Source organism: Actinia tenebrosa, unplaced genomic scaffold (assembly GCF_029948245.1).
Source record: "Actinia tenebrosa isolate PJP-AT-01 unplaced genomic scaffold, QUT_ActTen_1.0 PGA_scaffold9__36_contigs__length_13948895, whole genome shotgun sequence".
Classification (NCBI taxonomy): Eukaryota; Metazoa; Cnidaria; class Anthozoa; order Actiniaria; family Actiniidae; genus Actinia; species Actinia tenebrosa.
The window spans coordinates 13,473,321-13,614,473 of record NW_028292586.1 but is presented as its reverse complement, the minus strand read 5'-3'; the positions used below and the strand labels follow the sequence as shown (position 1 = coordinate 13,614,473).

The following is a 141,153-nucleotide window of genomic DNA, read 5'->3' as shown; positions in this document are numbered from 1 at the left end:
TTTTCGACTGTGAAACGATTTATCGGTTGTAAATATTACTGAATTATAAACTTAAGTAGATTTTATCTATCACGTGATGATCGATGTTGTCCAATAAGAGCGCGATATTTAATTGTAACATCTCGCTACACTTGGTAGCCGGAAGCAGACATTTGTGTAGAACATCTGAGCGCAAAGGAATCCTGTTTCAACAAACATATGTCTCTAGTTTTTTCCCAAGCAAGGGAGATAAATTAATCCAATTGTAAAAGCTACTTTATTCGGTTCGTCTGCAACACAGACCTCCTATGGTTCATCAGGCGGTTCACAGCACTTTGCCGACCAGGTTCTCTGGGAATAGCGGGTACACTTTTTCGTACACAGAAAACTATTGTTCACGGGTTTAACTACTGACAAGTTATCTTAATGATATTGAAATTAACAAAATTACCGGCGACTTTATACGGTACTCACCCAAAGAGCTTATGAAGAGCGTATTCACATCAGACCGCAATATTTTGCGCACTGTTTTTTTTGAAGACATGCGCATATAGATAAAATGGGCAACCAAGGATTTGCGGGTTATATATAATCACTTATATAGGCTGGTATAATGAATCAGTCAGATTTATAAATGGAATCAGGTACATCATGTTGATATTTATTATTAACAATCATACAGATGATCTTTGATCAATAAATATCTAGACTAGGAAATATATCAGTTCGTTTGATTTACTTTATTCTTAGAACAACAGTCAAAAATAAGGTATAAATTAATTGGATCATAGCCGACAATGCGAAGAAACACCGTGTATAAGCTGTGAATGCCTAAACAATTGCGCCACTTCTGATGATGTGATACAGGAAATCGCCTTTGTAAATCGATTAACTATACCATCAATATTAGAACATGTTTCAAAGCCCCCTGGGCAGACAGACGTGGTCAGATGGGCCGGGATCAATGCGTCGAGACAAACCATGACACAATCAGTCACATATTCATTTCCCACCGGAAAAACGCGCTTAGTTTAAGATCTATTTATCTTTATTTTTGCTAAGAAAACCATACAATGCCATAAAAACGACGTAAGATCAATACAAAACCCTAAATAAACCCTTAACAAAGATAACAAAACCGTGAACACTTAAACAACATGTTTCCCTTTCCGGGTTAACTAAAGACCTCGGTCAACGATTCATAGGTTATTTTTACTAATGAGCTGTTATACGCCCTCTTCGTCTCGATGTAACGCTTTGACTTAATCATGAATGTGGATGATGCCCTATTTGTGTCCTGCGAGCCATTTTACTGCGGTAAACGGCTCTTAGAGGATTACTAAGGTTACTTGTTACCTTCTCGTGGGTATATCAGTATGTCTAGCAAACATACGTCTTTTTTAAAATATTACATTCTCTCATTTCGAGTCGAATCAAAAACAAACAGTTCAATCATTTTCATGGTTCTCTTTCTGGTTTTTTGTTTCTTTAGTTATTTTCACATGAGCTGAAGACGAAAATAACAATTACTAGTAGTGGTTAGAGGAGAAGGATGGACTGTTCTCAGTTTGATGATCCAAACTTTAGTGTTCCTTCCTTAACATATTAGCGACTCCTAAAAGAGTAAGAATTGCACGAACATATCTTAATGTTGAGTCATTCGGGTTGTGCCAGGACACTCATCTCACAGGGTGACTGTTGGCTCTGCAGGACAAAGACTGCACGATTTCCGCTTGGTCCGAACAGACGACAATGATAATGGTCAAGATGAACCAAGATGAACGCGTCACGAACTTATTTCTCTTTACACCGCACTCTAGTTCACTTCACATCTCATCAATTGATCCAAAACACAAACACTGGGATAATAGCTGTTTTAAAATGTACATTTGAAGTTATTGGATTTTGATGTGAAAGATAAGGAACGTTTGTAACCGATGACAGACAAAGACTACAATATCGGTGACCCTCAAGACATAAGTGTGGAGGGAGGGGAAGGTGCGCAGGCTTTGCACTTTGTCGCAATGAATATAGCTTATATTTCATGCCAATTGGTCACGTCTCTTTTAATACAAAGCGACCACCTTTTTGTAAACCTTTAACAAAAGAGTGACCAGGACACATAGAAGCGACCACTTGATGTAAAACTATGACAAAATAGTGACCAGGACACATAGAAGCGACCACAGCCTGTAAGTAACGGTAATACTTCAGAGTGTTTATAGATGGAACCGACCACTTAATTGATATAAGCGCCCACCTCCTGTAAGCGACCACTTCGAGTAATGTACAACAGTTAAGTAAGCAATCACTTGTAACTCGAGTATCATCGATTGCTATAACTTTAACTTTACCTCACAGATCCCTGCCAGGAGGTGATTTATAACCAGATCATCATCTTGGAGGTTTTTCGTTTTCATCAATCGATAAAAATGATCTTCAGCTGCTATTAGCCGTTGACAAATATTCCAATAAACTGAGAAGAACAAATGGTTGTCAGGCGAGTGACCCGTATTAACCTGGCTGTTCCTGTCAAGCACCGTTTTACAACTACCTCATCAATGCTTATTCCACATGGCCCATCTCCTTCCCGTCATGCCGAGCGCGCCTGCTGACTACTGTTGTTTTACAACAACCTCAACATTGCTTATTTCACATGACAAGCAGCCCACGATTAACTATCTACTCGTACCTTCCCGTCATGCAGAGCGAGCGTGCTGACAAAATTTCAACAATTATTTTAGTTTTTATAACGGATGATTTGTAGTACGCTTTTGTCACAAATACACCCTCTATTATTTAGCTCTACTGGTGTAAGTGGGCTCAAACATTGTGCGCTCAATTACACGAGGTGACCGGAGAGAAAATAGGAATAAGGTGTAGTTAGAAAAGTACTGCACAGAGTATTAATGTAAAGAGGGAAGCAGAAGATATCTGAATGAAAACTGTCTAATATGGCGGAGCAGGAGTAGAGAGCATGCGCAATACTCACTGGATTCTACACCCGACAGGCGGCAACAAGGGAGTGCATGGGTGAGGTGTAGAATAAAATAAGAAGACAGACAAACAAAACTGAGAAGAGCAGACGTAGTTTGGATGGGTCACATGATGTGTGTACTCGTTGTGTTCAGTGTCTGGTTGCAATATTCATAGCTGTACTCTAATCATTTGTATAGATTTTATTGACGCAGGCGCAAAAGATGTTTTAACGTAAATAAAGCTTCTTTTAAGGCCGACATTAGAAAACTTATAAACAACAGCCGTACTTGACACAGGGCTGAATCAATTGTGGTTACGGAAACACTTGGCCTGAACCCACAAGAACATGAAAACAATATAACAGCTATGCAGGGTCATTTTCCCAAACGACTCGTATTTTTAACATGGACAACAAATGACGACCTGAGCTAGAAGTAAGCCGTGTGAACCAACAGTCGATTGTGTAAAGCTTATTAGTCTGTCCGGGAGAGCAGTAAGCACCGCTGACAGATGGCTTGTCAGTCAATAGTTATTATACCAAACAAGTTGAGAGTTAAATAAGCTGATCAAGCACACCTTTACTAAACAATAAAGCTTTTTTCTTAAAACAGATTTCATGGTTTATTCTATACCTTTATTTTGTTATTGCTGTATGTCAGTACAGTTGTTTTGTTGAGCACGTAACACCGGCAGCTCAAAATAAACATTTTTGGCCTGGATTTTGTGAGCCTCAAATCTAAGACATGGTCATCATCTATTGTGTCTAGAAAGTCTGGCGAAACAAACTAAAAGTTAATTATTTAAAACATCCTTTTTACATCTCTGATCCAAAGAGTGATCTGAAATTTTGGCTTTCGGGTTTTGGTCTACAGGAATCCGATTCTATATGGGCGCAGTCATGTTTGGTAACCATGGTAACGTACCACACAAATACTGTCAGTGAGTGTGCAGTGCAAAATAGACGTCATGAACTCCACCTATCCAATGTTTAGCTTCAACAATGTCGTAATCTTCTTCTAATATGATTGAATTAATTTAGGGCATATCGTTCCTCAGTCTCCCAGATCAGCGAAAGTCGATGGTGATCTGGTAACTAATCTCTAGTGATGCAAGGTATGGGTTGCGCGCGCGCCTTCAAGCTACTAAGCTAGTCATTCTAGTATTGTTAAAATGCCCTACCACAGTGATTCTAGGAACTTAGGATTTTGATTTAGTTCATTGCAGAGAGGAGAAACCTTTTATTTCTTCAAATATGCTATTTCCCGCATTTTGGATGTACATGTTCTAAACAGGAAGGTAGTGTACGGACACCAGGTGAGCCTCCCTGAGATCCGCCTCGTGCGTACAATCATGATCAGCTACCATATTCAAGTCTCTATGGGCTGGTACTCTGGTCGTCTTCGGACCAGTCTTCGCTTATATTCCCTTGGATTCATGTTTCGTTCGTACATTGGTGTCATGAAAAAATAGATTCTGTAGTTTTGCTCTTGTTTTTTGTAGTTGTACGAACTTTCTCTTCGGATATATGATGCCTCGATGGCTTCTTGTTTAGGAATGCTCTGTCAATAAAGAACGTATCTTTCATAAGTCGGTAGATTGATTTAATGAGATGGGTCTCATGAGCTGGCCCATCGACCGCACCTAATAAAATAACTCTTCCAGATGGCATGCATCCCTTCCAATGAGAATGAAAGGAAAAAAGACATGGCCGCCATGTTGGTCGATATAAACATGGCAACTATGAATGAATCGGTCACACCCCTCTTATCCGCCTCTCGCCCCCGTGGAGGGGAGGGTCGGTTCGTATCAAGTCATCGTACTATACCTCATTTCCGTATTCGCTCCATTCCCCTTGGTCACTAAGTCGGTACCAGATCCACCTGGTTGCCAGGACATCAGACGGTTTCTTCACGTAAGACTCTGTTGATAAGCGTCTTAGTTCTGAGCGATAGTAATCGACCTCCATTCGCATCTGCTGGAAGTCTAGACAAACTGGAGTGTCGGATTTCACGTGGGACCTAAAGCAGACGATTCAAAACGCTTTTTGTGACAAAATAGTTCTCCTCATGGCATATACCGTGGACTTGGCGGGAACCTACTTAACGTGCGCGCAACACTGAACTAGAGGGGTGTTTATTGCAATATGTTAATATGCTTAGAAGCTATGTAGTGTTGAACTTTGATCTCATCTTTGCATTCTCGAACCTGCCTCTACAACTAAGGACTGAGGGAGCCATGGGGTACCTACCTTCGTGTAAGTGCGGAAAGGTCCGGATCAATGTCGCTTGTTTTGGCGACTTCATTTGTTGGTTTACAGTAAAGTTGCTCTATAATGTCACTGTCTTCTGGACTAAAGCTTTTCCATCCTTGTACAGGGACACGATACTGCCAATGATAGGGCCAGGGACAGTGGTGACCTTCACATCGACGTCCCCTATTGCACTCCCCTCGCAGGAACCCTGTGCAAATATGGGCCGAGGAACTAAGCTGAAAATGAACTGAAAGAGATAAGAAATATAAGCTTCTTTTTGGCACTCTGCATTCAAGAACAGAATCTATACAACCACTCTCTTATGGATTGAGAGCTTGAAGAGTCAAACTAGAACAATGGGTTATTGAAATGTCGAATGCAAGTCGTATGCGACAAATCGTGATACTGACCTTCATCTTCATGGCTTGTCGTGTCATTTCTTCCAGTCCTTAAGTATCTCGCAGTCTTTAGTCGTCTCGCACGACTTCTTCCTGCAGATGAACCTTCCTCTTCGATTTCTTGACACAAATCTGAGGGGAAAGTCTTTCGAAGTCTGTACGCCAATATAAGGCAAATAAATGTAAACATTGCTGCACAGATCCTGGTATTGCTAAAGTATTTATGATCTTTTTCTTCACTCGTGTAAACAGCGACAAAATACTCATAAAAATACCTGCTTGCGATGGTTGAGATGGTAATGAGATGCGAGACGACTGTCATCAAAACTGGAAGTACTTTAAATATAAATACTTCCATTGTCATTAATGTGAGTTCAATAAAGACATGGCAGACATACTGCACACATCTCAGCTCGAAAATCCATGATAATATTCTATAAATAACTGATAGAAATGCTGTCAAGACTCTGAGAACAAAGTTGCCAATCCCTTGAAGGAAAGCCATGAAAAGGAACCAAATATATCGTACCAATGAGAGGAAAATATTCAGGACAAATGCTATTACAATCCAGACATCTTGTAGTGTCCATATCACAGGACTGAGCAAAAGCATTATTGATGACCAAGCTAAGTTCAGAACCTTGAAAACGAGCTTTGAGTAGCGAAAAAGTTCAATGCCAATGAATATCGTAGACAAAAGAATAAACAATCCGACTGTCCATTGGCCTCCAGGAGTGTAGTCGCTCACGAGAAGAAACAACCTTCGACAAAGCTCGAGTAAACCACGAAAATAAATCCTGACATCGAGCAGCTTCTTCCTCGCTTGTTTTCGCAACCTGAACATTCGTTTTCTAATAGGAACCCATAGAATTTCATAGGTTTTAACTTTCGCTCGAACTAGGTAATCCTTCACTTTTGCCTTAAGTGAAAAAAGTAATTGCTTAAATTCAAAATGCAGAATCGATCGAATGATCGCAATCAAAGATTGGATGCCATGTTTGATCGCCAGGAGGAAACCTCGCAACAAAGTGAACAAGAACGAGAAAAACACAATCACAGGACTTAGAAGATCATAAAGTTTTCCCATTAAGTAAATTATCCTTTCTTTTTCCCTCGAGAAGAACTCAGTAGCATGATTCTTGAAGCTAAAGACGAAAGTAAAATACCCTTTTTGGATGTCTTTTGTTTGACCTTGTGTTTCAGCCATGATTGATTGCTCCTGTGAAAAAGACGAGCTTGATAGAATTGCTTTTCTGTTTAACCTTTACCGATCAGTTCTGTTGTTGAACAGAACATCATGGCTTGAAATCTTCAGCTTCCACCACAATATTGTGCATCATTAAGCCACACTGAACTAATGTTTAGATCAGTATGTATATACGTTACGAGATTAATTATACAGTCCATAGGAATACATTTGACAGATGCTATGAATATATTTCACGCATGACCCTTGTTCACTTAGTACATATATCTCTTATCTTTTATCTCGACAACTTGTCTGGTCTACTAGACGTGGGATAGGCTTTTCCCATGGATACAATCAAATAAATTATTAAGCCCATTTTATAAAAGCAATTTTATTAATGTCACCTGCAGGCAAATCGTCACGCAAAACAACTTGTTTTGCATCAGATTAATGGTGCTAAAAATGTTACAAGTACTTATAAATACTCAAGGTGTGACCTCTTTGCTGAAAATGATCAAACCCACTACCCCCATCCCCCACGAGATGACATCACCTTGACTGTAGCGATATTTACAAAACAATTATCATCATCTTAAGAACAAATATTTTTATCTTGTATTGATCTTATATTATGAACTAAATCGTTGAGATTCTGTCATTGAATGGCCATCTTCCTTGATGGCAAAATCCTTCCATGTTTTCTTCACTGACTTGAACTCCATCTTTCCAATATCTCATGTGGAAACTTGAAGTCCATTAATTGGCGAAGACTGTTGTAGTCTTTGAGCAAGATTGTCGGTCCTTCGTTTGGCTAACTGGATGATGGATTCTGATAAGCTCGTTACTGTTGAATAGTCTGCAGCATCGAAGCTGAACACGTCTCTGATGTAACCAAGAATTTGATCCTAAAAATAGAAACAACATTGACATTAAAGTTAAGAACATCGAGTAGCTTTGGCGTCACTTTGACATGAAAATGATTGGTCCATTTTAGCATCGTTTTTAACTGCTCAAAAGTAGTCACGTGTGTTGTTGATGAGGTTTTTTTCTTTGTTTTTCCATTGATGTGCTACCGGTTTTATATATTTCTAAGCAAACTTACTTTGAAGAAGTTACACAGGTCTCTGAGTTCTTCATCTGGTCCCATGAAGCCCCAAGCCAGACAAGGAAGGATGTACTGAGACACCACGTAAAAATGCGCCATGAAACCATATTGGTTCTTTGAAACAAATAGAGGAATAAAACATTAAATGAAAACCTTGTTCCTTTACCTTAAAGAATACCTAAGGATGCGTAAAACCTCACCTCTAGATAAGAAGCTTTAGCCTTCAGTACTCCCCATATCGCTGTGGTAAGAGCCTAGTAAGAAAAAGAACAGAAGCTGACTGTCAAAACAAACGTGACAGTCCCATCTGCAAAATATCGTTTTGCAAGAACAATTTTCATTTTTCAATGTTTACATCACGTCATGACTTAATGACATTACAGCAGATTTCTTATAACCAGTTAAAAACTCCTCACAGGTGACTGAGCATTCTCATTGGACGAATAGTGATCCTGCCCACTGCGATCAATTCAAATGATGTCGTCAATCAATATTGTGACCTGTGGCGTTTCACAGTCTTACACAAACTACTCCATCAACTTACAGTTTCCTTGATGCTTGCTGACAGCCAGCGATTCTGGATTGCTGTGGCAACTGAATAAGGTGGGGTTGCCAAGTCATCAAAGGCGTCCAATAGAATGAAGTCAAGAGGGACGTCATAGAAAGAGATCACTGGTACCTAAATAAATAACATACTCATCAGTGCTGCAATGGGACAAGGATGTTATTCTACATCACATGGACATAATCAGGGATATCTTTAATGGTAAATGCGTACCCGTCTTCCCATTAGTTCATCACTGATCTGTTGCAAGTTCTCTGGTTTTGCACAGTACTCGATAAGCTCATCAAATGCAGCCTCAAAGTTCGCAGGGTCCTGAAACACCAATAGAAACAAGTTAAGCATACCTCACACAGGAACTTATGACTGAAATGGAAGCATATCCACAGTTACCTTTCCCATTGCATCTATGACAGAAGAGAGCATGAAGCGACCTGTTTCTGCCATCCATGTACAATTTTCAGCCACTGAGAAAGCAAGCTGCGATGTGGAAAAACGATATATTAGAATGAATGAAATCTGTTGAAATACAGCTCTTAATGTGCAAAGGCTGTTCCAATTTGGCCAAATAGTCACAAAAGTGTGTGCACACATTCAATTAAAATGTATCAAATACAATTTCAAGTGGTTGGGTGATATGTGACCCAGATCGATCAACAGTACTAAACTTAATCACACTGGTGGTGCACAGCAATACCTCTGATGCCTGTCTTATACACACAACTTTGGCCAAGAATTCCATGTCACTTTCACAACCAACCACCTCTGTCCTGTCATGATGCAAGTAAACATAAAACCAAAGACAAGCATGAAAATGATAAATACTTTTTATTAATACAACGATATAAAACATGTTGGATGTAATATATGTTTGTAAAACATCAAACCTCATCTTGCGGCATTCAACCTCACATCTTGCATACTGCTCCAGACCCAAGACATAGAAGTCTAAATGGCTAATATATAATACAGAATTAATGAGTTAACAATAATTTATAATCTTAATTAACTAAAAAATCATCTGATGGATTACCTGTGCTGGCCAGCAGCCTTCAGGATAGTTTGCCGAAACATTTTCAACTGTGCAGACTCACTGATGAACCTTTCGTCAATAAGATCGTCAAACTAAAACACATGGAGAAAAATGTATTCAGTGACAAATGTTCTGTTGAAGATAGATAGTGATGGGTGCACAAAGGGCTGATCCAGGATTTTTTTAATGAAGGGGTGCATGAATGAAGCAGTTAATAACACCTTAGGGAAGTAAGTGCTAATCCCCTGCACCCCTCCTGTAGATCCTTCCCTGGTACACACATAGGATAAAGAGAAAAGAAGAGAGCAAAAATAGAATGAAAAGAAATTAATTAAAAAGGAAAAAGAAATAGGAATTTAATGATTTTAGCTATCTCTAGTGAAAAACAAAGATGGAAAGAAGTCTTTCAAACACCAGCTACTTTAAACATCTTCCAAAAATGGACTCTATTACTGTATAAAAATATCAAATATTAATTATTATTATTATCATCATTTTACTTGTACCTCTAATGCAGCAGTTTCAGAAGCTGCTGATACAAATGATTCAGCATCTGAATCATCTGAACATTTTTCTGCTATTTCTGCAACACTTTGTTCAATCATGGCATCACTATCAATCCATGACAATACATTCTTGGGTGCAACAGCAAAGCTTCTATCTTCAGCCATTCCCTGTATTACCAACGCAGTCCTCATCTGCCTTGAACAGCTTAACATGATACGCAGGGTACCTTCTTGTTCAATCCTCCTTCTGTTAATACCTTGGTCTTTGCTTTCAAGGAAATATCTGGCTGCTTCATACCAGTGTTCCAATGCTAGCCCAAACTCTTCAACTCCTATTAAAATAAGTTTCCATCCAAGAATATTTATTTTTACAAGCACCAGATGTAACACCATATAACTATTGTTGTAGTGGTCATTATATTGATATGTTTAGTTTTTACCTTGGTTGATGAATCTGTCAACAAGTTCTTCTGGATTTGATGGGAAATTTTCATCTGCTGCCCTACCATCTGATAGAAATAATATTATTATTTTATCTTAATAAGAATATCATCATCATCATCACCCCTCTCATAATAACTGCACTTTGATTGTCACCATCATCATGCACCAACACTATTATCATCTTCATCATCATCATCATAAACATCATGTCATCATTATCATCACCACCATCATATTACCATCTTACCATCATCATGATCACCACCATTATCATGATCATCCTCATCACCATCATCATCACTGTAATCATTATCATCGACATCAACATCCTCCAACACAACCAACATCATCACAAAAACTATAAACACCACCATCACCATTATTATCTCCATAATAATGATCATCAGTATCATTAGCCTGTATACAAGCTAGTGTGTACACATATAGATGTAAATAAACATCTTCCAGATATGTTTGACAGCACCCAGGTACATTTATCATTACCAGGTATCATGGCTGTTCTGTCACAAGTTTCGTCACCTCTTAGGCTATCATACTGAGCATTCCTAGTTGAATTGTTTTCATTTCCATCTTTAGCCAGCTTGTTCTTTAGCTGTGATCTCGTCAGTAAACCTACAATGTAGTAAACATATAATCTTTTATGAGGAACTCTGTACATGTTGATTCCTACCACAGGGAGCCCACTTCAAATCTTAGTAAGCCACCATAATCCAGGTTTTAATGCTGTATCTATAATACAATAGAGTGAACACGTGAACACCTGTAAAAATTCAACCACCAAACCAAACATAAGCTTGATAATCCCATAAATATTGGAAGATTTTATTTTTTGCATATTGGAGTTTGTTTACAGTATATATAAAAGCTTATATATTAGTGAGTAATTCTTAGCTTTGTTAGCGTGAGTATTATATTATTTTAGCAAGCTTGCTATTGCTAAAATAATCTTCCTGTTAATGCTTGCTTGAGGAATAAAATAAACCACAAATAATAGAGATCCTATTGAAATCTCATTCAGTTCAAGGTTCACAGGTGATGACAATCCTGGTTGTGACGACATTTTAATAGCTATATTAAAAGATAAGTTTTGTTTTGCGATTTCTTTTAGCCCTACCTGAAGCTCTAAGGGCTCTTCCTTTAGGCTTTTCGTCTGTTTTTAAGGATTCTTCATTAGAAATGGCTGCTTTCTGCCTTCGTTTCCTCCTGAAGTAAAGAGCACTTATCCAGAAAAGTGTTCCTGTTGCCCCGACTGTTAGGAGGAGAAACAACAGAGATTTCCTTCCTCCGTACATGTCTGATCTGCTTCAAAACATACTACACTGATGCACCATTATCTCAGGTCTGGGTCGCACTGCCAAGTGTGCTGAATTAATCGTTCTGAATAAAAGTGTTCCAAGTTATTTCACCTTGAGTTCTCACAACATCAAAACACATGTTTATGAAGAATCACAAAGGAAGACCAATTTGGACAAAGTCTGTGATTCATGGCATGATAGGAAATTTCGTCCAAAAAATTCAGTTTCTGTTATCTTTAAATAATATTTCTCTAATATCAAATCATTAAATATAAATAATATTTGTCATAAAACTCAATACATGAAAATTTTAATCTTATATTTTGTAGTTTGCCTGGAATATTATGAGTGGAGTAGCTGTGGTTGCCTCACATGGGTAGAGACTGGATATAAATAAAGTTCAAAATGGCGGACGAAGAGAGTATTTTAGAGACAAGAGAAAAGGTTAGTAAATAAAGCCAAAAAACCTCCGTAAAAGAAACCTTAAAGTGCCCAACTCAAGTCCATATTATTGTGTTTGCCGTCGATTCAAAAAACTAACTGTTATCGTTATATTTTTGTGTAGGAATTGCTGTCGAACTTGAACTCATTCTTGTCAGGATGCAGTGTTGGTGGTTCATCACTCAACACCATCGACAAGATCCAATGCTGTATAGTCTTACTACAGTCACTACCTTGTGCTAGACATGCTGTCTTGGAACAGCTGTGTGATGCGTTTCACGAATCTATGCATAAGTACATGGTAGAAATGGAGAGGAAGGCACAGTTACTAGGTAGCCATGCTAGGAGTGAGGGGGGGGGGGGGGGGGTATTTCACTTTTGCAGTATAGTCATGGTTACATGATCGTGGAAGAAGAAGCTCACCCCTTCCTTTTCCCCTTTTTTACCTTAGTCAGCCCTTCTACCACCAATCACCTGCCCTTGCCCATTAACTTTTTGCTTGCTTTGCTGCCCCTCTACCTATTCAACCACCTTTCCTCCATGTGTCACACATACACCTGTACTGACCTCTAACCCCATTTTAAGATGTCTTTTACTCTGGGAGAACACATTCCACAGCACTAATTCATCTAGTTTATTGCATATTAAAGGAAAGCCAATCAATGATTGTATATTTATAGGTAGCAATAGCACACCAGATGTTGTGGATGCAGATCTAGACAATGCTCTTCACAGAGTATGTGATGTGGTCAGGAACTTTGTTAATATCAATCCATCCTCATGGGCATTGCTAATCTGTCAGGTACATCTTATAATCATGATCCCTTTCAATGTCTATCAGTAAGAATTTCTGAGGTATTGTATACAGTTGTACTGTATGTGGATCAGGTGTGATAGTAGTGTGGTGGTGGTATACTCACTTCTCGCCTCTGGGATCTTGGGATTCATCTGCAATGAAAGGAATGTTTGGGCTACCTGTGGTAAAAACTGGATCCCCACCCCACCCCACTCTCTTGTTATGAAACTAAGTGCATGCTTTTCTGTTAATGTATTAACTGGAGTATTATTCATTTAGTGGTGTTTCAATCTTCTTGGTGATTTGATATCAAAGTTTGACCAGAAGAGAGGAGTCAGTCTTACATTGTCGTTCAGTGAAGGATTCCACAAATGGATGTCATTCCCTCCAGTACAGATGCTGATGGGGATAGCAACCCACTGCTGTTCTAAACTGTAAGTTCAATATACTCCAAGTTAGTTCATGTAAATGAAGGAATTTTATTTTGCATTGCAATATGAAGGGAGTGATTACTCCGTCTTACAATCCAGAGGCTTGTATTCAAGCATTAGGATTAAATTGGAATTTAGGAGGTGATTTTTGTGGAGGGAGGAAAAACTGGTGAGTCTGTAGAAAAACCCTTGAAGCACAGGAGAGAACCAACAAGCAACTCTACTTACATATGAGATCAAGTCACATTGGTGAGAGGGCACCACATTACATGTAGCACCTGCCTGGTTACATTATATATGTATATTGTTATTATTTCCATAGAGTTGTCAATAATCCTGATATCTGCATGGAGACACTGTTGCAGATATCCATGAAGTACTCCCCTCATCTAGACTGGGTGGTCGCACATATTGTATCACACTTTCATGATGTCATTGTCAAAAAGCTACTGAGTACAGCCCTCAAGGACTATGCAGCTACGTTTAATGATGAGAGTGAGGAGAAGTCTGTACTGGTGTCGACAGTTGTACAAGTATTGGGTTACCTGTCTATCCAGTTTGCTCAAGAAATCAAGACACATCTGTTTGCTTTGTTTCATGTAAGACTATTATGTTTATCAATTATTATTATGTTATCTTCAAAAACACCTTCCCATAACACTAGATTCTTTATTTAATCCTGCTTTTACACACAACATTCATATTTATACGAGTACAGTATGTATGTCTCTCCCCTCACTTAGCAAAGACTATTATTAATTTTTAAAAGATATGTGTTTTGAATTTTGCCAACAACTGCAGTATTCAAGGTTATTTAATGGACAAAAAAAGATTTAAAGGAGCATTAAATTGATTAATGATTTTGTTTGCAGTCAAGCCTTCTCCAAGATACATCTGATGACAAGGGGATGCGTGAACAGTTAGCAACCATTCCATTCCTGTTGCACATAGCTTCTTTGTCCCCTGAGCTGTTAAAGGGGACTTTGTCAGATTTTGTGGAATCACGTAAGTAATGTAGTTCATGTAAAATCAGCAGACACTGGATGAAAAGGCCCCGAAGAACCTGTACCATACCCCCTTGATTCCCCTAATCAAGTCCTGCTACAGTTGTGCTGTATTGGTAAATCATTTGTTTTTTTTTAGTCACTCCAAGTGTCCTTATAAAGCTCTATGATCAGTCAGTTAGTAGGTCAACTCTCTATGCTAAACATACAAGGTACAGTATATTACCTATGTCGAGGTTGATCATGGCGTTTATTACTGTAACGTAGCGTCGAATTACTTTTACATTTCATTGTTTTACTAAGTGATAAAACTACTACACAAAAAACCACAACGATTCCGAACTAATCTGTCCAGGTATATCACTCTCACTTGGCTACACACACTCAGCACGTGATCACTGTGTGATCCAATATTAATGTCAACTAATGTTTAAAGTGTCTGCGACAACCTATATCAATATATGAAATTATTAATAATAGGCCCTTTGCAGCTCAGTAATCACATGCTGATTAATTCACTGAGAGCAAATGAATGAACATCTTGATTCCCATAGGTGAAATATACTGGTGAGCAAACAAACTTTCTACAACCTGTTTCGAGAGATCGTAATAGAACAGTGTTTCATAACACTGCTTCACTGATTACACATCGTTAAATTCAGTTCTTAACAAGTAGCTACATTGTAAAAAGAATCACCAATTTAAAATCAAAACAAAAATTCTGCTCTCCAGTACAGTCATGTGGTCGTTAACTGCAAAGGGCCTATTGAAATGCATTGCTATGCATTGCATCCATAGTAAACATTTAAGATCTTTTACATTTAAATTTCATTTCAAATTCTGTCTTGTTTTTTGATTCCAGTTTGATTGAAGTCCTTGTGGATATCATCACTAATGTTGAGACTGGTGCTTATAGTATATTCTGTTTTCTTTTGGAAAACTGCTGTCCAGCGAGTAATGAAGGTACATAATGACGATACACACGCTTCAGAACATTATAAAATAACTGTTATAATGTCACTTTTGAATTTATTTATTGAATACTTCTTATTTATATCTATTACTATTTCCTATATTTTTTTTTGACAAATCTTGTAACTACAAAATTGTGAGCAAAATAAACTTATATTGTATAATAAATCTTGGTTTCTGATTGGCTGGAGTGTGTGCTTCATGAGAGCACATAGCAACGTGTCATGCTTTTCCTTGCACTTTCATGTTCTACAACACTCTGCATGCTCTATAACCTGCTGCACATAGGATGTGTGCACATTTTTATTTTTTTTATTGAATACTGGTATCAAATTGATATAAGGACAAAAATGGAACACGAATACAGGGTGTACATAATGTCTTCTTGTGACCACTTTTTTTGAGGGGGGAGGGGAGGGAAGGAAAAAGGTATAATAATATATTATATATAAATATAAAGTATAGGGGTGTAACACTAGACAGCAGTTTATTTTTATCAAAGAGGTGATTAAGTTGATTTTCTGTTCCAGATGATATGGAAACGACAGTACCACACCCTGAAGTACAGCAGACAAGTATTTATATCATGGTAAGGAGTATGTCCATCCATCCATCCATCCAGCTATCTGTTTATCCATACATTCTTCCTTGCGTCCGTCCGTCCGTCCGTCCGTCCGTTTGTCTGTCCGTCCGTCCATCTGTACATATATTTTGGACAAAACTTTTGAAATTAAGGTTTCTATACAAGCAGTGTTCCATGCTGGGAAAGGCTTTACCTAAAAGTTTGGTATATTTTCCATGGTACTGGTGAATTTCCTGTGGATTTATGACCCTCATTTCCTTCACAACTCAGTCCGGTTCTCTCATTATTCCTCTGGTTAATACACTTACATTATAATGTGCAGGAACGACTGCTATTGAAACTTCAAGAAGTAACAAGTCAGAGACACAAACTCTACACACAGAAATCAGTTATTGCTCCTTTGGTTAAAACATGTACAGAAAGTGCCTTCCTGCTGGAGATGTCCACTTATTCAAACAAACTGATACAAGAACTGTTAAGGTCCAATGGACAAAGGTACAATATTGCAGCTTGTCTTTTTTTTATATTTTACACTCTTTTTTGGTTGTCTGGTGCTGTTGCTATGTATAATACAACTGTGTTCCATTGTGTTATGTTTGTGGTGAAAAGGATGTACTGTAGATTTTGAAACCAACAGTGGTTTGTGCATTCACTGATATCACATGTCAGCCTTGTCCTTCAACAATATTATACTTTATCTCACCTGTCTTTTGTATGTTTGCTAAAAATTGGGTCAGATGTTGGGACCATTTGTTATGGTCTTAACACCTTTGAATTGATTATTTTTCAACAATATTCTTCAGGTTTGGTTGGCTTTTCCGCACGACAGTCTTGGTATCGGTTCATAGTGGAGAAACCACAGCAACACAAGTTCTGAGTTACCTCCTTCTTCACAGCAAGACCAATGCTGATTTAAATGTCTTTGTCCAAATGCAATGTGAGATAGAGTTCTACTATCAGAATGTATTGAGAGAGATGCTCAAGAAATGTGTTGCGTTACTTAGCAACAGCAATGCATCTTTGAAACCACAAATGGTGAGATTTATCTTGTCTTCCATTACATTGTAAATCTTGTGTTTGTATGCCTCTATTCTGATCAAGGCATTGTTCAAGATAAATTGTTCTTTTGTCAGGTTTTGGACTTACTTGAGAATTTACTCAAACTAGTTGTAGCTGAGAATACGGAACACTTCCCTCCAAGGTATGTACTGTAAGTATGACTGTGAAAAGTTCAGTGCCGTGCTGCAACCGTGATGTTTCCTAGAATTTTGATTGGCTTTCTTTTCTCTTGCTCAATGTGATTGGAGTGCTTTGTCCTTGTCGTGACATTGTTCGCGTTGTGTTTGTGATGTTTAAAAAGCACTGGCAGCATCTCTCTGCAGTGATTGCTACATATTGCAATGCCTACTCACACTAACACTCACTGCTTGTTTTATTTGTATCACCAGATGTAAGATTGTGGATCACTTACAAGAACACTGTTCTACCATCACATCCCTCATCAACCATAGTAACTCTGCAGTTGCTTCTAAAACTATGTCTTTACTACTGATGTACAATGGGGCTGAATATAACACTGCTGCCACTAAAGGTGCAATTTGTAGAGCAGTTTCATCGTTCTTCTTTAGACATCTCAAAGATATGGCAGAGGTGAACGGTTCTTATACTGGTATGTATCCACACCTCTGGACCTGCTCTTGTTTATTTTCTAGTAAATATTTTTTTATCTTTTAAACTATACTATAGACATCATTGAATGTATCAAACTGTGTGAGCAAATGATGACAAAATTATCGAGGGACAACTACTGCAGACTGCTGTTGATCAGGATAATAGTAGAGTGTGCATTATTAAAGGTATGACTGGTAGTATTTTCTCTTAATCCAATAATATATTGTGAGTAAGACTAAGAATGGGATTCCGACGAAGGACTAACGTCCAAAACGTCAGTCTACTATCTTTCGCACCTACGGTGATAAAATTATCTGCTACGACACATTTGTTTTAACTAAAGGGGATTATTTCTAAAGAAATTGTCCTTGTTTCATTAGGATTTGGGATTTAGAGCTTGATTTTTGGGAGGGAGGAAATCTAGAGAACCCGAGCAAAAACCCTTGAAGGACAGGAAAGAACCAATTAGAAACCCTACTCACATGTGACACCGAGTCGAGTACGACAGGTCGCATTGGTTGATTCCAGGTCGCATTGGTGAGAGGTGACCACTCACTGCTACACCTCCCAAGCTTCCACTCTGAGGAGAATGCAACTGGTGTGGTCGCAAAAAAACAAATATTACCTGTTCAAAAGTAATTTATTTTATTTGTTTTTAAAGGAAAATGCTCCTTTACTTGGTGGGAGATCTCAAGGTAACAAAACATTCTTTCTCTTTCCCATCAGTTTCTTCTATCTCTTTTTTCTTTATGTATTGCAGTTTGCTAATTGGTGCCATAATATCCTAGTTCTATATAATACTTGTCATGTCTGCTAATTGTTTATCTTGTTTCATTGATGATATCGATAGAACACAATACATCCAAACCCATCGAAAGTCACTTGACATCTTTACTTGACTACAACCGAAAACCACGTATATCCTCACGTCTAGCGCTCAGTCCCTCCTCACTGTTTTTTACTGGGGTGTTTGGTAAGAAGTGCAGGAATGGACAGACCAAGTTATCCGACAACAAGACAGAAAAAACAAGGGTGAGCAACTCAAAAAGACAATCTTGTAATTATGCAATGTCCACCATTAATATAAGGTGTGTTATGGCATCACATTAAATAGAAAGTGGTTGAGCATTTGTGTCATTGTATTTCTGAGAGGATATCAATTAATGACACATAGTTATTTAGGAATGGTTAACCACAAGCCAAGTGTACATTAATACCTTGACGTCCTTGTGCAAGTGTGGCCAGGACGTTGAACACAAAGATCAAGCAGCCATGGTAACCAGTAATACCGACTTGTTGGCTTCTTTGCTGATGGAAATAGTTTGTCCTGAGGTTGTGCCGACTGTAGGTGAATGGCCTGATGAAGATGGCCTTAAATTCACAGTAGAAAGGTAAGGGTACCATATTGTTGTGTAAAGTGAGAGCAGATTTTGCATGACCGAGGAACAGCATGGTTATGGAATTGACGACATTGTCTAAACCAATCACAGCACATAATTACTGCTCAACCAATGAAAAGGGTCAGACACATTGCCATCATGGCACAGCTTGGCATGAGATGGCACAGCAGTTTTTCACAAAATAACAAAATAAGCTTTAGCCATTGAAAGAGCAAAAACTGTTGTTGTAACTACTGTCCTGATCTTACACACACACCCATTATCTATTCCCACAAATAAGGAAATATTTGATATATCAATTTTGTTGTTTTGCAAAATTCTCAGAGATATTAAAATTAGGAAGACATTTGATGAGAACCCGATACTCTGGTGGATACTATTACTGGCTTCCAAAGGTAAGTCTTGACAGCATCTTATTTATCAATTATCCATACTTTCTTTGATCGCTATTAACTATTATCCAGTAATACATGTATGTGAAAAGAGAGAGGCCATCGAAATTTGGTGTTAGAGGAATCTCATCACTGACTATGCAAAACAAAACCAAAGGGGGTCCCCAGGGGATGCTCCAGGGAAATTCTTGAAATGTGATTCCCAGAAATGCTATTTCCTGCATTATGGGGGGGGGGGGGGGGAGGTATTTTGAACAACAAAGATGAAACAAAAAATACATCCCAAATCTGCTGCTGCTGGTCGCTGCATATTAATGGGGATTATTTCCATTTTTCCAATTTCCCTTATCCATTCATTAACTCCATTTCCATTCATTCAAAGGAATTACATCACTGTGTAAATGTGCTCCCGTTACTTCAAGTTTACTTGCTACTGTGATGTCTAACTGGGAAGTGTGTCGTGACAAAACAATAACGCAATCTTCTGAACTTTTCCATGACACTCAGTATATAATGCAGGCAATGGTGGAGGTATGTCACGCATGCATCTCTTGTTTTACTTGGTTTATATGTTAACTGATGTGTTACTTCTTGTCTAATCAATCAGGCTAACTGGTTACCAGTGCCCCTATCACGTGTTGGCGGAGTCCTTCATCTTCTTTCTCCAAAAGAAATATATGCTGTGACGAATACCATGTGGAAAGTTTTGAAGGTAAAAATATATATTAATAGGGATAAAAGGAAAAGAAGAACTGTGACAGTAAACAAGCTTTTCTGGTTTGCAGGAGAATCCTCCTCATCCGAGTATGGCCAAAGATGAACCATTATGGAAACAAGGTATGAAAGAACACTTGCGTCACACGTAACAGTACATTCTTATCATCATCACCATCACCATCATCATCTTAATCATCATCATCTTAATCATCATCATCCTAATCATCACAATCATTATCATCATCATCATCATCGCTATCTTCATCACCATCAACATTATCATCCCTATCATCACCATCATCATTATCATCATCAACATTATCATCACCATCACTATCATCATCACCATCATTCATCATAACTATCATCATCAACATCATCATATCATCATCACTATCATTATCATCACTATCATCACCGTCATTATCATCATCATTAATATCGTTGTTGTTGATTGTTTTTCTATTGTATACAGGCTCTTTCACAACTCAAAAGGAAGTAGTCAAAGCGATCTTCATCAACAACATCTCCACCCTTGGACAACACTATGCGCGTGTTTTTCAGTCATCGTAGTCTAACAATTAAAGGTAAAATAAACTGGTTTGATACTAGACCATGGAAAATAGCCGCAAAGATAAAAGGAGTACCATTGCGTGCCTTATTGTTGAGTGGTAATGGCGCATTACGTGGTGATCTGTGAGGGTAAATACCCTGAATGGTCGACCTGTGCCTGCTACTGACCGGGAAAGACTGGAAATGACAAAGAAAATGTATCACAGACCGGTTTTTGTTAAAGAAATGTAATTTCTCTGCATGAAGACTAAGGACTGCCAGTACTAGATGTATAACGTTAGATGATAATGTATGATAATGTACATATAAATAACAAAAAGAATCAAGACATATTATTTATTTTTTATTCTGGTTTAAAGTGGTTGTCTTTCTCAACTTGTAACTCTGTAAAAAGGAAGCCAGCAATAGCATACACAGGAACTCCAATTCGTATTTTTTTCCAAGCAAAAAATTCTTTATACAACTTTGATGTCGAAGGAGAATTGGCTCTGGATGTCGTTTGATGTGCTACTTGTTCAATACTTCCTGCTTCCGACGCTTCGTCATTAGTGTTTTCATGGACTCATTACGGACTCTTATACAAGGCTAACATGGAACAAATGCAACAAATTAGGACGAGAGAAAGTATGATTTCTGTTGTATGTTCATAGTAGCTTCGCATCGACATTAATTGCGAGAACTGAAGATCCCTTACTTGAACTTTCCTTTGTAGCACTTGTCCTTGATAATCTTGCTTCTTTGGAAGTCCATTTTCCAAGTCTATATTGTAACATCGAGCTGGCGAATAACTAGAAAGAAACTTGGCAAAGGCAGCCTAGTTAAAGCCAGGGTTTTTCATAACGTTTCTTTGCGTATCTTGCCTCGGTCTGTAGAATGTTGCACTGGTAAACTCTTGCCAGCGTGCCTGAGCAAGAGAGAAAACAAGGTTACTCAAGTTACCTGAAATAAATTTTTATTAGCCTCAATTTTTCTTGCTCTCGAAACTGCTGAAAAACGAACTGCGTAAACCATCGCATCCCCACAGTGTTCGTATAGCTAGCTCACGCATTTGTAAGTCTTTATATTTCATCATAGTATCCCCAAAGTATTTGCATAGCTAGCTTGCGCATTTGTAAATCTTTACATTTCATAGTATCCCCAAAGTATTTGCATAGCTAGCTTGCGCATTTGTGAGTCTTTACATAGCCCCGGGATGGCCAATATAAGTAAAGAAGTTGTAGATACGGCTTTTTCGTATATTGTATAAGTTCGCATTTCGTTTTTCACGATTAGTTTCAAGATATTTACCTGATATATGAGTAGGAAACGCAGAATCACATTTTTGAAATTCTTTTCTTGGCACAAACGGGAGTTTTGTTTTATCTTCTTTGCGTTTCTTTCTTTGGTCTCGTTGTTGTACAATCTTGCGCCAGCCACGTTTTTTCTTGATGAGAGTTGCCACGCTAGTGAACGTGCTTTTTCGAATAGCATTATCATCTTTAGATTTCTGGGTCTCTAGACCTTGAGAGAGACCTGTAAACGACGATGAACAGTAAAGTACAGTCTCATTCCTTTTTGATGCTTTGTACAAAAAGGTAGCTCATCTTTATCACTGGTGGTTGCCATGTGATTGTCAAATTTCTTTATTACGCTTTGCAGTTCAAAGGTAGTGTAGCGTTAGTACACTTGCCTCTCACCTCTGGGGTCTTTGGTTCGATTCCTGGACTAAGGAGAGTAGAATCGTTGGCCCTCTTCCATTTTTGTAAGGTTTATCTCAGGCTTCTCTGGATTTCCTTCCTCCACGAAATCTAACATGCTAAATTCCAATTTGATTTGTGAGTAACTCAGCCCAGAGGTTATTTCAGGGTTCGATCTGTGAGTTCCCCACACCCTGAATTAGATCAGCATAAAAGTTGTTTCAGTGTTTAAAAATAATTAAAGTTTTTTTCAACTATGACGTAATGTAGCAACTTTCCATTTCTACACCTTCTTCTCTGCTTAAAACGAAGCGTATTCTCCCGGTTCATCACTTACCAATCAGAATGCTGACACAAGTCACGTGCTGTTGTTCCACAGCCACGTGAATTGGTGATTTCCCAGAAGGCAACACTTTACATGGGTCGACCCCAGCCTCCACCAGACGTGATACTGTGGACATGTGACCCTGATGTGATGCAACGTACAGTGCTACTGCTGCTTTCTCGTTGAATTCTTTTTGTTTTGGCTCAGGTCGTGTCGTGGGATCTCTGATTCCACAGGCAAGAACACCTGTAAGACAAAAAAAAAACACGATAAAGAAATGGACGGTTTGAAGAGTGGGAAAATGGGAAAATGAAGTAATGACGAGGTACCGAAGAAACAGGCAAAAACTGCGAAATGAACACTGTCAATAAATAATGTACAAAATAAGAGGGAGGGATGGATGGGTGGTTACTTGAGCAAATAAAAATCAAAATGTCTAAATGGTTGCAAAATTTAAAACATAATGTGTAAGAATAGAACTGGGAGGGATGGAAGGATAGTCACCGTAAAAATCTCCTTCGCTTGAAGCCTTGACCAATTTTTGCCATTCTGGCCAGAGTAAAACTTTGATAGTCGCCCCCGGAACCACGTGGAAGAAAGATAGACGACTGCCATCTTCCATGTCGTAATCATCCAGGTAGCGTAACCTTTGTATATGACTAGGAAAATGAAATGCATATCATTTGGTCGACGGTCTGCATAATTCTCATTACTCAGTTAAACTTATTGATTCCCTGGATCAACCTCTGGGCTGATCTAAGTCAGGGCATGGCTAACTCACAGATTGAACCCTGAAACAACCTCTGGGCTGATCTAAGTCAGGGCATGGCTAACTCACAGATTGAACCGTGAAACAACCTCTGGGCTGATCTAAGTCAGGGCATGGCTAACTCACAGATCAAACCCTGAAACAACCTCTGGGCTGATCTAAGTCAGGGCATGGCTAACTCACAGATCAAACCGTGAAACAACCTCTGGGCTGATCTAAGTCAGGGGCATGGCTAACTCACAGATTGAACCCTAAAACAACCTCTGGGCTGATCTAAGTCAGGGCATGGCTAACTCACAGATCAAACCCTGAAACAACCTCTGGGCTGATCTAAGTCGGGGCATGGCTAACTCACAGATTGAACCCTGAAAAAACTTCTGGGCTGATCTAAGTCAGGGCATGGCTAACTCACAGATCAAACCCTGAAACAACCTCTTGGCTGATCTAAGTCGGGGCATGGCTAACTCACAGATTGAACCCTGAAACAACCTCTGGGCTGATCTAAGTCGGGGCATGGCTAACTCACAGATCAAACCCTGAATCAACCTCTGGGCTGATCTAAGTCGGGGCATGGCTAACTCACAGATTGAACTCTGAAACAACCTCTGGGCTGATCTAAGTCAGGGCATGGCTAACTCACAGATCCAACCCTGAAACAACCTCTGGGCTGATCTAAATCGGGGCATGGCTAACTCACAGATTGAACCCTGAAACAACCTCTGGGCTGATCTAAGTCAGGGCATGGCTAACTCACAGATTGAACCCTGAAACAACCTCTGGGCTGATCTAAGTCAGGGCATGGCTAACTCACAGATTGAACCCTGAAACAACCTCTGGGCTGATCTAAGTCGGGGCATGGCTAACTCACAGATCAAACCCTGAAACAACCTCTGGGCTGATCTAAGTCGGGGCATGGCTAACTCACAGATCAAACCCTGAAACAACCTCTGGGCTGATCTAAGTCGGGGCATGGCTAACTCACAGATTGAACCCTGAAACAACCTCTGGGCTGATATAAGTCAGGGCATGGCTAACTCACAGATTGAACCCTGAAACAACCTCTGGGCTGATCAAAGTCGGGGCATGGCTAACTCACAGATTGAACCCTGAAACAACCTCTGGGCTGATCTAAGTCGGGGCATGGCTAACTCACAGATTGAACCCTGAAACAACCTCTGGGCTGATCTAAGTCAGGGCATGGCTAACTCACAGTCCCAACGGGATTAATGAACGCTTTATTTTCAACTAACCTTTTCTTTTGTCTTTTGATTGTTTGTTTTTGTTTCCTTGCCTACCTTGCTCTCATTGGTTTCTTTTGTCTTATTCTATCATATATACACTCCTTTCTACCACTTCTTTCTCTTTTACTCCGACGAAGGACTAGCGTCCGAAACGTCAGTAAGTTTTTTCATCTTTTCACGGTGTATAATTTACCTTTTCATCATTACTGTTTCATTAGAAACACCGACGCAGCTCACACTAGTTTTTAGCTAGTTATATCTTTTTATTACTATATACTGCGACCATTTTTATTCTATTTCAGATGCCGAACATCATCAAGGAACTCCGCAAGGAAATGGTAAGTTTTTTATTTCCTTTTCCTAACATTAGCTCTAATCTCGCTCTCAAACTCTTTAACCTTACTCTCGCTAAAACACGCTTTGTTAGTCATATCTATTTCATTGGTCGTTGTCTTCATGCTAAAGTCATTCCTGTTGGTTTTCGTGTTAAGTTTCATGCTTCTAATTTTGGTGTCAACTCTACTCAGTATTTTTCCGATGTTTCTTCTGCTTGTTCCACTTTCTCTCGCTCTGTCATGCGTTCCACTATTCGTAGTATGTGCTGTAAACGTGATGCCCTCACTCTTGATACTGCTGCTTGCCTCAGAGGACTTGTCTAATGTCTGTCCGGCAGTGTTAGTTTCCTCCATTCGTAATCACATTCTTACTCTTAACCGCCGTTTGTACCAGTCTTTGTTTGTTACTAAGCGTAATAAGTTTGTGTCTCTTGTTGGTTTTGATCCTTTTACACATGTTGAACATAGCAATCACAATGTCTTCAGTCATTCCGTTGTCACCATTCCCGAAGATTTACCTCTTTCTGATTCTGAAATTTCAGTTCTTAGCAAGGGTTTGAACTTCGTTCCTCTTGCTAAGAAATCTGATGAATTTCAGGTCAAGAAAGACTCTGAATCTTTTTTTCGCCGTACTCGCCTTAAAGCTTTTTTCTCCGACTCTTCTAACTCTAACTGTGAACGTGATGTCTTTGAGCGCCTTTGTCCTCGTAAGTCTAACTGGGTCCCTCCCGAGGGACAATTTTCTTCTCTTGATCTTTTTGTCAATAAGTGTCGCCGTGATATTTCTAATCTCAATCTTAACCGTAAACTCAGTTATTCTAATCTTTCTAAGGACGAGTGGTTGGCTTTACGTCAATTACGCAATCGTTCTGACATTGTTATTAAGCCCGCTGACAAAGGCGGTGCAGTTGTTGTCTGGCGTTCTGACCTGTATAAACAGGAAGCTATACGTCAACTCTCTGATACTAATTTTTATTGTGAAGTGGATAAGGATCTTACCCCTGACAATCAAAAATTAGTTAAAGACACTGTTAACTCTTTCATTTCTGATGGCTCTTTACCCTCCACTGCTAAAAACCTTTTTGTTATTACTCCTCGTACTTCTCACGTCTATTTTCTTCCTAAGATTCACAAAGCTAACAACCCTGGCCGTCCTATTGTTTCTGCTTGTAGTTGTCCTACCGAACTCATCTCTAGCTATCTAGATTCTCTCATGCTGCCTATTGTTCAGTCTTTACCTACTTATATTAAGGATACTAATCACGCTCTTAGTATTTTTAACGATTTTCGCTTTCCTGATAACTCTTCTAAGCTTTTGTTTACTATGGATGTCAAATCTTTGTATACTGTTATTCCTAATGATGAGGGCCTTCGTGCTCTTCAGCATTTTTTCGATCTTCGTCCTGTCCTCGAGCCCAGCACTCCCACTTTGTTACGCTTAGCTGAACTTGTTCTTACTCTTAATTGTTTTTCTTTCGGTGATCGGTATTATCGGCAGATAAACGGTGTTGCTATGGGTACTAAGATGGGCCCTAGTTATGCCAATTTGTTTGTTGGTTATATCGAAAACCTTGTTTTTCAACAATATACTGGACCTAAACCTGAGTTTTTTGGACGGTATATTGATGATTGTATTGGTGCTACTTCTTGTTCGCGTAATGACTTAGATTCTTTCATCTCTTTTGTTAACTCTTTTCACCCTGCCTTAGACTTTACGTGGGAGGTTAGTGAAACATCAGTCACTTTCCTTGACATCTTGCTTAGTGTTAATGACGACCGTCTTAGCACTAGTGTCCATTACAAACCTACTGACTCTCATTCTTATTTACTCTACTCGTCTTCTCATCCTAAGCACACTCTTAACGCTATTCCGTTCTCGCAATTTCTTCGTCTTCGTCGTTTGTGTAGTGATGATCTTGATTTTTCTGTTAAATGTTCTGAGATGCGTTCCTTCTTCCTTAAGCGTAATTATCCTGCTCATGTTATTGATCGCGCCATTCGTAAAGTTTCTACTATTGATCGTACCACCGCTCTCACTCCTCACACTCGTCCCTCTAATGACCGCATTCCTTTCACTCTTACGTATCATCCTATTAACATTTCCATTAAACCCATTGTTAACCGCAACTTTTCTCTGCTTGACTCTGATACTCGCACTTCTGCTATTTTCAACAACCGCCCTCTCTTTTCCTATAAACGTGATCGTAATCTCCGTTCTTTCTTGGTCAAGGGAGTTCTTCCCTCTAACAAAGAACCTGGTACTTTTCGCTGTTCTCGTAAACGTTGTTATACTTGTCCTCACATAGTCTCTCACACTTCTGTTGTCGGTCCTAAATCAACTGTTAAAATCACTGACCATTTTGTTTGTACCACTTCTAATGTTGTATATTGTATTAAATGTACCCGCTGTAATCTTTTGTATGTGGGCGAGACTGGCCGCCGTCTTGGTGATCGCATTTGCAATCATCTTTATGATATTCGCAATAACGATCCCACCAAACCAGTTTCCCGCCATTTTAATCTAGCTAACCATTCTCTTTCTGACTTCATTGTTTTCGGTCTTTCTTTGCTTAACGGCAACAATGATTGTCGCAAGACCAAAGAAATGCGGCTTATTCACCTATTGGGCACTCTTAGTCCCAACGGGATTAATGAACGCTTTATTTTCAACTAACCTTTTCTTTTGTCTTTTGATTGTTTGTTTTTGTTTCCTTGCCTACCTTGCTCTCATTGGTTTCTTTTGTCTTATTCTATCATATATACACTCCTTTCTACCACTTCTTTCTCTTTTACTCCGACGAAGGACTAGCGTCCGAAACGTCAGTAAGTTTTTTCATCTTTTCACGGTGTATAATTTACCTTTTCATCATTACTAACTCACAGATTGAACCCTGAATCAACCTCTGGGCTGATCTAAGTCAGGGCATGGCTAACTCACAGATCAATTTGGGATTGAAAGTGCTATGTTTAGCGGATCGAGAAAACTGTATAACCCGTGGACAACCTTCCACTTCAGTGATACCCAACCAATCTACTCGCATTTGATGGCGAGTTCAGGAATCGGACTCGAGACCTCAGAAGTGAGAGGCGAGAACCCCACATCTACGACCTTGATCCCAACATCATACTTACGATGGTATTCCAGTCTCGGTTTCAATCTGCAGCTTGAGTTGTTTAACAGTCATTGTAGAATAAACTTTATCCAGTGTGACGCGTTTATCTGTTGGTAACTCGAGAATCACGTTGAAAAAAAAGCGCGCCTTGTCGCCACCTTGGCTGGCGTTTTTAGCGATTGCTTTCTTTGCTGGTGCTTTGCCTTTCTTCGTGAATTCGAAGAAGTCAAACATAGGCGGAAGTACGGAAGTCATTTTAGTATTTTTGATGTTCGGGAATGTTTTACGATGAGTGGAATCATTGATGACGTCCGAGAGGCGCGTTGAGCCCGCTATCTTGGTGTAGTATGCGCGCGCATCTATAATTAACCAATTAGCGCTCTTTTCACTTGCCTGGTTCCTTTTGTTCTTTGCCAAGAAACGGAGACTAAAAGCAACGCAGGCTCAGAGCATCAATTCCAAGAGATTTCAATTCTCATAAGAGTAAAACTCTAATGTTTTTTCCTTCCAAATTGGGCTGCAAATACACTGAGTTCCTTTAAAAATTGAAATACTATTTATTTATAAGTAAATGTTTGGAAGTGTTATGGGACTGGAGATCGCAGAAACCACGGGTCTCCACCAATGTTATGGGATGGACCGCTCTCGGTAGAGCTACTCGGGATCTTTATTCTACTTTCTCTTCTTCTATACTCTATCTCTACTCTTCTGACTTAAACTAATTACATGAGCTCTATTTATAATAACTTCATGACATGTGTCATTCTACAATCAATATGATATTATCGCTGTGCCTTGATTGGCTAATGGTAATAGTAAATTCCTAAGTGTGATATCTTATTAAGAATAATACGAGTGAAAATCATAGAACTAAACAAAGCTTAAACTAAAGATATCATATGAGTATATGGTAAATGTATAGAAAGGTCTACGAGGAATATATATATAATAAGATTTAAAAGAATAGTGGTAAAATAACTAAGCAAAGGGGTAAAGAGTGTTTAGGGTGTAACCATAGGTGTACATGCTAATGGGAGGAGCTAAGTGGTTTACTTGTAAATTCAAAGCATACCATTATCTAAACGTGCGTGATGGTAGCCCACAGGTAGCCCAAGCTTGGTTTCTGTGGTGTCCTGTTATAAGGAAATGTATGGGGAATCATCAAAAATTTCAATAAAATCATCTAAACGTGAAATAAAGCCTGGAAATTTTACCCTATCATTGAGAAATAGCACTTCTTTCGCTCTGCGTGGTTATTTTTTGAATTTAGCCCGTTTTAAGGACTTTTTTCCCCCACCAGTAAGAAATAAGAGAAGGTTGGAAACTCGGGATCCAAAAGCGAGCCATCACGAATCTTTGAAACCTCGTACGTCTTCGAATTTTCTTTCCAGCGCCAAATTTTAGTCATGACCCTTCTCTCACATCCCTATAGAACCGAGAAAGTCGCATTAGAGATTAGTCTTCGCGTCTTTAAGCCATGAAATTTGCCTGTATTCACATACTACCTCGCTTGTTCTGACCCGTACTTGGAGCTCACTGTACACCAGTTCAACGGATTTCTTTCGGCAACCGACCCGAGGTCACGCCGGAAGTCTTCGTATCGTAAATGCGGATTCGATTTGGATATCGTATTTCTTCGAAATTATAAGTTAAATACTTTTGTATCTTAGGCTGTTAAAAAATACACTCACCATAATTTTCGAAATCATAAGTTAAATACTTTCGTATCTTAGGCCGTTAAAAAATACACTCACCATAATTTTCGAAATCATAAGTTAAATACTTTTGTATCTTAGGATTTTAAAAAATACACTCACCATAATTTCGAAGAAATACGATATCCAAATCGAATCCGCATTTACGATACGAAGACTTCCGGCGTGACCTCGGGTCGGTTGCCGAAAGAAATCCGTTGAACTGGTGTACAGTGAGCTCCAAGTACGGGTCAGAACAAGCGAGGTAGTATGTGAATACAGGCAAATTTCATGGCTTAAAGACGCGAAGACTAATCTCTAATGCGACTTTCTCGGTTCTATAGGGATGTGAGAGAAGGGTCATGACTAAAATTTGGCGCTGGAAAGAAAATTCGAAGACGTACGAGGTTTCAAAGATTCGTGATGGCTCGCTTTTGGATCCCGAGTTTCCAACCTTCTCTTATTTCTTACTGGTGGGGAAAAAAGTCCTTAAAACGGGCTAAATTCAAAAAATAACCACGCAGAGCGAAAGAAGTGCTATTTCTCAATGATAGGGTAAAATTTCCAGGCTTTATTTCACGTTTTGATGATTTTATTGAAATTTTTGATGATTCCCCATACATTTCCTTATAACAGGACACCACAGAAACCAAGCTTGGGCTACCTGTGGGTAGCCTTACTGAAATCTTATATCGATATTTTCAATAATTAATTGATCGTTCTTTATCTTGTTTTCATACGATAAGAAATAGTAATTAGAAAAACTGATGTCTAGCTTAGTCTGTAAAAACATTAATTTTCTCTCTCATAACAGAAGTACATTTTTAGATGGAAATTAGAGTATACGATATAGCTCGACCATTGTTTATTTATGAACAATAGTCCGTTACACAGTTCCCTGCGCCATCTTGAAAGGTAGCCATGCTTTTGCATCAAAGCCAGACGAACGGTAAGCTTGCAATGATAGAGACCTTTTTTAACACCTTGGACAATTAGTCACATGTCTCTATCATTATTGCAAGCTCACCGTTCGTCTCGCTGCGATGCAAAGGCACGGCTACCTTCCAAGATGGCGCAGGGAACTGAGAGAGGGACTATAAAAAACAATAGTTTTTATTTAAAATGTCACTATGTAACGAAAACCATTTTCCAAGTTAATTCAATTTTTTGATTATTTGAGCTCTGAATCTTATAGAGCTTTTTTGGAGCAGTTTTTCTTTTCTTGCAGCTAAAACAAACTTGATATTGTCTGGGAGTAGAGTCACATTAAACGGACAAGCACGGGTGAGTTTCATGCCTGTAGATTGTACGTCCACTGATACAAAAAAGCTTCGGTATTTGCAAACATTTGCCATTTCATAAGCAAAGCTTATATTAGATTTATGTGTTCTAGTAATTACGAAAATGCACTCTGATCGACTAATTTTCGATACACTTTCTTGTCCAAAGTACTTTGGATGAGGAGGAGCAAGTAATCTCGTAATATTTAAAGATTGCTGTTTGTGTTGAGATTGTATTGAACACATACAAAGTTTCAAGATGTTTCGATCTGCACAAGCTTTGTACTGGCCATACATCGACATACGGTCGTATTGAAGAAATTTGAGGTCCAATGAGCGTTGCGCTGTAACGTCACGTGACTCAACCATCACATTGAATGCGTCTTCACCACTACCACTACCAGCAGGCACGTAGATCATAATGGATGTGATTAATATCCCACGAGACGCGACACGTCTCTCGCGCACTTCCTTGAAGAGAGTTGCTCTAAGTCGATTACACGATCGAGTCCGGTAAAGTTGCAAGGTCGAGTTCTCTTTAGTCTGTTTAATAAGCTTTGTCTCTATTTGGTTATTTAAGTATCCTAACGCGAACTCAACTAATATCATTTTCATATCATCGTTGGAGGTAGGATTATCCCATCCTTCACACACACACAGGTTAGGCAATCGAAGTTCAATGTCCTGACAAGTGCGCTGTGCTGATATGGGGGTAAACAGACCAGTCGGAGTAACAGGTCCATGAAGAGGTTTAGTCAAAGCCATTATTGAATGATGTAAGTCTATGATGTTGACCAATCGATGCTGGTTGATTCGAAGAGCATCCAGAGCCTCGTCACCCAAACGTTGAGCTACTTTATTTGGGACGATGAGAAAAAGATGAGGATGAAACATTTCAAATCGCCCCTCTAAGGTTGAAGTATAGCTAGTGTAAGTATTGCCGTGATCTGATAAGATTACCGTCAAAGTGTCTTCACTCATAGACAGTTGAGTGACAAATTGAACAAGAGCAGGGTCTAGTGACTGGATTCTACGTCCAATGTGGTCATGTCCTACACTTAGACTCATGTAAGACAGTAATGGTAATGCAGTAGGGGTTGATGTGATGACTTTAATGGTGTCCAATGTGTACTGCAGTAAATAGGAATGGTGAAAACGACCATCGTAGCAAATCTGGTCACCTGGTGGTCCCATAAATGGTGTATTGATTCCATACACATATTCAAGAATTTCACATCCCGCGTGAGTCAGTCCTGCAAATGAATGGGAACAATTTTACTGAGTGCAGAGATTTTGTGAAAGCGCAGATTTTAGTTAGTCACTAAACTTGATCATAATACTGAAGTAGAACAGTAAGAGAGCATCCTTTGACACCCTTGGATGGTGGTGGTGTTGTGTGGTATGGTGACGGTGTGTGGTGATGTTGGTTGTGTGTGACGATGGAGGCGGTGGCTAGAGCCATACAACAAGTTAATATTAATCAGTATAATTTTAGGTTCGAACATCGAGTTTCTCGCGCTGTTATTGATCTAGCGACCATTGATTCTGAGACGATAATCGCTGCTCAAGCGGTGATCATGAGGTGTTCCAAAGTTTGCCAAAGTAGGAGTTATACTAAAACGTTTCGACTTTAGACTCAACAATTATTTCCCTCAGGCTCAGTGATTGCGGTAAATATTGGCCTTGCTGCTCGAAGACTCGGTAAATATTATGTTTACTTCTAATGCTAATACTTCTAGTGAAAATAAAGAAAAGGTTTTCAAGCTACAGAAAAGAGCTGCAAGGGTTATCCTGGATGCAGACCTCAGTGAAAGATCTAACGTGATGTTTAAAAAATTAAAGTGGATACCTATTAGAGATGAAATTTCAATCCGAAAATGTAGCTTAGTCTACAAAAGGAACAATGGACTGACACCAACTTATATAGATGATGTGTTAGTTAGAAATTCAGATGTCCACACTAGGCAAACTAGGCATTCAGGGTATAACTTGGTTTGTCCCAAATATAAAAGGGAAGGTGAGGGAGGGAAGACATTTAGGGTAACAAGCAGTAAATTATGGAACACTATTCCTACTAGTCTCCCTCGCATCCGTTTTTAGTGTTGGTCGTCACGCAACGTCTCCCCGACACTAAAAACAGATGCGAGGGAGACTATATTCCTACCGACATTAAGAGAAAACCGTCTTTTCAATCTTTTAAATCGGCAATTCGTAAATAATATTTTATGAAGAAATAAGGCTTATATCTTTCCTTTATTTTGTTTTTAATGTTTTTATCATTATTGCGTTTTTGGATCTCATTAATTAGTTGTCTAATAAGTTCAATCAGTTTTATAGATATGTGGATTTTTTTGGGTATGGATTGGAAATGGGATTTCAGTGAACAGGATAGATTATATATGGGTAGGGCGTAGTATAGATATAGTTGGGGACTTAATGTATTGTTGGGTGGGATGGGGCATCTATTTTTATTATATACTTATAGTTTTCGTGTATTTTTTTATATATATTAATATTTAGTATTTTAGGGCCATGAGTTTATCAGTTTCCACTGTCAAATGTCCCCTCTTGAAATAAAGTTTATTATTATTATTATTATTATTATTATTATTATTATTATTATTATTATTATTAATGATGAGGTAAAACGCAGCTGGACTTTTGTTTTGCTTCGTTGAGTTCTAGTACAAAACAAGCCAGTCCGCGTTTATCATAATGCTCACCTGAGTGATCAATAAAATGTTCTTGCAGTCTTTTAGCAAGATTTGCCCAGCTTCCTGCTAGTAAATCCAACATCAGACCCCAGATTCCTTTCCAACATAAGTCTTCTTGCCACATAGTCTGGTAACCCGCTCTGTGAAATGCTCCAAACATGAAACCCGGGTTGACTGATTGGCTGGAAGCAGACCTGTTAAGATCAAGTAGTCTACCATTGAATAACGCATGAGTATTCTCCGTAGTATGACCATGAACAGCTTGAAATAGTTCAAAGTCAAATATCATGGCAGGAGCTAAATGGGATTCATTTCGCCATCGTTTGAACAGCTCGATAGTCTTGGGTAGCGATCGATAGAAGTGGGCCCTCGATACTGAGTCAATTAGAACAATATTGACATTCAAGAGATTTTGATCTCGAGTCTTGGAGGCATTTTCCTTCATGGTTAATTGTGGGTCTATTTGAATGATCTGGGATATTCCTGTTTTGGTATCTTTTGAAGTGCATCGAAGGACAACGAAGTGAAATTTCTGCTTGATATTTTCTCTGATGATAACCATTAGTGCTGCTTCCAAGTCAGTAATGTTTAGATATCTTCCAGCTTCTGTTATCTGACCATTACTGGGATTCATGTTCAACACTTGGATGGTTTCATTTTCGTTTTGTTCCATGCAAATCGAATTATCACAACTGACTCTAAAGTTGACGTGATCTTTTGGACCCTTTAGTAGACTTTTCAACTCGCACACTCTCTTGCTGGACAACGCTTTGCACTTGGTTAACGCTGGATCCAGTTTGTACAACATCCTCGCATTTTCACACGATTCGTTGCTCGCTTGATGCGGTAAACAACTGCCATATTTCCAGGTCTGTTCTTCAGGAAGAAAATTTTTCGGGCAGCCACATTTCCACGAACTTTGAATTTTGTCAGTCACTTTAAGCATAGGTTTTCCATCAATGAGAAACATGAATATGAAAACAAGACAGGAAAAGGAGAACAGGAAAACCCATTTGTTCACTTTTCTTCTTGTTGTCCGCAGTGCAACTTTCCTCAGTTGCCTAAAGGCCAAACCTATCAGCTGTCGGATTGAAAACGCCATATTTCGTCTGTGCCGTACTAAAACTGACGAAGGTATTCAAAGTCAGTTTGTGTTTGTGCGGGTCCACGGCCTTCCTAATCTGTCTTCCTTATTTCTTGTCTATCCAAAAGAACCATGGACGTAGAAGCCACAACGTTTGGTGGGGGAACTAAAAGAAAAAATAGGTTGTTTGAATTTAAGGCTCCATTTTCAACCCCTTTACTATTTCACTATTGTCTTTATATAAAATATGGTTTGAGTGTATACCATATCATGAAGAATGTCGTAAGAATTGCACAGATTTGTCAGTTCAGTAGACCTCAGTAGACTGCAGACCTACTAAACTTTGTACTAATTAGTACAATTTTGTTAGTTAACTTTTTAATGAATACATTGTATGCACTCTAACATTCAGTGCATTTACCTTTTGTATCTTTATGCCAGCTGAATTAGCTAAACTTTTCTAGCTTCTATAATATGCAAGTAGTTTAGTTTTGCTAAGTTGTATTGCGTTAGTTGATAATGTTCTCAGTAACACGTTTAGTTAAACCACTTTAAACCTTGAGCTTAAACTATAATAATCACAATAATATATTAGAGTACTATTAGTCACTAAATAGCTACCATTTTTCAGTATCAACTTTGTTTATATTTCATGGTTTTACCACATGTGCTCTAGAAGCATAGCACACTGACTGTCTCGCCATGCTATTATAATCACAATAATATGTTAGAGTACTATTAGTCACTAAATAGCTACTATTATTCAGTATCAACTTGGTTTATATTTCATGGTTTTACCGCATGTGCTCTAGAAGCATTACACAAACTGTCTCCATGCTTTACGAAGCCTTAAATAAGCGGCCTATATTGAAAATGAAAAGCCCTAAATAATACTGAACGATTTACAACTCATTTGCACATTACTCAAGGATGCAAAATGTATGATATCTAGAAAATAAAGTTATATTTTTAAAAAAAAAAATACTATATTTCTAATTATATGGAAATACTATCAATGTCCCTGTACCTTGAATTAATCAGATGATTTCCTAAATATAAGTGATATTAATGACGATTTGATCGAAGGTATAGACATAGTGGTCTGATTTTTTTAAAGAAAGCGGGAGCGAGTTCCATAGCTTTGCAGCATTTACTGAAAACCATAGGTTATCATGTTTGACTTAGGAAGAACTATTAGATTTTTGTCTGCTGACTTTCAGAGAGCGGAAAGGTTTGTAAGGAGTAAGGAGTAAGGAGTTCAGTTAAATAATCCGGAGTCTGATTATGAAGAGTCTTGTAAACCAACGTAAGTATCATCTAAAGTCAAATCGACTGAGATCTAACTGTCACCGACTGTAAAACAATCTTGCATGCAACAATTACTATATTATTATGTTACCCTTATCGACTGAGCATTTGGATATAGCCTATGCGGCGACGCCCTTCATCTTCCGTGTCTGCTTCCTTTCAACTCGCATGTTCCTTACTTTCGTGCCTGGAGTCGAAAATAGGCTCCTGATAATCCACCAAGAAACGAATAGCTGCTTTTACGATACTGTAGGCAAACTTTTATGAACTTTGTTTTTCACGTGTAAGCCTAGTGCTGCAAGTAAAATCTAATAATCGTTTGATTTTAATCCTATGTATTGTTTCTATATATTGTTTCAACCACAACGCGACTGCGCGATGTTCGTTACGTCAATAATACTAACAACCGCCAATAATAACTGTGATATTGAACACTAGAGAAAAACGTGTGCGCAAGCTTGCCTTTCAGCACGTGTTCTAAAAATGTAGAAAGAAAGTAAATGTCAGTTTTCTCCGAGCATGCAAAGAAATTCGTACAAGTTTACTTTTGTGATACCAAGATACTGTATTAATAAAGATACTTTGAAGGGACTTGGACCCGGCCCTGTACGCGTTACCTCAGCACCTCATACTGCGTTCCAATCAAGTTTCAAAAATTTCGAAACTAGATGGTGATGATGGTGGCAGTGATTTGCATACTTATGTTGTAACACATCACAGCTCAACTGCTGCACAACTTTAGACGTCTCGGTGATGTATTTATTATGGCGACGTTGACCATGATGATAAAGGTGGTTATGATTTTGATGATGATGATAATAATGATGGTGATGTTGGTGGTGAAGATGATGATGATAATGATAGTAATGGTGATGATCTTGATGTTGGTGATCATGATGATGATGGCGATGATAGCAATGATGTTGATTATGGTGGTTGAAGATGATGGTGATAATAATAATAATAATGATAGTAATAGTAAAAATGGGAGTTGATATTGAGATGCCCATTGACACCGCGTCACGCAGTACTCAAGAAAGGTCGGCAAGGCGATTGAAGACCTTGTGGGGGATAAGAGCCGATCCATCATCACTCTTCACATGTCTGTTATAAAAACGGTTCGCTTCAGATTGCACAAATTGTTCAAAATTTTAAACCGAACATTAGGTATATAGTTTAGAATTTGTGTTATATTTACTAGCGTTTCATTTATCAGTTAGTTCAATTGACTGCATCTAAATTTAACCAGTATTTTACTTCAATTGCCAAAAACATATGTGAACATCTAAGTAATACCGACTTGCCTGCAGTCTTGACGCCACGAGTCGATCAGATATTCGTGATACAAGAAGTTAAATCAACCTTTGTGCGTTTGGAATTGTCAAAGCTAAAATCAAAAAAGGCAACAGGACTAGATGGACTCACGGCTAAGTTATTGAAAGATGCCGCACCAGTGATTGATAAGCCTATTGCTCATCTTCTCAACTTATGTTTTTCGACGAATAAAATCCCCGCAGATTGGAAAGAAGCAAAAGTTACCCCAATATTTAAATCAGGAAAGAAGAATAACGAAAATAACTACAGACCTATTTCTGTTCTTCCGTTGATCTCTAAGTTAATGGAAAGAGTTGTACAACTTCAACTTCTCTCCTTTTTGACTGAGCACAATGTACTGTCCCCATTTCAGTCTGGGTTTCGAAAACAACACTCGACCGAAACTTTAGTTGTCCATCTGGTAGACCACATTCTTGAACACATGGAAAAACAAGAAATCACTGGGTCCATCTTCATCGACCTAAAAAAGGCCTTTGATCTTGTAGATCATCAATGCCTTCTCCACAAGTTAGAACACTATGGCGTGAGAGAAAGTGGTCTAGAATGGTTCTGTGACTATCTCACCACTCGTACACAAAGAGTTAATTATGGAAATGAACTTTCATCCATCCTTCATATCGATTACGGTGTACCTCAAGGGTCAATACTTGGGCCTTTACTGTTTGTCCTGTTCATTAACGACTTGCCTCAATGTTTACAGAAATCACATATTGGTATGTATGCAGATGATACAGTGATATACACCTCAGGGGCTGACGCAAGTGTTGTAGAAGAAACTCTCCAGCAAGATTTGAAGAGATTGGAGAATTGGATGACAAGCAGCAGATTAATACTAAATCCAAGCAAGACCAAATTGATGCTTTTTGGTGCAAGGCAAAGATTACAAGGAGCAGAACTTAGAATCCAGCTTTAAGGAAAGAACGTTGATAGAGTCTTAGAATTTAAGTATTTAGGAATCTATTTAGATGAAAGTTTAAATTGGAATGTACACGTTGACGCAATGTGCAAAAAGGTTAACAAACGATTAGGTTTGCTTTCTCGCATAAGATCTTGTTTAACAGTAAAAGCGTCCAAATGTGTATATAATAGCTTGATATTGCCAATACTTCATTATACAGATACAGTTTGGGGGGAACTCTCAGCTGGAAATAGCCAGCGACTCCAAAGATTGCAAAATAGGACAGCTCGTATTATTATAAATAGGGAGAGTTCTCAGGAAGCTCTACAAATATTGGGATGGGTAGACTTAGCCAAGACAAGAAAAATGCATAAATGCATATTAGTATTTAAATGCCTTCATGGCCTAGTTCCTTCATATCTTAGTGATTTCTTTATAAGGAATAGTAGTTTTCATACATATAATACTAGAAGAAAAAATGACCTGCACTTACCTTTACCTAAATTAAGCTTAGGTAAGAAAACGTTTAAATATTCAGGATCTCTTATGTTCAATACACTACCTAGAGATATTAAGGATATTTCATCTTTAAGTATTTTTAAGAGTCGCCTAAAAAAGTATTACTTAGCTTAAAAGTTTCGTTTTTTGTTAGACATATAACATATATAGTTTTTTTTCTTCTAGGTACATGTTATTCTTAAATTTAAATTTTATATAAATATTAGTTAGGATTTTTTCAGATTTTATCATAGAATTAGTTTGTATATAGTGAATTATATATTTTTATAGTTTGTAATTAGTTTATTGTTTTATATGCAGGACCCCTATGGATATCAGCCTAGTTGCTGAAAGGGCTACCCTGTTGAAATAAAGTCTTTATTATTATAGTCTGTTCAATTATTTTTAGTATTGGACCTGGAGTTTGCAGCTTCCATAGCTATTTCTTAACTAGCGTTCTTCATTTTCATTATCGGTTTTCGTTTTCGTTTTTTCTTTTTTCTTCTTTCTCTTTTCTTTTTCTTCAATTCCTGAATCATTTTAAGTGCACTTTATTTAGTTTTTATGTTTTAGTCTGCCCGGTAGTTGGCTACGATTTCCGTTCCACTACCTCAAGCTCAGGTCTGGGCATCCAGAAGTATATACTGACTTTATGATAAATAATTTTAGTTATGCTTAATGGATTTTTCATTGGTTGGTCACGTCATACGTCCAATCATTGTAATAGTAGTAGTAGGCATATTTACATAATAAATAATAATAATAATGGATTATTGGAGTTACATGCCATCCACGAGTGGCTCTTCGCCTTCTAATCCTAAATTATTTCTTAAATAATTATATAGAAAATTTAATTGTAGATAATAAATAATAAATACATATACACATGTAGATATATATACATTTATAAAATAACTGCTCTAAATCTTGCGTTTTGATTGGTTGGGAGCGCGTGCTTTATGAGAGCACATAGCACGCGCGCGCACTTTTGGTTTTGTCATTCATGTAATTTGTATTTTATAAGAGAAATAGAAAAAAATTGCCATGCACCATGGTTATATAGCTTCACATTTCGGTCCCGCATAACCAAGATAAGGATGTAAGGGAATCATGGTTATATGGCTTCACATTTCGGTCCCGCATAACCAAGATAAGGATGTAAGGGAATCATGGTTATATGGCTTCACATTTCGGTCCCGCATAACCAAGATAAGGATGTAAGGGAATCATGGTTATATGGCTTCACATTTCGGTCCCGCATAACCAAGATAAAGGATGTAAGGGAATCATGGTTATATAGCTTCACATTTCGGTCCCGCATAACCAAGATAAGGATGTAAGGGAATCATGGTTATATAGCTTCACATTTCGGTCCCGCATAACCAAGATAAGAATGTAAGGGAATCATGGTTATATAGCTTCACATTTCGGTCCCGCATAACCAAGATAAAGAATGTAAGGGAATCATGGTTATATAGCTTCACATTTCGGTCCCGCATAACCAAGATAAGGATGTAAGGGAATCATGGTTATATAGCTTCACATTTCGGTCCCGCATAACCAAGATAAAGAATGTAAGGGAATCATGGTTATATAGCTTCACATTTCGGTCCCGCATAACCAAGATAAGGATGTAAGGGAATCATGGTTATATGGCTTCACATTTCGGTCCCGCATAACCAAGATAAAGGATGTAAGGGAATCATGGTTATATAGCTTCACATTTCGGTCCCGCATAACCAAGATAAGAATGTAAGGGAATCATGGTTATATAGCTTCACATTTCGGTCCCGCATAACCAAGATAAGGATGTAAGGGAATCATGGTTATATGGCTTCACATTTCGGTCCCGCATAACCAAGATAAAGAATGTAAGGGAATCATGGTTATATAGCTTCACATTTCGGTCCCGCATAACCAAGATAAGGATGTAAGGGAATCATGGTTATATGGCTTCACTTTTCGGTCCCGCATAACCAAGATAAGGATGTAAGGGAATCATGGTTATATAGCTTCACATTTCGGTCCCGCATAACCAAGATAAAGAATGTAAGGGAATCATGGTTATATAGCTTCACATTTCGGTCCCGCATAACCAAGATAAGGATGTAAGGGAATCATGGTTATATAGCTTCACATTTCGGTCCCGCATAACCAAGATAAGGATGTAAGGGAATCATGGTTATATAGCTTCACTTTTCAAATCTCAATACCAAACCATGGTTCATTAGCTTCACAGTGCCCGTCCATAACCAAGGGAGGGAGGGATTCAAGGAATTTTCCTAAGCTGTCTGCACGTTTTTCTGGTATATTTTACTCTGTGCTGACATTATTTACATATGAATGTAATACATTAACTTTCTCAATAAACAATATACCTCCCCCACCCCTCCCCCACTTCTCTCCGTCAATTTAAGTTTGACAATGTTAGTGTACAGCGGAGTATCTCACAAACCAAGATGGCGGATGAGAGTAAACGAAGGATTACCGTTCTTTATGGATCACAAACAGGCACAGCTGAAGAAGTAGCTGAAAGAATTGGACGAGATGGGAAACGTAGACACCTATCGGTCCGTGTGATGGCGTTGGATGATTATAATCTGGTAGGTTTGTTGATACAGAAACGCATTACGTAATGGTATCGCGAGTGATTGATTACGGATGATGGTATAAGTTGAGGAAACTCTTTGAAGAACGAACATACAACATTACGAGTCATATTATTCAAACAGGATGCATGTCTTGTATTATTTGTTTCTTCAGGGAAATTTAATCCAGGAGAATGTTGCGATCTTTGTTTGTTCTACTACAGGTCAGGGAGATGAACCCGATAACATGAAGGTATTACATCAATAAACTGTCAGATACAAGCTAATTTAAGTCATATAAACCTTAGCTTACGGCCAAGAAAAGGGCAGGGGTAGAGGGTAAGTTTAAACGTACAATAGGTCTATCCCAATATTAGGTGCAATAGGCTGTCATACCAGCGTCATAGTCATACCAGCGGATCCAGGAAGTTTAGAAGGGGTTGACTATTAGAAAAGCTTTACCAGGAACGCGAAGAAAAGGGGGTGAGATTTTCTAATGACATACTGAGAAATTTGAGCAAAAGGGGGACACTTGTCACCCCTTTTTCCACCCTCTGGATCCGCCCCTGCATACTATCTTTTTTATAATATCTTAATTATTTATTTATCAGAAATTCTGGAAGTTTATTATGCGAAAGAACTTGCCAAGTAATTCATTATGTCAGTTGTCCTTTGCCGTTCTTGGTTTGGGGGATTCTTCCTATGCAAAGTAAGTTGTAATTTTTTTTTACTTATGGCTCTCCACACCATGAGGGGAATAAGGTTATCAATGTCTGGCCAATCAATAAATAATGATGAATAATATTTTAGCAGTACAGTCGACTCTCCCATAAGCGACCACCCTGGGGCCAGGAGAAAGTGGTTGCTTACGAGAGTGGTTGTTCAAAGAGAGTTGATTGTATAATAATAAAAGAAATATATATAACTGTATTATACCACATCAATATCATAAATTGAGCTATGTTTGATTACTGTCATGTTGATATTGTAGATTTAATTTTATTGGCAAAAAGATTTACAAGCGACTGTTACAATTAGGAGCAACCTCAATACATTCTCTTGGGCTTGCTGATGATCAACATGATTTGGGGTAAGAAATGTTGACTTATGCTATAACTGCTACTGGTTTGATTGCACCCAGTTTGCACAATTGCCTGGGTTAAACAGTCTGTTGTGATGAAAGCTATGTTTGTTAAAGTTGTCATATTTTGTAGTGCTGATGCAGTGATTGATCCTTGGCTAAATGAGTTGTGGAAAAAGATCCTTGAAAAATATCCAATTCCACAAGGAAAAGAAATAATAAGTGCTAATATCAGGTATATTTAATTTTTTGTTATCAATAATATATTTAATTATGTAGTACAGATGATTGACACATGTTTTTTAACTTCAAAAGACCTTTACCAAGATTTAGGATATCATTTATTGATAAAAGCAGCAAGAGGGATTGTGTGATAAACAACACCTTGAATGGTATGTAAACTAATGATAGTGTTGTTGGTGACTGTTGATGATGGCGAAGACAATGATGATGGTGAAGATGATAGTGAAGACGATGTTGGTGTTGATGATGACGTTGAAGATTATGTTGATGGTGGTGATGATGATGATGATAATGATGAAGATGATGATGAAGATGATATTCATATTCATCAAAAGTACAGTATGGAAAAACATAAAGCATTTTATTTTTTAGTTGGTGAACCATCAAAGAATCATCCGTTTTATGCAAAACTAATATCAAATGAAAGAGTAACTCCGTCTGATCACTGGCAGGATGTTAGACTTGTCTGTCTGGATACTTCAAACTCTCAAATCAAGTAAGCTGTTTGAATATGTCTCAAGACCAGTGTTGTAAATTAACAACAAGTTCCTTAAAGGAATGTTTTTATTTATATTTATATGATAGGTATAAACCAGGAGATGTTGTTATGGTAAAGCCAAGCAACTTAAAAGATGTTGTACAAGAGTTTATTGAGTTTTTAAATTTAGATCCAGATAAAGTATTCACTCTACAACAAAATGATCCAGGTGAGTTGAATATCTGTGGATTATTTTTGTGACATTGGTTTGTGTTAATGTATATCTTGGTTTGAATAATTTCTTTACAGATGTCCCATTGCCCAGTGGACTTCCTAGCCCCTGTTCTATTAAGTACCTAGTGGAGCAATATCTTGATATACAAGGGAGGCCCAGGAGATATTTCTTTGAACTTCTCTCACATTTTACAACGTCTGAACTGGAAAAGGAAAAACTTTTGGAATTTAACTCTGCTGAGGGTCAGGTTAGACAAATTATTACAGATGACAATAGTGATGAAATATAAATGTTGGTGATGATGATGTTGATCATGGTGACAGTCACAGACACAATGCTGGTTGTGCTGATGGTGTTGATGATGATGCCTAATGATGATGACTAATTATGATGTCTAACAGTAAGGATGGCGCACGGACACAGATAGTTAATAATTACTTTACTTCTTCAGTTTTTTTATTGGTTTGCATATTGCTGACACCTAACGGCTAACCCTATAAAACCCTAACCATATGTATTTATGTATTTTATAGGAAGAGCTGTATTCATACTGCTATCGATTGAAAAGAACCATATTAGAGGTAAAAACATTGATTATATATTTTTTCTTTTGTATTTTTCATTTTGCTTGTTATTATGCATGTCTCATAATGTTTATTGTACTTTATAGAATATTTTAGAATTAACATGTGTTTTTGCCTCATGTTCCTAAGCTTGCTTCTCTCATGTTCAACAGAGCCCAGAATGTTTATATTGCAGTATAGAGACATGCGAGCCTTTTATATTTCTTATATATACAGCACTGTGCATAATTCCAAAACATAACAAGTTTTCAAGCTTGTCTATTTTGTTCTCGTTGAGGATAGGTTCTTCAGGATTTTCCACATTCCAGCGCTAATATTCCACTGGATTATCTACTGGATCTTATTCCACCAATCCAACCAAGAGCTTTCTCCATTGCTTCTTCTCAATTGGTGAGTAGGTCATGGCTGAAAAAAACGTTCCTAGTAGATGTACAGTACTTACCTGTAGATATACCAACTGTAGTTCTGAATGTAGTACCTCCTTGTAGATGTACCTCCTTGTAGATGTACCTCCTTGTAGATGTACCTCCTTGTAGATGTACTTCCTTGTAGATGTACCTCCTTGTAGATGTACCTCCTTGTAGATGTACCTCCTTGTAGATGTACCTCCTCGTAGATGTACCTGCTTGTAGATGTACCTCCTTGTAGATGTACCTGCTTGTAGATGTACCTCCTTGTAGATGTACCTGCTTGTAGATGTACCTCCTTGTAGATGTACCTCCTCGTAGATGTACCTGCTTGTAGATGTACTTTGTTGTAAATGCACCTACTTAGCTTGTAGGTTTGCTTACGTGTATGTATTTGTATATGTACTGAGTTCTGAATGTACCTCCTTGTAGATGTACCTCCTTGTAGATGTACCTCCTTGTAGATATGTACCTACTTTTATGTATTTGTATATGTGTCTTCTCACCTACTTGCAAATTTTTTTTAGAGTCACCCAAATGAAATACAAATTTTAATGGCTGTTGTGAATTATAAAACAAAACTGTCAAAGCCTCGTCGTGGTTTATGTTCAACATGGCTGTCATCTTTAGACGCAAAAACTGATCATCATATCCCAATATGGATTACAAAAGGCACCATATCACCACCACGTGATGTACATACACCTATGATAATGATAGGACCTGGTACGTTTGTGTAATTTATAACCGGAAGAAATACCATGATGAATATTATGTATTAATCAAATCCAACTAGTGGTATATCATCAATGCTGCCTTCTGATTGGATGAGCTACTACTAGGCTATACGTTATAACCTAGTAGTAGCAAACTTTAAATCAAAACTTTTTTGCATCTATATATTTAACCGACTAGTTGGATTTGACTGGAACAATTAGTCTTCTCGCCCTCATGGCCTTTGAGTTAATAGCCCATTTTGCCTTTGACCTCATGGACTATTGACTGGTAGCCCATTTGGGTTCGAGGACTAATTTCTAAGTAGTTATCTGCAGCTTACATGTAACAGCATACATTTTTTGTTGCTGTAAAAGGAACTGGAGTTGCTCCATTCAGAAGTTTTATTGAAGATAGAGTAAAGCTTGGTGGAAGAGGTAAGATGGGTTATTATTACAGGAATAACACATATATTTAATAGGAACAAATGTATGCAAAAAGTGGTAAAATTTAATTTTTACGATCATGTTATTTCATTTCTAGATTGTGTATTGTTCTTTGGATCACGTAATCGTGAGAAGGACTTTTTCTTTGAAGACCAGTGGAAAGACTTGAGTAGGCAAAACTTATTACAAGTTTTACCAGCTTTCTCGCGTGATCAGGTAATAAGTATGGCTCACTTCACCTAATTAAAGTGTGCATCACATCAAAAATTCTTTTCTTAATCTGGTATTTTTGAATTTAAAATCTTAATTCCATTCGATTATTGGTACACCATTACGTATAATATATTCTTCACATTATTCCAAAATCATTACTAAATATAAGAGTGATCTGCAAAAAAGGCATGGCTTTTGATTTTGATGGGACTTCAATGTTTGCTTAAAGGAAGAAAAGGTTTATGTACAGCATGTGATGCGAAGAAACAGCTCTCTGATCTGGGATTTGCTGCACAACAAGTCATCCTACTGTTACCTAGCAGGGTAAGACATCACATTGAGCATAATATTTACCAACTATTATCTTATTAATGATAAGTGTCAAACTTTTTTGTGTACTAGGAACTCACAGCGCATGCCAGTTGATGTTAACGAAGCTCTTCTAGAAATCTTCAGCGAAGAAGGAAATATGGACAAAGAAGAAGCAGAAAGTTATCTAAAACAGCTTGAAAATTCTAAAAGGTTTCAAAGTGAAACCTGGTCTTAATAACTATTGATAGCTAGCATTCACACCGTTTTTCAAAAATATGAGTGTTATACCCAAGAGGTGTGTGCACTTCTGCTACACCTTGATTCATATTTTTAAGAAAAGGTGCGAAAATAGTTGAAAACCGACCCAAACCATGGGAAGAATGTACTCAAAATAATATGCATTGTTGACATTAAAATAAAATAGAAGTGTTACAGTGTAGGTAACTGGGTGTAATGTAACTTGTGGGTTACGTAACAGGGTGATATGTAATGGGGTATAACATTACTGGATGTTAGGTAAGAGGGTGTTAGGTAAGAGGGTGTTAGGTAACAGGGTGTTAGGTAACAGGGTGTTAGGTGACAGGGTGTTAGGTGACAGGGTGTTAGGTAACAGGGTGTTAGGTGACAGGGTGTTAGGTAACAGGGTGTTAGGTAACAGGGTGTTAGATGACAGGGTGTTAGGTAACAGGGTGTTAGGTTACAGGGTGTTAGGTAACAGGGTGTCAGGTAACAGGGTGTTAGGTGACAGGGTGTTAGGTAACAGGGGGTTAGGTAACAGGGTGTTAGGTAACAGGGTGTTAGGTGACTGGGTGTTAGGTAACAGGGTGTTAGGTCACAGGGTGTTAGGTCACAGGGTGTTAGGTGACTGGGTGATAGGTAACAGGGTGTTAGGTAACAGCGTGTTAGGTAACACGGTGTTAGGTGCCTGGGTGTTAGGTAACACGGTGTTAGGTGACAGGGTGTTAGGTAAGAGGGTGTTAGGTAACAGGGTGTTAGGTGCCTGGGTGTTAGGTAACACGGTGTTAGGTGACAGGATGTTTAATGTTACTGGTTATGTAACTGGGTGTTATATAAATGGGCGTTATGTGATATTAAGTGATATGATATGGTTTTACTACATCACAGGGTGATATATAACAAGGTATTATGTAACTGAGTGTTGGGTAACCGGATGTAACATGCAACATGGTGTAAGGTTACAGAGTGTGACGAACAAGGTGTTATATCAAAGTCATTTTCATTGGGTCATTTTCACACCTTTTGGGAAAATATGCATTATTCATGAAGGATCCATTTTAGGCCATTTTGGGGCAAAAAGCATGGACTATAGCCCATGGTTTTGATCGATTTTGAGCCATTTTCACACCTTTTGGGGAAATATGCATTATTCATTATATATGCAAAATAGTTCATTTTCGGTCAAAAAGCATGGACTATAGCCCATTATTTTGATCGATTTTGGGCCATTTTCACACCTTTTGAGAAAATATTTATTATTCATGAAAGATGCAAAATAGGTCATTTTCGGCCATTTTGGGGGGAAAAGCATGGACTATCGCCCATGGTTTTGATCGATTTTGGGTCATTTTCACACCTTTTGAGGAATATGCATTATTCATGAATGATGCAAAATAGACCATTTTGAGGCAAAAAGCATGGACTATAGCCCATGGTTTTGATCGATTTTGGGTCATTTTCACACCTTTTGCGAAGATGTGCATAATTCATGAAGGATGCAAAATAGGTCATTTTTGGCCGTTTTTGGGCAAAAAGCATGGACTATAGCCCATGGTTTAGATCGATTTTTGGCCATTTTCACACCTTTTGGGAAAATATATATTATTCATGATTGATGAAAAATAGGTCATTTTGGTCCGTTTTTGGGCAAAAAGCACGGACGATAACCCATGGTTTTGATCGATTTTGGGTCATTTTCACACCTTTTGGGAAAATATGCATTATTCATGAAGGATGCAAAATAGGCCATTTTGGGGCAAAAAGCATGGACTATAGCCCATGGTTTTGATCGATTTTGGGTCATTTTCACACCTTTTGGGAAAATATGCATTATTCATGAAGGATGCAAAATAGGCCATTTTGGGGCAAAAAGCATAGACTATAGCCCATGGTTTTGATCGATTTTGGGTCATTTTCACACCTTTTGATAAAATATGCATTATTCATGAAGGATGCAAAATAGGCCATTTTGGGGCAAAAAGCATGGACTATAGCCCATGGTTTAGATCGATTCTGGGTCATTTTCATACCTTTTGGGGAAATATGCATTATTCATGAAGGACGCAAAATAGGTCATTTTGGGCCATTTTGGGGCAAAAAGCATGGACTATAGCCCATGGTTTTGATCGATTTTGGGTCATTTTCACACCTTTTGCTAAAATATGCATAATTCATGAAAGATGGAAAATAGGTCATTTTGAGCCGTTTTTGGGCAAAAAGCATGGACTATAGCCCATGGTTTTGATCGATTTTGGGTCATTTTCACACCTTTTGGGAAAATATGCATTATTCATGAAGGACGCAAAATAGGTCATTTTGTGCCATTTTGGGTTAAACTCATCACACGTAGATGAGCTTGGCGTTGGTGCTTGGGTGGGAGGAGCCTCGGGAACTCGGCGGAGGTCAGCGGTAACTATGGCAACCCTGTCACCTCCCACCTAGCACCGTCACACTGACTTGGCAGTGGAATACTTACCTATACTTACCTTAGTCGAGGGTGGGTGGGAAAACAAATAGCGTTGGTGTAGCGTACAAACTGCGTAAGCTAGCGTTAGCGATATGAGATAGCGCATAGCGTTAGCGAAATCGGATAGCACGTGGCGTTAGCGAAATTGGATAGCACCCGATGCAAGCTTCGTCCCCAGATACCATCTGTTCATCATTCATCTCATTGCGTGAGACATTAATTTGCTTATCAGATGGCCGCGAAGCTATAGCCTTTTGATAACAGATACTTGCGATAACAGGCAACTTAGTTCAAGTCTAACTTTGCTTAAATATTTTATTTAACCACATATAAAAAGCATAGACCATAGACCATGGTTTTGATCGATTTTGGGTCATTTTCACACCTTTTAGGGAAATATGCATTATTCATGAAGGATGCAAAATAGACCATTTTCGGGCAAAAAGCATGGACTATAGCCAATGGTTTAGATCGATTTTGGGTCATTTTCACACCTTTTGAGGAATATGCATTATTCATGAATGATGCAAAATAGACCATTTTGAGGCAAAAAGCATGGACTATAGCCCATGGTCTTGATCGATTTTGGGTCATTTTCACACCTTTTGAGAAAATATGCATAATTCATGAAGGATGCAAAATACGTCATTTTGGGCCGTTTTTGGGCAAAAAGCATGGACTATAGCCCATGGTTTAGATCGATTTTGGGCCATTTTCACACCTTTTGGGAAAATATGCATTATTTTTTAAATAAGACTAAATTAAAGTAGTTCGTGATTCACCAACCTTACTTGACATTTAAGCTGAAGACTTCAAAAGGCGAGCTTTTTAATAGGCCGTAATGGAGTAGCTCGTCTACGCTAGCTCGTGAACGAACGAAACAACTCATAAACCAGTGTAAATGTCATTTGAGCTTTTGTAAACCTCAGATGAGTTACTTCAAGATTTTTTTGTCGTTATTAAGCTGATATAAATATTTCTAAGAACACAAAGTTCTTATGTCCGCCATGTTATCCATGGAAGGACGCCTGACGCCATAGCTTTTATATTAAATGCCGCCTAGTCGGTTTCTTAAATTTTACAGCATCTTGAATCGGTTATAAAACAAGAAAGATAAAAGGATAAGCTTTATGTAAAACTTTTTAACAAAAATGTCTTCTTATTTGAGTGGATGGCCATGGTACAAAAAGCAGGAATTTCGGAGTCGTTAACGCACAAAACAAGTTATAAACCAGTGACGCCACGCCATAGCCTATGTAAACACAGTTGACTTTTATCTGCCATGAAAAGTTGTTGGTGATAAATTATAGCTTAGATTTGGGTTAGAGTTACTAAAATGACAAAGATGAGAATATGTGGACCGCGTAGCACTTATGAAGTACATGAAGATATAGAAATATAGATAAGTTACAGTGCTTGGGAACGAGGTTATTCCGGGCGAAAGACCCTTGGAATTAAATTCGGAAAAATTTCCGACCTCGCTGGGAATCGAACCAAAATGACAAAGCGTTATTACGATGATAAGCAAGAAAGGTGAAGTGTAAATAAAACCTAAACTGAGTCAAAGAAGTGAAATGTATATTGTAACTAGGTGTTAGGTAACTGGGTGTTAGGTAACTGGGTCGTTTCGGGGCGTTATGTTACTGTGTTACGTAACAGGGTGTTACATAACGAGGTGTTATATAACAGGTTGTTTTATAACAGGGTGTAACGTAACTGGGCGTCATGTAACAGGGCGTTTTGATATGGTGTTACGTAACAGGGTGTTACGTAACAGGGTGTTATATAACAGGGTGTTATGTAACTGAGTGTTGGGTAACAGGGTGTAGATGTAAATGTAGATGTGATGTAATTCATTACTAGATTGACACTTTATCAGAAGTTGAGTTCAAAACATCAGTTTTTTTATATCAGTGTTAATCGCAAATTCTTTGACACATTTTTCTGTATTTTTTTAATGAATTATTTGTAGAACTTGATTGATTAATTTCTAGGAAAAAATTAAGTTTTCAACAAAAAAATTAGTATTTTTCTACTTTCTATTTTTCTACTTTTCTATCCTTTTCTTAGTTTACTAACAGTAAAGTCTTACTTTGGGGTTCTTAACGATTTGATTAACGGCGCTCTTGACTTTTCTCAAGAACGTTCTCCCATGTTTTAACAGAATGTTTGAGGAGGAGTTCATCTGGTAGATCAGACACATCAGTTGCTTCATCACGTCCATCCATGTGCCACTCAAAAAACTCCCCAAGGCTGGGTAGGAAAAAAAGGAAAAAAATATTGAAAATATGATTTGGTTTGTCACTAGCTTCAAGTAATAAAGCAATAATTATATTTTTATATTTACTTCATTTCGCAAGGTATAAATAAATATCAGTATATTATTAAAATATTAATGATGATACGTTTTTATAGCAAAAAATAGGAAACCCAGTCCTATTTTCCAGGGACCTATGGTCCAATTTATCAATACGAAACAAAAAAGAAAGAAAAAAAGAAGAAATGAAAAAGGAAAAAAAAAAGGAAAAAGTTAAGAAAAAGCAGTAAAATGTAAAATAGGGGGAAAACAAATAAGCGAGTATTTGGAGATTGAGGTTACAATACAAAATAATGCATCGATTTGGTGGACATGACTTGCCAATGACCAACATTGAATTTGATAAATGAAGTAATGAAGTCAGGTCGACTTTAAAATGATGCACTAAATTTTGTATCTTTTATAGTAACAACAAAAGAAGTGAAAAATTAGGAAATTATGGCAATATAACTATATTACTTTGTTGAATTCACTTGTCTGTCAGTTTATGCAATGAAACAATTATGGCTTGTAGTCAAGGTTGGCTTTGATAAACATTCAAACTGTATATGTTATCATTTTCAATCTTGAGATGGAGCCATTGTTTTGTGTTCACATATTAAGTGAAATAAGGAAAGGTTTGTTGTTGTTGTTGTTATTGTTTAATGATTATAACCTGATGTCCAAGTGTTTCTCGTTTTCTTGGTTCAGACTGAATGTTATCATCTCAAGGAGTTCTCCACAAAACCTACTACAATCAATGTTTCGTAGGACGCGATTCAGGATAAGCAGAACCTTTCTTGGTATTTCCTCCTTGAAGCCCTCTTGAACTTCATCAAATGGATCCTACAACATACACAATCATAATCTATAAGATCTCAAAAGAACTATACCAGGCCAATTATTCCCTGGAGTATTATTTCTTTGTTAACTGTTGTGCATGAGAAGACACTAAATAAGTATGGCTATAACTCAAACAAAGAATCTTATTATAAAAGGAAATGATCATGTGGTCTGAAATGGTAAAATATTGTACGCATAACCATAAGGTAAGAGGTCTACAGCTGCATTATGTTTTGTTCGTTTGAGCTTTTTGTTTTCAACATCTTTGATTACAGCTAATGAGAAGCGGTAGATGTGTGTAACACTAATGATAATATAATGTCATACACAAGGTCATACCTGATCGTCCTGTAGCAAAATCTTTGCTCTCTGGGTTGTAACGAGCTGCCAAAGGTGAACGATGTGTTTCAGATGACAATATTGTTCTGCCTAAGGAGAGATTACAGGCTGTATAGATAAGTTACCAGAATGTAACATACGACATTACCATCATCATCAAAGATAAATGTGAATTAAAAGTGATTCCACAGCTCTAGTGGCTCTTCTTCTACTGGATTATCATCATCATCATCATCATCACCATCAACATTATCATCACCATCATTGCCAGCACCACCAACATTGTCGTCTTCATCACCACAATCATTGTCATCACCACCATCATCATTGTTAACACCAACATCGTCGTCATCACCACCAACATTGTCATCACCATCACCATCAACACCAACATCATCACAACATCACGATCATCGTTATCATTGCCATCATAATTGTCAATGCCACCATCACCATCAACACCAACATCATCACACCATCACGATCATCAACATCATCAAGTTTCATAACAAAATGGAAATAAATCTTAGTAGCTATTGATAGCTAGACTAAATCTTACCCTGCGGCTTCTAAGACCCTTTTCACTGGGCATGTGCAACACATCATGTAGATATTCGCTAATTAACTGTTCAGGCCGTCCACCACTTGATGCCAGAAACCCCATAGCTATCTCAAGGGAGAGTTTGACGTCACATACTTCATTTAAGTGGCGTAAATCACTCATGATAGTTCTGGCAGATATGGAAGAAATGCTTTCCTATGGAAAATGATGAAGTCAATATTTCTTATTTTTTTCATTACACCTTCTGTATAGGATATTTGGTCCCTATAATAAAGCAATATAAGTGATAAAGTGATGTCTTTCTTGTTATTCCATCTTACCTGTTCTATCTTGCTTCTTACAGCAGCAAACACGTCTGCATCATTATTTCTGAGGAAAACAAATTTCGGTTCCTGTGAAGAAGAAAAACCGTCACATCAAAATATGAAAGTATTTTGATTTTTCTTTTTTTTTTTCTGTAATTAAAAATTCTTTCATATATTTTGTTTTCATAAAGCTCACCTTAAACTCAACCAAAGGTCTCCCTCGAATGAACCTATCGATCAGTTGTCTTTGAATGGCTGTCCAATCATATTCAACCAATGTACCATGACCAACTTCAAGTGAGTAATGACGATGTGCTTGTATGAGAGGAAGCAGATCACGATCAGATTCGTACGACACGAGCTGGGAATTTGTCACTTCTGTTAGTCCTATCTTGTTATCTTGTCTAAAACAGGGCATATAGAAGGTATGATGTTACGCCAGGCAACGTAACTTGTCACGAAATATTGTATGGAATTTGCTATATATGAATATGTACCTTGCTTTACCCACGGTAATGTTGAAATATGTCTCCATGAACTCATTATGAGCAGTGACAAGGTAAAAGACAAGTGAGAGGGAACATCGACCCAGGCCATGAGTAGAGGGAATGAGGATGGACATGGGACTGTTCTCATCAATTGTCTTGCTGCACTCTGTGCTTGACAGCTTATAGCGACCTTTAAAAAGATGAGCAGATGAGAACATCATGAAAATAAGCCAACATTCAGATGTGATGTTCGTGTTACAGGAAGATTTTTTCACTCATTCATTGCCTCCTTCCCTTTCACCCTCTCTCACCTTCTTCCATGACTACCTATATTTTAATCTGAAGTACTATATTCTCACCCTGCTTGTCCAGACGCTCTCGTACCATCATCCAGGCATCTTTGAAGCTACCGAAAAGTGTCTTAAATTCTTTCTTCTCTAAATCTGAAAAAATTTGGTTCGAATAATTTTACTTGAATAATTAATCTCTTTTAAATATGTAAAGACCTTGTTCCTCTCAGAAGGTCTGTACCTGGCTCATGATCAGCAGTGTCACTACAGACACTTAATATCTTTCTGCGACACTTCTTGATTGAGAGGTTTTGTAATGACTATTTAAATCTATGGTAGCATTTGCCATGACGTTGTGATCATTCAGGTCCTGTGATCAAGCATCCTGATTGGTATGGCAGGGCCATAATCTTAAATGATGTGCCACAAGGTTTCATAATTATTTTAAAAATCTACCTTAATTAACATTGAAGAAGTAGGAAACGCACGCGCATGCTGTGTACAATTATAATGCACGCAGGGATTGGCAGAACATGAAATAAGTGTTAGGAGAAGCAAGACGGGTGGCAGAGCGCTTCTCGACACTTCTCGAGTGTTCTGCCAATCACCAAGTGCTTTATAACTCCACACAGCACAGCAAAAAGGTTTTTATTTCTTTCATAAAATAAAAATTTCAATAATCATTTTTTGGATAGGAATGACGCGACTGAAAGTGCGTGCACGTGCTGTGTGCTCTCATAAAGTACGTGCTCCCAACCAGAACGTGAGATTTATAACAGTTATTTCATAATACTTCCTTTTATTTAAATACCTTTCAGTTTGGTTTCAAAATCCTTGACGGTCATTTCTGATGCTTGTTTCTGGTTGATTCGTTGGTAGAATCGATCTGTTAGCAGCTTGTGCAACTTATTGATATTTGGAAGATAACGGACAACACGAAGACGATACTCCTGGTTAAAAGTTAAGATATTAAAAAATAAAATACTTCATGGTGTATCTAAAATGAAAGACGAGCATCATCAAATATTGTGGTGAAGAAGATATTCAAATCATGATGGTACTGAGGATAAAGAGTCCCGTTGTTGATGGTGATGATAATGGGGATTAGGCTGCTGATGTTAATAGTGGTGGTGGCACCGCTGAGTCGATTGTTGATGATGATGATTGGGTGGTGGTGGTAGTGGTGGTGGTAGTGGTGGTGGTAGTGGTAGTGGTGGTGGTAGTGGTGGTGGTAGTGGTGGTGGTGGTAGTGGTGGTGGTGGTAGTGGTGGTAGTGGTGGTGGTGTTGGTGGTGGTGATGGTGTTGGTGTTGGTGGTGGTGTTGGTGATGGTGGTGGTAGTGGTGGTGGTGGAGTGGTGGTGGTAGTGGTGATGGTGATGGTGGTGGTGGTGGTGGTACTGGTGGTGGTGGTGGTGGTGGTGGTAATGTTGGTGGTGGTGGTGTTGATGCCATGTGATGCATGGTGGTGGTACTGTACTTGTAGAGTGTACCTCTTTGAAGAAATGCTGCAGTATTTTACACTTCTGAATCTTTTTATCAGATTTCATCTTTTCTGAGAATCTCTGCTTGGCATTTTCTACAGTAATGGATGGTCTGTATCGCCAAAAGCATCTCTTCATGGGGCTTAACCGTTGAGGCTCTTCCTCCTCCTCTTCTTGCTCTGTACCAGAGTTGTCCAGTTCATAGACCTCTCTCATGAGAGGATCAGTGCCTACACGACTGTCATTTGTCATGGCGTCTAAACAGGCCTGTATTCGTTCATCACAAGTCTGAATAATTCAACAAAAAGAGTTGCAACCTTAAAATCACTCTTATCTGGTTATACGCCCACTAGTGTGCTAATGCAGTTATACGGTAAATAAGGAGACCTAACACTGCAAAGAAGATCTATCTTAACTAGGTAAAGATCACGCCAGGAATAACTTACTGAAATAACTGGTTCTATGAACCTTGAAGAGAACTCCTCTTCCCACTGCCTGCGAGCTCTTGCTGAATCAAGAACGCCGGTTCCAGGTGAATAATCTATGGAAAGTCAAAGAATAGGGTATTGATTTGAAGTATTGATGGTTGCGTGTGGCAGTTTCGAACCTTTATACTATTAAAGTCAGGAAACATGTACAGTTTAAGTTTAGGTTTTGTGGAAGAAAGAAATTAGGAGAAACCGTATAAAATTTGCCCCCAAATCAAGGGAGAGACTTAACAAACTCTCCTCACATTTAATGCCAAGTCACTAGACCCCAGAGGTGAGAGGCGAGTGGATCCCCTGATTAAACCTTACCATGTGTTGTATTTCTTGTGATTTGGGCCAAAACAAAGTGCACTGTTAACAATGCTTCGTCTTCATTACGATTCAAGGCTGCTGATAGGCCACGCAGATCATGTGTCAAATGTGCCCAGAGAAACTGCTTCAGTCTTTCAGGCTCTACACGAGGCGAGAAGATCTGAGAGGATTCCTGTCACGAAATACACAAAAAATCGAGTAATATTTAATATACTTTGTGACCAACGGGAAAGTTGTGTGAAAGAGTATTCTGATTGGATAAACAATAACGTTATGCTCTGTTGGTTTAACTGATGTCATATATCCTGTAACATAAGCCTTTCCCAATCTGCTCTATTTAGGACGATCTCACTGCAGCCTTACAATTTGTTGTCTAGACAAATAGGTGGACATCAATCAAAGTGTTTTGATGGCATTGTAGGAAAGCACGAAGTTCTCGACGACACTAGCTTATTGGATGTCATGGATTGACATTTGCCAACACCTCCTTTGTTGCAAGTCACTGTAGCATTCAAGGAGATGGAGTAACCCTCACCTGAGGATGTCTGCAGGCTCCTACTAACATCGCTGAATGCATGATCAGGCGAATGGTATGAACGACAGCAGGAGAGAGGTTTCGTCCAGGCTGCACCGCAGATGAAGCTTGATCCATATTCGCATTACCAAGAATATGGCCACGATTCGATCGATCCGCACTGTAAAACAAAACAAACACCAAAATCTCAGCGCAGGCGCTAAGGATTGTGGTTCGACATTCTCCCTCTCCCGTCATTATCAGTCAATACCGGGTGTGTCTATTACTGGCCAATAATGCATACTCAGCTTGGTAAAAGCAGCATGTCATGTACTTACTTTTGATCAGGTAACGGTGCATTTCCTGGTAGCAGTTTGTAACCTGTCCCTCCAATACCTGACTTACACTCAGGACAGACTGATTCCTGGTTTGCATTACCGCACTAGCAACAGAAACAAACCAATCCGTTAGTATCTTATCTATAATTGATTTGAATGGGAATACCGTATGAATAGTTATACATTATTAGAAACGCACGGTACTGGCTTACACCATGTACACAGTACGACTTGCCGTCAACATTGAAAGGGCTTGCCATAAGAATGGTTATCGTATGAGACGGGAAACACGGCACTGACTAACAGCACCTGCATGGTATGACATGCCGTAACATTGAAATGGCTTTCTATAGTCTTCCAGTATTTCATCCAAACATGATTCGTAGATACGGCTACATGATGCAATCACAGTAGATGCAGGCTACAAATTACTGTATCGTTTCCCACTCGAAACTAGCTAAACGTTTTCAGTACCAACTTACATCTCCGATGGAGTAGCGGTGGCCTTCTGGACATTCTGTTATTAGAAAAAAGTTTTAAAAATCAATACAAAAATACCAGCTTTACTTGCTTATCTCCACCAACTGAGATACGTACCATACCACTTGACCTGCTCTATAAGTCCCCGGCGAACACTTTCGAAATCGTCTTCAGGCATTGTTGGAAGGAACGAATTCTATAAAACACCAACATCAAGCATCGTGAAGCCGTGAAGAGATAAAACGCTTACCTGATGTGCTGTGTGCAGTTATAAAGCACGAAGTGATTGTCAGAACACGACAAACTGTTAAAAAAAGTGCGTCTAGCAAGAAAGAGAAAACGCGCGCGCGATTGTTGTGTGCAGAACACTCAAGAAGTCTTTGAAACACGCACTGCATGCGAGTAAAGGAATATAAAACAAAATGCGCACACATAGCGTGTTTTCTCACATAGCACGCGCCATGACAAATGAGAAAGCGATTTACGACAGTCATTTTCTAGTATCATCTAAAATAAGAAAATACTAATGTAAAGAACTCATTGAAACGGCTTCACGCTGGCGGTTGCACTATGAATAATGAGTATCAGGCTTTTGGCGTTGAATAAGGCATGTCTGTCCTTACCTTCATGTACCCTGGATTCATAAGCAATGCCCTCAAAGTATTCGTAATATCGCTGTCGTTTGAGCATTGTAGCACAACCATCGTATGAACTACGAGTTCAGCTAGGTTGATAGTGTCACGTGGCTGAGCTGGTTGAACAGACAGAGCTGTAAATCCCATACCGTGAGAGTTGTTTAGAAGTTGAACGGCCAGTGGACGAGCCTGCAATGTACAACACTCAAATAAGAGCACTGTTTGTTTCAACGCAAACCTTTAAAACTAACAAGTGTACCTCTGGAGAAAGGTGCTCGTCAAAAAATTCGCGCAGTTCTTCATACTCCTGTCAAGTAAAACATTGATAATGTTAATGTGAGTATCTTTGAAGCTTTATCCGTAATCTTACATTTAATATGTTAATTTAAATGAAATTTGAATAAATTGTTAATTAAGGGAAAAAACAGCTATTTTGGCTATTTTGTTCACCGCTTATTGATGCGACTCTACGCAGGGAAAAAACCTTCTTAAGTGATTTCGTCTTTTCCTAAGTGCTGCATTACGTTGTAATATTAACCGTCTGTGCCTCAGTCATTTATACAGCACAGCTCTTGACTAATCAGAGCGCATGTAAAGCGGTGACTATATAATAAACATGACTAATCATCTTGCCTGGAGTTGTTGTCTTGGTTCGCGGTAACCACACGTGACTTCTCTGTAAATGGACAGCAGACACATGACGTCCATTTTTGTGGTAGAGCTCATATCTGAACCATCGATCTAGATGACACACAAAAACATTCATGCAGCATTACCGCAGACCAAAGGAAAAGTACTGACATTAAGCAAAGTACTGACCTGTGTTAAAGTAGATAACTCGTCAACACTCCCGGACAGTAATCCATTTGCAAGAGCATCCCGAACGCTAGTGTATTCCTCATTATAAACGACAAACCGATCGGCATCCGAAGAAGTATCGATCTGAATATTAAGATAATTGAATGATAAACCCATAAGTTTTGAGCAAATAGATTAATATAATATATAATACTTGTTTATCTTGGAGTGCCCCGGAGATCAGTATTGGGTCCACAAGACTCATCAAATGACCAGCTGACAGCAGATGAATTGACATCACCAATAAAGACATGCTATTTCTAAAAAAATAGGTAAACAGGAATAAGATTTCCGACCCTAACCTGTCTCTCTTCAAATTCACGAGGAATCAACCAAAACATCTCTGGATCCTGCGTCAAGTCTTTGATAACCGATGCTCCATATCTTCTGGTCAATTGTTTCAGCAAGTATACAAGAGGGACTCGGTCAGACAATTGTTCACACATCCCTTGAACAACATTCAAAAGTTTATCAAGCTCAGATTTCACTTCTGGTTCTTGAAACTTTTCGTCACTGGCCACATGGCTCTTGAACAAGAACTCGGCAGTCAGACCCAAGACGTGACGCATTCTTGCTACTGCCTCCAAAGCCTCGATACTAAGCGTGTCTGAGTACCTTACTTTGTGCAATGTGTCGATTCCCTTTCCTATTATTGATGCTGCTAACCTAATCAAGATCGAGATGGGAAGCTCCCGCTGTGATAATGTTGACGAGGTGGAGTCCTGACGAGAAAATCAAATCATTTTCATCATATTTTTCGACATCGCCATCATCACCATCATCATTACCACATTCATCATCATCATCTCTGTCATCATCAGTCAAATGATACATTGTCAAGTCATGGTTATTATTACTGGTAACAATCAAAGTGTCATTTCTATTTACCAACCTCAATACAATCCACGACAAGCCGGCATACTCGCGTTACGTGATGTCGATCCTGGGATAGCGCCTGCGCATCTGAGAGATACCGCTGAAGATACTTTTTGACCTCATTTAAACTGAGAATTGATGAAGCAAATGCATGATTAATGAGCCTGTTATGGTAATGAGGCTACATATGATTTATAACCACAGTACCTGATGGTCAGCAGCTGCTGTAGCAGAAATGACCTCACGACAGGAGTTTTGTCGACCTCAAAATCAGGAAATGGAGAAAAACTCTTCGTCGCTGATGAACTTCTTCCGGTAATGTAACGCATGAATATCTCAAAAACGTCCGAGTCCAAAGTCTTCCGGTGAACGTCACCACCAAAGCACAGGAGAGATATGAGCTCCATGAAGAATGAATTACAGTGATGACGGAATTCATTGACTGTCTGAACAGAGGACCTGTCGAGAGTGAATATACAATATTGAATTCATTATAGAAAGAAAATATACACCTTTCACTGACTTGATAGTTGTGATGATGATGGTAGTGGTGATGATGGAGGTGATGGATGATGATGATGATGGAGGTGATGGATGATGATGATGATGGTACTGGTGATGATGGAGGTGATGGATGATGATGGTGGTGGTGATGGAGGTGATGGATGATGATGATGATGGTGGTGATGATGATGATGGTGGTGGTGATGGAGGTGATGGATGATGATGATGATGATGATGGTGGTGGTGATGGAGGTGATGGATGATGATGATGATGGTGGTGATGATGATGGTGGTGGTGATGGAGGTGATGGATGATGGTGATGATGATGGTGGTGGAGGTGATGGAGGTGCTGGATGATGATGAGGATGATGATGGTACTGGTGATGATGGAGGTGATGGATGATGATGATGATGGTAGTGGTGATGATGGAGGTGATGGATGATGATGATGGTAGTGGTGATGATGGATGATGATGAGGATGATGATGGTAGTGGTGATGATGATGATGATGGTTGATGATGATGATGGTGATGATGATAATGATTATGATTTTAGTAATGATGATAATGGATGATGATGATGGTGGTGGAGGTGATGGAGGTGATGGATGATGATGAGGATGATGATGGTACTGGTGATGATGGAGGTGATGGATGATGATGATGATGATGGTAGTGGTGATGATGGAGGTGATGGATGATGATGATGATAGAGGTGATGGATGATGATGATGATGATGATGATGTTGGTGATGATGATTATGATGAGGTTAATAATAATGATAATGGATGATGGTGATGATGGTGGTCATGTTGCTTGTCATGATGACAATAGTAATGATTATGGCAATAATGACGCAGATAAATCTTAATGTATAATTGTCCATTAAAGGTTCGTTACTTTTTATAGTTTTCGATGCATTCAAACAGAAACAGTTCAACTGCTTCGATCGAGCTTGCTCTTGAAAAGTCTGTCTTGCCATCCAGAACCTTATAAAAGAGGTTTAAAAAAAAGAGAATCAATAAAATCAGAACACGCCATTTCTCACTTTAAACGTCGTCTTGACCAATCACAACGCGCACGCAAGTGCAATGCATATCCTTGTTGGTCGCGTGCTTCAAACAACTTCACGTTAATTTCTCTACTTGTTTTCACAGTTGAACCTCACCTTGCACAACTTGATAATGTTTTCAGGGTCTGTTTTTCTGACTTTCTTCTTTGAGGGATATACATGTTCGATAAAGAGACGAACAGCTGTCAAGCGCGCCCACAGAGGTCTGTAGGAAGCAAAAACAACAGGTAAAAACTACCCAATGAATAGTACGCTCTGATTGGCTAACCACTTCTTTTTTTTTCTTTTTTTCTTTCTTGCTTCCTTTTTTCCTTTCTTTCTTCCTTTCTTTTTCTTTCTTTCTCTTTCTTTCTTTCCTTTTTTCTTTCTTTGTGTCATTCTCTAATAATGACCCACATGAGATGTACGAGTTTGATATCTAATTCTACGTACTTAGCGTATGGTTCTCTCTTTACTGACCTACAGCAATCAATGATACTCATTCTTTTCTCTTCATCTTCCAGTTGGTTTCTGTCGATGGTATTCAATATCCTCTCTGCTGTAGCTCTGACAGCAACCACATCATCACACCATTTCTTTGCTTCACCGGAATTGTTAAAGCTCTTTTCCAGTGGTTCTAGGCTTTCCAAACACATTTGAAGGGCCATGGCATCCAAGATCTAGAGAAAATAGCTACATAAGCTACAAAGTTACAGGGTTTGTAAAACTGCTATATTTCTTACCATTTCATTTTCGCCTTACCATTTCATTTTCGTCTGGGGTGAATATATCAAGAAGCTTGGGTACAATACCAGGAAAGCATTGTACGAGTTGACTGAAGCAAGCTATTCGATGCTCGATGTAAGAATAAGCCTTGTGAACAAGAGAGATGTTAGGGAACTCGAAATCGGCGTCATGTGAAGCCGATAGGGCGTGCTGGTGTCTTGCTTCCACGACTAGAGCTCGTGCAATTAGCTGCAACGAAACAGAATAGTGGCATAAGAAAAGCTGTTGTTATTGATCGGGTGCGCTTATAATACCAGCCTCTCAATAGGACGCGTGGAATGGTCATCGCGACGACGTAGGATTGAAGTAGATGTCAATCAAGGCGTTTCCAAGTCATTCCATGTACCATTGAAAACTGACAATGTCAGAGAAAAACTTGAAATGACTTCTGCCAAAATTATATTTTGTCAGCAATGAACAACAAATCGTACGATTCCTTGCGAGATATTGAGAAGCACCGTAACATGTTATTTACCTCGTCTTCTCCTTGCTCCACAGGTTTACAGTTCATGTGTACGAAGTCGTGGATATATCTCTCCATAGCATCCTGGTTCTTCTCGATGACATTTATTTCATCACAAATGTCTGAGTGTGTGACAAATCCTTGAAAGCATTCTTGGATGCTTAAGTGTTCATCTGAGTTTCCTATAAGAGGAAATACCATTATTAAAGCTAAAGACTGGATTCGACATGTGGGCAGGACTGAAGACTGCCATGCGCATGCGCGTAACTTGACGAACAAATGGCAAGCAAGGCAAAGCTGAACAAGGCTACCTTACCATTAACACACTTCATTATCATGGGCTATTCCGTGAGGTTCCCTCCACACGCACTACCACTACATTCACTAATTTACGACACTCAACTTGATTTCTACGGAGGGATAAAAACCTTGGAGAATGTGGAGAGAAATCCTCGAATGAATGAACAACGAACCCGCGACCCCAGGCTTGAACTGTACAGTTTTCAAACACAGCACCATAGCAGCACATGCCACCCGAAAAGAAGTACTTACCTGACACGCTCTTTGCCTGGAGCCAAATGTTGTCAATATTTTCTTTCAACAGCCACGAGAATGGAAGCTGACATTGAAACCAATGAGAATCTCGTCCAGATGACGTCACGGGCACGTGTTTTTTGATTTGCCTGCCATCTTCATCATTTGTTAGAACTGAATCATAGTGGAGTTGAGCCAGTTTATCATCTGCAAAGATCTTTAGCCATAGGTCTTTAATCCAGGGTACATCTGTCTGTAGTAATTCTAGATTCCCATCTCTATCCATGTACGCGATCACCTCGGATAATACTGGCACAACAGCGTTCTGGATTCGACGCCATAATGCTTTCCTGTACGTCCCACTTTCTTGAAGCTCAGAAGACTCAAGAGACTCTGATGTGGACCAATTTGCGCCTTGTTTTGGGGCCGAGGCGTCCTTTTCTTTTAAGAGATGGTGCACACGACGTAAAAGGACATGCGAAAAGGAGTCTTCATCGAGTTCTGTTGATACGAAAACACAATAAATCTTATCTTTACTAACCAATATCGAAGGGACGTGAAAGAACCTGAGGACGTACAGAAACCCTAGCAGTGACCACCCTCAGTGCCTACACTCATACTAACCACCTTTCACGATTGTAAGGAACTTTGAGTATACACATAGAAACGGCGCGATATAAATCGTATATATATGATAATCACAGTTTTGGTCATCACTGTCATTCACCTTCACTTCTGTCGTTGGTGAGCAAACTTAACAATATCACAATTCTCTTAGTTGCCCTAGAAGCTGTGTGTGGTCCATCTTCAATGCGTCCCGCGGCTGCCTGCACAGACTGCTTAATCACATCAACAGCATCTAACACTTGTTCCTCTTCATCAGTCCTCGAAAAGCACACGTCAATAGATGCTTCAAAGAGTTCACTCAGAGAATGGTCTTTAACATTCTCCAAGGAAGGGACATAAAAAGAGGGTGTAAAAAGTTCGTCAATGTGAACAGACTCCCATCGTTGCCCCTGGAAGCCAACGAAGTTGGGATAGCGACCAAACATCTTGGGAAGCTGAATAATGACAATGATGTGAGTTGGTTCAGCATCTTCGTGAATTTCTTCTGTGATTTTGGAACGCTGTTTCAGGAGATGATGTCGAGCACAAGCCAACAAGTTGAATGACAAATCTTCTGCATTGCACTGGACAATCAGGAGGCACTCTCTCCCTCCTTGCTTCGCAAAGAAGTTCCTAGTTAAAAGATAAAGGAAGGTCAGTCACAGCAAAATGATGGTCAGTTTAAAATCAAGTTACTTATAAACGTGTATCGTGTATCGGTTGATGTGTATTCGCCTCTAATCTTGGCTGGGTTGTCGCGATCGATTCCAATTCCATCTGTGTGTTAGCCATGCCCTGTCATTATTCAGCCCAGGGGTTATTACAGGGTTCCATCTGTGAGTTAGCCATGCCCTGTCATTGTTCTGCCCAGGGGTTATTTCAGGGTTCCATCTGTGAGTTAGCCATGCCCTGTCATTGTTCTGCCCAGGGGTTATTTTAGGGTTCCATCTGTGAGTTAGCCATGCCCTGACTTAGATCAGCCCAGAGGTTGTTTCAGGGTTCCATCTGTGAGTTAGCCATACCCTGTCATTGTTCTGCCCAGGGATTGTTACAAGGTATCAATAAAATAAAAACTTTAAAATGAATGAACTTTTTAAAATACCAACCCTACACTATCACAGAACTGTTGTTCTGTTTGGAACTGTTGCAGTGTGATGCAGGATATGGCCTGATGGTACAGATTAAGTGATTGTCCTATCTCTTTCAGGTTCTGTTCGGACAGAAGCTTGGAGTGGGTCGATACCTGATGATAATAAAATTGTTATAGACCTCAATAATCCATGTATACAGAGATGCAGTCTAACTAATAAAAATGCATTGATCAATTCACGTGACCACTATACCTGGATCAAGAGACCATCTTGGTGATGTCTCTTGTCTACACTGGACACAAACGATGCTAAGCTGGAATGTTGTTGCTGCTTATAAATATCCCACAGCTCATCTGCTTCATGTTGTAGTTTACTGTAATGTAACCTGACAATGGCATCTGGTGGACAGCACTGCACAAGCCGTCTCTTGCACTGCATCAGCACCTGCAAAGCAGCTGACGTTAATCCAAAATTGTAACATAATAAGACGCGCACCCTTGATTTTACTATGCGGATGTCCCAACAGGGAATACTCCGATAAACTAGTATCAATAACCAATCATATTGCGACATTTAGTTCAGTATTTTCAACCAGCCAATCAGATAGCGCATCGATATAATAAGAGCGTGAGAAGGTGATAATCTGATTGGCTAACACGGTTATCAGTTCAATCTATGTCTAGTTTACTGTTTTCTGATTAGTCAGTGAGGCGCTTTCTATTCTACACGAAACCAACAAGCTAAAATCCAATAGTCCCCTTCACAGTTCCCGGCGCCATCTTGAAAGGTAGCCGTGCCTTTGCATCGAACCGAGAAGTACGGTGATATTGCGTTAAAAACATCTTTTAAAGCCTTGGATAATTATCTACATGTCTCTATCATTGCAAGCTCACCGTTCGTCCTGCATTGTTGCAAAGGCATGGCTACCTTTCAAGATGGCGCCGGGAACTGTGTAAGGGACTATTGCATTTGTGGGTTAGCCGTGCCCTGACTTAGATCAGACCAGCCTTGCTTAGTGAACGATACAATTACCTCCTCTTCCCATTGATCTTTCAGGTCGTCAACAACTGTTGTTCCATCTTGTCCAAGTTGACTGCAAACTTGCAAGACTACTGAAGGAATGGTGTCGTCATGGTAACCTACAAACGCGTCATCTTCTGTGAATTTCCTGACAAAAAATAAACAATTATTAGGTCTAGCTTTTCTTTTACATTACGCCATCGCCGCCATGTTGGTATTTTATAAAAGATTTCTATATGGCCGCCACGTCTTTGTTTCTAGACTCTCTCGGATTGATACTACATCAAGTTGCAGGCAGATCTCTGACTTACTTTTTATTTCCTATGTAGCCTGGTATATCGATGCTCGAGAAAAGTTGAACCCAACTTTTAAGCGTTGCGACCAATTTTTCTTGTGGTTTTGTGAGGCTTGTAGACAAAACAAGGAAATGTTTCTCCAGTCTGTTTATCAATGGGATTGGGAACTTTTTGTACACTGTGTCCTTCTCGGCTATTACAATCAGCCTGTGAATAACCATCAAAAAATATATTACAAATTATTAGAGTAGATTCTAGCCTCCTTCACTGGAGACTATGAAACAGAAATTAGAAAAGAAATTGGGCTTCCTGTGGAATGAGGAAGAGTTCCCTTGAGATAATACTGAGTAGATTCCATGACGACTGTCAAGCTGCACGGATTACGGCACGGTCATGGTGCAGACTGACGAGACTGCACCAATCAAAGCGCGCAAGATCACTAATTATCCAATCAGAATACGCGCGCGCGGCACTGCCCTGGTCATAGTCATTCCCAGTCAGTAAAGTATTCTCCACGCGCTAGACAAGCAAGTACAATCTTTATCGTCATTGTAGTTTTACCTGAAGTCTTTATGTACTCTGCACTTGACACGGTGTGATCCTAATCCAAGGTCAACATAACGGTTGCCTGCGAATTCTACGTAATACTGAAAAACAAAATTTCATCACGTGCTACCAACATTTAGATTAAAGTGAATGGTGAAAATAAAATCGGAAAAACTAAATAATAATATTTTTTTTAATTCGAGGTCAAGATAATGACCTCCGTAATGCGAAAGGGTAAAAAAATCGATAAAAAATGCACTAGAGAAATTTTTCGCGCGCGCCTTTGTTTTCCTATAAAATTCCCCTATGGTATCTAATGTTATTTTCACCGTTCACTTTAATCTAAATTGGGCTCCCTGTGACTCAACCGCATATCGAATGTGCATGTATAATAGCTGTAGCTAATGCGACGCCACCCAACTCTGAGGGAATGGGTTCTATTAGCCATTCCAAGGTTGAATAAAAGACTGGGTCGAGTTGGCATAACAGTGCATTGTGGGGCTGTTTTACGGGACATATTTCCAAGATGGCGTCTATTTAGTTCCCTAAAACACTCCCACAATGCACTTGAACGCCAACTCGACCCAGTCTTTTGCTCAACCTCGAAATGGCTAATACTCATATCCCCTGTCATGTGTCAATTTCTTGTTGCGCAATTTCTCAGGCTTTCCTCCGTCCACAAAAAAAAATTTAAATTCAATCTAAACCAAATTTTGTTATTATCCAAAAATAAGTTACTCGATACTCCCATCTAAAAGAAATACTGCGAAGAGACCTAAAAAGGACGGATAATATATCGATTTATGATGGATTTACTCACCTGATTCAAAGCATCATACAAGCCCTCGTAAAGACTTTCCATATTCAGCAGAATAACAGTGCGACCAGTCTCCATGCATACTTTAATATCATTGATGTTTCGACAAACCTTTCAACAATATCAGAGATTATTAGTAACACCATTCAAAAATATTAAAGATTATTAGTAATTATTAGTTACACCTTTCAACAATATCAGAGATCATTAGTAACACCATTCAAAAATATTAGAGATTATTAGTAATTATTAGTTACACCTTTCAACAATATCAGAGATTATTCGTAACACCATTCAACAATATTATAGATTATTAATGAGTATAAATAATCTATAATCTATTAAAAATAATATATGATAATTTCTTACAGTTTTTGTTTACCTGGGTATATTCAAGGTCCTTAGGGAAGCTGCTGCCGAAGATCAACACAGGGTCGAGATTGTCTTGTTTATTGTCTTGTTTATCGTCTTGTGTATCGTCTTGTGTATCGTCTTGTGTATCGTCTTGTGTATCGTCTTGTGTATCGTCTTGTGTATCGTCTTGTGTATCGTCTTGTGTATCGTCTTGTTTATCGTCTTGTTTATCGTCTTGTTTATCGTCTTGCATCTGTTTTAGATGATGTTCAACAATACCAAGAGCAGCATGGTTCTCCGTCAGAATCAGCAGGTAACGACTATCTCTATGGAGGGGAAAATAAGAAGACGATTAAGATAACAAGGACATCTAAGCCCTCGTTTATATTGAATTATTTTCTTACTTTTCCGAAGAATCCTTTTCCAGACTGGACTTGATCAGTTTTAGAGGACTGACGTCTCTTGCCTCTTGATCTTGTTCTTCCTGCAAATGAAAGCAGACACATTTCATTACTAACAAAAACGATTATCTGCTCATTTTTTTAAACCATGGCTAAAAAATCGGCCATTTCTATCCATTCATACCCTTTTCATTCCTCCCTCCCTCCCTTGTCAGTACGTATGTCCATATTCGTCTTTTTTTGTTTGTTTGTTTGTTCATTTGTTTGTTTGTTTGTTCATTTGTTTGTTTGTTTGTTCGTTTATTTGTTTACTTGTTTGTTTGTTCATTCATTTGTTTATTCATTTGTTTGTTTGTTTCTTCCACCCTTCCTTTCTTCCTTCACTAGATACATTTTTACATTACCCTTCTAACGTGGTCATCGATACCAAGATGCTCCATAAAGATGTCTACTGGTTTCAGCTCATCGACATCAAGTCCACCAAAGTTACGTCTTACAGCATATTCTACATCCCTCCAATCAGGGACAAGACGTTTCTTCTCAGCGATGACGCGCAACATTTTTATCAGACTAGAAAGAACAAATACTGGTTTAATCAATGCTTGTCTTTTGAACTGCACACCAAATAACGTTCTGTAAGGGTTCAGAGCGACTATCATATTTAAACTCAGCTTTTATTCATACTTCTTGTTACAGCATTAAACGCTGTTCATTCAGGAAGCTTGGAGCTACTAGTCTACGGTGCCCTTCCCGAATGTAATAGACTTCTTTACCTTGGGCGTAAGGTTTTCCCATTCCATACCACGTGTCATTCCCTAGACTATGATTCTTCTTTCTAGCTTGTATCTATCTATATTCACGTTTCTTTTTGTGAGCAACCGTTAAACAAAGAAATGATACTCTAGGAAATAACATGTGGTCTAAAAAGGGAAAACGTGGGAAAACCGCCAACCGGTTGGCTCAGTTGGTTGAGCATCGGACCTTCGTGCGGGAGGTCGTGGTTCGAGTCCCGGCCGGACCAACACTCAGGGTCTTAAATAACTGAGGATAAAGTGCTGCCTTTGTAATTACATCTGCAAATGGTTAGACTTTCAAGTGTGGCTCGGATGATCACTTTAAATGGCGGTCCTGTCTCTCCACACTCATCATTACTAACCAACATCGGAGGGACGTAAAAGAACCACTGAGGACGTAAAGAAACCCTGGCAGTGACCACCCTCAGTGCCTACACTTCATACTAACCATCTCTCATGCTTGTAAATTGCACAAAAAGCAATCTGTCATTCACTTCTCAATTTAAAGCGCCTTTGATTATATTCATATAGAAAAGGCGCTATATAAATTCATAAATCATCAATCATAAACGTGACCAAGGTAAAGACGTCTATGATCACAGTTCTTACCTGTAAAAATCCCTCAGTCCGAAGAATTCATCCTTATTTGCTTCTGTCAGTACTTGTATTTCTTTCTGCTGTTGGTATAGCTCTGAATAAGCCGCAGCTAGTTCTGGGATGATGGGTTTCATCAGTCCTTGTATCTCTTTATCGCTTGCGCAAATCCCCCTGTTGAAAACAACCAATCATCAACTTTAGTACGATACGCTTTGTCGGATTGGCTAGAGGGAGGGTTAACAAGTATGTGATATATACCCAGCGCGGTAAGCCAGGCATCATACTATAATGATAGATAGATATTTATCTATTGCACTTACATTGCACTATCTTCCAGTTCTCTTTCACCCGGAACATCACGTGACAACATGATCCCTCGGTTCATCTTGGCGGGGTCTAGTGCCCAGTTAGATAGCCCAATAAAGGCAACTCGAGTTGGCTTTTCATCTGTCTCGATGATGTCATCAGATGATGTCACTCCATCTTCCAGTAACGGGTGTAGCGTCTTCAGTGGCATCAAAGGTGAATCTTCAGCCAAGCCAACCTCGTCTAGTACTACCACTGATACGAACTTCTCTGGGTTTTTATCTTTCTGAAAGTTTGCACACTGCCTGAATGTCTCCTGTATCCCCTCAGGGGTGGAGAGAGGACTGCACTGATGCGATGACATCTGAACCTAAATAATGATAATCAAACGATACCATTACATGTGTCAAACTTTAAAATGACTTCAAAATGACTAAATTAAAGTTACCTCTTTAAATGACTTGAATAGCTTAGACTTGGACGCATCTCCTTGCATATTATCAGCCACAACTGTCTTAGCGAGAGATTTGGAGCTGCCTGGTTTACCGATGACAAACAGAGGGATACGAAGCTCGATACAAATCACCATCATGAACACGTTCTCGCTGAGGGCTGTGTTACGAGCGATGTTTGGACCTGGATCAAGTTCTTCTAGCACTGCTTTCTGGCAACTAAAATATGATAAACCGTGTTAAACACTTTGTACAAAAACATATGGTCAATGTGGATAAACCCACAAGAAGCATTCACACGGTAATCGTATGAGTGGAAAAGGTACGACTTGCCAGTAACACTGAAATTGTCCTCCTATTGTTTTCCAGTAATTTGATCCAATCACAACGCGCCGTCACGGTTACGGTGAGATGCGGTACGTATAAAGTACGATTACGAGTTTGCTGTATTGTTTTGCTACTAACGGAAACGGCTCTGAAAATTCTACTTTTCATAGGGACAGACGAAACCAATAACGAGTACCTAGTAATTTCTTGTAGTATTCTGTCTGCACCACCATACAAGAGACAAGGACGTTTGAAGGTCTTTGCTATGTCTTGACGGTATTGCGATCTGTCTTGTAGCTTTGCGTGATAGCAAACACCAATGGCTAGAATAAGAGACCACGTGACTGGATCTAGATCCTAAAGATAGTAACAATAATCAGTAAAAATATATAAATATATTAATAATATGAAATAATAAATGCAGCACTTGCTTAACTACCTTCGTGGGGTCATCTAAGTCTTCTTCTTCCTCCTCGATGAAATAAGGTATGTCTGGTATGTCTTCAGAGACGAATGCCCTCACTGGGATGTACTCATTTCCAACATCAGGAAAATGGGGAGAAAATCTGAAACCAGATCCCGATGAAATGGGTTCTAAATCAGCAGGCTCTTGTGGCTGATGGAATATACTTCTCTTTAAGCCAGGAAACATAAATCCTGGTCGTGATTTTTCGTATTCTCTGGTGGCTGTTTCTTCCCTATCTTCATTTTTCATTTCTTTCACGTGCCCATCGCTATCGCTATCACTCTCATACTCATGATCATCGTCATTATCATCGTCAGGGTTGTCCTCATCGTCAGGGTTGTCCTCACTATCATTATCAGTTCCTCCAGTCGCGTCCTTGTCCTCTTGTTTGGCAAATTTTTGAAAAACTTCTCGATGTTCGTAGAACCACACCATGACATTCATCGTACGCTCCACATCACGAAGACTAACAAAGCTGCACTCGTCCTGGTAATAAAATATCCATTATTAATAAATAAATACTAATAATACTTATCCATTGTGGATGATACTTACGGATTGTTCTCTCATGTATTGTTGGGATGCAGCTAGTACTGCTGTAATGGCGTCCACTAGGGATTCATCGCCAGGGATACGTTCTTCTGTTATCACCTATAGGTAAACGAAAAACAAATAAAACCATTTCTTTGCCAGAGAAGTTTGCGTATGAAATGAAAAAACCCACGGTACGGACCGTGGCACCTCCGATCATTCTGATTGGACGACCACTGATCATGCGCACTGTAATTCATTGGGCGTCATTTGTTTTGTACCGTTGCCGTGCTTAAGCATTCTGTTTGAATGACCAGTAACCATGCGCATTGTAAATCATTGGGCGTCATTTGTTTTGTACCGTTGCCGTGCCTGAGCATTCTGTTTGAATGACCAGTGATCATGCGCACTGTCATTTAATAGACGTCAGTCATTCTGTGCCGTTGCCGTGCCCAAGTATTCTGATTGGACGAACAGTATTATACGCATTGTCATTCAATGGACATCGTTTATTCCACACCGTTGCCGTGCCCGAGTATTCTGATTGGACGAACAGTATTATACGCATTGTCATTCAATGGACGTCGTTTATTCCGCACCGTTGCCGTGCCCGAGTATTCTGATTGGACGAACAGTATTATACGCATTGTCATTCAATGGACGTCGTTTATTCCGCACCGTTTCCGTGCCCGAGTATTCTCATGGGAAGACCAATAACATCATATAGACGTCATTTATTCAGTGCTGTGACTTCGCCATTGTGAAAAAATTCTAAATTCTAAAGAATATTTACATGTCGCAAGACGATCTGTCTGGTATAAAGTCGCTCCACTTCAGGTTTGAGTTGACCAAAGTCCCAGATCAAAGATCTCATGCTGTCGGGTAAAGCATGAACACGGTAAACCAGGTGACGTAGAGGAACACAACCTGAAACAAGTGTATAGTCGGTTAATGTACACAATCCCATGGCACAGAGTGTACGCGCTTGCAAATTAATCTCTATCGAAGCGCGGTTATTTGGCGTCGAATAGACCCCTCTTGCATGCGACGTCAAAGCAGCTCAATTTGGAGGAAACAAAAGAATTTCAATCTCCTGAAAATCGGAAACCTATTGTTATGTCATCCGAAGTGAGTTGCATTCCGACGTGCTGCAAGAGGTCTATTCAAAGAGTGGAAACTTAAATTCAAGTGTAAACAGGGATCCCACGCTTTGCTTATTCCTCACTTGTAAATCTGGACGTTAGTCGTCATGTAGATAGCATGATAATATACCTACCGATTCGTTCTGTTGTGTTTCCTGTCTTGACACTGTAACCAAGTCCAGCAGATTCCAGCTTCTTAATCATTGTATCTGTGTGTCTGTGGAAACCAATAAAAACGCTTTTAGTGATCAAGAAGGTGCTAACTGGGTGCAAACTGGGCTACTTTGCAAGCTAAAATAGGACCGAAAGACCGTGTCAATACATTTTGTTATATGACGCGCGTACGTGGACTTACTTTCTGTAAGGATTACAGGCAGCAATGAAGCGTAAACCATCATCTTGTGAATCAAGAGGACGTCCATTCAATCGTCTATCCACCATTATCTCCTTCACAAGATCAAGTGCTTCTGTGGTGTTCACTTCGTCAAAAAACAAGATTGTTTCCACGTTGTTTTTGGAATTTTCCTTTGCCATTTGTCGGGCTTGTTGTACTTTCTTTTCGATGTCTTGGAAAGTAGTGCCACCGTGTACCTACATGAAGTATAGGCGTGGTTGATCATGATGGATTTGAAGGCAAAACAACGTCAGACAGAATAACAAACAGACATTAGACAGACAGACAGACTGACTAACAGACATTAGATAATCAGACAGACAGACAGACATAAAGACACACTGACTGATTGACAGACATTGGATAATCAGACAAACAGACATTAGACAGACAGACTGACTGACTAACAGACATTGGATAATCAGACAGACAGACAGACATAAAGACACACTGACTGATTGACAGACATTGGATAATCAGACAGAATGAATGAATGAATGAATGAGCTTTATTTAATCACGAAATTTCATCAGTTTTGATAACTGGTTTACATAAAAGTCGTGTATTAAAATCTAGCTATGTACATCATTATAAATAAAAAGATAGTATATAAAATAATAATATATTAAGATTTACATTATTGTAGTGTAGCTATGTAGTTGAATCAAAAGTGAGGTAAAAAGATCACTCAGAACCACAAGCAAGAACTGAAAAGTTTTTAATCTTGTTCCTAAATGTTGGGAAAGACTTTAAATTCTTAATATCTGTCGAAAGGGAGTTCCACAGTTTTGGTCCTTGGTAGAGGAATGATCTCTTTAGATAATCTGTTCTTGGTAATGGTAAGTTGAAATTTACCTCATTCTCTCTTAAATTATAGGACTTAGTACTGTTTACTGTGGAGAATTTATCATTTAGATAATTAGGAGCAGTTTTAGTTTTGATTTTGTACATAATCGCAACCTTATGCTTAGCTCTCCTTTCAGCTAAGTTATCCTACTGTAGCTGCTTTCGAATATCTGCTGATCTAATTTCGTATCCAGAGCTCGTGATAACTCTTCCAGCTCTGTTTTGCAATCTTTGAAGCTTAGTGGTTAAACCCTTTGTCAAATTGTCCCATACCACATCGCAATAATCAAAATGTGGCTGAATTAAGGAACGATAAATCAACAAAAGGGTTTCTTTTTCAACATAAGGTTTGATGTTTCTTAAGCCTGCTATTGCTGAGGAAACTTTCTTGGAAATATGATCAACATGAGCTGACCAAGAAAGCCTCTCATCTATATAGACACCTAGCGATTTAGCTGTTGCAACCCTTTTAATACAAGTTCCTGCTATCTTCAATTCTGGATCATGAAGTAAGCTTGCAGGCTTATAATCTGATGCGATAAGCATAAACTCTGTTTTTGTTTCATTAAGACTTAATTTATTGGCTAAAAGCCAATCATATAACTTTTCAAGATCCAGAAGAGACATGTTTTGAATTTGTAAAGTATTAGTCCCAGCCATAGTAATTGTAGTATCATCTGCAAACATCCTTGGGGTTAAAAACTCTAAACAGTTTGGTAGATCATTGATGTATATAAGAAACAGTAACGGGCCCAAATTAGAGCCTTGGGGAACTCCGCATTGTAATTCACCTCGATCAGAGATGACGTTATCGATGTAGCAGTATTGAGTTCTATGGCTGAGATATGATTTGAATAATTCTAGTTCTACAGACAGACCAACCGACAGAAAGACACTGACTGACTAACAGACATTGGATAATCAGACAGAAAGACACTGACTGACTAACAGACATTGGATAATCAGACAGACAGACCGACAGAAAGACACTGACTGATTGACAGACATTGGATAATCAGACAGACAGACCGACCGACAGAAAGACACTGACTGACTAACAGACATTGGATAATCAGACAGACAGACCGACCGACAGAAAGACACTGACTGACTAACAGACATTGGATAATCAGAAAGAGAGACTGACAGACAGAAAGACACTGACTGGCTAACAGACATTGGATAATCAGAAAGACAGACCGACCGACAGAAAGACACTGACTGACTAACAGACATTGGATAATCAGACAGACAGACAGATCAATAAAAAAAATGGACAGTGACTGACGAACTGAGACAGACAGACAGACACACAATTAATTTTTAAGGTATAATAGACCAAAAATAGATGATGTAGTTGTAACTACCTTCACAAGAAGCATGTTTTTACGCTCATCGAATCCTTTCTGCAGTCCACACAAGTATCTTATGAGTTTTGTCTTTCCACATCCAGTCTCTCCCATCACCACCACAGGGATACCACACCTAGAAAGAAAAAAGAAAAAACCCTTGTCAAATGTGTCCAGTCTCCATCAGGGATACCACAAATACTTCATATTCATTTGGTTTTTAACCTGAAGCGCATGTGTATTGCAAGCATTTTCTTTGCATTGTCTTCTGTCAGTTCGTAGCTATCATCAGGATCACGCGGCCATTCAACACCCAACACCGCACAAATCTTTTGGATTTTGTCTCCTCTGTGATAAAAAGCAGAAACAGTCATTTGGTTAACTGTGAAGAGTAATAATAGTAATGATAATAATAATAATGATCATCACCACCATTACCACCATCATTACTAACACCACCATCGTCATCGTCATCATCATCATCATCATCTACACCATTACCACCATCCTCCTCCTCCTCATCAACACCACCATTACCACCATCATCATCAACGTCACCATCACCATCACTTATAACATACTTATTCAGTTGTTCAAAGTCTTCATCGAAGTTGACCCGCTGTACGTTAAGTCCAGTTCTGAGATGCCTTGTCATCAGTTGTTGCTCGATCATCTCTCCCGTCGAAGGGTTGATTAAGTTACCATCCGGATCAAGACGAAACCCAAGGAAGGTGAATGTTTGATGGTCGGGATTGAAGAACATGTAGGGATGAGGACTGCAAAGAAAGACACACACATTATCACGTGGTAGTCAGTATATCCCAGACCCTTCATCAAGTTTCTCAGACGAAAGCATTTGCGTTGTTATATTGGAACATCGTTAAAAAGCAGTTGAGCTTAGAGTTTTTTGTTTGAGTTTTGTGTCGACCCAGCTACCTTGGTGGTAGGACAGCTGGATTGGGGATATAAAATATCAAATGAGCGACTACGGGAAATAACAAAATCCAAAAAATTGCAAATTGCACCCTGTATCGGTAGCTCATTATTCAAAGTCGCCACTGACATATAGAACAGACGTGCAGAACATTGTTAATCAGCAATTTCCTAGCATGAACTTCTGTACATGACAAAAAAAAACAAGTATAAAAAGACTGATATTGAGTTTTGTATGAATGATGTTACCCATACCTGCTTTCCCATCTCCGACGAAGTTGAAACTGAGCAATGTCTGGCGGTTCATCGTTTGGAGCGTCATCATCAACAACAATGTCACTTAGCGAGCGAGTCGAGAAATCCTGATAAAGTTCAAAATATTTATATACCTCTCTTTCTACTTGCATGGAGTGCATGCAAGAAACTTCTTAATAAGGCGCGCGCAATGTAAATTCCTAATTGGGCTATTTTTAGTAACCGGATGAAGTTTAAATTTTGCCTTACCCTACTCTCGTGCGTCTGGTGGTGGTGTTACGCAAGACGATTACATACAAAATTGTTCTAGTATAACATGGCGCGCAGTTACAATTTTTAACGATATTTTGTTGTGGCAACATGTTGCAGGTTTTTGAACCACCTTTAAAACTCGCGGCTCACAACATTGTTGCCATCAATTTTTATTACCGCGCACGCTATGTTACAATATTGCGCTAAAAATCGTCTCGTGTAACATTAACTTAAAGGGAAAACGTACCAGCTACTAAATTCTATTTTTTCTAATGCTACCCTTAAAAAACATGGACAATATTCTTAGCACAATACCTGAGCCATGAAAGTCATGAATCGAACCACAAACATGCGAAATCCTTCCAAGGTATCCGCTACGTTTTCCATCTGACAGAATACGCTTTGTTCAAAGTCTGTTAACTGATAATTAAGAAAATCCACAAAGTGTCGTAGCTCTGCCCAGGACGGATCGGTTACGCCACAGTATCTCATGAGAAGAGATAGACAATTTGCACCACCTTCAGCAAGTTCTTCTGGTTCAAACTGAAACTCGTGAAGGATCTCGGGAGCAGTGTCATAAAGTCGTAGGTATTGATATACACGTTGTATTGGCTCGCTCTGAAACTGGCCTTCATTAAACGATGTCATGGAACTGTCTGAAGCTGGCAGAAAATTAAGCAAACGCGTATGTGAGTTGAGTTTGTTTGATGTGTTGTTCTCTCCCTTGCCACAAGGTTTTTTCTCCGGATTCTCTGGTTTTCCTCCCTCCATAAAATTTAACATTTGAGTTGAGCGTTGTGTGTTGTAAATATAGAATGTAGTGGTAGTGGAAGTGAAGGAACCTAACGAAAGAGACCATTACGAGGAGTGATATTGGACACACAAGGAAGCATTTCTTTTGGATTATGATTTGCTAATAACAATCTCAATTACCTGTATCTTTTTTCATTTCATCTAAAGCTTTCATAGGCGTCACGCATGTCACGCGAGGTAGCTCATGATAAAAATCGTACAACCGTGCGTACTTGTCTGTAGCCTGTGAACCAATTAATACAAAGAAAGAGTAGGTTAGATCATGACGAACCATATAGATCAGTCATGATATATAATACAACAGACCATGCTCACTCACCCTTGTGTCCTGGGTATCATGCGATGACGTCACTTCTACGATGTACAGGTCACGTGGGTTTCGTTTCCATACACGACCCTTGTTGTCTTGAATCGAGCCAAGGAGCAACAAATTGAAGAGTAAAGTATCAAGTCCGTGTTCCACCTGACCGTGAAACGAAAATAGTTTAGTTTGATGACATTGTAATTGATTTACGCCGATCAGGCACTCAGAGCAAGGGACTGGTAAACAGCCCCCCAAGCAAGAAGCTCATGTAAGACCGCTGATCAGAAAGTGTCTGAGTTACAGAAGCCAAAACCCCGACTTGTGGGGCTGGCTCTGTTGGTTTCGTAAGAAGAACCAACAAACCAACAAGCGTTAAGAAGCCGCGCAATAACTATTGCAAGTTATAGTTACATCATCATCATCATCATTATCATTATCATCATACCGAGGGAGAGACATCAATGTGGAATATCCGGGACATTGGGACATCGGTCTTGAGTGAGTAAGGAAGCAGGACGCCAACTGTATCTGACAAGTTTGCTGTTTTCCCATGTAATGGAACGATGACGTATGGAGTCACGTGTTCTTTCAAGAGTTTCGTCACAGTACTGTTGTTTGTGATGCTATCAAGCCTCTTAGAATAGTCTTCCACTATCAAACTCTTACCAGTTCCCGCGCGGTCCGAAGATATTACTCGAACTGAAAGCCTTGAGATAAAGAGGTTATTTTAATAATTTCTAATAATTAATAAGTGATAGCTAGTTAATAATTATTAAAAATATTATGAATTTAATTGATAATAATAAATGAAATAATTAAAAATCATTATATTATATAATATTACCAATTACTAATAGATATTTAAATATATGATCAATTAATAACTAGAGAAAACAATAACTATAATCATTAATAGCAATGAAAATTAATAGTTATCAATAACAAATAATGTTAAATTACTCATTAATAATTCATAAGCTTATGGTCCAATTGCAGCCACCATACACGTCACGTGCATGAACCTTTATACCCGATAAAGTCCTCTTCATTAGTATTCAAGTGATTTTATATAAAGACACATGTGATCTTTATATAAAGACCACTCGAATACTATGAGGATGACTAATGATCTTTGACTAACGTGCCTGTCTTTGCCTTGGCACGCAATATCCAACGTGTGGGAGCTTCTATTGAATCTGGTTGCGCATGCCCGTGACGTCAAATCTCTATCGAAGTATAAAAATCCATGTTCGTGACGTGTATGGTGGCTCCAGTTGAACCAAAATCTTATAAATTGTTCATGAGTGTTTTAACTGATAAAACACTCCTACTCGTTTTTTAAACACTACATAAAATAATTAATGCCTAACAAATAATGATAATGAATAAGCAAAAAAACTTCCATTATAAACCAAAAATTGATAAAATCTTGGTGCTAATCAATCAAGTCTTAATCTAACCTGTCTCGACTTTCTACATGAGCAGCAGGTATCCAATCAATGCGATGACCCTGATAAACCACTGGTTGAGGTCTTGGAGCAACGAACTGTTCCTGTAAATAGTCTGTCACTTCAGATGGTCTTGGACAGCGAGGAGCTCCAGCGACACGATACTCATCCAGGGCAGACACGATGTGTGACTTGACTTCCTGTTCATTGCTACATATCACAACAACCTTGTAGTCTAATAACAACAAAACTTGTTAATTTAAAGCTCCGTTCGGACCTTGACTGCATCAGCTTGACAAGATAAATATATCATCTACAGAAAAACCCACAGATAATATTTTATCATGCCAAGTTCACACGCTGTCAGGGATTGGCTGAAGGTTCACAGCCAATAAGTGGAGAGATAAATGTATTAATAATAGCTCATTGCTTATAAGTATACTTCTTTCTGAGTTATTGTAACTAATTTGAAGGCGTACCTTCGCTGGCAGGGTATTCACGCTTAGCCAGGTCATAGAAGCTTTGAACGGCTTGTTGGCTGACATTATAGCTTAAGAGATCTGCATTCACCAGACAGTAGAACTTGTCACTCGTGTTGGTTAAAACTCGACGCCATAACAACTTTACCTTGAGATACAAACATGACCAAAATGTTATTTTATCCATACAAAGCAGTGTCAAATAACATGTGTAGCTGTTCGTCAATGAAATAAGTCGACACAAAAAGGTAAATGCATATACAGTCGAACCTCACTCTCAGAGAATTGTCATCAAATGACCGCTAGGGCCAAAGGCCGCATTCACTATGTATGCCAGAGGTTGTTGGAGCAAGGTGATATTTTTCAATACTCTTGAAATTTTGGTCTCCCCCTCTTCATTCTCTGGGTAAAATTTGAGATGCACCTATTTATTTCACATTTATATCCCCCTAAATTTCAGCCCTTCTCCCTGGTGCATATAATGAATATATAATATATAGAGGTTGGTTACTAGACAGAGGTCTTTTACCTCTTCCAAAGTGGTGTCTTGAGTGCAAATCAACACTTCATGGCTTGATGGAAGTCCTTTACTTTCCATGTAAAGTCCAAGCACAGTAGCTAGAATGTCTCCTGAAGAAAACCGCCCAAACTCTCTAATCAGTAATTATCGACAAATATTACTAGTACTTCCCCGCAATAATCCGTAACAATTATATTCTACAAAACGATCGTACAGCTTCGTTCTGAAAACGAGGCCGCGCGCCAAAATCAAAACCATCATTGACAAAAACTCTTGGATGGTAGTCGAAAGCTCTGAAGTGCTTTTAGATTATCGCTGGCTATGAGAAAGAATAACTGTTTACTTGTTAATCAATGCCCCAGCAAAAGAATGTATATTCTATAATATGGTTAGTTTGTCAGTTTTTTTCCATGATCAAAACGACACTTGTTGCACTCACTTTGAGGAACAAGAAGCAGGTTTGGTTTTCCCACCGTCAGGTAGCCGGGAAATGCAAATTTGTTTTGGTCCTCTGGAAGAAAAAGAAGAACGAGAATTGGAATTGGACTTTCCGAGGTTGCGCGGGAAACTGGTAACTAGTAAGAGGCGCGCTGAATCATGGGAATGTTTAGGGTGGGATGCCATTTAAGACCCATGATTCAGTGCGCGTCATACTCGTTAACAGCTTTGCGCACAATCCCGACAAGGTCAAGATTCTTGTCAGTGAAATACTATGCTGAACGTTGTATGAGAAAATAGGTTAATGAAATTGAACTACTGGATTTATCAGTACTTTTCAGTTCCTGATATACCTTGAGTCGAATCTTCAGCCAGACAGTCCAATAAAGTACTCAGTTCCTCAAGGCTTAAGTACAAACCACCTAATGTCTGATCAAGTTCAGCTGCAAAGTTACGACTTCCATCTTCTGTTGTTGGTCTTGGGGAAAAAAGTACAATATATATAGTATAATATATATAGTATAATATATATAGTATAATATATATAGTATAATATATATAGTACAATATGAAAGTGTTTGATGCCGGTAAATAGTCAGTTGATCATGGGTAAATAATGACGTAATAATTAAATTCAACGGCTGACACAGATGAAAGTCACGGCACGGATAACTCACGATTGAATAGGAATAATTTGGTTGGATTTTGCGGGGGGAGGAGACCTAGAGAACCTGAAGAAAAACCCTCGAGTCAAGAAGGAGATGGGAATCGAACTCAAGACCCCAGGGCACTACACCACCCTTGATCCAACCTGCACGAAGATCCAGGTGAGATACTAGGCTTAATGACATAGCAAACTGAATATCAAACTATTTATACCTGTCAATATCACTTTTCTTCTCTTCATCATCTAGTGTTACATCTGGGACACTTTCTTGCGGAAACAAAGAAGCGTATTTAGGGTTTTGGGATCCCTCATCACACAACTCTTGAATTTCATCTTCTTTTCCATTGTTTTGTAAACACCACATCAAGAGATCTGATTCCTCACGAGGACAGTCACACGCCACGATAGCTGCTAATGCGACTTCTTCAGGAAATCCAAGCTCCTTAACATTATTGAAAAACTTCTCGTATCTTTTTCTAAGATCGCTATCTGAATTTTTTTCTTCTTCTTCTGTTTCCGATAAGGGATGGATCTCTTCAGGAAAGTCAACGTCAATGTCAATGGCAATCAATGCTTCTCGTAATGAACGTGCAGTAACACCTGGAAGCACACTATCGAGGAGGGTATATAACTGAAAGGGAAATAGAAAATAGTTCAATAACAAAAGAGAAAACCATTTTATCAAACTCTTTGATAACCTCCTCTGGCTGGTTCATCTTTCTCGTGTTTATGGTGTGTGTGGCTTATATTTTAGCAACGAAATAAAGTCAAAAATGCTTGCTCAGCATCATCACATAAATAAAATAATTGAAAAAAGACGTTAAATGAAAAAGACAATGACAGCAACATCAGCATCATCATCATCACCTTACCATCAACCTCACTTCAATCATAGCAGCAGCAGCATCACCATCACATCATTGCCTTACCATTAACCTCACTCCAATCATAGCGGCAACATCACCACCATCATCATTACCTTACCATCAACCTCACTTCAATCTTAGCAGCAGCAGCAGCTTCACCATCACATCATTACCTTACCATTAACCTCACTCCAATCATAGCAGCAACATCACCACCATCATCATCACAGGCAACAGCAACAGCGTTATCATCATCATAAGCAGCATTTTCAACATCATGTCACTATTACTCCAATCCAATCACCAATCACTCCAATCACCATAGCAGTATATCATCCATCACCATCACCATCACCATCACCATCACCATCACCATCACCATCACCACCATCACCATCACCATCTCCATCATCATCCCCATCACCACCACCATCATCATCACCATCCCCATCACCATCATCACCATCACCAGCATCACCATTAATCCCAACCACCACCACCATACCATAACCATTCATCACCCCCATCATCACCATCATAATCTTCGTCATCAACATCATCATGAAAACATCATGAAGAACGACCACGACGATGGTAACAACATAGGCAGAGGCATTAAACATGTTGACATTAACTGAACCTGTAAGCAGAGGCATTAAACATGTCGACATTACCTGAACATGTAAGCTTGCAAATTCTCGTCCTCTTCTCAGATCAGCAATTTCTTTTCTCATGTAAAGTAGCTGTTTCGCAGTAAAATAGTTCAGTTCTTTACACTTCTTTCTCTGGCAGTTCAAAATCTCCGTCCATGCCTTTAAAAACTCCTCAAACTCTTTATATTTAGTCTGTAGGTCAGGGATTACATCCTTTCTCCGACATGTAAATTCTTTTTTCCAGTCAAGATGGCTGACCTCACCGGTTTCACAAAGAGTGGTATATACTGTTCCTAAGCAGATTGCACCTTGTAACATCTGAAAAAAGATGTGGCATCAAAATGGGGAATAACAATAAGCCAGTTCATAGTTTAAGAGTCGAAGGAAGGAAGGAAGGAAGGAAGGAAGGAAGGAAGGAAGAAGGGAGGAAGGAAGGAAGAAGGGAGGAAGGAAGGAAGGAAGAAGGGAGGAAGGAAGGAAGGAAGCAAGCAAGCAAGCAAGCAAGCAAGCAAGGAAGGAAGGAAGGAAGGAAGGAAGGAAGAAGGGAGGAAGGAAGGAAGGAAGCAAGCAAGCAAGCAAGCAAGGAAGGAAGGAAGCAAGCAAGGAAGGAAGGAAGGAAGGAAGTAAGAAAGGAAGGAAGGAAGAAGGGAGGAAGGAAGGAAGGAAGAAGGGAGGAAGGAAGCAAGCAAGGAAGCAAGGAAGGAAGGAAGGAAGGAAGAAGGGAGGAAGGAAGGAAGGAAGCAAGGAAGGAAGCAAGGAAGCAAGGAAGGAAGCAAGGAAGGAAGCAAGGAAGGAAGCAAGCAAGGAAGCAAGCAAGGAAGCAAGCAAGGAAGCAAGCAAGGAAGCAAGCAAGGAAGCAAGCAAGGAAGTAAGCAAGGAAGCAAGCAAGGAAGCAAGCAAGGAAGAAAGCAAGGAAGCAAGCAAGGAAGTAAGCAAGGAAGCAAGCAAGGAAAGAAGGAAGGATGAGGCATTACGTACCTCAGTAAACTTATCCACATGTTCTTGGCCTGCAGACTTTCCAGCAATCAGCATGAGTTTGCTCTGCAGATCTTTAAGATCCTCTAAACTGTAAGTTTCTTTTTGCATGCCTTTCACTTTTTCTGGTGGTACTCTTAGACTTATCACGGTATTAATGTTAATTTCCTCGCCTTTTCCATGGCAACCAATGGTTAATGTTCCATGTTTCATTATAGTTTCTACTTGCTGTAGAGAAGACATTGTCACGGATCCATGGAATTCCAAAACATTCTTCAGCCATTCAAGTCTTCTACTTGTGTCATTCTTAAAGATGAATCGAGAATTAAGAGAAATCATAAAAATAGTCAGTTGGGCGTAATGCTTTTACATTTCAGACCACGTGTCATTCTCTTGAGTCTAAGATTCTTTGTTCTAGTTGTGTCTATCTATGTGTCATGTGTCTTCTCGTGCGCAACCGTTAAACAAAGAAAAGATACTCAAGTGAATTTCATGTGGTCTGAAATGGGAAATTCTACATGCAAGGTAAAGAGTTCTATTTGGAACAGCTGTCTCGCTTATCGACTATTATATGATTATATGACTGTTGTGATTAACAATAATTCAATGGTGTTTACAGATCATACCATTTGTAATGGCAGCCTTGGGTTGTGTTCCAAGTCATCCCAAACGTCACTACATAACTCAACTAGACGTTCAAAGCCATCATCTTCTTCAAGGTCATAAATGAGTGGTTTAAAGCCTCTTGTACACGTGTGAAGGGCAGCGATACGGTCACTTTCCATGTCACCTTCACCAGCTGACATCATGGCAAGATCTACCAACACCTTGATTTCACTTGGATCTGAATATCAAAAATGGATTTATAGTTGATCGATGCCTAGAAAATAGTCTTAACCAATCAGCTCACTGGTAACTGAACTGATGTTCTCCAAATATGTTATTCGAGGACTTAAGATTTGCAAAATCTACGAGGGTGACGTCAGCCGGAAGTGTAAATAACTTCCCTTTGGGGTTTCGCGCCTTCCAAGTCTATCTTTCCCGTAGATGAGTTGAATTTACTGACAATGTATTGGATGAAATCTCTAATGAACAGAGCCCCAAAGAAAAATTATTTACACTTCCGGTTAACGTCGCCGTCGTAGATTTTGCAAGTCTTCTATTATTTACCTGGTACGGCTTTCTTTAACCATACGATGAAGTCCTTAGATTCCATCACAGCATCTAGACATTGTAGTCTCTCAGGAGTGAATTCTCCTAGGATTCCCCCTGTCTGGTTAAATTCTTCTTGTAAAGATTTCAGCGGCTGTCTCTTTGACTCTGGACTTATCTACATGAGCAAATAGAAAAGTAAACGACTATTAATTCATCTATATATCTTCTACTTCATGCAACAAAGAAATTTGGTTGCGCACGGAATAGTAATACGGGCAACAATCGCTTTGCAACTTCTAATGAGACAATGTTGCGTGACAAACTGCACGACTTTGTTGCCAGTTTTACCGCACTTCTGCTAGCGGCATTCAGTTGAAAAATACCTGAAGCCGAAATGTGTCAACCATATCGAAATCGCCTCTTAAATTCATTTTCTCAGCAAATTCAAGAATCTTATCAGCAGCTGCTATATAGTTGGTCAGCCTGTGGTACTGCCGGATCTGATTCACTTGTTTCTTTATTCGTCCAGCATCAACAGTAGCACTGCAAGCATCCATGATGACAAGTTCTTGCTCAAGTTCAGCGTAGCGATCTTTGAAACCTTCAAAACGCTTGTCAACATCACCGAGGGTTATATTTCCGGTCAACACCGCTTGTAGTATGTCTTTGCATTTCTTGAAAGTCGGAGTCCAAACTTGTTTGACGACTTCTTCCAGTGTTAATTGTTCGTCAGGTTGCGAATCTACAATTTTCTCTCTCCAGATATTATTGAAAATTCTGCTGTTATGAATGGTGTGCATCGTTGTTATCATTGTTTTTAACTCTTTTGAAAGACCAAAAAAGGTGACTTGTACTTGTGCTTCACCATATCTTTTACCACAAGTGTGCACAGCAAGATCGCTAATATCATCCTTGGATACATCAGCATTAACCCTCTCTTTCATATCATCTACATCAACTATAAAAATAAAAAATGAAAAAATGAGGCCATGTCCACACTATGCCGGATAAATTTTTATCCGGATAAATTGGTATGAAAACGAATGAAGTGTTTTGCGTCGTCCACACTAATACGATCTTAGCCGCAAAATCATCAAAAAAACACCTCTCCGTATGTGCTTCGTCTTGTTTAGGGATCATATTAAGCCTATAAACGCCTGAAAAATTTATAAACATAGTCGAAATAAAGAGAACTTGACATAAAAAGGCAATGCGATAAACCTCTCGTTGCTAGATATCAAAGTTAAGCGATGACCTCTGGGGTCTCGGGTTCGATTCCTGGACTTCCTGATTCAAGGGGATTTTTTCTAAGTTTTCCTCTCTCAGCACTGTAAACCTAACACGCTACATTCCAATTCAATTTGTTGGTTAGCTCTGCCCTGACCTTGATAAGCCCAGTGGTTGTTTCAGGGGGTCGATCTGTTAGTTAGCCGTACCCTGACTTAGAGGCTGTTTCAGAGTAACGATAAAAATTAAAGGTTTGCGTTTTTTGTGAGATTAAAATGAATAAATACCATGCTCTAAGATGGAACTTATGCCCAGAAAAGAGCGTAGTTGTTCTCTTTCTTGTTCAAATGCCGCCAGCTCATCAAGTCGTGTCTGCAGAGTAGCTCGGGCTTTTTTGTAAATCCTCCCAAAATCTTTATTGGTATCATCTTGTTCGTCATCTTCTTCGCTTTCTTCGTCACTATCTTCATCACTATCTTCATCACTGTCGCCAATAGAATATCTCATTATCTCTAAGAGTTCGCAGTACTTATCCTCTTTGCCTCTAAGGATGCGCAGAGTGTTTACTGTGACTGAGGCATCGGATACCATACGGTGGATATCCTCGAGACAACTAGTGGTACGTGTTAGAAGTAACTGTGATTCGTCGGGTAGAGTAAGGGAATTCTCACCTGTGAAAAACCAAGATGACATTCAGTGGCATCAGAATATTGTAATGAACTGAAACTCCCCTTTAACTGGAATTTTTCTAATATCGTCATATCGAAGACATGTAAATAGTATTGTTATATACCAAGATGGTCAAAGTCCATTTCTTCTCTCTTTTCATTCATTGTCCAAAAGTGTGCCACCGGAACATCGGGAAAGCAGTGTATTTCGTGGTCCAAAGACAACCGGTTTCCCGTGGCAAAACCAGTCCCAGTAAAAAAAGTGTTAAACAGTATATCTTTGTGTTATTCACTTACTAAAATATCGCAGATAATTCGCCATTGGACTCCATGTTAATACATGAGTCAAGAGGCTGCCTTGTTGCTCAGTGTCTTTTGGCCAGCAACGATTGAGTAAAAGTGACATCATGTCACCAACTCGTCTGGATTGAATGCTGTTTGGGTCGTGCTGGGTGAGACTAGCAAAAGCTTTTGCATGTTCGGCCTCTCTTCCAGCCTAACAAGCATAAAGAAAAGACAAATTATAGCAAGAAAGAAAAAAGATCTTTATTATTTTATTTCATAAATATATACTTCTATGATTCTTGTGATAGCATCAAAGGCTGCTTCTTGGAAACATTTCTCAACCTCTTTGTGCAAATGGTTCAGGTTCACAGTTGAATAGAAATCGATCTTTTGCATATCATCCATCTGCGTATGACACAAGAAAACACCTTAGTATATACATAACTTGATGTAACTTAAGCTTTTAAAGTTTACCTTGTCAGCACGAGCTTTAAGACTTTCCATTAATTTTGTTTGCCAAGATGTTTGCAGCACTTCATCTAAAAACTCGACACTCAAAAACGCAGACCAAATCTAGGTGGAAAAAAAGCAGCAATATTTAAAGCATTTTGCAATCAAAACTGGACTAAAGACCGTTCAAGTAAGCGTACCTTGAGTTCTTCATTTCTGTAATAATCGGCCGCGCGAATAAGATTACTGGAAAATGATTTACTGAGACGGTTTTGTACTTTTTCTGTCGCTTCCTTCAAAATTCTTGCACAAAATGCGTTATTGCTTTCAGCTTGATCCGATGTTGAACCAGAAGACTTGATTGCCCATAGACACTTGGACAACAAGTGAAGTACTTTGCATGCCAATTGAAACACATCTTTTAATGGTATGAGAAGACACTCAAGAACTGGTAGTGATCCTTTTGCCAAAGAAGTCAACTCATCTAGGCTGCCGTAAACACTAAAGCAAAATAGATAGTAAAACGTCAGTTGAGTTCCATATTAACTCTTTTCAGACTGAGCCAAAATGAGGTAGGTATTAGAGTATATTCTTTATTAATTCTTCATAAATCTATTACGAAAAAAACCACTTAAATGAAATGATGATTTCGCATCATTAAGTCACCGAACACACCAAGGCTCAAAATCACGTCAAAACAAAAATAGTAATTTCAAATTAACGTTAATTAACTATATACTTACGACTCGTCTTTATTTTCAGAATCCAAGTACCCAGAATTCATCATGACGTCGAGGCAAGTATTGATTGATGTTAGCTGTATATAAGATTGAAAAATGTTGACAACACAGGCAACATCAGTCTTAGATTTCCGATTGGCATCCATCAAGTATGCACTTTTTAGAGTTCTTGCCGTTTTATGAGGATAGAGTAAGGTAAAGCAGGGTAGTGTACGACTAACTTAGTTTACTGTTTCATTGAAAAGTCCGCAAGAAGGGCAATGGAAAACGTACAGTGTAACATTGTAACACAGTGTAACAAAATATCAAAACGAAGGAAATATTAATAGGCGTTAAAACTATATCCTAGCTACCTCCTCCTGGTTATAGTACTTTATGTTTTGTAGTCTGTAAGCCAGCGTCCAGTTCACTTCATATGGAAGAAACGCTCCTTGAACGACACAGCGACCCAGGTTACTCAAAGGTAAAGCAAACAGAAACGTCCTTCTAAGCAGGGGATCGACCTCGAACATCGGCTTCAGTCGAGATAAAAACCCAATAGGTGACCTAAAATCAAAGAGAAAACTAAAATCTTGCACTTTAGTTTTACGGCCATAACACAAATTTGGCTGACCTACCTCCATGGTAACGTTTGGATTTGTGTAACATCTAGTCCATTGGTTCCCCAGTATGAGGCATCTCGTAGAGTCGGTTCAGATAAAGGAGCAGCATCTGTATAAGGCTGAGATTCATCAGACATGAAATGCATCAAGGGAACTGCTAGAAGCCACTGGTGGACATCTGGATAATGATTGATGGCATACTGACAAAGTTCAGAAATTGCCCCAGAAAATCTCCTACAAAAAAATCAACTGATGCTAGCAAGTGTGCGAGAAGATAGTAAAATGTATTAAACGCTGGCCAAGAACATTACTCACATCCAGTTTTTCCTTGGATAGTGTTGGGCTAATATCTCCATTATCCTCTCTATCCTCTGCCTTCCAAGAGTTGAATTTAGAGCCAAGCATTCAAACATCGCTACCAAGTGTCCTTGCGTTGGATGAAAGGATAACTTTCTGATAAAGGTGGACGCAACTGCAACAATGGTAAGAGATGTTGCGAGTCGGTTTGCCTGGACGTTTTCATCGTTCGTAGACTGTGCCAGTTCATAATTCTTCTTTAATCTTGGTTCGACGTAAGATAGTATAACCTAAAACAGGACATTTGGAGCATTTGAAAGTACTGCTATGTGGTTTTTTGATTGCAGACGGAACGGACTGAAAATTCAACAGGCCTCCACAGGAATACAAGTTGAGAGCGTTTTACCTTTTTTCGCCTAGAAATTGGTACATTCGGATAAAAGTGTCAAAATAATATCAAGTATAAATAGACTGATACATACCTGATCCAAAGAAAAACCGTTGAGGATGCGAAGCATTGTTCTTCCATATAGTTCAGCTTCTAAGTATTCCATACAGTGTATCACTTGGTTTATTGTTCCTAGTACCTCTTTGCCTTTTCTTTTACCCAATGTCTCATCTAAGCCAAAAGATTCCCAATCAGGCAGCACAGCTTCTATAGCTAATTCGCGTCCCTCATAGGGGTCCATGCCTTTCCAGTAAGGTAGTTTATTGCGAACAGATTCCCAAAACTTAGGCTGACTGAAGACTGCATCATCGTATTGGTGCCATACGCCTAATAATAATAACCACATAAAGTATAAGCGAGTAATAAAATAATATAAAATACAAAGTAAGCTTAGATCGCTGATGATCATGGGAAACATGTCATATCAAACCAGCTAGAGAATGATCACATGAGGAGAAACTGTAACTCGTAAAAGATCTCAAGTTCATCAATATTAGTTCAGCATCAAGCGGTTGAAACATGTAAAAGGTATTTATTGATTCTTCTTCTTGAAGGTCTCATCTTTGTAGCTTTTCAGGTAACTAACTTCAGTATTAAAATAAAAATAAATTAAGAGGCGACCTTAAGATTCTATCAAGTCCCTAGAAATTGAGAGCTAGATTAGAAATAGCGCGTTAGCATTCTCCCGTAGAGCTTCCTTTTATTCAATCTGACTTACCCTTTGGCTTTCTATATTGTTCTGGGATAGAAAAGCAGCGATTGACGTGGGCTTTATTGTTGGAATGACAGTCAATCAGTTCTTCCCACATCTCGTTGTTATCATTTTTTTTTAAAACAAGATACTTGTAATTGATTTTTTCCCTTGCATTTTTAAGCAGAATGGTAGTAGTTCCTTCTATAACAATGTAACCATCAGGAAGTGGTCTGGAAGAAAATTAATTTGTTTTGATATTCTGGGGTTTCTTTCATCTTTTCCTAGTTGACTTTGAGTTGAATTTAAATGAATTTGCAAACGGATAGGGAGGTTTTTGTATGATAGACAAACGTACGGTACGAACATACAGGACTTGTACACGGTACGTTACGTCATAACACTGAAATGACTTAAATTGGCCACTTAAGAAACGAGCAAGAGACTGGCGAAAAGACTGGCTTTCACAGACTCTCTAATAATGAGGTGCTTTATCGGTGCTTTTTTGCTAATTAGATTAAAATTCAAAACTTGCCTAGTCCTTTGCTCATTTCTAAAGTTGGCCGATTGTTTTCGTGCATTTCATCCAATAACAAGGTGTACCATACCTTTGAATGCCATATCAAACCCCCTCTTTTTCTAAACTAAGCGATGAAATGCTAGGTTAAAAACGATTTCTTTTAAAAAGCTCGCTACTTTCTAATGAACACAATGCATGTCATTCTGCCTCATTAAGCATCAAATTTTGTGGGGAGCTTTCATGAGTTCATACCAAATTCCATGAAAAGGAGAAATTTTCAACTATTCTTGAAAAGCTCTCTTAAAGTTAAGAATAAAAGAACCAGTAAATACCTAATAGGTGTCATCTGTAAATGATCTTTTTTCCATCCACTGAAATTTGGGAATCCACCACGGACAACAACTATGTCTTCGTCTGGGTCAAACTGGAAGTGAGGAGCCAACAAGGCGTGTAGTACTATTGTCATGTAATTATCATCTGAACTTGATCTACCGTCACCAGTGGAGGCTTGAAAACTAAATTAATGTTAATAGTATCAGATCACATGTATGTTATGGATAGCATGGGTGTCATTCGCAGCTAACGTTTTGTCTTTCACCGCTGTTAGTCCAACAGGTCAGGTCGCTGGTTCGAGCCCTGCAGTCGCCACATGTGAATAGAGTTTGTTTGATGTGTTGTTCTCTCCTATGCTACGAGGGCTTTCTCGGCCAGGTTCTCCGATTTCCTCCCTCCATAAAAATAGTGAGTTGAGTGTTGTGTGCATAGAACATTAAATAGAGTGGTAGTGTGTGTGAGTGAAAAGTGTTCCCAATTAGTGCGAAAGTGCTAGAATGACTAGACACTTAAATAAAGATATTTATTTTCTTTTATTTATCACATATTAAACAAGACAGTAAAAATTACAACAATTCAACACTAACCTTTCTTTGTGCTGTTTGACATCTTTGCTCTCTTTGACATCTTTGGCATCTTTGACGTCTTTGGCATCTTTGCCCTCCTTGGCACCTTTGCTGTCTTTGGCATCTTTGCTCTCTTTGTCCTGCTTAGTCTCTTTGGCATCTTTGCCCTGTTTGGCACCTTTGCTAGCTTTGGCATCTTTGCTCTCTTTGTCCTGCTTAGTCTCTTTGGCATCTTTGCTCTCTTTGGCACCTTTGCTGTCTTTGGCATCTTTGCTCTCTTTGTCCTGCTTAGTCTCTTTGGCATTTTTGCCCTCTTTGGCACCTCTGCTGTCTTTGGCATCTTTGCTCTCTTTGTCCTGCTTAGTCTCTTTGACATCCTTGCCCTCTTTGGCATCTTTGCCCTGTTTGGCACCTTTGCTGTCTTTGGCATCTTTGCTCTCTTTGTCCTGCTTAGTCTCTTTGGCATCTTTGCTGTCTTTGGCATCTTTGCTGTCTTTGGCATCTTTGCCCTCTTTGCCCTCTTTGGCATCTTTGCCCTCTTTGCCCTCGTTGGCATCTTTGCCCTCATTGGCATCTTTGCCCTCTTTGGAATTGTTTCCCTCTTTGGCATCTTTGCCCTCTTTGGAATCGTTTCCCTCTTTGGCATCTTTGCCCTCTTTGGAATTGTTTCCCTCTTTGGCATCCTCACTCTGTTTGGCATCTTTGCCATCAGCACTGCCTGATCCATCAGATGCATCTCCTAATGCCACACTAGATGTGCTACCATCCTGCTCCTCTCCTTGGTCTTGATTCCCAGTGCCACCATCAGCACTGCCTGATCCATCAGATGCATCTCCTAATGCCACACTAGATGTGTTACCATCCTGCTCCTCTGCTTGGTCTTGATTCCCAATGCCACCATCAGCACTGGCTGATCCATCAGATGCATCTCCTAATGCCACACTAGATGTGTTACCATCCTGCTCCTCTGCTTGGTCTTGATTCCCAGTGCCACCATCAGCACTGGCTGATCCATCAGATGCATCTCCTAATGCCACACAAGATGTGCTACCATCCTGCTCCTCTCCTTGGTCTTGATTCCCAGTGCCACCATCAGCACTGCCTGATCCATCAGATGCATCTCCTAATGCCACACTAGATGTGTTACCATCCTGCTCCTCTGCTTGGTCTTGATTCCCAGTGCCACCATCAGCACTGCCTGATCCATCAGACGCATCTCCTAATGCCACACTAGATGTGCTACCATCCTGCTCCTCTGCTTGGTCTTGATTCTCAGTGCCACCATCAGCACTGCCTGATCCATCAGATGCATCTCCTAATGCCACACTAGATGTGCTACCATCCTGCTCCTCTGCTTGGTCTTGATTCCCAGTGCCACCATCAGCACTGCCTGATCCAGCAGGTTTTTCATCTCTGCCATTTGGTTCAGATGATGGGCTGCTATGACTGGTCTCTAGTGTAACTGTTGTCCCATTCTTATCTACAGAAGTAAATGAAAGAATAAGGCTCAGTCAAACATTGAACTTTACATAAGCTGAACCTAATTGAAAGAATGGATAGCAAGGCAGGTCTTCTTTGATGTCATTAGGTTTGGCTCATGTGAAGTTCAACATTTGACATGAGCCTTAAAGACAAATAATAGAATACCAAAATGTGGCTCTACGTTTGTTTTTGTTTTTGTTAGTGATGGAACAACACCACACACACTCTGTGTTTATAAGCAGGGGTCAGAAGCAAGAGTACCAGATTTGAAGGGGAAGAACAACACATCTAACAAACTCAACTCACATGTATGGTTCTTTTGAGAATTAAGCCATGAACACTAGACAGTGGAAAGAGATAGCATCATAGCACCACATACTACCCATGAACACAAGTCATCAAAGGGATTATTTAGTCACAAAAGGCTATTATAGTATTATATAAAACTTTGCAAAAATTTTGGCCCAAATTTTTGGGAGGAGGGGGGGAGGGGAGGGAGTTTTTACCCCACCCCCTTTAGCCTCCCCTTCCTACATCGTTGCTCAAAAGAGACTTGCCTTATATCCCCGTTTCAAGCTCTAAACGAGTGCCTTTCTCGCATTTGGGATCCCTGTTAAATGTTTTTGTGTCTTACACTTGAGCGCTTTGTGTTTGGCCAGTGAACCAATGAATGGAAAAATGGTGAATAAAAATGAATCGAAAGTTAAACTATAATGTCTAAATAAATTATGTATGGCTGGACCGGAAGCCTTGATTCAACCCAGATCAAGATTTATGTATTAGTGCATATTGGTTTTTGGCTAACAAGTGTTTTCGATGGCAGCTATTTATTTCACAATCCTAATATGACATTTTAGTGATATGATGTGATTTTAAAAATAGAATAAAATAATATTCGATAGAGATTCACAAGCGACAACACCTTGACATTACTGACTTGAAGGTGAAGAGAATACTTGTCAAATTTCAAAGACAATACTGATATACAAAGGAATATGCTTGTGTTTTTAATAAAATAGTAAGCCAGAACCCCAAAATAACCCTGACCATTAGTAAATCAAATTCAAGTTGTCTTTAACGTAGCATAACTTAAAGTCCATAAGGAAAGCATTCTTTCCCGAAGTAGGGAATCTAAAACATAGTTCTCTCGATGTAAAAATTAAATTACAACTTAAGTCAGTGTCTTACTTTGTTTAAGAGATGATCTTTCGCTTCCTTCTTCTTCTGTTTGGTGACTTCTTTCGCTAGTCTTGTTGTTCTCGGGAGATTTCAGCGATGGATCGAGCGGAGAAGCACAAATTGGACAGAATTTGATGCCATCAACTCCAAGAGACTCGACGAAAGAAGGAGCTGGACATTTTGGGTTTAAACACTTCATTACGCTTTAGCTTCTCATATTCTCAAATCATGATTTACAATACAATGAGGAGTTGAGAGAAAAAATCCAAAACAAAAGCTTTTGAAGCCCGTGGAATTTTTCTAGTTACGTCGCATAAATTTGCTTCGTTGCACTTATGCAAAGTAGTTCCAGGAAAAATAGACTTCTCGGAAATCAACCCGGAAGTATACAGAAAGTCACGCTATATAATTTACCGAGTCACGCACGTTGTAACACGATTTAAATATAAGATCCTCCAAATGCTTTATATTTATTTTTAATCTATTTTCGTTCCTCGTGAAAGTTCTGTAAAAAGTCTTATACTGAATATAAAGATACTGTGGTTGTACGCGCTCAGTAAATGTATTTGTCACTCAATGGACACGTACTTTATTTCCCCAAAGTATTTATATTTTGTTCGTATTGGCAACAAAAACGACTGATCAAAAATAGATCCACTTATCTATGAAAAAAACCCGCAGATCCATTACCTTAACCATCCATCCGTCATCCTACCCACCCAGCTCGCTGCCAAGCCATCCAGCTGTCCTTCTCACCAGTTCACTCTACCCATCCCTACCCATCCATCAACTATCGTACCCACATTATACACCCATGTGCTCGGCTTGTTTCTGGTCCAAAATATAGCCATTAAATCATGAAGTTACCAGGTAAATATCAACTTAATAAATTCTTAATTATCGTTTTAATGATTTATCGCATTCAGATGTTAAATAGCGTGGCTAGAAATCTGAACACGATTTCATCATCTTGTTTTGTTCATCAAGTTCAAATCACTTCCAGCGCTTTTATGCGAAGAGGAGAAAGCAATCAAGGACAGATCAACTGAAACACAAGAATAAAAAATAATCATTCCTTCCCCTTTCTTATCTTTTTAATCTCCTTTTTAAACAGCGCCTTTATCTACAAGACTACTATTCATTAAATACGGCGCGGATTACAAGAGAAGAGGTTATATCCCTTTCTAATAAAGCCTCGTGTGTATGGACTATACGAAAGACATGCCTATTAAAAGTACACTTTCTCACTAACCTAATCACAACTACCTCTTAATTTTTGATGATCGACTCTTTTCGCTATTTTTTTGTAGTGTGGATCGATTATTATTTACAGCGACGAATAGCGCGGTTTTTGTATGAGTGAGAAACGATAAGTTCATAGCCGTATCTTACCGTAGCCGTTACTACGTGTTGTGATTGGAAAATAGAAACCATTTTGGTGATACGGCATGTTGTAAATGCTGTATTAAAGTCTATACGGTTTCTCATGCAAAGCGCTCGATCTAAAGTCTTCTCGTTATTACTATACTATTTGATAAACAATGTATTGATTGTCCAACAACTTCCTGTCAAACAGGAATCCCAAAGAGGACGATAAGATAGTGTTTTATATTTGAGTTTCATCACTGGGGCGAGGGTATTTGCTGTAGGGCGCAGACGTAAGCGAACTGGTAGTCGTGGTTGCTCCTTTAGTTGGACGGCGACTACGCTTTCCTTTATTCAGCGGTAGCTTTGCTTTTAACATGCGCAAGACTCGCGCTTTACAAATAAATGCAAGAAAGATATACAGCCCTTGAAGTGTGGTGAAGAATACGAATGGATACATCAGACCATGGTGGATGAGAGGAGCACTTATCCCGAAAAACCAGGAAAACCCCATGAGGGAAATGAGTCGAATGTAGATTTTGACTGTTGCTGGGCGTGCGTAGTGCGACGACTTTACTTGCTGTGTTTGTTTTCTTGCACTGAAAAAAAAAAACCCGCATGATTTTAGTGTATAATAACAACCACAACGTCAACAGCAGCACCTGCAACAACAACAACAACAAACAACAACAACAACAACACAAAAACAAAAACAGCAACAACAACACAGCAACAAAAACAACAGCAGCAACAACATCAGTAACAAAATCATCAGCGGTCAGTACCAACAGCAACATCAACAGCAACATCAGCGACAGCAACATCAACAGCAGCACGAACAACAGCAGCGTGTCCGTTTTTATTTTACAACAAATTAGTAAAAAAAGAAATTAAATACTTAAATACAGTGAGCAGAAAAGTGTGAATTGCACAGACATGGATTAGGAAAGCAAAATTCAATAACGAGACTAAACAATTTAGTCACTTTTTACCTGTTAATTGCGTAGATGGTCTGTGTAAACGCCAACACGTTATACACCAAGACTGACCCAATAGGAGCAGCGAAAACAATCAATAGGGCAGTCTCATTTCCAATCCAGCAGGCATTTTCATTCCGGTAACCAATAGTAACCACATCTAGCCAATCGAGTAGCGTGCACGTTCCAACCACGACTAAAGGAAGTCCCCAAGAAATAAGGAGGTAGATAGCAAGACGCCTGGATTGATGGGACGATCCTAATGCGTGGGCTTTGGCTGTCGTGGCGGAGAATGTACGCCTAGGAATAAAAAAAGGAAAATGAGAGATAATATAGAGGTAATGTAGAAATAGTGAAATATATCCCCTAAAACAGTTCCACCCAGTATCGTACCCAGACTCCTCCCGCACCCTCCCATCGTCAGCGTGGTCTTACCAGGCGCGTCCGAGGCACTGACGACAGGAAGTCGCCGGAAGACTCCGGGTACGATATTGAGCCCCATCACGCACTGCAAAACAAACTCGACCCAGTATTTTCCTCAACCCCGGCATGGCTAATACGTTTAATCACATGATATATTCGGTGTCGTATGTGAATCATGTTGTTTGTTGGGTGCTTCCTGTGCTTCGAGGATCGATCCAGTTTTCCTACCTCCATAAGAATCAACTTTGAAATCAGTTCCAATAAGCCTGAAGCGAGATGACGTTTCACCCCTGTCTCTAGACCATAATCCTTTTCACATTGTTTTTGTTCTTTCATTATACGTATTGTTCCTGTATTCTCTAAGGAATCAAAAATTTTAATATGAAAGAATTTAAAAAACTATTATGGTATAGCTTCTTCGAGGCTTTTTCTCCGGTTTTCTTCTGTTTGTTTTTAGACCCCTTCCTCAATATAATAGTGCAATTCTGTACCTTGTATCATAAGCCACAATAAACGTACATCCAAAGGAGGCAAGAAACAAGTAGTGTAGGATACACGCAGTGATGTGACAGAAGAGTGGCTTGTCTGTATCGCCTGAACCAAGCAAATACCAAAATTGCGCAAGAAAGAGAGAAACTGACAGGCTGATCAGGTTTTTACCGGGCAGCGGTTCACGAAGATCGCGTAGTATCCCGTGAGCCAACAGGACCAGGAATAGACACAATATGGAAATGGTGAAACCAACAATCGTCATGTAACGACGGATATTTGTGTGAATGCTTACTGGAAGCAGCTTGCTTTTAACTGAAATAAATTAACCAGGAGAGTGGGAAACATTACTGACAATATTAATGCAAAGATACATTATATAAGCCATGGTAATAAGCGTTGTATTTGTAAACTACTACGGTAATGATGATTGATTATATTGATGATGATGATGATAATGATAATAATGATTATGATGATAATGATGGTGATGATAATAATTATGATCATTATCCAAAATATCGTTTTTTATTTTTGCATTCTATCAAAATTAACAATTGTCTTCATAACACTTCTCTTCATAACACTTCTCTTCATAACACTTCTCTTCATAACACTTCTCTTCATAACACTTCTCTTCATAACACTTCTCTTCATAACACTTCTCTCGAGTTCTGCCAATCCAGAGTGTTTTATAACTGCACCCAGCACTCGAGCGTGCGTTTTCTATTTCTTCATTATTACATACATTTACTTACTTAACGTTTCATTCGTTTTTGAGCTCGTGTTGTTTGTTGTAAATGTTACTGAATAATTTGTACAAATCCAAGGAGTATTCTTGACCATATCATACTCTCCTTCTGCATACTGTTGACCAGTAGGCTTGAACAACAGGGTCTTGTTTTTAAACATGATATACTCATCTTCCTTAACTGCTAACATCACTTTGTCACACTGGAATCCAAAATAAGACCTGCAAAACATATATAGCATACTGAACCCCTTCTCATTAATGACTCATATATAAATCTTGGATTTTTGATTGGTTGGGAGGGCGTGCTATATAAGATATATACACTGCAGCGCGCGCTCCTGCTTTCTGTATCTTCATTTCTAGAGCTAGGTTTAGTCAGCCCCCAAAGTTAGTTCCAAATCCTTTACAATCATTGACCAAATAAAGAAGGATTATTGACGTTTTGAATCACATGACAAGTCCCCTCACCTGCATACGATCGCAGTAGCGTTTGCAAATGTTAAATTCTTTGCTTCTTTTACTCCAACCAGGTAGTACTGCTTAACTGAGTAAGAAACTTGTGTTCCATTAGTGGAATTGACAATTATCCTTTCATTGTGAGGAATAATTCTGTATGTACCCGATGGATAGACCTATGAGGCAATAAAAGAATAAACCGATTAGGAATATAAAACGGCGCAGCGCGTCTATACACTCTATACACTATGACATAAGCACGCTGGGAGCAGTAGAGCACGAGAGAAGTCGTACAGAAACATGAAGCAAAACCAATATACAGAGGCCGATATAATTGAAACAAAGCGTTGGAGCTACGCGTGTTTTCTGTTGTTGTCTCAAGCGTTTCTACCAATCAGAGCCCGCGTAGTATCTCAATCGAATATCAGGACTAGTATGCAAGGTTGGATCCAGGGGGGAGGGGGGGAGGGGGCTGAGTGGCTAGTCACCCCGCCTAAGGACAAAAAAATAATAAATCTAAAGACGCTAGCTATTTGATGCTTTTGTAAGTATCAGCCACCCCCTCAAAATTGTACTGGACCCGCCCGTGCTCTAATAATGATCTCAGGAATTCCTCATCACATTAATAATAATATTACTTATTAATAAATATTAACCTACCTGACGCTGTACACAAGATAACCTTCTGGTAGTGACCTTTAAAACAAGCCACAGACGTTGAGCTACTTCCATTTTAAACTGGTTTTTAAAATTGATCAATGCATCGAGCTGCATTCCCTTTGAACTGTTGCTGTTCTCTTTGCTGTTGTTTGTGTAACGCGCATGAAGGTCGAATACAGCACGGATAGTCCGATCCTCTATCTTGATACTCGACACCTCAACTTGACTTGGCAATAGCCCAACGAATTCTGTGGTTAACGTGTCAACGAAGTCTGTGTGAGAAATGTTTTGGGGTTGTTGACCATTCACTGGAAATAACCACATCATAACACGATATTTGTCTTTAATTGACTTGGTTGGTCCAGGCTGCATGGCGGGACGACAGATCTCTAAATGTTTGTCAAAAGCCTCACCCTAAAAACAAGGAATGAATGAATACCTCAATACATCAAAGTGTTCATTTGTGAAAGGATTTTTCAAACGAGACATGTCACCAAACAAATCACTACGTAGCTATGATTGTTGAAATAATTTTGGCTTTGCACGAATCTGTGAAGAACTAAATAAACTTAAATCCGAGTTGTTTCGTATCATTTGAATCTTGTTGTGAAAGAAATCAGCAAAACTATTTGCCAGTTTCTTGGTAGATGGGAGTAGGATAACATTTTTCAGTATCCCGTTGGAGAAGAGTATCTACAGTGTTAAACAAAATCTTCTGGTTGCCCTTGTTTTCAGTTATGATGTTTAAAAAATATCTAGCCTAGTTGGTACATTTAATGAGGCTGTTTACTACTTTGCATTGCTCCTTGTATAGTTCCCTATCGATATCTAATCGTGATTTTCGCCAGCGCCGTTCTAGTTTCCGTTTTTCTTTATCAATACTTTCATCATTACAGATAGCTGAAGGCCTTAGTGTGATTGTTCGACACTTATCTGGTGCATGGGTTTCTAGTACTTTCTCAAGTTCTCTTTCATAGTTTCCCACTAATGTTGGCAAGTCAGTAGTAGCATCATCTAGTAATAGGTTGGACTTCTTAAAGATCGTCACGTAAATTGTTTATATTGATAGAGCGTAGTTTTCGGTACTTAATTTCACGGCGTTCCATAATGGGCTTAATAAATTTCAAGTTGCAGTCCACGGCTAGATGATCTGACAGTGCAGGATCTTTAATGTCAATGTTATCCACCAGGTTATCACTAGATCGAGTTATTATCAGATCAAGGGTGTGCTCCTTTTCGTGAGTGGGTGCGTCGACGTGTTGTTTCAATTTAAAAGACTCAAGTATGTGGAAAAATTTGTTAGCGTCTGCATTATTTTATTTTACTATTTTATAGATGAAAATTTAGATCACCCAAAATCAACAAACTTTCTGGCGTTAGGACAAGTTGTTCCTCTAGTGATGAAAAGTCATCAAAAAATGCATTGCTTCTCAAGCGATCTGTCTTGAAGGTGGCGCTCTGTAGATCACAACAATTCTAATGCTGCTAGTTTCGTAACCACATTCATGTATTCAAAGGAATCAAACTGTTGTTTTTTAGCTTGGAAACACTGTTTCAAGACCAAGCTCACCACCTTTGGTATTTTTCTTTGGAACATGGTGAAAAATATAACCTCTTAGAAAAAAGTTCTCTAATAGAATAATAGACCCCTTCACAGTTCCCTGCGCCATCTTGAAAGGTAGCCGTGCCTTTGCATCGCAGCGAGACGAACGGTGAGCTTGCAATGATAGAGACATGTGAATAATTGTCCAAGGTGTTAAAAAAGGTCTCTCTATCATTGCAAGCTCACCGTTCGTCTCGCTTCGATGCAAAGGCATGGCTACCTTTCAAGATGGCGTAGGGAACTGTGAAGGGGACTATTGTCATTACCACATTATTGTCAAAGCAAGAAAGTCCAAGTTTTGGTCAACTATATCGTCTTTTATTGCGTGTGCTTTGTTATTTATAGATCGTACGTTCCACAGGCAGAAATCTAAACGTTTTGTGGGAGTCAATTGAAAATTCGGTCTCGTAAATTAACCTTTATAAGGTTTGATTGCAGACGCTCTCGAGTTTTCCTTTGCGTATTTTCGGGGCGATTTGTTGTCCAGACAGGGATTGCATGCGAGTGTCCAAAACTCGGACCTGGAAGAGGGTGTACATCACCGCTGAGTTCGATCATTAAGGCTTTCAAGTTGAATGCTGCGTCGGAATTTGAATAATATGCAATGAACCATTTTTTGTTTTGATTTTCCACACTACTGATCTTTTAGTCATATAAATAAGCGCAATATCAATGCATGGTTTCAAAACAATCGGCGACAAAGAATGGTCCCGATAGACTGTTTTAATTGCATATTAATTTCATAACGGTTATGGTCAACTGAATTCATCCAGTTCCTTGAAAATAAACTAGTGTAAAAATCTGATGAAAAAATATCCTGAAGACCATTTTGACAGCAGTAATTGTTGCTCATTGACTTTTAAAATGTCATGGGTATGATTTTCTGGCATTTCGGCTTCAGAAAGAGCTGGAAAAGCAGAAAGAAAACTGACACCAAATTCCTGTGTCTATTCATTATGCAATGAAAACAAGTATATCAAAAACTATGGGATAAGATCCCCGATTTTTTTTCGAGTTGTCCATCACTAGGGCTTTCTGGAAAAAATATCAGTTTTTGATATACTTTTAAAATACTTGTATATATATATATATATAAAGGGTCAGAGTTTATGCAAAGCGCAATGTATATATATATACAGCGATTTGCAAAAATTCTGTAAATAAAATGAATATCGATATATCGGGTGCATTATGGGTAATTTTCAATTTAAAAAACGTTTTAATACAGGTTAAATACAATGTTTTCGATGAAATATAATCCTAGTGTACATTGTGAGCATTAATACTAGATATTGGGCTTTTGGTTGAAAATCGTTATAATTAAAAAAACTGGATATCTGGAAATTAGTCTATATGGATATATAGATGTACTTGACTTTTGCAGAATTTTTGCAAATCGCTGTATATATGTTCTATATATATATATATAGAATAGTGATGGGTACAGTAAATAAACTAAGGCATATAGAATTTTCACTACAGCGCTGTTTCAAGAGAGCCGCAAGGCTTTATTCTCTTTAATACTCATCGTGTATTCTTTGTTTGTAGGTAAAGGAATATTCTTTGTCGAGCACCCGAAGTTTACTTTTTCCATGACGACTTAGAGATAAAGAGTGCTCAACTTTGTTGAGGAGCAAATCATATTATATTATACATATATATATATATATCATAGTTATTCTTACCTTCAAACATTTAATAAGGTTTTTTGGCTTGGTCAATTGAGCTTTTCCCGCATCGTCGTGCTTGAAATTCATAACGACCTCAAAGGACTTTGGGGTAAAAACATCTTTGGGGGTTGACCGTGGTCCACACATAGCGTCATTAGGGTTGAGACCGTGGCAAGCCATACAGTGGACATTTCGATAGTTTCGGTCTGCTTCTGAGCTGAAAACAACAGCAGTAGGACCGCTCTCACATCCTTCTTCATCTTCCTTCGAAGCACCAGAAGGACATTTGTTTTTTGTTGGGAAACAAAACCTTCTTTGATAACTTTTATCGATTTCGAAATCTATGTTCCCGCAGTACTTCAATATGTATTCCAGGTCGAGCGTAGAATTGCTATCTTTGGGCGGCAAGATGTTGCATCTGATTCGAATTTGGCTAGGGAAAAGTCCAAAATCAGTGTTAGCCCCATGGCACATTGCACAAAACTTGTTCTTAAATATGAGTCCGCTTTTATCTAAATGTTGTACTGGAATCATCTCTCCTAACCGGTCAGCTCTTAAGCTTTCATTTGATAGGCATTTATCTCTTATTTCCTTGTTCTTGTAGGAGGATGGGCAGCTCTCTACCATCCACATTGATGGTTCGGCAATATTCAAAAGACGACAAACAAATACAGGGTCATCACTGGACTGTGAAGGTAATGATTGATTCCCACAGGCCTTTCTATAATCTGCGCAACAGTCTTGGTATTTGTTGCAGGCTGGATCACAGTGGCAATGTGGTGCAATAGACCGCTCTTCTTTACCAGTATCCCACTCTGTTTTCGTACTACATCGGCCCTGACATGAATATACGGAAGAACATTTTTTTGATGATGTCCTGGCATCATAAGAAAACCCGCTCGAGATGGCGGCAGCGCGACTGAAGTTAGAACTGCCATCCACAGAACGTACTAATAAAACGGCTCCAAGAAGGATTAACTGTTTTGTAACTCGATAAATTTTCATCGACGCCATTTGAAAGCATTCAACAACTAACTGTCGATGACGACTACCGCTACTTATATAGTATACTTGAAAAAGATTTCACACGGGCCAATGACTCAGACAGACTAATTACGCAAAATGGAATTCGAACTGGATGCTCTCACGTCGAGACCCGGTGCATGTCCCAGCGCACCAACTACTGTTGAGAATTCAACATATGAAACAGCATGAACAACTGCGCAACAAAGTAAAACCACTTTTCTTCGATCTTTTCATTCTATTCTTTTACTTTTCCCTCAACGAAAATGAAAAAAGCTCCTAATTTCTCTTGTTTCCATTGATTTATAAAGCAGACTGAATTTTATTCTTGTTATTAGTTGGGAATTACAAACGTCAGAAGTCTGTTTAAACAGAAATAACTTAATACTTTTTCTGTCATTTAAAAATATTAGGATTTTCCGCCTTTAAACGAGTGACAAATTAGTTTGAATTACTCTTCTAGTTTAACGTCAATATTGAGCGGAACAAAACATCTCGGGCGCGAACACGACTTTCTCCCAATTAACATGAAACTCTAAAATAGGTCTTTTGATAAAATGCAACAGTGAATAAACTAATGAGAAATTAGAACAAGCACAGGACCCATGAAAACACAGGAAGTAAGAAATGAGAATGATAATAATATGAGAATGGCGCAGATGGAATACAAGACCAGTGCAAGATAGAAGCGATTCATTAACAAAGCGAAGAAGCCCAGGAGAACGCAATGTGATAACTGATGATAACTGTTGACACGAAAAGAAATGCCGCATGACAAATATTTAATAACCTTGGGTTATCTAGTTCAGTGATACACGGGATTACTCCTTCACTAATTTAATATCATCTATTTTATTAGCAAAACAAAAAAGAATTAAATTTCTAATCCCCATCTATCCCACATCAAAAATAATCACTTTAGAGTTTTCTTGGTTTTTTAGTACTTCAATTTAAGTTTTATTTTAGTAAAGAAAAAGTATTTTGCTGTCAATATTGTTGTTGTATCTTTTTCTTTTTTGGCAGATCATTTCGCTACTTAACACACAGAGAAGGACGTAATTATGCGAGTTTTATCAGTTTAAGATCGTGAGCTAGCATTGAATGAAATATCGTGCTCCTGAACCGCCTTTATGCAAGTAATTTAGATGTCATCAAAAATGTTAAAACCTGTTAAGAAAGCCGAAAGTAATAACAAGATCCAAGATAGTTTAAAATTGGAAGAGGAAGTTCGTACTAGAACTACTATAATAGGATTTTGTAGTGTCTGTGAATTACAAAATAATGTTTTCAAATGTGTATGGAACAGAGTTAAAATTAAAGACATTAGTTATTTGTCGCCGTTCAAGTACGTACTCGAAGTTTGTCTACAAAGTCTGCTGAATTAGTACATGATCGCTTGATTACGATTATCATGCAGTGATGCATTAAAGAAAACACAGTCGTTAAACCCAGTAATGTCAATAAACGGTTTTCATGATTCTTATTGAATACTTGAAAGTAACTTAGAAACGCCGAAATTAAATGTGCGCTATCAGATTCCGTGCTTCTTAAGAATGGTTAACGAGATTATAATAGAAATTTCGTTAATTTTCCTCTTTAGTTTTTGATATGAATATAATAAATTTACATCTAGGAAAAAAATATATAACGAAACAAATAAATAAACTAATTAAAATTAAATTAAAAGAAAGAAAGAAAGAAAGAAAGAAAGAAAGAAAAAGATGGTTCAGAATGGTTCAGAATCAAATAGTCTGGATAGAAATAGCCGGGCCTAGCGTGTTAATAGCTTGCTAATAATAAAACTGTCGTCTATCTGTGGGAGACTTAGTAGAACCATATGATGGTATTTCTTTGTTGGAGGGGATTTTTCGGGTAACTCTTCTTTTTTTCTCAGTTTGCCGAGAAAAACATGCTTAGCCCGACTCAACCTGTATGTTTTAGCAAATATCTTAGTTAAGTTAACCAGTTTAAAAAATACTTTTATGGCGAAAAATGACGACACTGAAACCCGAACATCACGCAGTTGACGAAATAAATAACAACATAAAATGTTCGTTTGTAAAACACAATGATAGCTGCGTCATAACAATTGAAGTACACACTAACCCGGTTTACGATAAATAAGAACAGTCTATGAACAATTTCTTAGAGAGCTAAGTACATGCGCGTCAACAGCGGAGTAGCTACGCCGGCCCTTGTACAAACAGTGATATAAAACGTGTTCTTTGGGTAAACTACTCGCCTTAAGCAAAAGTAAAGTATTATTAAACTGAGTATGGCGGTGTTATACTCTTGAATTAGACATCATTTCCACTCGTTAGTAATGCTAAATATGGTAAAGATAATCTTGTGAACACTCAATATAAGTGTCTCCTTTACCACGCAAGTACCGCCATTTACTTTCCTCTCATATTTTGGCATTTAATTGGCAATTGGCATTTAGTTGGCAGTTCAATAGATTATTTAAAAAACAAAGACATTAGGCAAGCATGTCGGCCAGAGCTTTAGGTTTTAATATTGAAAAAATATTTTATTTATTAAAGCGTTAACGCAAAGCAAGGATATTTTGAAATATTTTCTATTAGTGATTCATTAGGACAACGGCGAAATTCGGACGAACAAACTTACAAGTTTACTTTCAGCAGATAATTTTCACAGCCGATCGCAGTTGATCTTAGTTTACATGGGTTATTATTGTAACTTTAAGTAAAAATAATAAAATGTTAAACAGAATGCAATGTTTGACCGAATCTTTAAGCTATTTTTAGAATCAGTGCGCTGCGCTATTAGGTCCTACTCATCACAAAATGTACCTTATTTTCATAGGCCTAGTCACACGCCAATAAATATGTTCATGCGCTTAAGTCATCCTCAAGCACCTAATCCATATAGGCCGCCATACCATGGTCAGTTGCACCTAGTTTTCAGTTTTCTTAGACACCTTGGCTCTTATTGGCACCTAATATCTTTAGGGCCCAAGTCATCCTCAAGCACCTAATCCATATGGGCCACCATAGTCAGTTGCACCTAGTTTTCAGTTTTCTTAGACACCTTGGCTCTTATTGGCACCTAATATCTTTAGGGCCCAAGTCATCCTCAAGCACCTAATCCATATGGGCCGCCATAGTCAGTTGCACCTAGTTTTCAGTTTTCTTAGACACCTTGGCTCTTATTGGCACCTAATATCTTTAGGGCCCAAGTCATCCTCAAGCACCTAATCCATATGGGCCGCCATAGTCAGTTGCACCTAGTTTTCAGTTTTCTCAGATATCAGACTTTATTGGCACCTCAATATCTTCAGGGCCCAAGTCATCCTCAAGCACCTCATCTTTACAGACCCTCCACGCCGGTATTTGCTTTCACTGAGATCATTGGACTAGCATTCTCGTCTCCAGTTTCTGTACTAATGACTCCGTGTAGACACTTTTAGGGACCATAGCAACAGATTGTTTGAGAGAAACAACGTGACGTCCACTTACCATAGAAGCAATATCCAATGCGAGAATAAATAATGAATCTGTATCTTCCAAGGGAACTATACATACCACGTGACAGAGGTCATCAAACATACGGGCTATGACGTCACCTGATAAACACTGTGAAACGTGAAACCACAAAAACACTGATTAGAAAAGGCACGTTCAGTTGGTCAACCCTCGGGAGGCTTTCCTTATTATTGTTTAATAATCGCTGATAAAAATGGATAGATGCGTAACGTATTGCTACCCCAGTGGGATCAATCTCCTTAGCGTTGGTCGTACGTGACCTTGCCCACCTTATCAAGACCAGGATCAGTGAGGAGTACTTGACACATTTGTTTGATTGTAGATACGTAGAGTTTGATCACGTTGCCTAACATGACTGTGTTTGGCTTCAGTAGGAGCTTGAAGACTTGATGTAGTATGCTTGACATAACGACAATACCATTAAGGTTGGCGGGAAGGTCTAGATGATGTGAAGAGGCACTGTTAGACACTCATTAACACTCAACTTACAGTTAATAGAAAGGAATGTCTAGGGATTATAAACTGTCTATGAAGACACAGAACGTTTCCAGGGGCAGTTCTAGGGTAGGGTCTTAGGCAAGGAGGTTCACCAGATACGAGTGAAAAGGAATGAAAGGAATGTGTTCTTAATAATACTCTATCGTGCACATTCAAGGCGTTCTCGTTCAGGAATGGGAAGAATGTCAAGGTGGTGGTGCATGGGCCCCAGGATTTTAATCCATAGTTTAATTCTGTTTTATTAAAGCAAAACAGAATAAAGCTTATTCATTGTGTTGGGATTTTCCCCCGTTAAAAATCACGTGTCATTCCCTAGAGAATAAGATTATTTTTCAGTCGAATGAAATCCATATTCATGTGTCTTCTCATGCGTAACCGTTTACAAAGTAATAATACTCTAGAGAATGACATGTGGTCTGTGATGGGAAATATTCCATCATGACGAATAAGGTGAGTTACATACCAGGCAACGATGAGAGCGGAGTCTTGTCGTGAACAGAGAAGAGCTGCAGTGAGATAACGGAAAAAAACATGACTCAACTAGCTTCCTACAAGTTTCACATGTGAAAGCAGGTTAATATAAGTATTCCATGTACCTCTAAAGATATTTGGACCTTTCGAATCAGGATCGTACATAGAGAGACGATCCTGCTCATCTCTGACCACGTGATGAACGTCATTACCTGCACAACAAAAAAATAAAATAAACAAAAGCAAAACAAACAAACAAATAAATTAATAAATCGTCCTTGTTTTACGAGGGTAGCACTTAATAGCCAGTGGCTAACGAATGTGTGGCCCTCGTTCCATGATCGAATTAGAAGTTGATTTTTGTGGAGGGAGAAAAACTTGAGAATGACAGGAAAGCTCCTGAAGCACATGACGGAAACAACAAGCAACTGCAGCGGGAACTGTATTCGCATATGATGGCAAGTCCAGGGATGAAACCCAGTAGCACATAAAAAAGGATCAATCATAACTTATTAACCTGGCTTAGTTTTCTAATGACTTGTTCTTTTAAGCTGATATCCACTGACGACCAACTTTTTTTCTCAAGTGCATCGATCATTTGGGATGAGATTGTATCTGATATAACACAGCATTCAAACAGACAATCAACCACATCTGAAACGTTAAGAAAGAAAACAATAAGAGAGCAGGCAGAAGAATTAATAATGAAATGATTCATAGTTAAAAAAATAGCAATAAAAGGATAATATTAATAAGGAAAACAAGATTTATGGGAAAGTAAAAACCAACGTACACAGTTTACACAAAATAAGACTGCTTAAAAATGACTCATTGACTCCGACGAAGGACTAACGTCCGAAACGTCAGTTACTATTTTCACTACGGTGTATAACTTATCATTCTACGATAACTGCTTAAAAATGAGAAAGCTTAACTTCACAATTTTGATGCTCTCCAAGGACAGGACTCACTTCACTTGTATTGACAAGAGCTTCCTAAATATCGATTGGCTCCCACAACACAATGCTTGGGACTCTATTTTAAGCAGTAATATAGGTCCTATGAGCAATCCTTGCGCATTCCCTGCAATGTTTTCTAAATAATGTGTGCTTTCATTTAGCCAGGACTTACTATAATCAGACCCATTCACACATGGAGTCCAGGATTCAGTTGGTAGATCACAGAATTCTATAACACACTTTGGGATGGAATACTGACGTTTGGTGGGCAAGAGTTCAAGTAGAGGTTTGATATAAAGAACTGCTGTCCAGCCTGAAACAATGAGAAACAGAACTATATTATTATCTCTCTGCAAACTAAAAAATTAACGCCCTTGTTTTGTTGGTTTGATGTACCAGTGGCTAAAAGGCATTTAGTTCTACTGTTGTTTCATGAATGAATTGGAAGTTCGAAGTTGAATTTCGTGGAGAGAGAATAACTGAATAATAACGCTTTTTGAAGCTACAAGAATCTCTATGAGAATCTCTACAAGAATCTGTAAAAGAATCTCTACTCACTTATGATGGCCCAAGATCACAGCCACAAGAGGTGGCCCATTAGCAGCACACACCACTCATGCTTAATTCTTTGCACCCATTTACCATCAAAAGTGGTAGGGTAGCATTTGGCTTAAGGCTCAATTAACCGCACTGCTCTTATTTGTTGCTATCGCTCATCTATCATAAAGGCCATGGTAAGGGCTATGGCTAAATTTCCCCCTCCCCCCTCCCCCTCAATTTTATATGATTTAATCTTTTACCTATAGTAAGTAACTTGTTATGTAACCACTCCAAAGGGTGAATGAGTCCTGTAGGTGTACGTTGAAACATACTGTGCATTACATGAATTGATTCTTCAAGGTTGACAAGCACTAGGCTTCTTAACTCCACTACATTCATTGGATTAGAACCCATCTCTTCCCAGTCTACCTTGCAGTCACTAAGCAGTCTACAGAGTGCAAGCACTATTGGAATAAGGTATCTCAAGACAAATGCTTTTTCTGTCTGATTCTTGAGATCAATAGTATTCATTGTTGTCTTCAAGAGCTTAAGAGCAGTCTTCGTAGGTATTGGCTTCTTGTTTCCATGGAGATTCATGAAAGGGAGAATACAAGTAGTGAAGAGATTGGACTTTTCCAATAGAGGTTGACTTGTTCCTGGTAAGTGGGCATTTCTGTACCTCTAAAGACACAAGTTTGATAATACTTTAAATACTGTAATAAAAAGAGTCCTAGGTGTACTAAAATGTATTGAATTAGCAGCAGTTAGGCGGAGTCGCGAAACGCCGACAAAGCCAAAAATCACGAGTCGAAAAAACCCACCCCCCCTGGGGTTTTTGGGGGTCGGTAACCCGCCCTACAGGGGGTCTTGCGCGATCGGCCGACAGCGCGAAAGGTGCCTAACTGCTGCTCTGTTGGGGTCGCAAATGGAGGTTAAAATATCCTTTAGATATACATGGCATCCGTCAACGACATTCAAAACGAAACTGTGCGCAGGCTGGGAAATCAGGTGATGGATAGCTCAGATGCGGATTTTGTCTTTGCGACGTTTATGGAGGGAAAGACAGACAAGACGATGAATCACGAGATGGCTGAAAAGATAATCGACAGAATGCCGGACGGCGACTACCGCTTGGAGTTGACGTTCGTGAAGTATTTGGACGGCGAGTGGGTGATAGAAAAGGGCCGTAATCCCATCAGGGCGTCTGGTAAGCAGAGTTTGTTCGTCTTGAATAAGCAAACGAGGCCGGGGGCATTGGAGGGAATTGACATGCTCTTCTATGAGGTCGCTTACCCGGTTACCGTTGTCATTTACGGCGCGTACGAGATCGAGGAGCCTGATGTTAGGAAGTTGCGACCGATGCGACATCCGGGTAATTGCGTCGCGAAATTGGTCAAAGAGTTCTTCGAAGACGCTGCTCGTGGTGGTAAGCTTACGCCAAAGAGAAGCGAAGCCATCAGGAAATGGGAAAGAGATACTAATAAAACCGGAGGTACCATCAAGAACATTCAGAAATTAGAGACGGCTCTAGAACGCCGCATACACGTGAAGGATATCACGGGCGGTTGCATTTACGAAGGGACGAAAAAATATGGAGGTAGAGGTGCCCCTATTGTCATCTACCAACACAATGGACACGCTTGGCGAGAACTTAGGTTCCCTAAGAAAAAGGAAACCAAAGTTTATAAGACGTCGCCGTTGGCAGAATTGGTCCACGAGAATTCCGTTTGGTTGATGGACGCGGAAGGAAGTCAGTTCATGACGCAGGATGGTACTCTCTACCGCCCTGAAGTAGAGCATCAACGTATTCAAAGTGCGTGTGCGACATTAGGGGAAGACTTTTCAGACGAGGTCTTAAGCAGCCGTAGTTTGGACTTCCTAGCTGCGAAGAAAAGAAATGGATGGAAGTCCACGCCTAAGGAATTCGCCGACATAGCCAAAGCCTGCGTAGAGCACGGCCATGGAGGTCTGTGGAACATGGAGTATGACGAGAACGAATACGTCTCCTTAGACATGAAACATTGTTACCCTGCCAGTTTTAAAGGCCTTGGGGATTGTAAGGAGTATTACGACCGCTACGGGCATCCAGACTCACAATTCTTTCGTGTGTCTTTGCCAGGTAAATACGACGCCCCAGCTACGGGGTTCGTGCGGTTGACCACGTGGAAGTTAGCAAAGGGCTTACATCCAATAATTTACGCGTGGTATGGGAAACATCTGCAGGAGAAAGAATGGATTCCCATACCCCTGCTGAAGTTTCTCGAAGAGCGCGAGCTTCTCACATACACCGCGCATGAAGCCATATTGTGCCGCTCCGCGTTTACGCAATGGTTGCCAGAGCATAATCCCACTGCTAGAATTGTCATAGGCAAATTCACCCAGGGTGCAAAAGAAGGAGAAAAGCACATGCAAAGGCGTTTGATAACTGACAACGGAGAGTTGAGTTTCCTCATAAAACGCGCGCATGAGCAAGGAACGATGGTGTCCGTAGAGAAGTGGAATTATTTCATAGAAGGTAAAGGCGAGCAACAATGGAATGCGTTGTGTTATTATCAAGATCATCGCCCGCAATATTACCATTTGCGCGCCAGCATGCTCGCATATGCGCATATTAATCTATTGTCAATGCTGTTGCGGTTTGACAAAGAGGATATCCCACGCGTGGCCACGGATTCCCTCTACGTGAAGCCTGAAGTGTTAGAAAAAATGCAGGAGTTTTACACGGAGGACGAACTCGCGGAAAGTGGTCAATGGCGTATAAAAGATGAAGAGATAAAAGCCTGGAGAGAACGTGTGGAATACCACGGGAAACACGTAAAAGGTGCCACCGTCCCCACTGAGGAACCATTGCCATCCGTTGTGGACCCCATTTCCTACCAACGCTTTTCGTACCTGTACGGGCCGGGAGGCAGCGGTAAGACCACCAGGGTTTTGGAATTATTTCCTCGCGTGAAGGTGTTAACGCCGACACACCGTCTGGAAAGAGAATTGACGGAGATGGGTTACGACGCGCAAACGTACCACAGCTTCTTCCGCTGGAATGGTCAAAAGTGGGTGCCGGAAGCAATACGCGACATACCGTCGGTTATATTATGGGATGAGATTTGCACCGTGCCATTAGAGATCTTACAGGAATTCGTAGACTTCCTCCGCGGAAAGTGTCAAGTTATATTTGCCGGAGATCCATGCCAACCTCCTCCCATTTGCGGAGAAATGCCCCATAAATGGTTGAAGAAGATGGTAGACCACGCGGAGGAAATCAACGCAGACTACCGCAGCAAGGATCAAGTAAGAAACTTAAAGGCGGCATTAAGGGGCCTCAGTGACGCCGAGCAAAACAAGACGCTGCGTAAACGCATCCGAGCGAAGTCTTACGAGGACTTCCTTTGCGCGTGGCATCCAGAGGATTTGGTGTTGAGCAGCAAGCGCGCAGCACAATCGCGAATACAGAAAGATTTGTTAAGCGTACACCGCGAAAGATTCCCTGGCCATTTGGTGCCCGTTTGCTATAAGCCTCGCGATACCCGCATGCAGAAGCGTGATGTGTGGGTGCCGGGTACCGACGTGCAACTGCAGAACGCGGTAACGCACGATAAAGCCTGGGTGCCTATGGGAAAGGTTGAAAAAATAACCTCCCATCCAGATTGGCGCTTGGGCTATTGCATGACAGTCCACAGCGCGCAAGGGCTTACCATAAAAGAAACCTTATGGATCATAGACCAGCGGCTGTGTTGGAGCAACCTTATCTACACTGCCGTAAGCCGTGTGGAGTATGCCAAACAGTTAAAGAGAGCCTGGGGTCCGCAATTGCGTTACGATAAAACGCCAGAAGATATAGCAAAGGAGAACATTGCTAAGAAACTCCTTCGCTACAAAAGACACGACGAAGAAAAAAATATGACGTTCGACCTATGCGCGGACGACGTCTATAAGGAAGGGGCACGGTGTGCCAAATGTAACATACCTCTACTATGGAGGTTTGACCCAAATGACGATCAGCAGTTCTCCGTGGATCGCATAAATAACAAACGCGGGCATTGCAGAGGTAACGTAAGACTGACATGCCTAGAGTGTAATCGGGCGCGCGGTGCTGCGCTACTCTGAGTCTTTGGGGACTATGAGCAGCTCTTCCTTAACAAATCCACGACTTGGGCCATTTAGGTAATACAACACGGGTTGCCCTTCCTTGGTGACGGACTTCGAAATCTCATACGTTTCCAAAGACCAGTTAGGATCCGTGGCTCTCTTACTGCCACCTTCGAGTTCCCCCGGCTGATAGAGGTATCTGACCACTATGTCGCGGGGGAGCTTTTTTTCCTTCAGTCCGACCGCCCTCGAACTTCTGACGTAGGACTTGTGTTCCACGTGTTTCTTTTTTATGGCGTCCCTGGGTTTCATTCCCGTAGCCCTGGCCGCCTCGTTGTTCAAAGCCGCGACGACCTGGGGGAGCCTCTGAGTCCATTCCCTGTTGCGTTTGGATGGATCTTCCAGCTCTTTCCAATACTGGTATCCAAAGAGACGCTCAGCCAAGGTCTTATTAAATCTTTCAACAATGCTCTGACCCCTGTGGTACTCAGCTTCGGCTCTCCTAATTTTAGTGTCGTGGTCTTTCAGGGTTTTGGTAACCACGCCCATGAACTCTGTCCCCGCATCCACTTGCAGCAGCTTAGGCCATTTCAAGACGCGCTTATAAATCCTACTCAGGGCTTCTGCGACTTCCCCAGAATCCTTGCTGGTTATGGGTTCGGCGTCCTTATATCTGCTTGCGATATCAACTACGGTCAAAGCATATTTATAGGTCTTTCTTCTCACCTTGTCGTGCGGCAAGAAAAGCAAATCTGCCTGATGAACTTCATTAGGGGTATTTACGGTAAAGCTGGGCCTGGGAATGTACTTGGGCACGGGAAGATAGACCTGCCAGATGGTTTGTTTTCTTAGCCAGTTCTTAGCCGTTTCTTCTGATACCCTGGCCGCGGTCGCGAGTTTCTTGATGGCCGACGCTCCTTTCCAATAGCCTTCAGGCCCGTAGTAAATCCTTTTAAGTTTGTCCTCTACGCGGCCCATTATATGAATTCCAAAACAAGATTGATCTTACGTCCGTTAAAATCCACCGTCTTTCCGTCCACTTTAATGGTGATGTTTATGCTTTCTACCAAATTAGACAAGTCATAGCTTAAAGAAATGGGAGTGTATTCTACCAGGTCAAATGGATTACCCTTAGGTGGAAACTTGGACATTAGATTACTGGGTCCTTCATTAAAGTACGAGCTTACTAGGCTGCAGTAAACTTCGTAGTTAGCGGGAACTTTCCATTTCACGTCAAGTTGACCATTGATCGTGGTACTAGTAAGGCCCAGGAGTTCTACCAATGAACTGTCCTTTATATTGGCACTCCCATTATTTTTCTTGAACTTCATTTCATGGGGTAATCCTGTGGTAAGAGTATATCCATGCTTTGCTAGCTCCTTAGCCAGTGTTATAGGGGTGTAATGGGAATCTGGTATTTTTGGCTTTTGGGAATTCACAACGACAAAGCCGCCAATCAAATTATACCAAGAATTGTACAAAGAGCAACTAACCAGCCTAACCCTTTCCGCGCGGATGGGGGGATTCAGATAAGTGGTAAAGTTATTCTTGTCGCTTTCCAAAAAGACGATCATTATATTAGGGGCATTTTACAATGCCCACGCCAAGGCCACGCCTCCCGCCAGCCCTGCGATTCCAACAAAGACCAACTCGCTATCTTTTTGTTTCTTAGAAGGCTGGTAGTAATCCTTAAACTGAGGCTTTCTCATTCTAAAGTCGGGGTGTGCTTGCGCATAAAGTTTAAAGGCGTAGTCCGTATTTTCGAAGTTCTTGTCTGCCTGCATCTTGTCTTGGTAATTCTTATCCAACCAATCCCTGTAAGCTTGTCTTTTTTCATTCCAAGCCGCCACGTCTCGCTGATATTTCTCCAGCGCTAAGTCGTGTCTCTTCCTCTCAGCGGCTAAATCTCCGCTGCGATTACCTCTAACTAATCTATCCAAATATTGACCACCATAATTAGCTCCAGTGAATGCTAAAGCTGCAATAACTCCGCCTGCGACTAAGCTAACCATTATACATTAGGCAGGTACTTTTCCTTTCGTAGGTAATCCTTTAGCATGATAGCCCCGCCTACGGCAGCGGTCATTTTAGCAAAATTAGCGAAGCTCTTGCTTGGGTCTTCAGTAAAGTCTTCTTTGAGCACTTTCTTACCTACCCAACCAATACCCGCAACGATGGAAGTAATAATAGCTGCTTCTTCAACAGTTTTCAATAACGCGGTCGACATTATATTACAAAGCGAGAAGGTTATTCCATTTCAGGGATCTTACTTCTTCTAACCTCCACAGGTGCGTGATATGTTGGTGGTTCTACCTTTTTCGTAGCCCGCCATTGTAAGTAGAGGCTGCCTGCTGCTATAGCGACTCCTAACGCGCCAATGACGTAGCCGGGATTCCAAAAGGATCCCTCTTCTTTTTCCTCCACCTTTTCTTCTTTTTTGGCTTTGTTCTTCCTGTTCATCTCCGCGAGCTTCTTCCCCGCGGCAACTCTGCCTGGAGATTTAGCCTTGGTAATCTTCTGCTCGGGCTGCTCTGCCTTCGACTCTGGTTCACTCATTTATATCTAAGGACTTGAAGGACTTGATAAGTACTTGAGAATGACTTAAGGACGACTTGACTAAGTACTTGACAATGACTTAAGGACGACTTGACAATGACTTAAGGACGACTTGACAATGACTTGACTAAGTACTTGAGGTGACTTGACTAAGTACTTGAGAATGACTTGACTAAGTACTTGAGGCGACTTGATCAGGTACCTCAGTAAGTGCTGCCTGGAAGGCTTCTCTGTCCTTCTTGAAGTCCTTCCAAGATGTTCCGAAGGAACCTAGTACCTCCTTCAAGTCGACATGCTGAGCTACGTGCAAAGCCGCAGAGGCGACTGCCATTAACTTACCGCACTTCAAAGACAACCACCCGCAGGTTATCTTAAGTTCTTGGGCGATGACATAGTCCTCGCTTATGTCCTTCCGCAGTTGCTCCACGTCGTCTATGGGCAGCGCAAGTCCAAGGAGCTTGGTGGCAAGTCGGATGGCGGAGTCTGCTACGGCGTCCGTGGTCTTACTTGCAAGGGCGGCCTCGTATCTCTTATGGAACTTTTTGACTTCCTCTTCTGACAACTTATTAACCTGCTCATGGGTAAGTTCCTTGCCTATCATTTCTTTGCACTTCCCAGATGACACAAGGATGTTAAGTTGTTCCTTAAGGTTACTTTCGTCTAACTGCGCGGGGACTTCATCTAAGAGCTGCTCAATGTCCATATACATTAACGTCATAAGGAAACCTTAAGGAGAAGATCATCTTGGAATGTTGGTGCGTTTTTAAATGCCGCATGTATTCGTGTAACTGTTCCTTGGATATCTCACCGCCGTAGTCAGAAAGGATGGTTTCCAGGTCACTCCGGCTCGGAGTATAAAATACTACGAGAGAGCCTATGTTTTCCCTGAAGGGTTTAGAGACACTGGTAAGCTGCTGGGAAAGCAACCAAACGCTGATATTGTCATGCCTACCGCTGAAGGCAAGCTTCACCAACTCCGAAGTGCGCTTTTTTACGTCGTCCCCGCAGGCAATGTCATCCAATATGAGTAAAGTCTGTGTATCTTTAGGGAATTGCTTATGCCAGAACTTCAAATGGCTGGATAACTCGTTAGGGTCTAAGATATCTACAAAGAAGTCGTCATCTTTCACTCCTATGCCCGTCCAGGTGCGGTTATTCACGTAGGTGGGGCATAATAGCACGATGTAGTCGAAACGGTATCTAAAGGGTCCTAATAGCTGCTCCACGACGAACTGGGTCTTTCCGCAGCCGGTGGGTCCTACGATCAGAGCATTGCAGGGAATATGGTTCGGATCCATTATATATACGATGGACCCAGTGGACGCAGTAAGAAGGATTGCCGGCGACGCAAAAGATAAGAGAGACACCATAGAAATGCAAAGGGAGGAGATCGATCGGTTAAAAGAGCGCGTGCAGGAATTGTACGATGAAATGTGCAGCCTGAAGCGCGCGGAGAGGTTTGGTGCGCTGATAACTATGGCAACGTGGGCTAAGGAGTCCGTTAAGGACTTCATGCGATATCCCCTGTAGAATGTTGACGATAAGGTTAAATCTTTGTTAAGTATGTGTGGAAACTATTTCAAAGAGTGTCTCAGAATGTTAACAATAAGGTTAAATCTTTGTTAAGGATGCCTGGAAACTATTTCAAAGAGTGTCTCAGAATGTTAACAATAAGGTTAAATCTTTGTTAAGGATGCCTGGAAACTATTTCAAAGAGTGTCTCAGAATGTTAACAATAAGGTTAAATCTTTGTTAAGACACCCCGGAAACTATTTCAAAGAGTGTCTCAGAATGTTAACAATAAGGTTAAATCTTTGTTAAGACACCACAGAAACTATTTAAAAAGTGTCTTAGAATGTTAACAATAAGGTTAAATCTTTGTTAAGGATGCCTGGAAACTATTTCAAAGAGTGTCTTAGAATGTTAACAATAAGGTTAAATCTTTGTTAAGGATGTTAAATGGAGGCTAAGATACAGTTAAGTATATATGGACTGTTCAATGTGTAAAAAGGTGTTCAGCACCAAACAAAGACTACAATACCACGTTCGTCGTGGAGTTTGCACAAAGAAGCCAATTAGTAAGGTTTGTAAGGATTGTGGTAAGGAATTCAGCACCGTTCAAAAGATGCAACAACATCAGGATAAACGCATTTGTGGGCTTTGTAAGGACTGTAATAAGGAATTCCCCAACACCTTCGAAATGCAGCAGCATCTGAAAAGGGGCGTCTGTAATCAAGCCAGACAGTGTAGTTTCTGTAATAAGATACTTAGTAGTCGTCAACGTTTACAGACGCACCGGAGAACACACGAAGTCAACTATCGATTTCTCTTTGGGGCGTATGACTTAGAAGGCGTGGATTGCTACCAATGTGCGGATATGATGAGTCGCTGCCCGCATAAAGAGGATTATTTAAGGAATCGCATAGATTACCATAAGAAGATAGTCCGTACTTTCCCCTCTTTTGAACGCGCCGAAGGCGTTCCGTGGACTAAAAGGGAGTATTGGAGGCAGGAGTGCGATCGTTGTGGTTGTGTTAGAGAAGAGGAACATATCTTCAACTGTCTTAACAAAGATTTAACCTAAACGTCAACATTCTGAGACACTCTTTGAAATAGTTTCCAGGCATCCTTAACAAAGATTTAACCTTATTGTTAACATTCTAAGACACTCTTTGAAATAGTTTCCGGGGTGTCTTAACAAAGATTTAACCTTATTGTTAACATTCTGAGACACTCTTTGAAATAGTTTCCACACATACTTAACAAAGATTTAACCTTATTGTTAACATTCTGAGACACTCTTTGAAATAGTTTCCGGGGTGTCTTAACAAAGATTTAACCTTATTGTTAACATTCTGAGACACTCTTTGAAATAGTTTCCACACATACTTAACAAAGATTTAACCTTATTGTTAACATTCTGAGACACTCTTTGAAATATATGATACGCAATAGCATTTCTTGGGGCCTTTAATAGTAAAGCAGGGTTTGTGCGAAGAGTCTCAAATCCCATTCTTAGTTTTCTTGTTGTTTGTTAAGTATCATCAACATTTAACAAAACAACAATAAAAATAAGGACCCCTTTTAAAGGCATATGCTAGCCTACGCAGCCGCATTCTTTGGAGGATTCCTAATCGCCCTTTCAATATATGGACTGTATTACATGCGAACTACCAAGCGACTGCATAATCCCTGAAACCCCCGCGATTCGTGAGGAGAAAAAATACACCTGCCTTCATTGCGGCAAGGTATTTCTTGAAGGATCCTTTGTGGGGCATTGGTGCTCGGCGGATCCTAAAGCGCAGCGGACCCTATTAGACGTCCTTACGAATGCAGAGGACTCTCCGGCTCATACTTGACTACGTCAAATACCCACCTGCCATCCTTTTTACCATGACTCATAACATGGGTAACGTCCTGCCCTTCAATGGCGTACCTTATCCTATCGGGCGCCCAAAGGGTGTATGTTCTTTTTTTATTCTTTAAGATCAAACGCAGGCGGTCCAAGTCTTCAAAGACTACGTAATTCTTTATCTCGTAGATTTCCCCCACCTGCAAATCCCTCCAGTGCGTTTGTATAAACTTTAACTCGTTAAATTTATCCTTGTCCATATATTCTATGAAATATCTTTAAGTGTGTTGCCAAAGTCTCCGAGGTTTTAAAGCCCTTACAACACCACCTGCAGGGAATTCGTAGGTGTTTAGCATACGCAGTGATCTCCCTGCAAATGACATCGTAGTCGCTGCTTATGAGCACCTTATAGCCGTTTTCTTCATACCTCCGTAAGAGTAGTTGCTGATCCTCAGATAACCTGCCATTGCCTTTTGGGGTCTTCAGCTCTATGCAGAATCCACAGTAATGTGTGTGCGCATTCAAGATCATTAAGTCGGGTTGACCGCGTTGATATCCTTTCTGCCAGCACTTTATACGTTTGCCGTCTGAATCCTGCAGTTCGCCTAGACCGGGTGCTATGAGCATTTGGGGGTAAAACCTGCGGATGTAATCAACGACTTTCTTATGTAAGTCGAACTCATTTTCTATTTTGAATACCAACTTGTTTGGACCGTCAAAGCGCTTTTCCACTTCGTACCTACCTGTCTTTCTAAGGGCGGGGAGAACTTCTTCAAGGACCCAGTCCTGAAATGCCTCCGCTTTTGACATCTTTGAGGAAAATATTAGCTGATACAAACCAGGTTCGCTCACATACACGGAATGTGGCTGCTCATTCGCAAGGGCGACCCGATTCGGGGCTACCTTTAACTCATCCAGCCTTTTCTTGTATTTATCGCGGACATGTACTTTGACTGCATTTCGGGGCTTTTCATAGCCCAACGCCAAAGCCACCTCTCTTGCTTTAAAGTACAAAGTTTCGCCTTGCACTATGCATTGCAGTTTGGTTTCGTTGTTTTCAAATACGCGAAGCATTGTATATCTAAGGAATATTTAACCTTAATATGCAACACTTTTAAGTTGGTTCATTTCCACGCTCAGTTGCGCGTCTGAGACGACGAAGACGTAGCAGTTTATCTTGTCAGCGTCCTGCGCGTCAGTATTCTTGGTGCGCTTGATCTCCAATGTTATGCCATCCTGGGTGTTTACTAGACGGAGGCCTTGACCATGTAGGTCTTCGTCGTTAATGGTGCGCATATCAATCCATAACGCATACTTATCCTTAAAGAATTCCTCGGGGCTAATTTGGTCGCCAAACTTGCGCATTGCCTCTCTGTAGACGTCTGCGGGCTTTATTCCCTGCGAGTAGACCTTGTTTGGAACGCCGTTAATATTCACGCCGACGTTAGTAATGTTAGGGTTGTGGAACGCTTCGGAGTCGCGCTTACCGGCCTCGTAGGGTTTGGCAAACACCAGCATTAACCCCGTGAGACTTCTTCGCGGGAGGTTAATGCTTTGGTTGATAACCTCATCCGTCTTATCCAAGAAGCTGAACGTCTTATACATCACTACGTGGTCGTACAAGAATGCCTTCCCGGAGCTGTATTCCATACCGGCGCTACGGGCCAGCTCTTCGCTGTATACCGTTTCGTACTGTAATTCTAGATTAGTGATAGAATAGGGATCCACGGCTCCACTGATTGCGCTGTCCATGCCTCCTAGAATGTTCGTAGTGTCCGCCAGGGTTACTTCAAACTGCAACTCTGCCAATTGTCTGGGGTAATACACGCCATGGTTCGTAATTACTTCAAAGTCCAAAGGGATAACGTGTTTGGTACCGTACGCAGTTACTACCCTTGTTGCGTCTGCTACTGCGGTTGCTCCGCCGGAGTCAGTAGGCGCCGGGTTAGTGTCGCTGCGAAGCTTACGAAGGATAACGCTTCCGATTCCCTGCTCTATCTTTTGTGCACGGTCAAAGGCTGTTAGCCATAAATCTTTATACGTGGTGTACAGATCGTACCTATTCAAATCTAAGAGGGATTCCCCGGCAAACTTGATTCTCATCTTAGAAACGAGGTTCCTACCCACGTTATTGACGGTATAGCGCTTGTCCTTGGTGGTTGGTTGTATTGCTAGGTCAAACCTTAAAGCCAAGGTACCAGGAACCAATACTAGGTTATCCGTTAGGCGGGGCACGCCCACGTACAAGGTTTCTCCAGGCTTTGCGCTACTGGGCGTGAATGTGACCCGATGAAAGGTGCGTTCTGCTTTCAGTCCGCCAACCTGCTTAGGTAATGCGTTGGGATTTAACTTTGAGCTTATCATATATAATGGAAGTAGAAGGAACGGATTTTGACCCCCTTACCGAAGAAGGCCAAGTTGACATTAACGATGAAGAATACGAGTCTTTACTTCCTAATGACAACGTAGACGGACGAAGTCTCTTTGAGAAATTGCTGAACAAGTATGGCGTCAGGGCCCGCGGTGCTCTGCGTTCCTTAAGAGATAAATTTAGGTCTAAGAACCCCCACACGCCCATTCCAGAGTACTTAGAAATGGAATCCCTTGGCGTGCGGTCGGACTTAATGGCGGACCTCATCGAGGACCTAAGAGAGCGATTCCCAAACCTAAACCTGGCTCTTTTGGACATCCAAATAGGAGATAAAGGGCAGATTCAAGTTAGAGAATCGGGTAGGGAAAAATGGCACAACCTGTATCAAAGGAAGAATTCCCACCTGCTTAACAACCAGCTTCCAAAAGGAGTCACAAATGTGCTTGGAACGCCCAACTTGACGATGCTAAGCACTTTGACTCAAGAGGAAACAAAAGTTGCTCAAAGGGCCTTTATTAGAGGTATTTCGAACCCTGGCTACAAAGATGCCCTCAGATCCGCAATCAGACTGCAAGAGGAGCGCCAGGAAAAACTCAACCAATTAGAGACCGTCAAAGAGGAAAAAAGCAAACAACTTGAAGAACTTCCAAAAGATAGCGACGCGACTGGAGGCTTAATGAGATACTTAGAGAAAATAAGGGCTGAAAGGGAAGCACTTAAGAAGGAAATACAGGAAAATAACATAACCATCGATGACCTTGCGCGACAACTTGATGACGTAACCAAGGAAGAAGGCGGTCTTACTAGTCGCTTCGAAGCCGTCCAAGAGGAAAACCAAGCATTGCATGAACGTATAGAAGAATTGGAAGACGAATTCATTAAACAAAATGAACTAACTACTAAAAGCCATGCCGACGAAATCGTAGACTTTAGGAATAGACTTTCTAAGGCGTTGGACGAAAAAAGCGACGCAAGGAATCAGCTAAGGGCTGCTTTGAATGAAGCGGCGGGAAAAGACACGGAACTACAGCGCTTAGGACAAGAATTAATGGAATCTGTTGACAGAGAAAGGCAATTAATGGTGGACAAGGCAGTGGCGGAGGAACAAATACGGAAACTTCGACAGACCGTCGAAGACTTGGAGTACGAAATAGATCGACAGCGAGTAATAATCGAAGATCAAACTCGCCCTGAAGAAGAAAGGGAGGCAGCCCAAAAGGAAGTAGAAACCCTTCAGGAAAGACTGGCGGAATTACAAACGCAAATAGAAGGTAAGGAAAAGGAGCTGGGGCTTACCACCAAGGAAAAGATAAAAAGAGCTCTGGTGAAGTATGGTATTCCGCTGGCATTTGCGGTTGCTATTTCGAGCGTAGTAGGAGTTATCTTGTCCGCGCTTAAGGCTACAGGCGCGGGCGTAAAGAAATTAGGCAGTGGGCTGACGGACTTGGGAAAAAAGATGGCAGCCGGTCTTCCTGGGCTGCTGGGTTCGGTTGTTTCCTTGGCACTTAGGGCTGGCGGAGAACTGTTGAAGTTCGTGGGGAATAACATTTGGATCTTGGTCGTCGCTATTGGGGTGGTACTCCTGAAGAAGATGAAGGGTTGATCTTATCCTTGTGTATTACTGGCGGCTTATCGTCGTCGGGTACCCGAGGTGTTCTCGACTTGGGATAAGTAAAGATAGTATTCGCGCCGCCTTGATAATGCGGTAACAAGGGTAGGGCGCTCATAGTAGAAATGGGCTTATGATTCCAAATAGCGTCTGGTGGGGGATTGGCCAGTGGCGTAGAGGCATTTAGTCGAATGCGGCTGCCGCCCCCATCGCTGGGTCGAAGTTGAAGCTTTGCATATCGGCAATTGGCTATTATGTGAAAAGTTATTGCCGTTAGGTTTTCCCTACTATACTTATAGGGTTCCGAGGAGAAGTGGGCCGGGATCCTAGTATTGTTCTTCTTCCTGTAAGGATGTAATGGCTGGTCGTTCTCATCGACGATTCTAAACCCGGCGTTACAGGAGTATCGCGTTGAAATGCAAATAGTGCATATAACCAATCCTAAACCCCCAACCTCCACCCACAATCCGGCGTCTTGCCAAACATTATCTACATAGGTTTTTTCCTCAAGGTAATGAAAAAACCAACCTTCCTTCATGTGTGGGTTATTCATATATTACAGGAAACAAGCCCCCTTCGTTAGAAGGTCAGGAAATAAATTCCCTTCTAGAGACTAACCACCGTAAGAGTGCTAATGGTTGCGTGATTATAAGGCTGATCTCTTTGATCATGTATGCTATTTACCGCGACGCTTCCAGTATCGTCTACTCTCATTTGTAGCTTTACCTTCCCGTGGCAATCGGCGACCATATGGAAAGTCCAAACCGATAAATTTTCATCGCTGCCGGGGGGCGGCTCTACGGAGAAATGCGCAGGCTCCCTGTTGTTCGTCTTCGCGCGCATAGGCTGCAGTATGCCGTTGTCATCTAGGAACCTGAAGCCCACGTTGGCATGACTACTCGTGCCAATGCAAATACTGCATATTATCAGCTTCTTTCCTGAGTAGTTCAGGTCTACAGACATTCCGGTGACATCAACCCAAGATGCCTGGGTGTATTTTTTCTCGCCTGTGTAAGTCGTATAAACGCAATCTACTCCAGTTACGTAGGGGTTGTTCATCGCCATATATAATAGCTCAGACCAATGCTTGCAGCTGCTAAGCCGGCCTTTAGTAAGTTATGGTCATATTCCTCAGGTATCGCAGGCAGGACCTTCTTTGATGGTTTCTTAACTACGGGTAGCTTCGTTTCGTGTGACTTTTTTGGCTTCTCTACGAAGTGAGGAATGTTCCTAAGAGTGTCAGAGTTCACGTCATTCACCCCAAACTTCATATCCTTAGTAGCTCGTTGAAGTTTGTTGTTGTATCCTACTACAGAGCCAGTATTTATAGATAAATTACTGGGCATTAACCAACAACCCGGGGCTACTGCGTAGTCCAACCTCGCCTTAGAATTTTGTATAGCTAGTTGGTAACGCTGTACGCCCTTGCTAATGTCACCCTCCAAGATTGAACTTTCGAATAAGATCAAGGCTTCGGCTCGCGTCTCTTCTGCGGCGCCGGTATTTCCCACTATACTTGATCGGGTGTTTACTTGGGCTCCAAGGATGGAATACACGTAAGCTTCTATGCTGCGGTTCAAACGGGCAAGACCGGCTTTGGTTAACCCTTTACCTTCTGGGGGTATAAAGTTAAGATATTGCTTCGTTTGCTCGTCGTTGGTAATTTTGATAATCAGTGGATTGGCCCCTGCATACTTACCACCCTCGTCTTTGAACAGAGGTCCGTCTCTGACTTCCTTAGTGGTCTTAGCGTTTGGTTCAAAGAAGGTGCTACTGTCGTGAGTTTCCTTATGATACCCAGTGTTCCACCGTAGATTCAATGCATGAACTTCCTTATCACTTAGCTCGTGTCCACCAATCCCCCAATAAGCCCAAATATGCCCCAAGCCATTGTTAGCACCGACAGTGCATCTAAAATCCTTCCCTACAACACCGAACTCCTTACAAAGCCTGTTATAGGCTGGAACGTTGTATTTATTATCTCTTGGATAAAACGTGGCATCTCCTGGTAATGCAGTAACGCCCATCTCATGCAGTATTCTTCTAACCGTAAAGTGAAAATGAAACATAAATATTGAATTCTTCATCAAGTTTGCACTTACACCACAGCCGCTAGTGGCACACCAAACCGCAAAGTTTAGTTGCTGCGGCCAATAACGCATGTTAGGACCACTTAACCATTCATGAGATTCCTTAGCGGTGGTATGAACAATGGGAACGTTTTTGAAGATATCTCGCACCTTTAACGGAAAGGAATGGTTGTTAGAGATCCGCATGTTCAACGTTAGGTCCAAGCTTGGATGTTCATTAAACGTAACTGCGGGTATCGGATAAGTACTGGTACCAAGCAATAATTCCTTTGACCAACCTTGCACGGGTTTAGGCTTAGGATGCTTCAGCTGAGGCGTAGGTTTCAAATCCTCATTGCTGTACATCCTAGAGCCTTTAAAGTAAATCCCATCAGGCCTCCTTTCGAACTTACTAGGGTCTGCATGCGGAAACATCTTCCTAAAGGCCCTCCAATTCCAGTAATCTCGATTATTGTGATGTGGCTGCTCCTCAATATCATTCCCAAAAGCGTCGTACATTAGTATATATAATGGATGTTATACCATCAGCACCTAAGTTGTACCCAGATGTTCCCTATACTACACCTAACGAACTAAACGGCGAAAACTTTCGTCTGAATAAAGCAAACTTAATCCTGGCTTACTTGGAAGGGCAGACAAAACACTATGAAAAAGTTAGAAAAAAGTACGTCAGAGCCAGGAGTACGCTACATAAGATTGCGATAACTTCAGGATCCATATCTGTCGTGTTAACGGGCTCCGGCGTTGCTACTTCGCTTACTGGGCCGGGAATAATCGTTGGAGTTCCTTTGGCCGGCGTTGGGGCAACCTGTGGTATTATTTCTGCTGTTGCTACGGGTATTATGAAAAAGCTATCCACGAAAATATCAAAACACGACACGACAATAGCTCTGTCTAGGGCTAAAGTAAATACTATTACCGATCTTGTCTCAAAGGCCTTGCGTGACAGAAAGATAGACGACGTAGAATTCTCGCTTATTCTGGCCGAAGAAGACAAATACGAGAAATTAAAGACGGACATAAGGAATAAAAAAACAGTCGTAAAAGATCTTTCCGAGGAATCTCGCAAAAAGATTTACCAAGAAGCGAAAGAAGAGCTTCAAAGAAAGCTTGCTCAGTAAATATCGTGACAGGATTCTATTTACATATTGAACGTCAGTCTGGAAATTACGCGTAATATAAATTCAGTGAATTATTTGGCGAATTATTACGCGTAATATGAATTATTTGCATAACCTTATTTAGCAAATTATTACGCGTAATATAAAAACACGTAATATGTTATTGTCGCCTCGGAATCCATCCTAACAGGGGGTGGTTGGGGTCTATTTTGTAAAATATTTCGTAAATTACGTCAGGGTAATAAGGAATATCCTTATCCAGCCGACAAAACATCCACTCGGCTTTTGTCATATCAGAAACCTCAGGAATAGACTTACCGGTAATTTCAGACAAAAGATAGGGAATAGCTTTGTAATATTTCCCTAGCTTTAATTTTTTCAACGTTTTCCGTAGACTTTGTGGGGTTGGCTCTTCTAAATGGTCTATGATTTTCTTCTTTACTTCGTCGCTTAAATATATCGGATGTAAACCTTGGATATGACTCATCCAGTCCCTGAAGTATTTTATTCTCTTATATGGCGTTTTCTTACGACCTCCATTGGCGTAATATTGCTCTCTGGTAGCATTTGGTACGGCATTACGAATATTCTTACCACATTCGTAACACTGCGCTGACGTGTCGTCTTCTATTTGCATTTTTTTACCACAACACCAAAAGGGTTCTGGCTTAGGTATGATAACTTTAGGTCTTAGACAAATTATGCAAAAGTCATTGGCGAACTTTTTACATTCATGCATCGTATATCCGACAAATATTTTAACCTCCATTTGCGACCCCAACAGAGCAGCAGTTAGGCACCTTTCGCGCTGTCGGCCGATCGCGCAAGACCCCCTGTAGGGCGGGTTACCGACCCCCAAAAACCCCAGGGGGGGGTGGGTTTTTTCGACTCGTGATTTTTGGCTTTGTCGGCGTTTCGCGACTCCGCCTAACTGCTGCTGAATTTCATGTATATAAAACTAAAAAATCATTACAAAAACTTATCAACGGAAAGACTGGTATTTTCCTCAAAAAGTGTGAAAATTGCTGTATAATTTGACTCCTGTTACTCTGACTATTCTTTACCTGTAGCAGCATCTGTACGAGTTTCATCAAGTTATTTTCTTCTTGTTTGCTTGGTAGTTCTGTTGCTATCGATGCTAATATTTCACACAACAATGGGATGGTTGTACCATTTGAACACAGAAAACAAAGAACTGGTATCTCTTGAAATATCTGATGAGGAAACAGAAAAAATAAATCATGAATTGTTGACTTATATAAAAACCATACAAATTCATTGTAGTTCTTAGTACAATTTTTTTGCACTCTTTTGCAAAGCAGGTTGTATGCTCAGTATGCATCAGCAACCATGCTCAGGTCACTAATAAAGCACAGTTCTCAACCAATCAGAGCATATATATTATCTAAGCTACATATATGAATAATATGACTAATTTAAGAGTGATTTTAATGTTTCAGTGACCTCAAAAACTTCCAGGTATCTGGGGATTTTTTTCTTACATTAATTTAAAAAAACTACAGTAGATTAAACTATTGACTGTTGGTGGACCAAACTCCTGCCATATACACACAAAATGGAGCTATCTGGGCGCTTATAATATGGGAAGTACTTTAAATATCAACTTCTAGATTCTAATTCGATCTCTGGGCTTTAACTTAGCTTGGAGCCTAGCTCTGTTGTGATTGTCCCACGCTGTGACACAACAGTGAAAAGCTTTGTAGATATTCCAATAGTAAATAAGTATCAGAATTACCTTCACAATAGTTGTTGTCTGTCCATATTGAACACCTAGTTGCAGTGCCTTATAGAGTGTAATATATGGAGACAAAAAAGACAATTGCTTGATACTTCTCACTTGTCTCTTGAAAGCAGACACTAAACTGCTGTCAACAAGTTTGTTGAATAGAACTTGTAGATCATCCTGCAGCTTTTTCTTATCTTTCTGAAGTTGAGTTGGATGGAAGAAAACAGAGTCACAAGTGACATCAAGAGCAGACACTAATGACATTGAGAATGCATATTTTATGAGCTCTTCCTGGTCTGGCATGGACAGATCATTGAACAGGGCAATAACCAGCTAGAAAAAAATTAAAACATTTTTAATAGTACACTATGATTATAAATCACAAACGATAAGGCCACAAAATAGTTTGTTTCCTGTTGCATGAGCAAAATAATTGGGGTCGGTAGGTCGGATTATTTTTACTGATACAAGAGTGGAAATGAGCTTACTGGGAACCCTGTGGTGCATTTGGGAATGAAAAAATCTCTAGGGTCGGCAAAAATCAGCAAGAAAATTAGGGATGGTTGCACCACAGGAAACACTTATTTTTTTTGTTTGGCCTAATATAGTTTCCTAATCTAGCCCATTTCCAAGATAAGCTTTGCTTGCCATGCAAAAAGATTTCAGCATATGGTTGTGTGATAAATTAAATTTATTCTTTTTCTCTTTTTAACGAATCACTCAGCATCATGCATGAAGCCTCACAATGAAACCTTTGTGTGTGCACGCAAAACATATCTCGGCAGTGAGCAATATTATTTATTGCTAAAAACGCTATTCATGAACAGTTAACTTGACATTGTTAGGCTGCATGGAACTGACAATACTATGCTGAGTTTTATGGAAGGCAAAAAAACCCCCAGAGAACCCGAAGAAAGCCCTTGCATCATAGTAGGATTCTAACAGCACTTCAAAGAAACTCCATTCACATATATGGCACCCCTAGTGCACTCTACAGAACCATGTAATACCTCTTTAATGATATTAAAACCACCATTATCACATTCAGGTGCACTTTCAATGATTTGCCTCTGGACACAAAGAATATCAACCATCATTATTGCCTGATCTTTATGTCCCATCTTTACAACATTGTCTTTTATACATTGAAGCCAGGAAGGATTGTCAAATAGTTCTTCTGTTGTTAATAACCAATTAAGACTGTCTAGAGATCCCTCTAGATTGTGTTTGACTCTCCAGATGGCATCGTCAAGCTGTTCTTCTAATGATCCATGGGTGAACATGAATGTCTTACTAGGCCCTGATATTAAGAAAGAAAAATTAAATTCTAGTTTAATCAAATAACAAAACAAGTATTATCAGTAATTAGATTATTTTCCTATTGATCTATGTCAGTGCGCATGCAGCTATAAATCTAAAGATCAAATTGGAATTTAGTTTATTGATAGACCTTGTTACCTTACCAACCATTAAACAAAGAGATTATACTCTAGCAAATGACACAACGTCTAAAAAGGGAAAAAGTTTTACCCAAGGTAAAGAAGTCCATTATGTTTTGCGGAGGAAAGAAAACTGTATAACCCAGAGAAACTTTCTTAAATGAAGAGAAAGTAACCTAACAAACTAAGTGTAGGAATCAAATGCAAGACCTCAGAGGTGAGAGGGGAATGCACTATGACTACATACTACACTCTTAAGGGTTAGAGGACCATCCAATATAATTATTATGCACAGAAACTAACCTGACATATCAATTTGTTCATTCTCAAAACTGTTAAGATCAATGCCGTCAGACATAAATCTCTTCTGTTGATTACACAACCACTCACTCTCAGAAGTGGCTGCATTTGCATCAATATACACAGCTAGTCCATTGTAAAATAACCACATTCTTGAATCTTGTGAAGCATTGAATGTAGTAGCATTGATGATAAAACCAAGAACACCATATAGTTTTAATATCCACTGGTGTAGTGGATGCCACAAGGCACTGTCCATCTGTCCTATATCACATTTATTGTCTGTTGTCCAGTTACATATCTCCTTCCATTGATCTGTAAATAATTTCATCAAAACCTTCAAACAATGCAAGACATTGGAGTTTGTACAACAGCAAGTCAACTCATTGTCAGCTGATCTTGAGCCATGCTTGTCTTCTATGGTACTGTCAATGTGAACAACTGATGAGTCTGATTTAAACTCGTCACCACTAACAACCAACCTCTTTCTTTCCATCTCAATTTGATTGACTGAGCAAGTATTTGAATGTTCTTTCATATGACACTGAAATCCTTGAAAGACAAAATCTATCAACCTTTTTATGACATGAAGTTGTTGATTCTTGTCAGTGATATATTCACACAGTGATGTCAAGCCTTCCAAAAGTACCTGAACCAAAGTGGAACAGTTTGTGTGACAATTTTGCTTTGATGTAAAACTGGGTAGTAAGCAGTCAAACAACAAAGTAAAGAAACCACTGTCTTGGAAAGAAACGGTAGTGGCCACGATATCTTGTAGAACAAATGGTAAAACCTCTTCATGTGTATTGATTAAACACTGAAAAAGAGTTTGGAATAGAGATAATTATTTATAATTTAATCATTAATTAGCTTGATAAAAATAAATGTCTTGTGGCGCATGTGACATCATTGCTGCCATTTTGGTTGACTTTGACAAAACATTCGGCGTTGGTGCCTTTTGTCATGTAAACCATCATCTTTGTGCTACCCTGTTAGTGCATCAAGTTATGGAATAAGTGGGTCAATAAAGGATGGTTTTATGTTTAACTATCGTCTCCTACCATGTACAAACCCCATTTACATCATCTATCTTTTAATAATTTTCTTAAGGCAATGAATATCACAGTGAAGTAGAATATGAAGCTATAATTTTTCACCTCAGCAAGTAACAATTCCCAGCCCATTTCTTCCACAATCAAGACATATAAACCTGTGCCAAACTTTGGTAGGGCTGGAAAACTTTCCAGAAAGCCTGCATCAGTACTGTTGGAGGAACGACAATTGCGCCATGCCTTGTACAGCCAAAGATGGATTTTTCGATGAAGAGCATAGGTTTCTATAGGTAGTACTGTATTTTTTGCTTTTGTGATAGATAATCCTTCAGATATTTCATTAATGGCTCCTTGGATGATCTTCACAACTGCAACAAATTCGTGTTTCTGAAGGCTTTGCTCAAGATTCATCATTTTTCCTGCAAGCAAGAAGGCTGACTGTATGATAACAGTTTCTTGGCAGTACTCCATACCTAAATATTTTATTCTATTCATCTTATATTTTGCAAACTTCTAACTGCACAACCACTATTTCGTCCACCATCTTGTTTGAGAGGAAACACGATGTACTGGGAACTAACACTGTGGGATCCCTGTGGAACCTGTGCCGTCATTTCCGGTATCTTATATATTCAGTCATTCCTGTCATTCCTGCATTTGCTGTTTGAACAGGAAGTTGTGTTTGCCTAATCTTACCTGAAGAGAAATAGAACCTCCAGAGCTCAGGATACAGTAGTATAGGGGATGGGGGTTCCAGCGCAACGACCACCGGAGGATTACCCGTCTAAAGTACCCACCTCGATTCGTGCCGCGATTACCCGCATCCCGCGTCTATGTAAAATATGTTAGTCTATATATGGAGTGTGAAGATTGTAAGAGAACTTTTAAGAAAGAAGTGGACTTGAAGAAGCATTTAAAGATGAAGACGAAATGTATGAGCAGCTATGATTGTGGATGTGGTAAGAAGTTTGAGACTAAGGTTAAATTGTTTTGGCATTGTCAGGATTGTGAGTATGACTACGACGATCTGAAAAGGGTCTGGAATTAGGTATAAGATATCTCCTATTATATAGATGGAATCCCAAAGCAATTTCGAAACGGTGTCAATACCCGGTAACGGTGAGATTGACGTTAGACAGTTTTGGCGTCAGTCAGAAAGGAAGGTCAAGAGAACGCTTCGAAAAGGTATAGAAGAATTAGGAGCCCTGAAAGCGAGCATAATGGTAGAAGTAAGTTTGTCAAAAGACGAGGTAATGACGACAGCAATGTTGCGATCAAAGTCGTTAGTGATATTAGAATCCACGAATCTGGATAGGTCACTCAATGAAGCCTTAGAAGCAATAATGGAGTCGCTGTCTAACTACACGAAAGAAGGATCAGGTTGGACAGTGGAGGAGGTAGAAGGTATGGAGGTTAGCATGGCAAGGTACGTACCAATACGAGGAGGAAGTTACGTGCCCCTACCAACGTGGGTAGAAAGGAAAAAAGCCATAGTCAACGTAAAAAATGACGACAACCGCTGCTTTATGTGGGCAATACGATCCGCGCTGTATCCAGTAGATAAGGATCCCTGTAGGACAAGTAAGTATCCCACAGACGATTTAGAGTGGGATGGTGTGGAATTTCCCATGCAGTTGATAGACATCCCCATATTTGAGGAAATAAACGATTTAGCAATTAACGTTTACGGAGTCAGAGACCAAACGATAGTACCACTAGTGTTGTCAAAGAGTAAAGGAGAACGAATACACCTTTTCTACCACGGCGGACATTATTCGTGGGTTAAACATATTAGCAGACTGTTTTACAGACACACCAAACACAAAGGTAAGAAATACTTCTGCGATTGCTGCTTATTATCCTTTACCAGCGTTAAAGCTCTAAAGGATCACGACGAAATATGTCGCGGAGTCGAAGAAGTGGCGCAACGGATCCAGATGCCCACAGATAAGAACCTATCCTACTCAGACCATCAAAAGCAGATGCAGGTGCCTTACGTGATATATGCAGACTTTGAAGCGTTGATAACTAAGGAAGAGCAGAAAAGTGGTGCCACGAATAAGGTGGGATTACACGAGATCTGCTCCTTTGGTTACATAGTAGTCAGATCAGACGGTAAGGCCGACCCTCCTGTGATTTACCGAGGTAAGAACGCAGCTAATGAGTTTCTAGAAGCATTGCGAGAAGAGGAGGAAGAGATAAGAGAACAATTAAGACACCCAAAGAAGATGGTATTTACCAAAGAGAACCAGGAGGCTTTTACCAAGGCAAAGAAATGCCACATTTGCCAACATACGCTTCTCCAGTTTGGAAGACGAGCCAAGAAAGCGTGGGACGAAGATGGAAAGTATTTAGGAGAAGCTCATTTTAAATGTGGGAAGTATGCTAAGAAGGGTGAGAAGCCGGGAAAGCCCTCCACGCATTGCATTCACTGCCACAAAGCATTTGTTGAGGATTTCTATGTGGATAAGGTTAGAGATCACTGCCACATCACGGGTAAATACAGAGGTGCGGCTCATTGGAAATGCAACATAAACTTCAAAGTAGATCCAGAAATGGAAATACCCGTATTCTTTCATAATTTAAGGGGTTACGACAGTCACTTACTCTTACAAGGAACGGACGGCTCCGAAGTAAAGTGCATACCCAACAACAAAGAAAGGTACATGTCCGTAACCGTAGGCAAGCTGAAGTTCTTAGACTCGCAGCAGTTCATGGCGGACTCCTTAGCAAACTTGGTTAAATACAACACGGAGTTCCCCATTTCCAGTCAATACGGCGCGGAAAGGAAAGGAGTCTACCCATACGAATACATGGACTCCTGGGAGCGATTCGAAGAGCCCCTACCACCCAAAGAGAGATTCTACAGCACCCTAAACGAGTCTGGTATAAAGGACGAGGAGTACCAGCATGCGTTAGATGTGTGGGAAAAGTACTCCTGTGAGAATATGGGAGAATACCACGACATCTACCTACGTTCAGACGTAGTGCTGCTCGCGGATGTTTTCCAAAGCTTTCGAAAGATGGCAATGGAATACTACGGGTTGGATCCAGCGAACTTCTACACGGCTCCTGGACTTAGTTGGAGTGCGCTGCTAAAGAAGACAAACGCACAACTGGATTTCCTAACGGAATACGACATGTACCGCTTTATGGAAGACGGTATCCGCGGCGGTGTTTGCGGACCCAGCAGACGATACGCAAAAGCGAACAATCCCACGGTGGAGTACGACCCGGAGAAGCCAACCACATACATCTTCTACTTAGACGCAAACAACCTCTACGGTTGGGCAATGTCACAGTACTTACCTGTACGCGACTTCGAATGGGATAACATAAAGCCCATAGAGTTTTACCTAAACGTAGGTAAAGAAGACGACAAAGGTTACGTGCTGGAGGTGGACCTGGAATACCCAGAGCACTTGCACGACGCGCACGATGAGTTCCCATTAGCACCAGAAGCAATAGAAATACCATTTAAGCAGCTGAGTCCGCTGCAGAGGGAAATGTGTCCTGGCTACAAACCCTACAGGAAGCTAACGATGAACCTAATGGACAAGCGAAAGTACGTGGTGCATTACCGCAACCTGCAGTTCTATGTGCGCCACGGCTTACGCGTGAAGAAGATCCATCGCGTTTTGAAGTTCACGCAGGAACCATGGATGCGCTCCTACATTGACTTTAACACACAAAAGCGTACGCAGGCAAAGAATGACTTCGAAAAGAACCTGTTTAAACTAATGAACAATAGCGTATTTGGTAAGACAATGGAGAACATCCGCAAGCGCGTAAGCATAAAGATAGCCAGCACCAGAGAGGAAGCAGAAGCATACGTATCACAGCCTGGATTCGTTAGATACGTAGAAATGTTAAACTTCTACGTGATTCACATGAAGAAAGCGAATCTATTCCTGAATAAACCCGTATACACGGGGTTTACAGTGTTAGACCTATCAAAGCTGCTCATGTATGAGTTTTACTACGACAAGCTAAAACCGAAATACGGCGATAAGTGCCGCCTCTTATACACCGACACCGATTCCTTGATACTAGAGGTGCAGACGGAAGACATTTACGAAGACTGTGTTCCCGACATCGATGAATACGACACCAGTGATTACCCACGCGACCACTTTCTTTACTCCCCTAAAAACAAGAAAGTAATCGGGAAAATGAAGGATGAGATGAAAGGAAAACCCATCGTGGAATACGTGGGCCTGAAACCTAAGATGTACAGCGTGCTAAAGCTGGACGGTGTAGAAAAGAAAGCCAAAGGCGTAAAAAAATACGTGGTTAAGAAGGACATTACGCACGAGTCCTACTTGAAGGTACTGCGTACGCGTAAGGAACAGCGACATAAGATGAACAGCCTGCGCAGCTACGGACATCAAATACACAACGTTACGCAGGAGAAGGTGTCACTGTCTGCATTTGACGGTAAGAGGTGGATGTGTGATGATGGTATTCATACGATAGCATTCGGACATCACACGATAAGCAGTTCTTCCATGACGAACCCACGTGTGGGGCCATCGTGAAGATAATACAAGATGGGCTGACCCTTCTTAGCTATCGCACTTCGGATCTGGTAAGTTTCCAAAGACCAATTAGGATCCGTAGCTCTTTTGGATCCTCCTTCTAATTCACCCGGCTCATAGAGATATCGAACCGTGACATTACCTAATCTTTTTTCATGGGGGAAGACCGCCCTCGAACTTCTGACGAAGGACTTGTGTTCCACGTGTTTCTTTTTTATGGCATCCCTGGGTTTCATTCCCGTAGCCCTGGCCGCCTCGTTGTTCAAAGCCGCGACGACCTGGGGGAGCCTCTGAGTCCATTCCCTGTTGCGTTTGGAGGGATCTTCCAGCTCTTTCCAATACTGGTACCCAAAGAGACGCTCGGCCAAGGTCTTATTAAATCTTTCGACGATGCTCTGACCCCTGTGGTACTCAGCTTCGGCTCTCCTAATTTTAGTGCTGTGGTCTTTCAGGGTCTTAGTAACCACGCCCATGAACTCTGTCCCCGCATCCACTTGCAGCAGCTTAGGCCATTTCAAGACGCGCTTATAAATCCTACCTAGGGCTTCTGCGACTTCCCCAGAATCCTTGCTGGTTATGGGTTCGGCGTCCTTATATCTGCTTGCGATATCAACTACGGTCAAAGCGTATCTATAGGTCTTCTTTCTCACCTTGTCGTGCGGTAAGAAAAGCAAATCCGCCTGATGAACTTCATTAGGGGTATTTACGGTGAAGCTGGGCCTGGGAATGTACTTGGGCACGGGAAGATAAACCTGCCAGAGGGTTTGTTTTCTTAGCCAGTTCTTAGCCGTTTCTTCTGATACCTTGGCCGCGGTCGCGAGTTTCTTGATAGCTGACGCCCCTTTCCAATAACCTTCGGGCCCATAGTAAATCCTTTTAAGTTTGTCCTCTACGCGGCCCATTATATGAATTCCAAAACAAGATTGATCTTGCGTCCGTTAAAATCCACCGTCTTTTCGTCCACTTTAATGGTGATGTTTATGCTTTCTACCAAATTAGACAAATCATAGCTTAAAGAAATGGGAGTGTATTCTACCAGGTCAAATGGATTACCCTTAGGTAGGAATTTGGACATAAGAGAAGACTTTTCTCCATTATTGTAACTATGGACCAAGTCGCAATAGACTTCGTAAGAGGATGCGACTTTCCATTTTACATCATATGTACTGCCGCTATTTATCGTGGTACTAGTAAGACCCAGGAGTTCTACCAATGAACTGCCTTTTAAATTAACGCTTCCATTATTTTTCTTAAATGTCATTTCATGGGGTAATCCTGTGGTAAGAGTATATCCATGCTTTGCTAGCTCCTTAGCCAGTGTTATGGGGGTGTAATGGGAATCTGGTATTTTTGGTTTGGCGGCATTGTCAACGACAAAGCCATCAATCAAATTATACCAAGAATTGTACAAAGAGCAACTAACCAACCGAACCCTTTCCGCGCGGATGGGAGGATTCAGATAAGTGGTAAAGTTATTCTTGTCGCTTTCCAAAAAGACGATCATTATATTAGATACGCCAAGGCCACGCCTCCTGCCAGCCCTGCGACTCCTACGAAGACCAGCTCACTATTTTTTTGTTTCTTAGAAGGCTGGTAGTAATTCTTAAAGTCAGGCTTCTTTAACACCACTGTGGGGTGCGCCTGCGAATAAAGTTTGAAGGCGTAGTCTGTGTTTTCGAAGTTCTTATCCGCCTGCATTTTGTCTTGGTAATTCTTGTCCAACCAATCCCTGTAGGCTTGTCTTTTTTTATTCCAAGCCGCCACGTCTCGCTGATATTTCTCCAGCGCTAAGTCGTGCCTTTTTCTTTCGGCGTTAGATTCTGCGTTTTTATCACCGCTGACTAATTTATCCAGATATCTACCGCCATAATTAGCTCCTGTAAATGCTAAAGCTGCAATAACTCCACCTGCGACTAAGCTAACCATTATATGTTAGGCAGGTACTTTTCCTTTCGTAGGTAATCCTTTAGCAAGATAGCCCCGCCAACGGCAGCGGTCATTTTAGCGAAATTAGCGAAGCTCTTGCTTGGGTCTTCAGTAAAGTCTTCTTTGAGCACTTTCTTACCAACCCAACCAATACCCGCAACGATGGAAGTAATGATAGCTGCTTCTTCAACAGTTTTCAACAACGCGGTCGACATTATATTACAAAGTGAGAAGGTCATTCCATTTCAGGGATTTTGTTTTTTCTGACCTCCACAGGTGCGTGATATGTTGGGGCCTCCCACTTTACTTCTGGCTTCGTAGCCCGCCATTGTAAGTAGAGGCTGCCTGCTGCTATAGCAATTCCTATCGCGCCGATGACGTAGCCGGGATTCCAAAAGGATTCCTCTTCCTCCACCTTTTCTTCTTTCTTTGCTTTGTTCTTCCTGTTCATCTCCGCGAGCTTCTTTCCCGCGGCAACTCTGCCTGCAGATTTAGGCTTGGTAATCTTCTGCTCCTGAGGTTGTTCTTCGGTGCCACTCATCTTATATCTAAGGACTTGAAGGACTTGATAATAACTTGACGGCGACTTGACAATGACTTAAGGATGACTTGATTAAGTACTTAAGGACGACTTGACAATGACTTGACTAAGTACTTGAGAATGACTTAAGACGACTTGACTAAGTACTTGACGATGACTTGACTAAGTACTTGAGAATGACTTAAGACGACTTGACTAAGTACTTGACAATGACTTGACTAAGTACTTAAGACGACTTGACAATGACTTGACTAAGTACTTAAGGATGACTTGACTAAGTACTTGACAATGACTTGACTAAGTACTTGACTAAGTACTTAAGACGACTTAAGGACGACTTGACTAAGTACTTGAGGCGACTTGATCATCAGCAAGTGCTGCCTGGAAGACCTTTTCGACTTCTCTATCCTTCTTGAAGTCCTTCCAAGATGTTCCGAAGGAACCTAGTACCTCCTTCAAGTTGACGTGCTGAGCTACGTGAAGTGCCGCAGAGGCTACTGCCATTAACTTACCGCACTTCAAAGACAACCACCCGCAGGTTATTTTAAGTTCTTGGGCAATGACATAGTCATCTCTTATGTCCTTCTGTAGTTGCTCCACGTCGTCTATGGGCAGTGCAAGTCCAAGTAATTTAGTCGCAAGTCGGATAGCGGAGTCTGCGACGGCGTCCGTGGTCTTACTTGCAAGGGCAGCCTCGTACCTCTTATGGAACTTTTTGACTTCATCTTCTGACAACTTGTTAACTTGCTCATGGGTAAGTTCCTTGCCTATCATTTCTTTACACTTCCCCGAAGACACAAGGATGTTGAGTTGTTCCTTGAGGTTACTTTCGTCTAACTGTGTGGGGACTTCATCTAAGAGCTGCTCAATCTCCATATACATTAGGAGTTAAAGATCTGAGATCTTTATTGAATACGGAAACCTCAAAGAGAAGATCATCTTAGAATGTTGATGCGTCTTTAAATACCGCATGTATCCGCGTAACTGTTCCTTGCTTATCTCGCCGCCGTAGTCGCTTAAGATGGTTTCCAGGTCAGACTTACTTGGAGTATAAAATACAACCAGGGAGCCTATGTTTTCCCTGAAGGGTTTAGAGACACTGGTAAGCTGCTGCGAGAGCAACCAAACACTAATATTGTCATGTCTGCCGCTGAAAGCGAGCTTCACTAATTCGGAGGTACGCTTTTTTACATCGTCCCCACAGGCAATGTCATCCAGTATGAGTAAAGTCTGTGTATCTTTAGGGAATTGTTTGTGCCAGAACTTCAAATGGTTGGATAACTCATTAGGGTCCAATATGTCTACAAAGAAGTTGTCATCTTTCACTCCTATGCCTTCCCAGGTGCGGTTATTCACGTAGGTGGGACAAAGCAGCACTATGTAGTCAAAGCGGTATCTAAAGGGTCCTAATAGCTGTTCCACGACGAATTGTGTCTTTCCGCAGCCGGTGGGTCCTACTATCAGAGCATTGCAAGGTATGTGATCTGGATTCATATATAGATGGAACCAGTGGAAGCAATGCAGATAATCGTAGCCAACGCAAAAGATAAAAAAGACACCATAGAAATACAAAGGGAAGAGATAGATCGGTTAAAAGAGCGTGTGCAGGAATTGTATGACGAAATGTGTAGTCGGAAGCGTGAAGAACGGTTTGGTGCGCTTTTGACAATAGCGGAGTGGGCTACGGAGTACGTTAAGGACTTCATTCGATATCCTCTATAGAATGTTAACGATAAGGAACCTCGAAATGAATTAGGTCCGTCTTAAGTATGGCCAACTTCATCGTCGTTGCTGGCGTAGCATTTCCGCCTTCTGTAGCAGCGCATCTTTCATACGCATTTCAGCATAGCAACTGAAAGTACGTGCTTGCGATGGATCGTATAAGCACTGCCACAAGTGTTGTTCCTTCCTGACGCAGCCACACTATCACAAGTGTTGTTCCAGTAGTTTACGTTCTCCCAGGCGCATTTTCAAAATGTGATGAGAA

At 39.9% G+C, this 141,153-nt stretch overlaps 10 protein-coding genes across 16 annotated transcripts; 2 read left to right on the top strand and 8 right to left on the bottom strand.

The window, feature by feature from the left end:
* Nucleotides 1-3,570: 3,570 nt before the first annotated feature.
* LOC116290193 (uncharacterized) lies at nucleotides 3,571-7,064 on the bottom strand. The gene is made up of 4 exons (XM_031697197.2): nucleotides 5,620-7,064; nucleotides 5,207-5,456; nucleotides 4,784-4,976; nucleotides 3,571-4,517 (listed from the first exon to the last, which is right to left on the bottom strand). Exons 1-4 carry the CDS (start codon nucleotides 6,812-6,814, stop codon nucleotides 4,326-4,328), a joined length of 1,830 nt encoding a protein of 609 aa, XP_031553057.2. The 5' UTR covers nucleotides 6,815-7,064; the 3' UTR covers nucleotides 3,571-4,325.
* Nucleotides 7,065-7,171: 107 nt separating this feature from the next.
* LOC116290194 (mitoguardin) lies at nucleotides 7,172-11,931 on the bottom strand. Its single transcript, XM_031697198.2, has 13 exons — nucleotides 11,582-11,931; nucleotides 10,951-11,079; nucleotides 10,443-10,511; nucleotides 10,003-10,334; nucleotides 9,497-9,588; nucleotides 9,351-9,419; nucleotides 9,161-9,233; nucleotides 8,857-8,943; nucleotides 8,680-8,778; nucleotides 8,446-8,580; nucleotides 8,102-8,155; nucleotides 7,899-8,015; nucleotides 7,172-7,701 (listed from the first exon to the last, which is right to left on the bottom strand). Exons 1-13 carry the CDS (start codon nucleotides 11,757-11,759, stop codon nucleotides 7,531-7,533), a joined length of 1,605 nt encoding a protein of 534 aa, XP_031553058.2. The 5' UTR covers nucleotides 11,760-11,931; the 3' UTR covers nucleotides 7,172-7,530.
* A 195-nt stretch (nucleotides 11,932-12,126) lies between these two features.
* LOC116290192 (integrator complex subunit 5) lies at nucleotides 12,127-28,299 on the top strand. 4 transcript variants are annotated; one of them, XR_016118846.1, is made up of 24 exons: nucleotides 12,127-12,206; nucleotides 12,328-12,535; nucleotides 12,884-13,005; nucleotides 13,279-13,433; nucleotides 13,753-14,029; nucleotides 14,303-14,435; nucleotides 14,574-14,646; nucleotides 15,297-15,397; nucleotides 15,937-15,995; nucleotides 16,312-16,484; nucleotides 16,793-17,024; nucleotides 17,123-17,190; nucleotides 17,438-17,658; nucleotides 17,736-17,845; nucleotides 18,322-18,355; nucleotides 18,511-18,692; nucleotides 18,843-19,051; nucleotides 19,385-19,455; nucleotides 19,835-19,983; nucleotides 20,060-20,164; nucleotides 20,238-20,289; nucleotides 20,645-20,756; nucleotides 25,056-25,091; nucleotides 27,972-28,299. XR_016118846.1 is itself a non-coding variant. In XM_089024888.1 (23 exons), the coding sequence occupies exons 1-22, from the start codon at nucleotides 12,168-12,170 to the stop codon at nucleotides 20,740-20,742; spliced, it is 2,871 nt and encodes a 956-aa protein (XP_088881014.1). In that variant the 5' UTR covers nucleotides 12,127-12,167; the 3' UTR covers nucleotides 20,743-20,756; nucleotides 25,056-25,129. The 4 variants fall into 4 exon arrangements, 3 of the variants coding, with proteins under 3 accessions (XP_088881014.1, XP_031553056.2, XP_088881015.1); XM_089024888.1 differs by lacking the exon at nucleotides 27,972-28,299 and having other exon boundaries at nucleotides 25,056-25,129; XM_031697196.2 differs by lacking the exons at nucleotides 25,056-25,091; nucleotides 27,972-28,299 and having other exon boundaries at nucleotides 20,645-21,088.
* LOC148904896 (uncharacterized) lies at nucleotides 21,561-25,184 on the bottom strand. Its single transcript, XM_089024948.1, has 4 exons — nucleotides 25,119-25,184; nucleotides 22,756-23,104; nucleotides 22,030-22,254; nucleotides 21,561-21,646 (listed from the first exon to the last, which is right to left on the bottom strand). The coding sequence occupies exons 1-4, from the start codon at nucleotides 25,182-25,184 to the stop codon at nucleotides 21,561-21,563; spliced, it is 726 nt and encodes a 241-aa protein (XP_088881074.1).
* A 2,157-nt stretch (nucleotides 28,300-30,456) lies between the features above and the next one.
* On the bottom strand, nucleotides 30,457-36,629 carry LOC116290213 (uncharacterized). The gene is made up of 3 exons (XM_031697220.2): nucleotides 36,373-36,629; nucleotides 33,899-35,139; nucleotides 30,457-32,428 (listed from the first exon to the last, which is right to left on the bottom strand). The coding sequence occupies exons 2-3, from the start codon at nucleotides 34,989-34,991 to the stop codon at nucleotides 31,050-31,052; spliced, it is 2,472 nt and encodes an 823-aa protein (XP_031553080.1). The 5' UTR covers nucleotides 34,992-35,139; nucleotides 36,373-36,629; the 3' UTR covers nucleotides 30,457-31,049.
* Nucleotides 36,630-41,433: 4,804 nt separating this feature from the next.
* Nucleotides 41,434-46,752, top strand: LOC116290214 (NADPH-dependent diflavin oxidoreductase 1). The gene is made up of 16 exons (XM_031697222.2): nucleotides 41,434-41,615; nucleotides 41,776-41,853; nucleotides 42,212-42,309; nucleotides 42,592-42,690; nucleotides 42,815-42,916; nucleotides 42,997-43,073; nucleotides 43,297-43,420; nucleotides 43,510-43,631; nucleotides 43,712-43,884; nucleotides 44,171-44,218; nucleotides 44,504-44,611; nucleotides 45,156-45,354; nucleotides 45,720-45,779; nucleotides 45,886-46,004; nucleotides 46,231-46,325; nucleotides 46,404-46,752. The coding sequence occupies exons 1-16, from the start codon at nucleotides 41,472-41,474 to the stop codon at nucleotides 46,546-46,548; spliced, it is 1,791 nt and encodes a 596-aa protein (XP_031553082.2). The 5' UTR covers nucleotides 41,434-41,471; the 3' UTR covers nucleotides 46,549-46,752.
* Nucleotides 46,753-50,899: 4,147 nt separating this feature from the next.
* LOC116298210 (E3 ubiquitin-protein ligase rnf213-alpha) lies at nucleotides 50,900-95,317 on the bottom strand. 2 transcript variants are annotated; one of them, XM_089025048.1, is made up of 82 exons: nucleotides 95,054-95,316; nucleotides 92,405-93,863; nucleotides 91,817-91,999; nucleotides 90,992-91,197; nucleotides 90,308-90,600; nucleotides 89,844-90,115; nucleotides 89,544-89,762; nucleotides 89,280-89,472; nucleotides 88,930-89,003; nucleotides 88,387-88,687; nucleotides 88,211-88,309; nucleotides 88,025-88,141; nucleotides 87,749-87,947; nucleotides 87,071-87,454; nucleotides 85,940-86,514; nucleotides 85,572-85,731; nucleotides 85,028-85,245; nucleotides 84,405-84,707; nucleotides 83,448-83,744; nucleotides 82,120-82,538; nucleotides 81,594-81,718; nucleotides 81,242-81,313; nucleotides 80,812-80,912; nucleotides 80,283-80,430; nucleotides 79,816-80,038; nucleotides 78,801-79,062; nucleotides 78,371-78,514; nucleotides 78,172-78,274; nucleotides 77,554-77,900; nucleotides 76,987-77,093; nucleotides 76,380-76,574; nucleotides 76,024-76,146; nucleotides 75,817-75,934; nucleotides 73,565-73,800; nucleotides 73,344-73,426; nucleotides 72,861-72,994; nucleotides 72,092-72,187; nucleotides 71,510-72,022; nucleotides 71,267-71,427; nucleotides 70,740-70,962; nucleotides 70,306-70,661; nucleotides 69,998-70,156; nucleotides 68,999-69,164; nucleotides 68,598-68,677; nucleotides 68,413-68,519; nucleotides 68,222-68,280; nucleotides 67,843-67,950; nucleotides 67,038-67,123; nucleotides 66,492-66,683; nucleotides 66,193-66,328; nucleotides 65,413-65,604; nucleotides 65,176-65,312; nucleotides 64,191-64,702; nucleotides 63,482-63,964; nucleotides 62,942-63,111; nucleotides 62,443-62,655; nucleotides 62,161-62,360; nucleotides 61,798-61,906; nucleotides 61,530-61,618; nucleotides 60,331-60,582; nucleotides 60,140-60,251; nucleotides 59,550-59,969; nucleotides 59,209-59,331; nucleotides 59,023-59,130; nucleotides 58,649-58,696; nucleotides 58,378-58,578; nucleotides 57,872-57,950; nucleotides 57,757-57,791; nucleotides 57,275-57,378; nucleotides 56,958-57,117; nucleotides 56,420-56,594; nucleotides 56,069-56,163; nucleotides 55,632-55,910; nucleotides 54,952-55,090; nucleotides 54,210-54,293; nucleotides 53,860-54,040; nucleotides 53,559-53,766; nucleotides 53,378-53,449; nucleotides 53,055-53,252; nucleotides 52,496-52,585; nucleotides 51,990-52,159; nucleotides 50,900-51,270 (listed from the first exon to the last, which is right to left on the bottom strand). In XM_089025048.1, exons 1-82 carry the CDS (start codon nucleotides 95,241-95,243, stop codon nucleotides 51,132-51,134), a joined length of 16,701 nt encoding a protein of 5,566 aa, XP_088881174.1. In that variant the 5' UTR covers nucleotides 95,244-95,316; the 3' UTR covers nucleotides 50,900-51,131. The 2 variants fall into 2 exon arrangements, with proteins under 2 accessions (XP_088881174.1, XP_088881173.1); XM_089025047.1 differs by having other exon boundaries at nucleotides 68,222-68,519; nucleotides 95,054-95,317.
* Nucleotides 95,318-96,120: 803 nt separating this feature from the next.
* Nucleotides 96,121-105,317, bottom strand: LOC116298222 (uncharacterized). The gene is made up of 7 exons (XM_031706606.2): nucleotides 103,457-105,317; nucleotides 100,169-100,582; nucleotides 99,521-99,684; nucleotides 99,057-99,271; nucleotides 98,301-98,613; nucleotides 97,402-97,686; nucleotides 96,121-97,008 (listed from the first exon to the last, which is right to left on the bottom strand). Exons 1-7 carry the CDS (start codon nucleotides 104,453-104,455, stop codon nucleotides 96,651-96,653), a joined length of 2,748 nt encoding a protein of 915 aa, XP_031562466.2. The 5' UTR covers nucleotides 104,456-105,317; the 3' UTR covers nucleotides 96,121-96,650.
* Nucleotides 105,318-106,954: 1,637 nt separating this feature from the next.
* LOC116298212 (uncharacterized) lies at nucleotides 106,955-133,390 on the bottom strand. Of its 3 annotated transcripts, none has more exons than XM_089024429.1 (13): nucleotides 132,267-133,390; nucleotides 131,113-131,926; nucleotides 130,381-130,670; nucleotides 129,380-129,703; nucleotides 128,688-128,837; nucleotides 110,699-111,119; nucleotides 110,071-110,211; nucleotides 109,457-109,593; nucleotides 109,065-109,151; nucleotides 108,932-108,974; nucleotides 108,240-108,409; nucleotides 107,788-108,060; nucleotides 106,955-107,678 (listed from the first exon to the last, which is right to left on the bottom strand). In XM_089024429.1, the coding sequence occupies exons 1-12, from the start codon at nucleotides 132,654-132,656 to the stop codon at nucleotides 107,833-107,835; spliced, it is 3,195 nt and encodes a 1,064-aa protein (XP_088880555.1). In that variant the 5' UTR covers nucleotides 132,657-133,390; the 3' UTR covers nucleotides 106,955-107,678; nucleotides 107,788-107,832. The 3 variants fall into 3 exon arrangements, with proteins under 3 accessions (XP_088880555.1, XP_031562456.2, XP_031562455.2); XM_031706596.2 differs by having other exon boundaries at nucleotides 106,955-108,060; nucleotides 132,267-132,580; nucleotides 132,858-133,390; XM_031706595.2 differs by having other exon boundaries at nucleotides 106,955-108,060.
* LOC148904895 (uncharacterized) lies at nucleotides 120,864-122,796 on the bottom strand. The gene is made up of 2 exons (XM_089024430.1): nucleotides 121,176-122,796; nucleotides 120,864-121,072 (listed from the first exon to the last, which is right to left on the bottom strand). Exon 1 carries the CDS (start codon nucleotides 122,794-122,796, stop codon nucleotides 121,531-121,533), a length of 1,266 nt encoding a protein of 421 aa, XP_088880556.1. The 3' UTR covers nucleotides 120,864-121,072; nucleotides 121,176-121,530.
* Nucleotides 133,391-141,153: the final 7,763 nt, after the last annotated feature.

What these genes read in the sequence shown, in the direction of transcription:
- LOC116290194 (XM_031697198.2), bottom strand. Translation starts at nt 11,759, where the DNA reads ATGTACGGAGGAAGGAAATCTCTGTTGTTTCTCCTCCTAACAGTCGGG. An exon ending in AAGAGCCCTTAGAGCTTCAG is followed by an intron (nt 11,080 to 11,581) that starts GTAGGGCTAAAA and finishes ACTACATTGTAG; the next exon opens with GTTTACTGACGAGATCACAG. An exon ending in GTTGAATGCCGCAAGATGAG is followed by an intron (nt 9,234 to 9,350) that starts GTTTGATGTTTT and finishes GCATCATGACAG; the next exon opens with GACAGAGGTGGTTGGTTGTG.
- LOC116290214 (XM_031697222.2), top strand. Translation starts at nt 41,472, where the DNA reads ATGGCGGATGAGAGTAAACGAAGGATTACCGTTCTTTATGGATCACAA. An exon ending in CGTTGGATGATTATAATCTG is followed by an intron (nt 41,616 to 41,775) that starts GTAGGTTTGTTG and finishes TTGTTTCTTCAG; the next exon opens with GGAAATTTAATCCAGGAGAA. An exon ending in TATGATAATGATAGGACCTG is followed by an intron (nt 45,355 to 45,719) that starts GTACGTTTGTGT and finishes TTGCTGTAAAAG; the next exon opens with GAACTGGAGTTGCTCCATTC.
- LOC148904896 (XM_089024948.1), bottom strand. Translation starts at nt 25,184, where the DNA reads ATGACTAACAAAGCGTGTTTTAGCGAGAGTAAGGTTAAAGAGTTTGAG. An exon ending in AGAGCGAGATTAGAGCTAAT is followed by an intron (nt 23,105 to 25,118) that starts GTTAGGAAAAGG and finishes ATTTATTGACAG; the next exon opens with TGTTCATTTCGCAGTTTTTG. An exon ending in TTGTGTCAGCATTCTGATTG is followed by an intron (nt 22,255 to 22,755) that starts GTAAGTGATGAA and finishes CGTCGTTTACAG; the next exon opens with GTCTCTCTCAAGGTCTAGAG.
- LOC116290193 (XM_031697197.2), bottom strand. Translation starts at nt 6,814, where the DNA reads ATGGCTGAAACACAAGGTCAAACAAAAGACATCCAAAAAGGGTATTTT. An exon ending in CTTTCCGCACTTACACGAAG is followed by an intron (nt 4,977 to 5,206) that starts GTAGGTACCCCA and finishes CGTCTGCTTTAG; the next exon opens with GTCCCACGTGAAATCCGACA. An exon ending in GGAGCGAATACGGAAATGAG is followed by an intron (nt 4,518 to 4,783) that starts GTATAGTACGAT and finishes CTTTATTGACAG; the next exon opens with AGCATTCCTAAACAAGAAGC.
- LOC116298210 (XM_089025047.1), bottom strand. Translation starts at nt 95,243, where the DNA reads ATGAAGTGTTTAAACCCAAAATGTCCAGCTCCTTCTTTCGTCGAGTCT. An exon ending in CATGTAGAAAGTCGAGACAG is followed by an intron (nt 79,063 to 79,815) that starts GTTAGATTAAGA and finishes CTTTATCTCAAG; the next exon opens with GCTTTCAGTTCGAGTAATAT. An exon ending in CCAGGCAAAGAGCGTGTCAG is followed by an intron (nt 63,112 to 63,481) that starts GTAAGTACTTCT and finishes TTCCTCTTATAG; the next exon opens with GAAACTCAGATGAACACTTA.
- LOC116298222 (XM_031706606.2), bottom strand. Translation starts at nt 104,455, where the DNA reads ATGGCGTCGATGAAAATTTATCGAGTTACAAAACAGTTAATCCTTCTT. An exon ending in ATTGTGGCTTATGATACAAG is followed by an intron (nt 97,687 to 98,300) that starts GTACAGAATTGC and finishes TTTTATTCCTAG; the next exon opens with GCGTACATTCTCCGCCACGA. An exon ending in ACCATCTACGCAATTAACAG is followed by an intron (nt 97,009 to 97,401) that starts GTAAAAAGTGAC and finishes TTTTTTTTTCAG; the next exon opens with TGCAAGAAAACAAACACAGC.
- LOC148904895 (XM_089024430.1), bottom strand. Translation starts at nt 122,796, where the DNA reads ATGATAAGCTCAAAGTTAAATCCCAACGCATTACCTAAGCAGGTTGGC.
- LOC116290192 (XM_089024888.1), top strand. Translation starts at nt 12,168, where the DNA reads ATGGCGGACGAAGAGAGTATTTTAGAGACAAGAGAAAAG. An exon ending in ACCCACTGCTGTTCTAAACT is followed by an intron (nt 13,434 to 13,752) that starts GTAAGTTCAATA and finishes TTATTTCCATAG; the next exon opens with AGTTGTCAATAATCCTGATA. An exon ending in ATCTGTTTGCTTTGTTTCAT is followed by an intron (nt 14,030 to 14,302) that starts GTAAGACTATTA and finishes TTTTGTTTGCAG; the next exon opens with TCAAGCCTTCTCCAAGATAC.
- LOC116298212 (XM_031706595.2), bottom strand. Translation starts at nt 132,656, where the DNA reads ATGAATAGAATAAAATATTTAGGTATGGAGTACTGCCAAGAAACTGTT. An exon ending in TGAACAAATTGATATGTCAG is followed by an intron (nt 130,671 to 131,112) that starts GTTAGTTTCTGT and finishes TCTTAATATCAG; the next exon opens with GGCCTAGTAAGACATTCATG. An exon ending in TCGTACAGATGCTGCTACAG is followed by an intron (nt 111,120 to 128,687) that starts GTAAAGAATAGT and finishes TTGTGTCTTTAG; the next exon opens with AGGTACAGAAATGCCCACTT.
- LOC116290213 (XM_031697220.2), bottom strand. Translation starts at nt 34,991, where the DNA reads ATGGCGTTTTCAATCCGACAGCTGATAGGTTTGGCCTTTAGGCAACTG. An exon ending in ACATTTTATTGATCACTCAG is followed by an intron (nt 32,429 to 33,898) that starts GTGAGCATTATG and finishes ATTCATTTGCAG; the next exon opens with GACTGACTCACGCGGGATGT.